General features: G+C 41.5%; 4 protein-coding genes and 1 long non-coding RNA gene across 19 annotated transcripts in view; 1 reads left to right on the forward strand and 4 right to left on the reverse strand.

Moving 5' to 3' along the window:
• The first annotated feature begins 2,685 nt into the window (after positions 1–2,685).
• LOC143114822 (arrestin domain-containing protein 3) lies at positions 2,686–19,411 on the forward strand. 2 transcript variants are annotated; one of them, XM_076276610.1, is made up of 6 exons: positions 2,686–3,006; positions 8,913–8,973; positions 9,324–9,471; positions 11,616–11,712; positions 11,849–12,108; positions 16,060–19,411. In XM_076276610.1, the coding sequence occupies exons 1-6, from the start codon at positions 2,748–2,750 to the stop codon at positions 16,282–16,284; spliced, it is 1,050 nt and encodes a 349-aa protein (XP_076132725.1). In that variant the 5' UTR covers positions 2,686–2,747; the 3' UTR covers positions 16,285–19,411. The 2 variants fall into 2 exon arrangements, with proteins under 2 accessions (XP_076132725.1, XP_076132726.1); XM_076276611.1 differs by having other exon boundaries at positions 11,849–12,090.
• Positions 19,412–22,914: 3,503 nt separating this feature from the next.
• Positions 22,915–53,830, reverse strand: LOC143114824 (tumor necrosis factor receptor superfamily member 14-like). 10 transcript variants are annotated; one of them, XR_012985000.1, is made up of 9 exons: positions 38,082–38,161; positions 31,277–31,605; positions 27,760–27,885; positions 26,674–26,829; positions 26,505–26,592; positions 24,663–24,846; positions 24,316–24,392; positions 24,131–24,176; positions 23,978–24,023 (listed from the first exon to the last, which is right to left on the reverse strand). XR_012985000.1 is itself a non-coding variant. In XM_076276614.1 (9 exons), the coding sequence occupies exons 3-9, from the start codon at positions 51,465–51,467 to the stop codon at positions 48,126–48,128; spliced, it is 762 nt and encodes a 253-aa protein (XP_076132729.1). In that variant the 5' UTR covers positions 51,468–51,541; positions 53,196–53,262; positions 53,599–53,830; the 3' UTR covers positions 46,379–48,125. The 10 variants fall into 10 exon arrangements, 9 of the variants coding, with proteins under 9 accessions (XP_076132727.1, XP_076132733.1, XP_076132729.1 ...); XM_076276614.1 differs by lacking the exons at positions 23,978–24,023; positions 24,131–24,176; positions 24,316–24,392; ... (4 more) ...; positions 31,277–31,605; positions 38,082–38,161 and adding exons at positions 46,379–48,168; positions 48,510–48,570; positions 48,666–48,823; ... (4 more) ...; positions 53,196–53,262; positions 53,599–53,830; XM_076276617.1 differs by lacking the exons at positions 23,978–24,023; positions 24,131–24,176; positions 24,316–24,392; ... (4 more) ...; positions 31,277–31,605; positions 38,082–38,161 and adding exons at positions 46,379–48,165; positions 48,510–48,570; positions 48,666–48,823; ... (4 more) ...; positions 53,196–53,275; positions 53,599–53,830.
• A 3,904-nt stretch (positions 53,831–57,734) lies between these two features.
• On the reverse strand, positions 57,735–59,809 carry LOC143114530 (uncharacterized). The gene is made up of 2 exons (XR_012984938.1): positions 59,505–59,809; positions 57,735–58,651 (listed from the first exon to the last, which is right to left on the reverse strand). It is a non-coding gene; the product is annotated as an uncharacterized LOC143114530 (long non-coding RNA).
• A 4,944-nt stretch (positions 59,810–64,753) lies between these two features.
• LOC143114825 (tumor necrosis factor receptor superfamily member 14-like) lies at positions 64,754–83,002 on the reverse strand. Of its 5 annotated transcripts, XM_076276623.1 has the most exons (10): positions 82,865–82,987; positions 79,201–79,592; positions 77,713–77,933; positions 74,941–75,066; positions 73,750–73,905; positions 73,582–73,669; positions 73,357–73,511; positions 73,226–73,271; positions 71,091–71,212; positions 64,754–65,735 (listed from the first exon to the last, which is right to left on the reverse strand). In XM_076276623.1, exons 3-9 carry the CDS (start codon positions 77,837–77,839, stop codon positions 71,131–71,133), a joined length of 780 nt encoding a protein of 259 aa, XP_076132738.1. In that variant the 5' UTR covers positions 77,840–77,933; positions 79,201–79,592; positions 82,865–82,987; the 3' UTR covers positions 64,754–65,735; positions 71,091–71,130. The 5 variants fall into 5 exon arrangements, with proteins under 5 accessions (XP_076132738.1, XP_076132741.1, XP_076132739.1 ...); XM_076276626.1 differs by lacking the exon at positions 77,713–77,933 and having other exon boundaries at positions 82,865–83,002; XM_076276624.1 differs by lacking the exon at positions 79,201–79,592.
• A 28,416-nt stretch (positions 83,003–111,418) lies between these two features.
• The window catches only part of rapgef3 (Rap guanine nucleotide exchange factor (GEF) 3), a 52,423-nt gene continuing 19,662 nt past the window's right edge, over positions 111,419–144,179 (reverse strand). The window contains exons 3-27 of the mRNA XM_076276920.1: positions 131,715–131,821; positions 131,492–131,613; positions 131,126–131,306; positions 130,584–130,668; positions 128,704–128,764; positions 128,452–128,528; positions 128,077–128,223; positions 127,393–127,505; positions 127,074–127,162; positions 124,823–124,901; positions 124,457–124,607; positions 121,452–121,531; positions 121,330–121,360; positions 120,970–121,048; positions 120,730–120,867; positions 120,299–120,396; positions 119,613–119,738; positions 118,721–118,902; positions 117,120–117,210; positions 114,551–114,601; positions 113,619–113,706; positions 113,448–113,512; positions 113,282–113,336; positions 112,804–112,875; positions 111,419–112,670 (exon numbers count right to left, since the gene is read on the reverse strand). Of these exons, the coding sequence (XP_076133035.1) occupies positions 112,552–112,670; positions 112,804–112,875; positions 113,282–113,336; positions 113,448–113,512; positions 113,619–113,706; positions 114,551–114,601; positions 117,120–117,210; positions 118,721–118,902; positions 119,613–119,738; positions 120,299–120,396; positions 120,730–120,867; positions 120,970–121,048; positions 121,330–121,360; positions 121,452–121,531; positions 124,457–124,607; positions 124,823–124,901; positions 127,074–127,162; positions 127,393–127,505; positions 128,077–128,223; positions 128,452–128,528; positions 128,704–128,764; positions 130,584–130,668; positions 131,126–131,306; positions 131,492–131,613; positions 131,715–131,821 (2,487 nt within the window). The 3' untranslated portion in view covers positions 111,419–112,551. The remainder of the gene's footprint in view (positions 112,671–112,803; positions 112,876–113,281; positions 113,337–113,447; positions 113,513–113,618; positions 113,707–114,550; positions 114,602–117,119; positions 117,211–118,720; positions 118,903–119,612; positions 119,739–120,298; positions 120,397–120,729; positions 120,868–120,969; positions 121,049–121,329; positions 121,361–121,451; positions 121,532–124,456; positions 124,608–124,822; positions 124,902–127,073; positions 127,163–127,392; positions 127,506–128,076; positions 128,224–128,451; positions 128,529–128,703; positions 128,765–130,583; positions 130,669–131,125; positions 131,307–131,491; positions 131,614–131,714; positions 131,822–144,179) is intronic.

The raw sequence follows: 144,179 nt of genomic DNA on the forward strand, positions 1-144,179 counted from the left end.
AACATGGTATTGCATTGTATGGTAACAATATCATCTTGAATATTGAAGAGAAGCCAACAGTTCAATGGAAGTTTTATATGGGAGTCAAACTACAACCACTTACTGTAATATACTTTTGCTTGTGATGGTTTGATCAGCCACTAGGGGGCAGCACTGTACTGTGTTGTATTGTAATGTTGCACTCCAGTTAAAGCTCTCATGATGGATTGGATACTGGTCTAAACTAGCAAATGATGACAAATGGACAATAAGGTTATAAAAGAGTCATTCATATGGAAATGTACACCACAGTCACATGGGCCCACCTCAGTGTTTGATCATGTGTATTCCCATATACTTAATCATAACATCTTATCATGGCATACTATTATCATTTCATGCAATAACAAAAGCCAGATGAATCAGATAGACACACTCTATAATGGTGGATGGATTACATCAGAAATATGCAGAAAAGTGCTGTATTGCAGCCAGCTTTTGGTTATGTAAGGTGTTGGGAAAGTATGAAATGACTGTCTGAGAGTTGCTAGTACTATACATAAAAGAGCTGATGCAAAAATATATACTTATCCGACAAAGCTACAACAGGTGGAGGTCTTGACTCTAATCCGTAACTAGAAAGGGTCTCTAATTTTTGTATGAGAAAAGAGCAAGCACCCGGGGCAGGCTTTAACAAGGTAGCTTCAATCAGCTGGCCCCCTGCTGGTGAGATGCCAGAACTAATTATGCTGTCAAAGCCAGACCCCAATTAAACATTTCCAGATGGAACTTGGCTGATTTCCATTGTACTTTAAAAAAAATCTTAATTTTTTTATTGGGTATTTTGTTTTCTCTGTTTAAACGTGCATCCTGGTTGGATGTTGTCTGTGCTCAGCTTTACTGTGGAGGGTGCTGTACGTGGCTGTAACAACTCCGCCAAGCAATTCTGGCAGCAGGTCCATACATTTCCATAGGAAACACATACCCTGGAAACAAGAAATAGTCTTTTCTGATTGGCTGGTATAGGGTGATATTAATTCTGTATATCAGGACACCTACAAAGTTACTTTTCTGTTTTACAGTAATATGGAACTTGCATGGCTGGCATTATACTGTACAATAACTGGATTTATCAGAAGATATTTACAGAATACGTATTTTAAGTTATATACTGTATGGTTGCACAGCCTGGGTAACATATTGTTGCTTAAATCTCAATTGATATTGAGAATGGGTCTAGGGACCCTTCAAATTCAAATGTGCTAACAGGTTTGTCTAGGTCCACCCACACCCAGGCTATGGTCCCACAGCAGTCATGGAGAGAGTCAGTCATGGTCACGAGGAGAATGTGATGGGAAGTGGAATGCAGACTATCAGGAAAGGTTGACACCCACACACATTTCTACCTGTGGCCTCCAAGTGCCTCCTTATAATGTACAAATATTCCACTTATAAACATTTAGTGTATCCTTTAGTGTGTAATTTGCTGTGCTTTGGCTCATTCCATAATTGCTTTTAAAGGTGTGATCAGCGATTATGCAAGATATCACATTTGTTTATTTTTATGTTTATTTAAATTTCTTGGCAAACACTTTTGTCCGAAACAATGTACATTATATTTTAACCAAGGACCAAACAAAACACACCAGAGAGGTTGCTCACCCCTCTCTTCAGTCTTCCCAGAGAAACCGTTTGCTGAATGTGACTCTACCAGTATACTACTATATACTCTACCAGTATACTACGATATACACTACGAACGTTTTGGGGTCACTTAGAAATTTCCATTCCACTCCATTATAGACAGAATACCAGCTGAAATCAGTTGCATTGTATTTTTTAGTCAAGGCAACAGTTTTCAGATTACATTATGTGCTTACATAATTGCAAAAGGGTTCTTGACTGTTGTAGAAAGAAATGGCTGATCTTTAATGCAATATTTACATTGTCCATTATCAGCAACTATTCATCCAATGTTCCTGATATCATTTTAAATGGCCAACTGAGAACACATTGGAGAACTGTTTTGCATTTATGTAAGCACACCCTTGACCAGTAGAGTATATAAAGAGAACTCTTTTGCATTTATGTAAGCACACCCTTGACCAGTAGAGTATATAAAGAGTTTGGTTCCAAAACGCTATATCTCCATTTTTAAAAACATTAATAAGTCATGATTTAATTGTATATATTAAAACATGAATAAGTCATGATATGTAATTGTAAATATTAAAACATTAATAAGTCATGATATTTCATTGTATATTTCGGGTAACATTAATACAGTTGTGTTGTTTTGATTGTGTAAAGATATATCAAATAACAATAACCCAGTTAATGTTCCAATTAAATTACCTGGAAAACAAAAAAAAGTGATAAAAGTGAAAAAAAATATATATAATGGAGGTTATAGCGTATATTTTTATATTTATATAAATAAAATATTATAGCTATATATATGTCGAAGGCCCCAATTAATTATTGATGAAAGCTGGTGAAATAGCAGAAGTGATTATGCTGTCAAAGCGAGACCGCGATTAGATATTTCCATGTTGGGCATAAGCAGTAACAGTAAGAGTCTTGTGATAGGTTAGCATGATGAGTCACACTGACATGCTTATTGTGATTTAACTGGTTAATCAGGTTTGGCAGCTGTTGGTCTGTAGAAATGTGTCGCGCTGGTGTGGAGGTACCAGAAGGGGGGATTGGTTTTGAGGAACAACGTCAAGCCGAGTCACACACGTTTGTAGTTTTCAGGGGGGGAGATCATGGGAATCCAAAGCATCTCTGTTGATTACGATGCAATCAATCAACGCAACATTTTTTCCAATGGGGACTACATAAGTGGACGAGTTACTGTAGAGGTTTCAAGTCAAACAAGGATCCAGTCGCTAACTCTCAAGGCAAAGGGGAAAGCTAAGGTCCTCTGGACTGAACACTACCATGAAACCACTGTGGTGTATTATGATAAAGAGAAATACTTTTCCCAGGAGCAGTACCTACTGAAGGAGGGCCAGAGCTCTGATGGTAGGCTAATATTTTTCACTGGTATGAGGTCTCTCTCCCTGAAATAAGAATACATGTCACTCAGAAAAGTCTTACTCTCCTTAACAACAATATGAATGCATTGACATTACTTTGCATGGTAAGTTTAAGTGAAATATTTAAGATTGCTTCTATGTAGCCTACACAAAATGTCGTCAAGTCAAGTGGGTTTTATTGTCATTTCAACCACACACTGCACATAGTGAGATGAAACAACGTTCCACCATGGTGGGGTTACATTTAAAATATATAAAAAGACATTTGAGACATTTAGCTACATGCAGTGCACACACATTATAGATATACATGAAGTGCAGTTACTGCTTAAAATAGAGCATTAAAACAGACAAGGGACAGCACAGACAACAAATGACAGGGCATCAGTAGACTTGTAGCAGAGCTGTTACTGTATAGTTCACAGTGAGGTGGAGGTAGAATATATAGAGCAGCAGAGAAACGTGCAGGAGTGCATTTCAGTTCAGTGTGAAACATTTGCATCATGTTTTATTGTTTAAGAGTGTGTCCATGAGAGGACCAGGCGGGGGTGACACATGCTACGTCACCGATTTTGATGAAACTTGGACAGTTTGAAGGGTCCACCTAAAAACTCAAAAAGCCAAAAAAGTACAAAATTTGAAACAACCCAGGGTGAGTTAGGCCCCCGTCCTTGTTTTAGGCCAAAAAACCTAAAAAAAAAGGCCCAAAATTGCATAAAATGTTGACATCCCTCCTGCTGTCAGATTTAAACACAGAAAAGTAACAATCCATGCCATCAAAGGTCCATCCAAGGTTAGTTTAAAGGAATTATCCGGAGTAAAATGCACTTTAGATCGATTTACGGATGATTGGGGGTACATACGTTGAGTTGACATCAAAATCATGTAATTCGGATGTGTTTTGAGAAAGTTTGATGGTACCGTTTTCAGTCACAACTCGTAGCCTGGAAGTCAGCGGGGCATTTCAATTGCGCCGCTACAAAACGCTATTTTTATACCTCTTCTACAGTTCCAAACAACATAACACTTACGTGGTAGTGAGTAGAGGGTCCCTTAAGCCAAACCGAAGTATCCCAAGGTCTTTATGTGGTCGAATAGATAGTCCAGAATGAATTTCATCAAGCCAGTACCTTTCCGGAAATTTTGCCATATTTGCCGCCACCTTCAGGGGAAAGTCCGTAGGAGTCTTATTGATGAGTGTGTTGTAACACGCTCTGGAAATTCAAAATTTCGTCGCCGTTTTTAAAAAAAAAAAAAAAAACATAGTCCAGTATTTCTTTCGAAATTGAAATGAAGTTGTATGGACTGGACTATGTTTTTTTTTTTTTTTTTAAACGGCGACGAAATTGTGAATTTCCAGAGCGTGTTACAACACACTCAGCAATAAGACTCCTACAGCAAAGATGGCAACATTTCCGGAAAGGTACTGGCTTGATGAAATTCATTCTAGACTCTCTATTCGACCACATAAAGACCTCGGGATACTTCGGTTTGGCTTTACGAACCCTATACTCACTACCACGTAAGTGTTATGTTGTTTGGAACTGTAGAAGAGGTATACAAATAGCGTTTTGTAGCTGCGCAATTGAAATGCCCCGCTGACTTCCAGGCTACGAGTTGTGACTGAAAACGGTACCATCAAACTTTTTCAAAACACATCCGAATGACATGATTTTGATGTCAACTCAACGTATGTACCCCCAATCATCCGTAAATCGATCTAAAGTGCATTTTACTCCGGATAATTCCTTTAAAACTGGAGTTACAAGGCGTAAGGTGTGACTGGTGTCAGTCCAGGACTGCACGTATCCACTATGTCACATGCCTTTTGGCGAATACCCAAAAAATAGCAATATTCAGACCTGAATATCTCCGATGAGCAACCTCCTTTTTTCAAAATTCTTTCTGCACATGAAAGGGCAATCTGTGGACTTCATAAATGAAAAGAAAAATGCTCGGCCTTTTTGTTACTTTTTTTTGCTGTAACCGCCTAAATAGTGTGATCCAGCCAGTGATTTCAAATACATATCTATTTCAATGATTGGTTGAAACATAATGTTTAGGTCATTTATGGTGGACAAATGGAGATATATTTATCATCAATCATGTCTACTGATCAAATCCAAGCTAGATTTAATGTCCTAAGTGCAATATATTCCTTAAGGTAGCTCAAAATGACATCATTGGGTGACATACACCAGTATACCCGTAGGTCCAATATTTGCAAATGTGATATCTCCAACATATCGTCGTCATTGTCTACCAACCAATACCGACACATTTTTTGGTAATTTGTCTTCTTTGCTGTGGCCGTTTATGATCCGATCAGCAACACAGCCAAGCAAACTGCAGTCCCTTGATGTGGGCACCCACAAATACCAACAAATTCTTCAGTTAATCATCTTTTTTGCTGTGGCCATTTATGATCCCATCAGCAACTATACAACAAACAAAACACCAACCCTTAATGAGGGCACCAAGAAGTACCACCAAAGTCTTTGGTCATTCCCCTTCTTTGCTCCCACAGTTTCTGATCCAATCAGCAACATAACCAAACCAACTGTAAGCCCTTGATGTGGGCAACCACAAATACTTACACATTCTTCAGTCAATCCTCTTCATTGCTTTGGTGGTTTATTATCTGATCATTAACATACCCAGTCAAACCGCAAGCCTTTGATGCAGACACCAACAAATACCAACAAATATTTATATACCAACTACCAACCATTGTCACAAATTCTTCAGTCATTCCTGTTTGTTGCTATGGCCATTTATGATCCGATCAGCAACATACCAACATACCAAGCAATATCATAAATTCTCCAGTCATTCCTCTTCATTACTGTGGACACTTGTGATCTGATCAATAACATACACAGCCGACACGCAAGCCCTTGATGTAGGCACCAACAACTACCACTCCAGAAACACAGCAGCAGCATCTCAGAGTCAATTCAGGTTACAACATGACCCCAAATAGCATGTGAGTGCCATAGCCATTGGCTTGCCTTTTCAGCAGCCTCTGATATTTGTTACAGCTCCTTTCAGTGACCGTCCTCAAAAAAAGTCTAACAGAAGTTTTGTGGCTGATTATATTTGTGAACTATTTCACTATTCACTAAAAAATATTTTTACAACTTGAACATGATATCCTGGAAACACAGAGTATTGTTATTATTGTTATTATCACATGATGATAATAACATTGTTATTTTTCATGTGATAAATGGTTTTAACTAGGGCTGTCAATCGATTAACAAAAACCCTAACATGAAGCTAGGTGGTTATACCATATCAGAGTCTCTGCTTTAAAACAACTTGTACTAATAAGCAGGGTCTACAGACATGTTTTTACGATGGATGGACATCGAGGTACAGTAGGCTACAAAACAAGTAAAGCCCAGGAGAGTACTGACTGACTTGCTATATACGAACACCCAATACCCATCCATAGTAATCATCATGTCCTTGTCCACGGGGTAACCATCATGTCCTTGTCTACGGGGGCAGCCGTGGCCTACTGGTTAGTGCTTCGGCCTTGTAACCGAAGGGTTGCCGGTTCGAACCCTGACCAGTAGGAACGGCTGAAGTGCTCTTGAGCAAGACACCTAACCCCTCACTGCTCCCCGAGCGCCGCTGTAGCAGGCAGCTCACTGTGTCGGGATTAGTGTGTGCTTCACCTCACTGTTATGTGTGTTCACTTGGGATAAATGCAGAGACCAAATTTCCCTCACGGGATCAAAAGAGTATATATACGTATATACTTGTTTGTAAAAATCTCCATTTTGGATGTCCACAGATCCAAGTAAACCAGCATTCTCTTTAGAAGGTTTTAAAAAAAATATCTGTGTGGGCTAAAACACTGTTTATTTGTGGACGAAAGACCCAAACATAAAATATCTGGTTATGTGTGTACAGGGCCTGTTGTGCTAAATTTGAAATAACTCCCTCAAGGTGTTTCCAGGATATTGTAAAAATACAGTAGGCCCATGTTGTTTTTTTGAGAGGTCACAGTAACATTGACCACTCAAATCGAATCAGTTATCATAACTCATCTTTGAGTGTAAGTGACTGTGTGTGTCGAATTTGAAAGAAAAAAAAAACTTCCTATAGGCATTCCTCACAAGAATGTGAGGTCACAATGACCCTGACCTATGACCTTTGACCATCAAATTCAAATTCATTTGTTATCTGTGAGAGAAAGGCCCTTTCCGAAACTAGCTACACTCTCTCCCTAGCCACTTGCACTCCTAACCAAGTGTTAAAGGAACACGCCAACATTTTGGGAAATTATCTTATTGTCTCTGCCAGAGTTAGATAAGATGATACATACCCCTTCTCATCTGTGTGTGTGCAGTACCTCAGTCTGAAGCACTCACTGTTAGCAGTTCCAACTAGCCTATAGCACCCAAAAGTGATAAAAGAACTCCAACATTTTCCCATTTACATGGAGAACTCGATTTAGCTGTAAGGGTGATTCCCACCTGAGTGCACACCGTAACTTAGGGGAGTTGGTAGGGATTGGTTTCAGAAAGGGCCAGTGTGAATGTTTGTATCACATTTGCAATTATGTCAGGGATTTTTAGAGGTTTATTCACCACAATGGGATGTACATAAGGTCACAGTGACCTTGACCTTTGACTATCAAAATTTTACAAGTTATTATTTGAGTCCAAATGACTGTTTCTAGCCCAGAGATATGTTGGAGATATCACATTTGCAAAAATTAGACCTACGGGTATACTGGTGTATGTCACCCGATGATATCATTTTGAGCTACCTTAAGGAATATATTACACTCAGGACATTAAATGTAGCTTGGATTTGATCAGCAGACATGATTGATGATAATATATCTCCATTTGTCCACCATAAATGACCTAAGCATTATTTTCAACCAATCATTGAAGTAGATGAAGTAGATAATAAAAAGGCCGAGCATTTTTGTTTTGATTTATGAAGTCCACAGATGGCCCTTTCATGTGCAGAAAGAATTTTGAAAAAAGGAGGTTGCTCATCGGAGATATTCAGGTCTGAATATTGCTATTTTTTGGGTATTCACCACAAAGCATGTGACATAGTGGACATGTGCAGTCCTGGACTGACACCCGTCACACCTTACGCCTTGTAACTCCAGTTTTAAACTAACCTTGGATGGACCTTTGATGGCATGGATTGTTACTTTTCTGTGTTTAAATCTGACAGCAGGAGGGATGTCAACATTTTATGCAATTTTGGGCCTTTTTTTGAGTTTTTTTGGCCTAAAACAAGGAGGCGGTCCTAACTCCCCCTGGGTTGTTTCAAATTTTTTACTATTTTGGCTTTTTGAGTTTTTAGGTGGACCCTTCAAACTGTCCAAGTTTCATCAAAATCGGTGACGTAGCATGTGTCACCCCCGCCTGGTCCTCTCATGGACGCACTCTTAACAGTCTGACTGCTTGAGGGAAGAAGCTCCTCCCCATTCTGGAGGTGCGGGCAGTTATACTGCACCACCTTCTACCTGATGGCAGTGAGGAGAAGAGTGCATGGGATGGAAATGTTTATTAAATACAAACTCTGTTCAGAAATTTTTAAACTTCATACTACCGACTCTAACCTTCAGAATCAGAAAAACTTTATTCGCCAAAATTAAGTGTCCAGTAGAGATCTTCTGGACATAAATATAATTATATGGCTGAGGTGCTAATAAGGGTAAGGACTATTCCAAGGGCCCTGTCTCTGGGCCTCATTTCAACATTATCATTGTCACCCATATTCATTCATAGGGAACAATATGATGCTGCAGTGATAAAAACACTGATTAGCCTCCAGAGAGCCATAACCTTCATTTATTTCATCAACAGAGCTCACTCTCTTTGACGCTCTTAATATTTTATCTCACGTCAACAGGGGCTCTAAAACTTGGACCAGGAAGGCACGTTTACCCGTTCACATTCCAGATCCCCAACAAGTAAGTCTATACGGACCGAATGTGTCTGTGTGTGTGATTACTCACTTACCCACCGAATGTGTCTGTGTATGTGATTAGTTACTCACTTACCCACCGAATGTGTCTGTGTGTGTGATATTCACTTACCCACCGAATGTGTCTGTGTGTGTGATACTCACTTACCCACCGAATGTGTCTGTGTGTGTGATTATTCACTTACCTGCATGATAACATGATGGAACCCAAACTAATACACAACATGATAATAAAATAATCAGAGAATGATTTTTCACTAGGTAACATGCAAGGGGAAGATCAATAACTGTGTCTCGGGTCGTGATTCTCAAATGTACGCATATCCCATTATGCAGAAACATGCCGTCGTCCTTCAAAGGCTGCCATGGGAAAATCAGATACACGCTGTTGGCCAAACTTAACAGATCTATGGCCGTTGCGAAGAAAGCCAAGACTCTCTTTACCTTCGTCTCAAAGGCAGACATGGCCGCTCCAGAGCTCATGGTATGGAGTTTATTGTATGGGCCGATATAGGCAGATTTGAACTGCTAGAATAAATGGTGTAGAGACTTTGTGATGTGTAATGGTCCTGCTTCATAACCCCTTTCAAATGCTCTTGAAGGCTGTTCTATTGGTGAGGTTTTTTGCCCACTAAGGTTGATTTGTTAGTGATTTTTGACGGTAAACAGGCTTGGTTGCTGATTAGCCGCTGTGTGACAATCACCCAGATAGCAAACACTGGGACGGAACTGGGCCACACCTACCACAACGTCCGGCACGGATCTGCATAATGGACCTGATCCGGCGTCCAAACGCACATCGGTCCAAAATTGGTCTGGATCTGTTTGACGGATCTGGTACATAGACAGTAAAAGAAAGATCTGGTACCAATAAGGGCTAAGACTGGCCCAGTTCCGTATGGTAGTCTGTGTTACTGACGCGCTCCAGATCTGCTTATCATATGCAATACGGGTCCGCTTATTGTGTGTGGTACGGACCCGTTTATCAGACATCAGCCGGCTTTATTTGACATGTGAAATGTGATTGGTAATTAGGCCTAATTATCCTGAAAAATCTGTTTGCTACACATTTGCTAACAGTTCGTTATAGGTTCACCCAGGCTAAAGTTCGTAACGTTTTCCCAACAGCTCAACTGATAAACATAAGCTAGGCTACAAACACAAGAGGGGGGGAAAAAAAACTTTACACATAAGTGTCTAATTATTTTTTTTTTCAACAACCTGGCTGTAGAAGTGCAATCCCAGACAAAGTTTAAGTCGTGTTAATTCCACTGTTCCCATCGATATTCAGGCTGTCTTCCACAGTCATCTCCATGGTCAATCTGAAACAACACAAAATAAACATTAGCCATTTATTCCTTTTTGAAAATAGGTAGTCACAATTACACTCGTTTTTTATCATCAGTGATCCTGTTAGCGTTATCAATGTTTTTTCCAAAAGAGTTATTGTGATGGCTGTTTTGCTTAAGCTAAGGTAGTAGCCCATATTGCTGGAAAATAATAGTATAACCTTAAAGTTATCAATCGCTCGGTTGCTTGTTGTTGTCTCTGAATAAAACAGAGATAAAAAGCAGATAACCTACCTTGAAAAGTTGGGCTGTCCTAGTCCAACCCCAGGCTGGCAAATCATGTCAAAAGATTGATAGTGAGCAAACCAAAGATCCTTGATTAACGTTACTGCTTGGACTTCTGCATGCGTGGAAAGAATATGGGGTTGTATCATAGCACTGTTAGATCTGACACAAACAACAATTTACTATTTTTACCACTGCTAGGTAATAATAAAAATAATGAAACGAACATATGATCAATATTGAGCCAACTATATCTTCTTTTCCAGCCTTACTGTAGAAATGAAGTAGCCATGGGAACATAGTGCACCCCCATGGTTTCTACATTTGTGCCATTCCAAAATAACTTTTTTTTCTTTAGCAGCCAGTTGACAATGAAGTAGGGAAAGGACAGTCAATTTAGCAGAATCAGCGCCTTAATTAATATCATTACCACCTGGGTCTGCTGTGAAAAAATGGTCCTTCGGCTCATATCCGTATCACAGGTTTGGGCCAAATCAGTGTTTTGTATTTTAAAAGCATCTCCTGACTTCCAGTTGAGTTGCGGAAATTGGACCTGGGACAAATCTGTAAACCGGTGATAAAACAGCATTGCTAGCAGAGCTCAAACCTGTATCAGGAGCAGACCTGGCCCACAGTCAGATACCGTATGTCTGCTACAGGCGGATCTAAAGGCTTTTATGCGGATCCGGCCCAAAGGAAATTGCTATCTGGGTTACCTCTAGCGCTAATTTAACATCTCTCCTGTAGCACTAATTTAACATCTCTCCTGTAGCACTAATTTAACATCTCTCCTGTAGCATTAATTTAACATCTAGCGCTAATTTAACATCTCTGCTGTAGCACTAATTTAACATCTCTCCTGTAGAACCTCTCTGCTTTAGCGCTAATTTAACATCTCTCCTGTGTATATTTGAAAATAAAAAGGATACATGGGCTTAAGAATGGCCCTGATGAGCCTGGAATCAAGGGTTACTTTTTGTTTCCTAGAAACAGAGGCCTCAGCCCATAGATTTGGGATCTATCTCTGTCTCTAACACGTCTTGTTCTGTTGCAGACCCCCCAGTACGGGAGCAAAGACAAGGAGGTCTCATTCTTTGCCTCTGGAAATATTGCCATGAATATCTTCACTGAGAGAATGGGGTACCACCAAGGTAGGAATAAACAATCAAAATAAATGTTCTGTTAATAACAATTCTCAAAAATGCTTACATTCAAAATGGCTGCCATAAAGCTTACTATGGCACCTTTAACGTAATTAAATCATACACCTCTGTTATCTTCTAACAGGAGAAGAAGTGCCTGTTGTCACAGAAATTGTCAACAGCTCAACACGCAAGGTTATTCCCAAATTCTACATATACCAGAAGCAGAGCTTTTTCGCTCAAGGCAGGAGGCGGGTTTCCACCAATGATATCCTGAAACAGAAATGGCCGCGGCCGTTAGAGTCTTCTACAAGGGAGACAGTGACCCAAAAAATGACCATTCCTCCAGAAATCCCCCCGTCTATCCTCAACTGCCGCATCCTTAAGGTAGAGTACAGGATCAAGGTGAGTTAACTTGTTGTTGTGTAATCAACCGCAACATATTGCCAATATACTGTCCAAAAATCTGAGTTATGGCACAGGAATGAGCCACAGACAGACGTGTAGCTTTTGGACGAACGTGTAGCTTTTTGACAGACGTGTAGCTTTTGGACGAACGTGTAGCTTTTGGACAAGCGTGTAGCTTTTGGACAGAAGGGTTTTGCACTGCGCTGTACCAGAATAAGATCACAGTACCATAATTTAACAAGCAACACACAGCTGCACCTTATAGTCTGGCAGCCCAGAGCCTTTTGACCAAACGAAAAGAGTACCAACATTTGAGCACAGGGGCGTCCAGGGGATGACCTCTCATATGCAGGATGTCAGGATGTCTATCCACTGCGAAGGGCCCCAAAAAAGAGCCCCCCAGATATGGCCTAGATCAAACGAAGGAGGTACCACATGAAACCACCTTGAAATGAAAAAGCACATCCCACCGAACCTGAAAATTTGAAACGTGGTTTACGAATGCCCAGAGACGTTTATTGGGCGCTACGAATGTCTATCAAATGCGTCTGTACGTAGCTCATAACGGCTTCGGTGTGTCGTCATCGTCTTGCTGCCCTCCCTCCGTTCTGTGATTGGTCCCCTAACTGAAGCGAAAATTTGCTCCATGGAATCCAGGCTGCCTAGCAGCGTGAATAAAATCGCACGTAAGGCAGCATGGGAAAACCCAGGCTACTACAGGACGTCTCTCGCGTTTGCAACAGCTCGACGTAATGTAGGCTACTAAGCCAACAACGCGGGCACAGGTTCCCTGTTAAATCCCAAGATGAAAATGCTCATTAACCAACTATTATATTCTTACTACATCAAATAATAACGTAACCTAACATATCCTAGTATCAATCGTCCACTAGCTAGCTAGCTAGCATTAACGTCAGTGGTCTTTGCACGGTGATTTGCACGGCTACTCGCCACAACTGCTTGTCACATTGTGTTTTAAATACACCCCTCCATAGCATAATTAAGTCCCTTTTGATAGCTTCTGGAGGAAAGTAAATCCTTTATCGACTTTAAGTTCATTGTTAACTCCAGAAGGAATAAATAAGTCTGTAAAGTTTATTAAATCACAATAAAGAGAAAAAAAATGTCAGGATGTATGTCAGAATGACACTTCAGAAATCACTGTATTGCATTTAAAAAAAGTGAAATCCATTTTAAAAAAAATTCAGGCCAGGTTCAACAATGTAAAACTGACAATATGAAACTAAATACAATTGTAAAACAACATACTGTAAGCTTAATTTGGAATTGTTTAGGAATGGTATGCTACTTAAAGGTGGAAAACCACAATTTAGAGGTAGATAAAATATCAAAAAATTAGACACCTCTACTCATTTATGTTTATTTTTTTTGGCAGAACAAAATTGCAAACTGATTTATTTAACTCTGAAGTTGAGATCACAAGGCCCCAAGGGCCATAGCTTTTACTCACAAGAAATGGATTTGCCTTACACTTAAATATGAATATATAAATACGCAAACAATTAGTAAAACATGACCATAATAAAACACATTGAAGTACTACAGTGAACTTCAATGAAACCACTGAATAGCAGCATAATTCGCAACTGATGTCATTTGTTTTATGTCTCTGGGAATTACATCTTTAGTGGTTTCTGCTTCAGATGACTGAAACGGGGAGAGCCAAAAATAGCACAAGTGACGTCACGCTTCTCTAACGTTGTGGTCAGGTGCCCTCTGGTGCCCTCTGCAGGTCATCTCAAGGTCAAGTTTACTGTCACAGCCTACTTGATAAAGATGGCACATCAATACTAGTGATGATATTCTTTCACTCATTGCCAGCTCAACTTCACAGAGTAAGATAAATCAAACTAATGCATTACATAGAAAAATTAGGAAAAATGCAAAATACAAGACTGAGACGCTGAAGGAAAGATATAAGAAGATACAAACCAATAAAAGTAGGGATGTTGTGTAAAACTGTAAATAAAAACTGAATCTGGGGCTGTATTGACGAAGCATTTTATCCTACTGCTTGGAGTACTCCTAAATTGCACTAATAGTTTATAAAACAGTGTAATGTTTATTTAAGTAGAAGCATTTCACACTCCTCAACCACAGACTGAAAAGCCCCCTTCGTTTCTTGGTAAGAAGAACATTAGAGTGACCTGTTTGTACCTGTTAGTTATCAAGAAATACAACAAACAAACACTCTCTTTCACTCACACACACACACACACACACACACACACACACTTCACCTCAACCAAAGTGTGATTTTTTGTGCATTTGATGGGTGTGTGTGAAGGACTGCAGTTTGTAAGTGGATCTGGCCAAACATCTCAGTCAGAGGGAGGGGGTGCAAAGAAATGGAAATGGAAAAATATCAAGCAAACCACAAACACTACACTCTTAAAACGAATGTGTTGTCCCTATCTGGACATAGAGATGTGTTAAGAAACAACGCAAGTTGAGTTGTTTTCAACACATTAGTTTTAAGAGTGTTTGCTATTACATGCTTATGCTTATGGTTCTTAGCAGACACTTTTGTCCAAAGCGACTTACAATGACGTCAATAAACATTACACTATAACATGAAGCCTTATCAAAAATACAAATATAATAGATGGAATTAAAAAAAATCTGAACACAGAATAATGGCAATAACCTTTATTGCAAACCACAATACAAAAAGTTACAATATGGCAAAACTGCTAGTAACTGGTTTGCTTACCATGGTATTACTGTGCTTGACTGGCCGGACAACTAGTCTGACCTGAACCTTATAGAGGATCTATGGTTTATTGTCAAGAGGAAAATTTGAGACACCAGACTCAACAATACAGATGACCTTAAGGCCTCTATCAAAGCAGCATGGGCTTCCATAACACCTCAGCAGTGCCACAGCTGATTGCATCCATAACGCATCACACTGATGCAGTCATTTGTGCAAAAGCAGCCCAACCAAAGTATTGACTGTATAAAAGAGCTATTTTAGATAAGTCAAATTAGTCAGATTAGTTAATTTCTTTCCAAATGTTGACATTTGTGGATTATAACCTCTTTATTCTAATATTTCGAGATACTGATTTTTTGTTTTTATGAGCTGTAAGCCGTAACCATCCAGATTAAAACAAAAAATAGCTTTAAATATTTCACTTTATATCTAATGAATCTAGAATATATGAAAGGTTCACTTTCTGAAATAAATTTGGGAGAAAAAATGTACTTTTCCACGATGTAGGAGCCATATCCACCTTTAGTTAGGTTAATTTAGTTATTACTTATTTTAGCCACTTGGGGGAGTATTGCACTGGGTGTGGCACGTCACTGGGAATTAGGTATATTTACAGGTGTGGCAATTACTATAAACATGAGCACCCACTCCACCGACAGCACGCCACAGCAACTTATTTATTAGCACAACAGCACTTTATTAATCAGCACTGGTTGAAGTACCATTTTATGTAAGATATTACCGCAGACAAACTGCGCATTTGAGGGGTGTCTGGCAGGCCCTTTGCAGCAAGTAATTTGTCTGGCATGGTGATTTTCAGGTTCGGTGGGATGTGCTTTTTCATTTCAAGGTGGTTTCATATCTGAGGGGCCCTTTTTTGGGGCCCTTCACAGCAGATAATTTGTCTAGCAGGGGACATTCAGTACTCTGTCTGACCTGCCTGTTCATATCAGATTGGTTTGAGATGGTACTTTTGAATGTTTGATCGAAGACATTTTTTCAGGCCTCTTTGAGATCCCCAGGGGCTAATTGCAGCTGTGGGGCTCCGGCAGACATCCGTATCTGCATATGAGAGGTCATCCCCTGGACGCCCCTGTGCTCAATGGTACTCTTTTCGTTTGGTCAAAACTCTCTGGGCTGCCGGACTATTATGCAAGCTGCATCTAAACTGCCCAGAAGATTTGCTTTAACCCGGTCATCTGTTCCTGCAGGCAGTCCTGAGTGTCTCATTGACCAAAGATCCACTCATTAAACTTCCTCTGATCGTACTGCCAAGAGGAGATGATGGGTCAAAAGAGAAGAGAGCAAAACCAAAAGCAATGCACTGGCCAGACAAAAGCAACCATCATTCCAGCGATCACTGGCCAGACAAAAGCAACCATCATTCCAGCGATCACTGGCCAGGGAAAAACAACTATCATTCCAGCTATCACTGACAACGACTACAGCCATCACTGACAACGACTACAGCCATCACTGACCAGAGAAAAACAACTACTGTATCATTCCAACTATCACTGACAATGACTCTGTGTTCAGTTTGACTTTTTTCATTCAAAAATAATAATGGGTGATTATGTCGACATTGTTGTGTATACCAATGCCTACTGTTGTGTTCTATACAAATATATGTGGTATGTGTTTTATTATGGTCATGTTTTACTAATTGTTTGCGTATTTATATATTCATATATATGTATATGTTTACCATGTTTATAGGCCACCATAATTGCAGATTTACTTTGAAATTGAACTCATATGTTGTATTGTAACAATTGTATTTTCTACAACTTTGTTATTAAATAGATAGAACTAAATGTAAACAATGTAGTAGCAATGGGCCTTTACTTGCATGATTACTCCATATAGCCTGAACAGCCTTCTGAAAATATCAGAGTACTCTGTGCTTTTGGTGAAGGTCAGTGAGATCTGAACACCACAATAACGCCAGTACCGTTAGGATGACCCAAGCAGCGCCACAGAACCTACTGGTCAGTACCGTTAGGATGACCCAAATGAAGCCAGAGGGCCTACTGGTCAGTACTGTTAGGATGACCCAAATGAAGCCAGAGGGCCTACTGGTCAGTACTGTTAGGATGACCCAAATGAAGCCAGAGGGCCTACTGGTCAGTACTGTTAGGATGACCCAAGCAGCGCCACAGAACCTACTGGTTGTGAATGCCTGAGTTAATGTGTTAATATGTATAACTATACACATACACAAATATATAATACACATATACTCAGCTTGAATTAGGGAAGCGGCAGAAGCCTTTGCTACTCTGCAGATGCTCTCTGTGTCAAACACACCATCCTGCTGGATCTTTCTTCCTCCATTGACACATTTTCAATTTTCAAATGTACAATATTAAATTATACACACCAGAAAACATCTATACACATACTCTCGATAAATGCTATGGTAACATCAGCAATGCATACGTTGCCAAACCCAAACCTCCCCTGGCCAACTCAGACCATAACATCGTTCACCTAATACCAACATACAAAACCATGTTCAAACGCAGCAAACCCCAAGTGAAAACTGTAACTATTTGGAATGAGGAGGGGATAGAATCTCTTAAAGGCTGTCTCTTGTGCACCGACTGGGATGTTTTTTATGATACAGACATGGATGTGACCACAGATACGATCACAGCATACATCAACTACTGCGTAGACAGTGTTCTTAATAAAAGAGAAATTGTGGTCTATCCAAACAATAAGCCCTACATAACTAAAGACATTAAATACTGCATTAATAGGAAAAAGGCAGCATTCAGAGATAAAGATAGGGCTGGATTGAAAGCTGTGCAAAAGGAACTCAATCAGCTACTCAGGAAAGCCAAAAGTCGTCAAAGGGACCAAATGGAGAGTCACCTTTCAAACATAGACTCTAAGAAACTCTGGGACTCAATGAAGTCAATGGCAAATATGACACCAAGTAAAGTGGATATAGTTACCCCTGATGATCATTAGAGGGCTAATGAACTAAATTACTTCTTTCTTAGATTTGAAAGCAAGGATTTTTCTGATAAATGCATGTCAGTTTTAGACTCACTAGGTGGTGATATCATACATGAAGTAGACTGGTTGAAGGTACAGTCACTATTCCAGCAGGTTTGCATAAGGAAGGTTATGGGGCCAGATGGCATCTCTGCCCGCCTCTTAAAAACGTGTGCGGAGGAGCTTGTCCCAGCCTGGTGTCCTATTTTCCAGTGGTCATTAGACTCCCATACTGTTCCAGCCCTCTGGAAAAAACAGCCATCACCCCAGTCCCTACGAAGCCCTGTCCTGCAGAAAATAATGATTTTAGACCGATAGCTTTGACTTGAATAGTCATGAAATGTTTTGAGAAATATATGGTTTGTCTTTTAAAAACTCAGGTAGGCCAAAAACTCGACCCCTGGCAGTTTGCCTACAAATGCCACAGAAGCACAGGTGATGCTATAAGCAGCATCACCCACCTGGTCCTTAAACATCTTGAGGACACAAAGGCCTATGCACGTCTTCTTTTTATCGATTTTAGTTCAGCGTTTAATACAATACAGCCCTTTTACTGCTAGAAACTCTGAAGGAAATGGGTGTCAGCCCCTTCATTATTAAATGGTACTCATTCTTAACAAATAGGATGCAGTATGTAAGAGTCAATAAAGAAGTCTCACAACTAAAGCCTATAAGCACAGGGGCCCCATAGTCCTCTATACCATCTACACAAATGATTGTGTGAGTAAACACCCTCATAACTACATTGTTACATTTTCAGATGACACTGCCATCTTGAGCCTATTATATAGGGATCAAGACACAGCATCTTACCATTCAGAAATCAAGCAGTTTGTAGATTGGTGTGATGCTCACCATCTAGTTGTGAATGTATAGAAGACTGAGGAAATGATCTTTGACCCTAGAGCAGTTTCTGAATCAAGTCCAGTGTGCATCCATAACACTCCCATACGTCAGGTCTCTTCATATAAATACCTTGGTGTTTTTATGGACTGCTCACTCACATGGCATGTCCATATAGAAAGTCTCTGTTCTAAGCTCCAGCAGAGGATGTATTTTCTGAAAAGAATGAGGCTGTATGGTGTCAGTAGTGGGCTCTTGTTTTTATTTTTCCAGATGATCTTAGAGAGCGTGATACAGTATGGCATGCAGACCTGGTATGGCAATCTGACAGTTCAGTTAAAGTCCAAGTTGGGGCGTCTGGTCAAAACTGCCCTGAAGATTGTAGATCATCCAGACCAGGGTCAAAAGTCAGTCCTCAGGGAGGCACTGAAAATTGTAGAAGACCCCACACACATCCTGTACGAGGAGTTTGCCCTCCTACCCTCAGGTAGACGCTTTACAGTACTAAACAGCAGATTAAATAAATACAAAAACTCCTTTATCCCAACTGCCATAAAGATGCTCAATGATAGGTGATGTTTTTTTTTTGTAACTGTGGTGGTGTGGAGCTGTATGTGTAACTGTTGTTTTTTAATTGTTTTAATTGCCTATGTATGAGCTGTGTATGTGTGATGCAGTGATCGTGAAGCCCAAGACAAATTTCCCCTTGGGGACAATAAAGTATACTTTACTTTACTTACTTACTTACATATACTCTATATACACAATGCCACATACACACATGATGTTGTGGTGCACTGTTGCACAGAAAGTTGAGCATTAGCTGCATTGCAGTTCTTCAGGAAGCTGTAGATTTGTGTGAAGTTCTGTGTCGTTATTATCAGGGCTTATGCTGCTTGAGGTGAGCATTTGGATATTGCTCGTTTTATCATCAGTATTATCACAGTGCAAATAGAGGAACAGTTGAGCGTATAGTGCACAAGAGGACTGGAAGATTATGGGGAGAACTGTGGTGTCAGCATGCCTATTTAAAGACATTTAAATGTCTGGAAAACACAGGAATTTATAACAGCACCGACCTTTTTCCACATTAAGGCTCTTCACCGTGTTTACCCAGGAATCAACAGCTCTGTGGATGGGCTCATGTGACCTGGGCACAGCTTAGTATAGGCAAAGCCCCCACTGTACTGCTGCATCTTCCTCATATTCTCTTTGCTATCTACACCACCTCCTAGGGACAGATTATCCGTTCGCATGGCTTCTCATACCACTGCTATGCAGACGACACACAGCTCTATCTGTCCTTTCCACCTGATGACCCCTTGGTTTCAGCACGGATCTCAGATTGCCTCTCAGACATAGCAACATGGATGAAGGCACACCACCTCCAGCTGAACCTCTCAAAGACTGAACTGCTGGTCCTCCCAGCTAAACCTACCATACACCACGACATCAACATCAAATTTGACTCCCTGTCTGTTTCACCTACCAGGACTGCAAAAAATCTAGGAGTTGTTCTCGACAACCAACTAAACTTCTCAGATCATGTTGCCTCAGTCGCCCGGTCATGCCGTTTCGCACTCTACAACATACGGAAAATCAGGACTTACTTGACTCAAGATGCTACCCAACTTCTGGATCAGTCAATAGTCATCTCACGACTCGACTACTGCAACGCCCTCCTGACAGGTCTCCCAGCCTGCGCAGTGAAACCACTTCAGATGATCCAGAACGCGGCGGCGCGCCTGATCTACAACCAACCCAAAAGGGCACATGTTACCCAGCTGCTCATCCAGCTACACTGGCTACCTATGGCGGCCCGCATCAAATTCAAGGCTCTAACGCTTGCCTACAAAGTAGTCTCCGGTTCTGCTCCCACCTACTTGAATGCCCTCATACAGACATACGCTACCTCCAGACCGCTGCGCTCCTCAGACGAACGACGTCTAGCTCTACCACCGGTACGCTCAGGCCAATCCAAACTTTTCTCATCTGTTGTTCCTCGTTGGTGGAACACACTGCCAGTTCCTACAAGGGCAGGGACATCCCTCTCCATTTTCAAAAAACTCCTGAAGACCCAGCTCTTTAGAGAACATCTCCTCTCATAGCACCACTTACAACAAGTCTTGCTGATCCTAGCACTCATCAGTCGTCTTAAACTGACACGTAACTGTTAAAAACAGCACTCACTGATGCACTTATTCTTACTGTACTCTACCGTTTTTTTAAATTGCCCTTAAATTGTTGAGAATTGCTTTAAAAACTTAAACTGTTACCATGTTGTTAGTCGCTTTGGCTAAAAATGCTACAGCCAAATGTAATGTAATGTAATGTAATAATCACAGCTTACACCCTTAGGATCACCCAGTGCAGTCTTCAGTGTAACCTGCTGCACAACTCTTAGTTGTCGTGTTGTTGCAGTTCACCATGGAGACGCTGTTGAGTCAGAGGCACACAGAGCAGCGGCTTGTATAGACCTATGGTACAGACACAAACAGCCACCTGGTGATCCTCATATAGTGAACATGTCTGGGTCCTATTTTCCGAAAACACTATTTTATTAATACTGTATTAACTATGAGACATTAAAGAACACAATAGGGACAGATGTTTTTTTATTTACATTTCATTTACATCATTTCATAGCAATTTAACCAGAAGTCGCAGTGAATTCTCATTACCGAAATGCGTCTGGAGCCATTATTCTATGTCTTATTTTTTTTTATGAAAAGTCCTTTTTACATAAATTGAAGAACATTATGCAAAGTTGTGTAAAATGTCTATATTTATGGTTAACATTTATTAATATGGTATTTTGCAAGAAATATTACATTTATTGTAAAATTATGACCTACTACATAACTAATAAACTACTAAATGTTCCCCATTACCGTATGCGACTTTACCTGCCTATAAAAGCTACACTGTTCCTTTAAATGAACAAGCAGACCCATGATGCATCAGCTGGGACAAAAGGTTTCAAATGGAATCAAGTTTAGTTGTTCTCTCTTCTCTCACATCATGCTGTTTGTGTAAATGTCATAGAATCTTTATTCTGTTATGCTGTTGATTATCATTACCGATATGCTGCGGCAATTCGGTAATGACAGTTAATTCATTCAAAATGGAATTAAAAATATATAAAACATTTGATGCACTGCACTGTTAATTTAATATATATATTTTCATTTGTGTAAATGAAAAAAAAAATCTGCAAATTATGTTTTCATACTTATGGTCTCTCTTTGTCATTTACCGTATCGGTAATGAGAATTATTTTGGATCATGCTACCATAATATTGAAATAAAGTTATATTAAATTTAGGGTTGTCAAAATAACTGATTAATTTCGATTAATTAATTTGAGAAAAAAAAACTGATTAAAAAAATTAGTGCAGATTAATCGATTCCGTATGATCTTTGACCCCGAGCCGTTCTAGTCAGTAAAAATTAGACTGTAAAATGAAGGAGATAGAAGAAAAAGTGCTGCCTGGATCATTGATTGGTGTTGATAAAAATAAAGTGTTGAAAATAAAGTCCTCTGCAATGTCTGCAGCAAAGAATTTGCATATCGCCGGAGTTCATCAACTCTATAGTCGCACATCAATGCAAAGAAATAAGTGTTGACATTGAGGGGAGTGTTAATTTATTTTCATTGTGTCCCCTAGGTTATATCTGTGGCCTGAAATGCCTTGTATGTGAAAAATAACTTCTTCCCGAAGCACTTTTGAATTTATTTCCTCAGCATATTAGGTCATATCATAGATTATTATGGCCATTATTTGAACAGTGAAAATAATAATAAAAGAGTTTTTGAACTTTAATGTCACTCAAGCTGATTATTCAATAATTCATTTGAATTTAAATATTTAAAATACTTTCACAGCAAAAATTATATATGTGATTAATTTAGATTAATTAATCACAGAGTATGTAATTAATTAGATTAATTTTTTTAATCAATTGACAGCCCTAATTAAATTGTTTTACTATAATACTTTTATCAGAAAATAAAAGCTCACATTATAGTCACTAAAATTAAAACAAAAAAATCTATCAAATGAGGTAGATAATATTTTGATGTCAGTTTGACGGGCTCTGTGAGTAAAATCACATTAGTAAAAGTAAAAATATACTAATCACAGTATATCACAGTGCTATTAAAGTTATTATGTCTTTAATGGGCAGCAATAGACAAGAGTCGAGAAGAGAAGATGTATAAAAATACACTTTTATTTAAAACCAAACTGAGAAGAGATGTATAAGTGCTTAAAAATACACTTTTATTTAAAACTATATATATCTGTGAAGAATCACAGGCAGCTCATCCTTATGAAGATGAAGCTGTGCTTAATAATGATAATACAAAAACAAGTTACATTCAGAACTCCACTAATCCCAGCTACAGCACATGAGGGTTGCACAGGTGTGTCACTGTTGAAGCGTCTTTTTCCCCTTTTCCCTTAATAAAATCAACAATTTGCCCACAAGTGTAGGCTATTGCAATCACATTTCCCAAAATTGTTTGTAAACCTGACTGTATTTAACCCATTTTCTTGATACCATTTTTTTGGTCACAGTGTGAACCTGGTGTGAAACTATCTCATTCAGAATTAGCAGGAAGTTGTCTGCTACGTCATGCTGTAGCTTAAAGGCACTGGGTGTCCAGCAACAGAATGTGCAGAGGGCTCACAGCCCTGCACACCACTTCACCATCCAAGAGATGTATGTGCCACTTGTGGAACTGCACAGGGACAAAAGCAGTGAAATGGGGATTGTGACATTCCTCTCAACTGTGCAAAGGAAAGGAAATATTACAACAATACATACTATAAGAGCAGAAAGTGCTGGTGACAGGGGCCTTCATGGCCTGTATGGTCTGGAGGAGGAAGCACCCTGTCAGTCTCCCAGTTCTGGCCTTGAGAGAATAGAGGCCTTTGAAACAGGTTGTGCCCAGGGTGGCAAATGTCCTTTATTAAATTTGCTCTAGAGCAAAATGTGTGGTATACTTTATGTCCTGTAACCCAGGATGTGCAGTCCAGAAAACTCGCTCAGCACATCTAATCACTCAGTGCAACGTCATCTTATCCTGACAACGTCATCTTATCCTGACAGTTATCCAACGTCATCTTATTCTGACAGTTATCCAGACCATGTAGTAACTTTCTCCGAAATATCTCTATTGCCGGACCATGTAGAAAAGATTCCAGAAATATCTCTGTTGTCTTCTACAACTCTGTAGGTATCTTGACTTTCCTCACCCTCCTGAGGTGATATGGGCGCCGTCTTCCCTTTTCAGCGGTGTCCTTGACAGAGAATCCAATACCTGTAAAACAAGATGCATATAAGGAAGCACATTCCAGCACATGTTCAGTGTCTATAATCCACTGCTTTAAAATTACACTTTTAAGAACAGACACATTCTGACCTTACCTGCCTTTCTCTCCAGTCATAATTCAGTCTTCAGAGCATGGAAAACCTTTTAAATTGTGAAATTATTTTTGAATGATATTGTTAATGTAATTAAATTCTTATAATAAAATCAATTAAATGACTCATGTTTTCTCATTTTGCATTTACAAGAGTAAATTTTTTTTAACAAGAGTTACAAAACTTACACCTCTATTAAGGATATTGCTGCAGCACTTGATGTTTATGACTTGATGTGTCAGCCCTACATGGCTGTCTATGTCCTCTACAATTTAGAGAATAGATTCATAGATGGTCTTAGTTTATTGCAGTTGGAAAATGAATCATTTTTGTAGTCTAAACACTAAAAAAAAATTGCCCCTTCATTCTATGCATATTCCAAGGAGGAATTTTATGACATTATTAGACATTTCTACAAGAGCCAAGATACAATATTAGCTATTTATTTATCTATTTACATGTGTAGTTGGTTACAACTTAATTTACTTGTTTATTTCTCCTTTATTTCTTTGTTTATTTTTGTTTTTGTTCTTACCACTGGTTGTTGGGGGGTGGGGGTTCTTTTCCAGCAAAGTAGAAACATCACAATGCCTACTATTACAGCCAGAATCACCAGTACTATGGCAACGACAACACCAGGTGCGATGCCACTTCTTCCACATTCAGCATCAGAGGATGATGTCCCCTCTCTGATAACACCCAGGTTCAATGGGTCACACCTATAAAGGTTTAACACACAATACAGTGCTGGTCATGGCAATGATGCACACCTACAAAGGTTTAACCTTAGCCGGAGTGGCTAATCAGGAGCTTTGGGAGGATTCTGAGCCATTAACGTTTTGGGGCTAGTCCACTCTGATGGATAGGTAGCTACCAGGCTACCAAAGTTCACGTGCAAGAACAATAAAAAATTTCAAACTAGGAAGTACGAACTGATCATTACATGATTCCATTGGCAACAATTTTTATTAGCAAAGGGGCTATTCATATCTTGAGTATTATTATTAACCCCTATCCTATTGCTGTAAGTCTGCCAAAAGAATAAATGCAACTAGAGAATGTAATTCCAGGGAATTACAAGTGCATGAAAATGACGCTAGGACAGACATGGTGGTTGCACAGCTTAATAAAAGTTGATAGTTTAAAAGTAGACAGTTTAAAAGTTGAATGTAGATTGGGAGTTGATCACACTAGTTGACTGAAAAGCCCAGGCTGCCAAACAGTTGTGGGCAGAGGACACAATTGGCGGGAGTCATAGCTGATGATGACAGTTGGATTGGCTGAACAGTTAAATAGTTGGATAGTTTAAATGGTTCAAATATTTCATAGGGAATTATTGAAGTGAGGACTTTTATTTTGAAACAGCTTTGGGCAGAGGAAACAGTTGACGGGAGTCAAAGTTGATGACAACTGACTGTTGCTAGAGTAGTTATGGTGGTTGCTATGCTGGTTGCTAGGTTAATGATGTTGGTTGCTAGGTTTTAATGGAATGTGGTTGCTAGGCTGTTGCTAGGGTACTTGAAGTCATTGTTAGGTTGTTGCTAGGGTGTCCATGGTGGCTACTATCAGAAATAAAGGAGTTACTACAGTGGTTTGCTTGTATAATCATCTTGGTTGCTATGGAAACTGACATAGATGCTTAATTTCAATGGTTGCTAAATTGGTTGCTAGGTAGGTGGTGGTTTAATATAGTAGGCTAGAGGCATAGTTGATGATAACTGACAGTTGGAATAGTTGAACAGTTAAATAGTTGGATAGTTTAAATGGTTAATATATAATATATTTAATAGGGAATTATTGTAGTGGAGACTTTTATTTTGAAACAGTTGTGGGCAGAGGAAACAGTTGAACAGGATCTGTAGTCTTAAGAGAGCCAGATTTTATGCTTAAAGCCTGAGACAGACAGTTGCTGGAGGTGGCCGGAACCATATGGCTCTGGCCGGAACACTTGGCATAGGATTCTAAGTGCCCTATTGTGATGCCATAATCGCCAATGTTAAGTCTATGGGGACATTTTTAATAGTTTTTAATTAATAGTTCAAAAAGTATAAAAGTTACAAATATGAAAAATACATTCCCCACCTGTCCTAAGTAAGACCTACGTAACACAGTTTGAATGAAGTTTCTACATTAAACGGTTGAAGCCGCATTAAACGCAGAAAAAGCGTTAGAAGAATAATAATAAGAAGAAGAAATCGGATAACAGCAGATTGCGTTGTCATGCACTCTAATAAAATGTATCCCTCTAATGTAATGTCATATATCCGTGCCCTGGGTTAAACACACTTTACAGTCATGACAATTATGCACATCTAGAAAGCTTATGACAGAATGTAGATACAAACATGCAAATGTGTATTTATTTAGATGTGCTCACTGTGTGTGTGGTCTGCAGGATGTGAATGATCCATCTGAGTATGTGTTATTACCACAGTCACCACACTCTGTATCAGAAGATGCTGAACCTGCAGGAGATATTGCTTTTGCTCATGAATACTGACCATAGAACGTATTACATCAAATTTACTACTCAAAAAAGTGCTGACCATTTTGTTTGATGTACTGTCCTGGTGAGCACATTGTGTGTTCCACAGCTCCTCTGCAGCCATCTTTGATTGGGTCAGTGCAGTAGTGACCTTCCAGAGGCTCACAGAGTGTGTCTGAGGTGGACCTGCACACCTTCTTCACTCTTAGACCTGCACCTACAGAAAAAGTCGTTCTTATAGCCTTCTATCATAATTACTTGAATTATGATAGAAGGCTATAATGTCACAAACAACAGATGATGTATCACGTGTGTCCCAGAGATGGCATCAGTCAGATATAGACTAGGAGCAGAGAGCAGACTAGAGACATGATGATATAGACTAGGAGCAGAGAGCAGACTAGAGACATGATGATATAGACTAGGAGCAGAGAGCAGACTAGAGACATGATGATATAGACTAGGAGCAGAGAGCAGACTAGAGACATGATGATATAGACTAGGAGCAGAGAGCAGACTAGAGACACTCCTTGGATGCTTCTGTGGTGCAGCTATTAGAATACCAAGCACTGACAAGAGTGGCAATCGTGTCTCAGGTGGAACACCAAGGACCAAGGTCTCCATGGAAATGAGGGGTTAATAATGTATACCAGTATTTCACATCACACTCCACAACACGCCCAGAATGCGGATGCTAGTTAGGCACATCACACTCCACAACACACTCCACAACACACCCAGAATGCTGATGCTAGTTAGGCACATCACACTCCACAACACACCCAGAATGGTTCCACAACCCACTTTGGGGCCCAAACCCACCTGTTAAGAAACACTGATGTAAACTAAAGCCACTTCTCAGCCACATCAAGTTACAGTAAACATCAAGTGATTTTTGGGCATGTCACCACCAGCTATTCAGTGGCCATTCAGTGGTCAGAAGTAAACTAAACTCGAAAACAAATATTTCAACGTCCTGTGTTTGTCCTTCAATTCATGTCATCCTTTTCCCTTAAAAATGACTGTGAACATAATGAATATTAGATATGGCCTACTTCTGCAGCCTTTGGACATAATGAATACTAGATATAGCCTATACTTCTGCAACCTTGGCCATTAAACATTCTCTGTGTGCGTGATTCCTTACTGTAGTCACAGACTGTGCAGGCCAAACAGCTGGTGAGGCCACTGGGCTGATCAGAGTAGGTGGACGGGGGGCAGGGCTCACACGTAGTACTGGTCATCTCTGTGCAGTGCTTCCGTACACGGTACCCTGTGGAGAGAAACAGACTCTTATAACCAAATAGAAAACAACAGACAGAGACAATACAAATCGGACACAAGTAAACAAATCATCGGTAATTAGTAAACCTGTTTGACTGAGTTGGTGTGCACTAGAGTTGAATGTCTCGAGACCGGTCTTGGTCTCGAGACCATTTTTACGTGGTCTCGGTCTTGTCACAGTCTCGACCGTCTTTGGTCTTGTCTTGGTCTCGGATCCCTCGGTCTTGTCTTGGTCTCATTGTCTTGGTCTTGCGGGTCTCAGGTCTAGTGTTGCATGGTGTATCGATACTAAAAATGTATCACGATGCCTTCACGCAAAAAAAGATACGATTTCCGACGTTTTTAGAATCAATACTTTATTAAAATAATAACGTTCTGTGTCTGTGTGAACTGCTGCTCTCACTGCTCCTTGCACGCATCTAGGCAAGTGGGCGTGTCAAGTAGGCAGCTCTGAGTGAGTGAGTGCGCAGCCAACAACGTCAACATAGTTTTTTGCCGACAGTCCTCGGCCTTGTGGATAAAACAAAAGGTGATATGAAATCTGGAACTACAGTATTTCGGATACATCGCGAATAGTGCAGGCAAGCCATCGGGTAAACAGAGGCCCGTTTGTAAAATATGTTTCAAAGTCATTTAAAAGCAGTAGGCTACACATGGAACTTGGCTAAACACCTCGCAGACATATCCTAACATTTTTAAAGAGTTTAAAGAACGTCAGGTTAACGAATATGCTATAGAAAACACAACTACATGGTTAGTGCCAAGTTCTTCTGTTTTAGTCTAGCCTAAGTGAAACGAGTATGGTTCTCTGGGATAAAGCGAACCTTCCTTCATGAATACATTTTGACGAGACATAACGAGTTGTAATCATTTGGGGGCTAACGTGATGAAAGCGCAATGTTCACGCCAGAATAACATTGCCATAACTTGTAAACAATCTATTTCATGTTTGGTCAGTAGGGCCTACTGGTAATATTTGTTATGGCATGTCGACTGCAATTTGTTCAATAATTATTGCCCAGATGCAATGCGCTAATTAAAGGCCACATCGTATACCACCAAAGCGTGTTGATGCCTAATAATAATAGCGGCTTATTGTTACGTGGTAGCAAATCATGTTATCAAAGAAATAGACGTAATGTAGGAGTGCACACAATTTGCAACAGGTAATGGTGTAGGCCTATCTAACGAAAACCTGAGTGGTTGGAACGTCGTATTTGTACACTGGGCCCAAAGAAATCTATCCTTACATTTTTGCCTTTGCAACTGGCAGAGAAATCCCATGAACACGGGAAGGCCTAGGGTAGCCTATACCAGGGGTCGGCAATTACGTTTGGACCCGGGCCAATTTTTTTTCAGACAATGGCATCGCGGGCCATAGCTTTTGTAATGGGGTGGGGGGGGGGGGGGGGGTTATAGGCCTACTATTTAAATTATTAATTATTATATTATATTAAAATAAACATCATCTAACTTTTAAAATGCATTTAATTTAATTCCATTAAAAACGTTTATTTGCTTATGTGCGCTGTTTTTATGCCGCCTGCTGCATCTCCTGTCGTCTCTCATGAAACAGGCGACTTGCCTAGCAACTTGCCGTAACTAATGTGTAGGCTACAAATATTATTCTTTTGGATGACGTGTAAATGATTAGCTGAACATTGCTATATGCTAGTTATCGATGCAAAATGTCGTTGTCAAAAGCCTTGAAAAGAAAAATTGATTCAGAATGCAGGACCTACAAAGAAGAATGGAAGCAGAGGTATGTGTTGAGCCTGCCTGCATTTCTTAATGCCAAGCCTATTAATTTAACGAAACATAGGCTATTTTTGACCTTGCCCACTGGAAGAGGGAGACAGGACACTTTTGTTTTTTTTTGCACAAGATTACGCGCACTCGCGTGCCAATACCGTTCCGACCTGTGCGTCGTGGATAACTGCAAGGATGTTCCACCTGTTGTTTTGTCACTTTAGTAGGACTATCATCTATACCTCAATAAATGTTTTGAAATTGATGGGATTGCTGTAGGCCTTTTTTTCTTTTTAAAAACATGGGGTTAAAAAAAAAATTCATTCAACAGCAAATTAACGTCATCTCGCGGGCCAGATAGAATAGATGGCGGGCCAAAATTGGCCCGCGGGCCACTATTTGCCGACCCCTGGCCTATACTGTACATCAGATGGCCTAAAGATTAGGCCCCTCTGCATAGCATTCAGTGATTTGCATGCAGTCATTTCAACACTGACCTTGATCTAGTCTAGTTTGGCTATTTAAAGCTTCTTTATTGCCAAAACACAACACAATGTAAATGAACTATAACAAACAAAAAAGGACTTAATCACACAAAGTAGGCCAACTATTTTACTGACTAAAAAAACAATAATTATGTAGGAAGTTCAGAAGTTTAGAACCCAGAATTGACCTGCACATTACAAAAGTGCACCAAATTCAACAATGACTCAATACACTAGGAGGAGGTATGAGTCTTTTCTTTTCCAGAGATCTTAGGATTTTCTTGTAGGATCATTTCAGTATCGAGCATCGTGATATTTATGGCAGGTATCGTATCGAAGTCATAATTTTGGTATCGTGACAACACTACACGACATAGTGGTCGGGAGATTTGCAACAAATAATGTCCATGATACAAAACATAACATTTGATAATGCAACATTAAATTATTTTGCCTTTCATGCCCTTCAAATGTAACCTTTCAAATGCAACCAATCAATGACATACATGTATTTTGTTGTGATTAAGAAACTGGCGCTCATTCAATCAAAAGACGCAAGTGTAGCCAGCGTGAAACGTTAGGTTTACATCGTAGCTGTCAGTCACAGTCAGACCTAGTAATAATAATGTCAGCGAATTCCGGCATCATTAAATTTGCACTCACGGAACATAAAGAAATTTGCAGTCCAGGGGCAAGAAAGAAGCATTCTGCAAAATGCAAGTTTTGCAAAGTCTCTCTCACCGAAACCAGTCTACGAAAACATTTACAGTGAGTGAGCTCACAGTCACATTCATGACATGCTCTGTCTCTGCATTGTTCTGTCTGTAGTTGAAATAATACCTTCTTAAATTGAATTTAAACTGGGACTGAACCTCTTACCCCAGTACGCTGCTCCTATTCAGTTGATGCAAGTTATGGTGTAACACTAGCTCACTAGTTGTTATTTTTTTTTTTTTGGTCTCGGTCTCGTCTCGGTCTCGTCTCGACTCAGTCTGTCTTGGCCTTGGTCTCGTCTTGGTCTCGGTCTTGATACCCTCTGGTCTTGGTAGTGTCTTGGTCTCGGTTTAGTCGGTCTTGACTACAAGTCTAGTGTGCACCTCTACAGTGTTAAAATACTGATGACAATGTGAGTGATGAGTGTCTCACCAGCAGAACAGACCGGGCAGCATCCTTCTCCAGAGTCGTACTCAGCTCTTCCACACTCATGTTGAGACTCATGTTTAGGAAGATTAATACATGGTAGGATACTCAAAAGTAGTATGAGTCTGTAGACAATGTCTTTGTACATGGCTTCAGCCAATACCCTGTCTTTGTTTGATTTGTTTAATTTTCTTTACATTTTGGATATTAGGATATAATAATTTGATTAATAAAACATAATCCAGTTTGCACCACAAGACAGCAGGCAAAAAAAAAAGATAAAGAACCACAGAGTATCTCCGTAACTACAGGCAACCAATCAGGAACACTGCAGCCTGTACAAGAGAGCAGAGAGAAACAGCTGCCATTAGTCATGAGTGCTGAATAACCCTGTCCTTGTGTGAGTTGGTGTCAAACTTAAAGAATCTACTGGGTGCCTAAATATCTCATAGAAGATCTCTAGTGTTCTTATTCCAATTCCTTTAAAGGGACACCAGGCAACGTTTTCATGTTTATTACTCATCTTCGTAAGTCGGTATATTGTTAAATGACTCGTTACAGGCCGAATGAAGACTCTCTCGCCCGCCCCTGCCTGTAGGAAGAATATCCCGCTTGCAAGTTCAGTGTATCCTACCCACCGACCGAAGCAGGCAGGCTAATGAAACGCTAGAAATTGTTGCAAAAGTGTGTATAATGGCAGAGCCGGCGAAGAAGCAGCAAAAACCCTTGACAGAAGCCGCAAAGAAAAGGAAAAGAGCTTCAGACCGAGTGAGGGGGAGTTTCGTAGAGAAAAAACATCAGGCTTGCCTGGTGTCCCTTTAATGCAAAAAAACAAACAAGCAGTTGTTTACAACTACATATTATTAATGTGCACAGTCATGGAGTTTAGAAAGGTTTAGGGTCATGTCAGTCTACTAAGTTATTAGGCTATAATCAGTTCAATTCAACAATATTCAATTCAATTCATTTATTGCAAAGAGTTTTGCTGAGACAAGTCCGAAATACACTCCTTTGTACAGTAAAATGGGGAAAGATATTAAAAAGTATACAAAAGTGCATTTGTTTTGTACATACAAAAACACATACCCCCCAATTCTGTCTTGGAAGAAAGTTATTTGCATCAATATTAACAATTAATATGGAACACAACATGCTCCTATGGGACAAGTGACACAAGCTTCAGAACCATATTGGCGTTACAAGCTAACCCCAAGCTTCAGAACAATCCCAGGGTACCCCCAGATGTACCACTTCAGATGAAATTTAATACCTACATCGCACCCATTCGGATAGAATAAATAATATCAAAGGTAAGATTAAACCTCAAATAATTACTATAAGTGTTTGAACATGCCAACATGAACATGACAGCAGTGCAGTGGCAATGCAAAGATTTGTCGCGGTATTAACGTGACTGAATGTCCTGCTTCATGGACAAATTTACACTGAATAGAACCTAGTTGATTTCAGGGATTAAAGTGAAAAAATAAACTTTTTTCAGGCCATAAAAGTCATACGTTGTTCATATCTACCTATAGAGATAGCACCCCTTTTGCGGTCGCGACCTATTGGTTTTTAATGTACAAAAAGATGCAAACAGCAAAGTAAAGCACCAAATAAACACCAAAACGAGGCTACAGGGTACTCTTAAGTTACTATATAATTAATGCCACCTACAGGTGAATGCATTGAACATAACAATCCTATGGTTTGTGTACCCTGTGTCCTCGTTTTAGCCGCCATTGGCCGCCATGTGAATAAGGCGAATTGAGTGTTCTTGATTGAGATTGAGTTTTCCTGATGAACAAAACAATATTTCAATACCATCCCTGACCATTGCTGATTAGCCATTGCTGTTCTTTTCTACTGCAGCAATATTGTAGAAAGGCTTTAACTTACACTCTTATTTAATTACTTCAGGCCAAAAGTATTTAAAGGGGAGATTTTTTTTCTTGTTAATATGCAATTCAACACCAGGTAAAATCTATAAAATCAAGTTTGCAAGACTTCACATTTCCTCATCAAAGTAACGAATCAGAACAGTCTAGATATTGTTCATATTTCCATTTGTTGCCTCATCCGCATCTAATGAAAACATGGTAATTTTGAGTTTTACAGACAACTCAGTTTTCCAATGAGCAGCAATACTGTGTGTGCTCATGCAGGAGGTCTGCGCATTTGATAACGACAATCTGGAGAGGGCGCTTTTGTCTTCAGCAACAGATTGTATAAGGTTGACAAGAGGTTGCGATATGGTGAGGGACAGGTCGTGTTGCGCTATGAAAGAGCGTAGCCTACTTAGCACAAAAACGGTCAGCCATAGAAAAACGTACACAAATCATGACGCTAATATGCGAGGTTCTGGTAGGCCTACTGGTTATGGTTTTGTGCTATACATTAATAATAGCAACGTTTTAAGTTGACTATTTTAATTGCATGGTTATTTTTTGTCAACATACGCTCACAACCTACTGTCGTTAAAAGTTAGGCCTAAGCAAAATAGGCTACAAGGCTGTCTGTGCGTCATAAACACGACTGATCACTGCCCTATTACTGCCCCCTATCTGGACTCCTGGCCCGTACAGCCTAGCGACCCACCACCAGCCTATGACAACTCTGCCCGGATTACTGGCCCGTCCGCCAACCCACCACATGCCCCTCGAAAACTCCCTTCCCCTGGACAATTCCAACGCTGGACTATTGAACTTTCTGTCACTAAATCAGGAATAACGAATTACCATAACAGATATGTAATCATCCCACCTCTTGTAACTTTCAGCTCAAGTGCTTAACACCATGTCTTATTCTCTACACCCGACTATCATATGCATTTGTCATGTATACAGACCTTACTGTCATGTACTGACCCTAGGCAGATGGGTCAGGCCCTTGAGTCGTGGATCTGCTCGAGGTTTCTTCCTATATATATCTCCAATTCTAGGGAGTTTTTCCTCGCCCCTGTTACCCATGGGCCTCTCTCTTGCTTTTCTTTTCTTCCTTTCTTTCCTTCTTTCTCTGATTGCCTACATTCTGTAAAGCGCCATGATACATGTGTTATGTTTTAGCGCTCTATAAGCACAATAAATTGAAAAAAATATATATATCCCCTTACTCAACATAAAATAATAATGTTGTGAACTGTTAACACGCTCAGTCAAAACCTTCCGTCGCAAATTGTGAAAAACATTGTTGTATCCTACATGTCAAAACAGACGGAAGGCATAGGCTACGGTTTATATTGCGTCACTTTACACATAATGTTAGTTGCATTGATTAGCATAGGAGGCTATCTGTTCAAGTCATAGGTGACACCCAAAATGAATGACCTCCCCTGACAAGAGTTCGCGATGGTAAGAAATTGTCTACATTGATGCATGGAAAGAACACAGCCTTCGAATTCGCACATAGAGCTCACAATAGCATATCCAAAAAAGTTAAACGGATTGGGCAACCTCATCAGCTGTCTCGATTGTGTCAGACCGTCCTCCAGACGTGTTCTTTTTTTTTTTTAAGCAACCGCCCCAGGCCAATGAGACAAGCGTGTAGCTACAACATAAACAAAGCGAAACTCATGGCTGACGTATCTTCTTGAGCGATCTCTGATTGAGACACAGAAAGTTATCTAGGTCTTTAAATATTTACCATCACACACATTCATTCATCGGACCTAATATTTGTAGTTGCCTTAAAAAAGGAAAAGAAAAGGTGATAGACCCCCCTCCTATTTTTTTTCTCACCGGATCTGCATCGATCTCAAATATGACAATTCTAAAATCAAATTGATGGAAATCCGTCGTACGACGGATAACTTTAATCCTTGTCACGCTACCTGAGGATATTAGACTAAATCTACTGATCATTTGAAAAATTAAGACCTCCGTGAAAAAATTCCAGACTTTGAGGTGAAATTCAATACTTTTTAAGGCCTTAATTTAGGAAAATGAAATGTAATACTTTTTAATACTTTTAAGACTCCGCGGGTAGGCATACCCTGCTTTTTTAAAGACATATTTAAATGGAAACCATATTTTTTAAAACTTTTTTGCAACACATTGTGTTTGCATACATTTGAAGTTGAACACATATTAAGGAATAATAAATAAACAGTCATACAATATTAATACACATAAGTAGGCTAGGCTAATAAAAAAATATTAATGCAAATAGATTTGATGGAGCAATGACAATTTGCCGTTTTTATCACTTGAAAGCTGCATTTCTTTCTTTTACAAGCGTCTTACACCATATTTTAAGATTAGTGAGCGTGTTAACCTTTGTTGTGGCATCCATGTGTTTCACACATTCCGACGGCAAAGCACATGAACACTCTCAGTGGGGAAAACAGCGTGATCACGGGGGCGGTCCCTGATGTTCCCAGGAGGCATGAACGCACCATAAAACGTGTTTCTTTTACTGTCTATGGGTGCTTGTTGACCACTGTCTGTTGTTGACAGCCATGTTAACAATCTGGAAACTGGTTTGCCGACTTCAAGCAAAGTCCTTTTAGGCAATTCCCTCCACTCGGCGGCCATATTGCAACACTTTTTGGGCACTCATCTGGCATCTATATCAGCGGAAATGCGTGTGCGCAATGCTTCACGACACCAACCTTGCTCCAGTGGCGAGATCACAACACATGATTGGCACGATATCTTCACAACCAGGGTAGGAATTTCACGGTGGCCACGACGGCCATGGCCGTCGTAGCCCCTTGCGTTGGCCGTGACGCCCCTTTGAAAATCAGAGGTTTACAGGCCACGGTGGCCTTGGTGCCCCCTTCTTTAAATATTCTGCTTTGCGTCCTACTAATAGCGATATATATTTAGCCTATGGCCTGTCAAAATAATCTTAGCATTCACAGCGCAAATTACGCAGTGGAGCAAGTGACAGCGCAAGAAAGAAAGTGCGTCCAAATTAACCCATTCTTCTCAGTTGAACTACTCGCGAAGTAGCCTACTCATCACACAGACATCACAAGTATCACATGAAAGAGCTTTTTCTCAGCTTTTAAACGATGTTAGCCGCTAATTGCTGTGGTGAACGGTTCGCGAGAAAAATAAATAATATCATTCAATTTAATCATAAATTCTACTGAAGGTTTTGCGTCCATCTCCCTACCCATTAATCTCGGTGGAATACTTCACGAACCCTTCGTTTAACATATGACAAACCATATATCAGAATAAACAGCAGACCTTACCGAACAGAAAGGTGTAAAGCAGTCCCCTGTACAGTTAGCCGTTCCAGACTAATCCCGTTTTGAATTTGCAGTAAATTTCAACATACATGGATGTCTCCATATTTGGGATTTAAGTTTTACAATGTGTTTAAATTGTTCAACATGATTTCATAACGGGCCAAATATAAAATAAATGTTAAATATAGCCTAGATATCTGAAAATATTAGATGATCAGATGATTTACAGTTATATGTAATGTGTCATGTTTTATGTTTTTGTAATGTTTCATACAGTGATGCAGGTCTACTGCAGTGAATACAACTTTGGCCTTGGTGCCCTGACATGTGGCCTTTGTGCCCCCCACCAAATATGCCCAACTGAAGGCCAAGTGGCCTTGCCCCAAAAATGGTGAAATTCCGAGCCTGTTCACAACACACCACATTATTGGCTTAATGTATTCACAACACACAACATATACCATTATACACCTGGTCGAGATCTTAGATCTACTGGAACCTGTCAATTAATAGTCCCCAGGGTTAAAACCAAGCAAAGAGAAATGGCATTTAGCTATTATGCCACACAGCGCTGGAATCAGCTTCCAATAGATATTACATTTTCCCCAACACTAGAGTGTTTTAAAAAGAAACTAAAAACTGAACTTTTTCATTCTGCATTTATTGATTAGTTTGTAGGTTTATTTTTTATTTATTTATTTATGTATTTATTTATTTTACCTCCTATTCATTCAGTCTTATTTCCCCCTTGATCTATTTTATTATTTTATTGTATTAATTACTATTATTATTACTGTCAATCTTTTATTTTTCTTTTTGTTTCTTTTAAGCACATTGAGTGACATTTTGTATGACAATGTGCTATATAAATAAACTTGAACTTGAACATGATTGGTTCAATGTATTCACATGTCGACGTTTTGCCGCGGTAAAGGTGTGATACAACTGCCATATTGGCGTTACAAGCTAACCCCATGCATTTCTATGGAGGATTTTTTGAGTGCTGCGTCTGCTCATTAGAAAGTCTCTGCTTCAAATAAGAACAGAGCCCATAGGCCTACAGCGCCATCTTGTGAAGCTAGTGGCATTATCTACAGATTGAGGGGAATCCCAACTGTAACTGCTGTAAAGTACCCATTCTATTTTTCAATTACAAACGGGCAGTTTCGGATTATTATTTTTATGCGTGTATCCATTTGTTTTGAGTGCCTATTTGCTGACTCATATGTGACATATACTTACATCACAACATTCACTAATTTGCTTAACACTTGAGACAACCTGTTGCGCATGAGAGGGTTTGCTCATGGAAATTAAAGTAATTTGCCTACAGACGGCAATAGCTACACATAGCTTACACGGAATAATCGTGCTATTTCTTGTTTACACCTTCTTAATGCAAATCCGGACTGTGCCACATGAAAGCACAAAATCGTCACTTTTAACAGACAGTAGGCTAGTCTATAGACTTAGCCTCATAGCATATTCAATCGGGTGTTTGCTGTTCTCATTTATGTTCGACTTAGGCTATACCCGTTGCAGTTATTTTTCAGTGATGCAAACTGGGTCTGTGCATTTTATTCTATGATTAGTTGAGCTCAAAAACACACTTACCTTAACTCTAATGGCATAGCATTGTCAGACTTCATTCGCAGTCCTGCGTCAACAGTTTAACTGCAGTTGTTGTATTTGAGTGTTCAATGTGAAAGCCACGCCCACACTTTCTTAACAGATATAGCCTAACTACTTAATTAAGTTTTGCTCTTATGTGTGGGTCCAATAAGACACTAGTTCTAGGACCACACAATGTATGAATAAAGTTTAAAGCACAAGTGCACATATAAACCTCAACACAACGTTATTTAGGCTAGGCCTAGGCTACAACCCAAAATCAGAAAAAGTTGGGAAGTTGTGTAAAATGCAATAATATATACAAGTCTCACAAACCCATATTTAGCAGCAGGACATAGACAGGACAGACGACATATCAATTGTTGAAAATTAAAATGTTGACTATTTCATGGAAAATATATGTTCATTTTGAATTTGATGTCAGTAATATGTTTCAAAAAAGTTGGGACAGGGTATGTTTACCACTGTGCTGTTTCACCTCTTCATTTAAGTTCGGGAGAAAAGAGATAAAAAGCCCGCCTACACCGAAAACTGATTGGTTGATTTAGCGAAACAGGCCAATCAGGATGTTCTCTGTCTTGGATACGCTCAGCCACACACGCACCACCCCTCTCTCTCGCCCCTAGCACGCGATGCGAACACCGCGACGCAGTATCCCTATATATTTCTATGAGAAGCGAATTCCGCACCCGCATAGGATTCTGGGTATGCGGTGCGACGAGTGCTGTGGCTGCGGCGCGTCAAAAAGTTCAGCAATCCCCAACTATATGCAAATTAATCCGTTCATCGCGAGGCGAGTATCCAATAGTAGAGCAAAACGCAGGGGAGGTCCATCATCACGTAGCCTAAACAAAACCTAATTTTCCGGTAGTGTGGTGTGGTTACCGCCAACGTACAACATGTCAGATGAGAAAAAATAATCATAGCAGTGTCTACATTTCCGTGTTTGTATGATGTTTGGCTAGAATCCTACAGAATCCTACCGAGCCTATTTCCACTTGAGAAACATTGCCAAAGTGCGGCCCTTTTTAACTCAACAAGATGCAGAAAAACTAATTCACGCCTTTATCACTAGCAGGTTAGACTACTGCAATGCACTTTTCACTGGTCTTCCCAAAAAACATCTAAAGAAATTGGCACTCATACAGAACTCTGCGGCTAGACTTTTAACTAAGACTAAGAAGAGAGAACACATCACCCCTGTGTTGGCTGAACTGCACTGGCTCCCTATTTCCTATAGAATTGATTTTAAGGTTATGTTAATTACTTACAAAGCTCTGAATGGCACAGCACCTTCATATATCTCTGAGCTTTTAATATCTTATCAACCACAAAGGAAACTTGGATCATCCAATTCTAATCTTTTAATCGTACCCAAAGTACTCCACAAACAAAGTGGAGAAGCTGCTTTTATCCATTATGCCCCCAAACTATGGAACACCCTGCCTCTGTACATCAAGCAGGCGAGTTCAGTAAATATTTTTAAAAAAGATCTGAAAACATACCTGTACAGGAAAGCTTTTAGTTAACTCGTCTTATCCTGTAGACTACTTTTTCAGATTATTCTACATCTGCTGCTCTTGGAGGGCGCAGCCAGCCAGAAGCAGATGGGCTCCCCCTATTAAGTCAGGTTCTGCTCAAGGTTTCTTCCTGGAATATGGGAGTTTTTCCTTGCCACAGTTGCCATATGGCGTGCTTGTGGGGGGTAAGAGGGTTAAGGCTGCCAGTCTTATGACATGTTATTTTCTATATTTTTGATATGTTGCTGAGTGGATCATAAACGGCCCCAGCAATGAAGAAAAGTGATTGATAATGACTGACTATTATTGTGTTACATGCTTCAAATGTAAAGCACTTTGAGCTGCATTCTGTGTATGAAAGGTGCTATACAAATAAAGCTTATTATTATTATTATTATTATTATGATTGAAATGACCGCCCAACTTGCAAACTTATTTATAGATGTGACTTTCCCTCGGTAATTTCAAAATAGTGGAGGGAAACATTTTGTTTGGTTGTTTACTAGGCTACCTGCTCTTGCCCTGCCGTTTCCACACATCTACAAAAGGGAACGCCGATCAAAGCGTCTTCATGGAGGGTAGCGTCGCGATTTGGGGAATTCGCATCGCGTGCTAGTGGATCAGGGGCGTCTCCCCTGTCGTGTGCGCGCTACACTCACGCCGGTGATCCACTAGCATGTGATGCGAACTCCCCAAATCGATACGAAAATTGTGTTTTCGTATCAAACAGTATGTACAGTAAGTAACAGTAAGTATATATACTCTTTTGATCTCGTGAGAGAAATTTGGTCTCTGCATTTATCCCAATCCGTGAATTAGTGAAACACACACAGCACACAGTGTACACACAGTGAGGTGAAGCACACACTAATCCCGGCGCAGTGAGCAGTGAGGGGTTAGGTGCCTTGCTCAAGGGCACTTCAGCCGTGCCTACTGGTCGGGGTTCGAACCGGCAACCCTCCGGCTACAGGTCCGAAGTGCTAACCAGTAGGCCTCGGCTGCCCCAGTAAACACAAGCCATCACAATAATAAGCACACAATGTGCCAACTACACATTGATGGTATGAATAAAAAACACATCTACAACAACAATCCAACCCTATCACTTCAATTAATGAACTGAAGAATTTGTTAGATGAGGCTTTGAAAAGAAATTGGATAACTACTAATGAACTGAAGAATTTGTTAGATGAGGCTTTGAAAAGAAATTGGATAACTACTAATGAACTGAATTTGCTTCTCCCAAAGGAGCCTCGACTGGCCACTTTGTACTTGCTGCCAAAGATACAGAAGTGTCTCGAAACACCACCAGGCAGGCCTATCATTAGTGGCATTGACAGCATTACTGAGCCAGTGTCTAAGTATATTGACTTTTTTATTAAACCTTTAACCAGCTCCCTTAAGGCATACCTTCAAGACACCACTGATGTATTAAAGAAACTGGAAGAAATTAAAAAAGTGAATAATGCTTTCCTGGTAACTATGGATGTTGAGGCTCTGTATAGTAACATTGCACATGAAGAAGGCTTAGAAGCCCTAAGACACTTTCTTCAACAAAGGCCTAATGCTGACTGCCCCCCTACAGATTTCTTAGTGGACCTAACAAACTGGACTTTAAGAAATAACATCTTTCTATTCCAGGACAAGCTCTATCGGCAAATCAAAGGCACTGCTATGGGCGTGGCCTATGCACCCAACTATGCTGGACTGTATTTGGGTCTGTGGGAAGAGAGGTACATTTACAGCCACATCAATCCCTTCAAACATTGAATAAAATGGTATGGGAGATATATATCGACGACCTCTGTTTTATCTTTTCTGGGCCTGAAGATAAACTCGTTGCATTCCACCACTACCTGAACTCCACTAACTCCAACATCAGACTCAGTCTTGAATATAGTGCCACAGAAATTAATTTTCTTGATTTGACAATCAGCATTGACACTGATGGCATTTTACACACTACAATTTACAGAAAAAGCACAGACAGGAACACCATTTTGAGGGCTGACAGTTTCCATCCTAAAAGTCTGATAACTAATATCCCATACGGCCAGTTTCAAAGACTGAGAAGGATATGTGATGAAGATGGGGATTTTGAACACCAGGCTGATGATATGTTTCACAGATTCAAACAAAGAGGCTATGAAAATAAAGTTTTAGACACGGCCTTGACTAAAACAAAATCTCTAAATAGAAAACAACCGTTGTCAAAGAGAACACGATTGAAATCACAACACGACACTAGAACATTTTTCTCTACACAATACAGCAACATGGCCTATAAAGTTAAAAATATAATCACACAAAACTGGGACATATTATTGAGCGATGACACACTCTCCTCATTGTTTGCAGAACCTCCAACTGTCTCCTTTCAAAGGGCACCAACACTCAAAGACAGTTTGGTCAAAAGCCACTTACCAGCTGAGAAACCCAAGCTACACTTCCCTAAGCCAAAAGGCACCTACAGGTGTGGTGGCTGCAATCATTGTGATAACATTAAGAGGGAGGACAAGTTTGTGGATGTTTTTACACAGAGAGTCTTTTATTGTCGTGACTTTGCCAACTGAACATTTGTGGTGTAGATTGGAATGTGAATGTGGATGTTTTTATGTGGGCCGCACCAAACAAAAATTGCGTCAAAGATTGGCTGAACATAAGAATGCTATCAAAACACAGAATCCTAACTATCCAATGGCTCAACACTACAAAAATGCTGGCCTTACTAACCACATGACTCTAAAAGCCATGGCTATTGAAATAATTCCAAAAAGCACCAGGGGGGGAGACAGACTGAAACGGCTCTTACAGAGGGAAACTTTTTGGATCCATACATTGAGGGCCACATCCTATCCTGGACTAAATGAAGAAATCGACTTTTCTCCTTTTCTATGAAGTCCCCCTTGTTTGCCTACTGTCTTATTTTTAAGTCTGTAATGTTATATCATGGACTGCCTTATATGTGATACTGCTACTGAATGTGATGACTCTTAATGAATATTGCCATAGTCTTCTAATATTCAAAGGCTATGTTTATCTGTTTGCCTGCGCCCAGGCACCTATAGTTGTCTGTATCCAGGCACTTTGCCATTAGGACTTAGGACTTGGCCTCTCTCAATGCATTTTTGAAACTGAGAGCTTATCTGGGTCATATTAGATAGTAGACAGTTTTGTTATTTTCTGTTATTATTTGTTATTGTATATTGTCTATTGTGCAAAATGGTGATGGGACTTTTATGTTTCAAAAGCATTTCACAATGCACTGATTCTGACTGGCCATTCCACTTTGTCACATGACATGGAATCCATTTTAAAAGCACCTTTGTAAGAAGTTGCCCTGAGGAAGACTGATTTGCAGGTGAAACACGTAGGCGTTTTCCCTTAAAATAAAGGATTTTTAACTTTTTTCATCAACATCAGTGTGCCTCGGATTTTTAAGACTACCACCTTCAACAAGGAACCTTTGGGGCCTTCACACTTTGGGGATAGTCACAAGCTAAAAATTGAAAAAAACACATCTATGTCAGTTTGAGGTCATACTTTTGTCATAGTTCTGTAAACATACAGGGATCCAAACTTCAAGTATTGGTGTTTATTTACACACATCAAAACAAACACAAGTGTGTTTTTCCAAGTCAAAACACAAAATAGCAACAAAACAAATCAGTCTACATCGGGTCGTCTCTCTCAAAATTGCGTCTACATCACATGCAATGTCCTAATCCAAGGCATCGGGGAAAATATATTCTGGAATATCCCCACATGTAGAATGATTTTTTTGCCTGTAAAGGGCTATTTCTTACTCTTCTTACCCTTCCTCTTCCCCCTCCCCATCCTCCTCTTGCTCCTTCTTGTCTTCTTCCTCTAACTTCACCTCCTTGTCCTTGTCATTCTCTCCCTCTCACTTCTTCACCTCCGCATCCTCTTCCTCCTCTTCTTCCTCCTACTTCTTCACCTCCACGTCCTATTCTTCAGCCTCCTCTAATTCTTACTTTTCTCACTCTTCCTGCTCCCTCCATTGTACCCATTGTACATTACCTGTGGCTTATTTATAGTGCTTAGGCTGATTGCAAAGTGAACTAATTATCTAAAACAGTTTTCACATGAGAAAGTGTACCAGAGAGTTGGCAAACTGAGTGCAAAGCAGTGTTTGTGCTTTTGTGCTTTTTAACTCATGAGTGGTTTTGCTATAAGTATTAATAGTTTTAGAAATTGTGCTATAAGAATCACGGTTGTGTTTAACTATTCAGATGGACTCAGAAAGTCTGGTCTTGGTAACATGTTACCGGTATGCTGCTACTGATGATGGCAGTTGCTGTGGCCAACGTTACTTTAGAATTGTTTTTATTGCTAACATTGCTCCTTAACATGGTCACATTTCCAGCAGATGAACCCTCCACATTAACATGCCATTTTTTTAATAGGCTACATAGCTTGTGGCTATTCTACCATTGGCCCAAATAGTGTGAAATAAATCTAAAATAAATAAATAAAAGTAGAATTGCACATAGCAAGAAGCTGGTCTGAGGGCAGATCTGGCGTTGTGCTCATCTCACAGTTTTGACCATTTTTATCAAAAGATATTTTGAAAACAATCAATGGTATTATCTTAATATTCTGGCAAGTTTATGGTCGAAAGTGGGCCAGAGGCGGCGATCCGAGTTCTTGTCTGGCCTCTGTTTAGGCCTTCAGAAGACATATTTGGACTCAACAGGCTTTTGATTTATTTTCCTTACTGAGATAAAGACCTGAACAGCAGACCTCACAAGTCTGAAAAATCATTTTGGTTCTCATTGTCAGAGCACCCAAACACCTTGTGGGAATATACAAATATATTTTTTATCTTTTTTTTTTATATTTTATCTTTTTAAAAACACCAATTTGACTTGTTTTATGCAAATGTTTCTTTTTTACTTTCCACCCTGAACATGGGCAAAATGCACCATTGAGATCAATATGTTTTGTATAGTTACTACAGGTTACTCTATACAACCACAGGTGGCACTGTGGTAACTCTATATAAAACATATTGATTGGTATTTTTTTTTTTTTTAGGCTATATGACTTTACTTTACTTTAAAGTTAATGTAATGTTAATTGATGTTATCGTACGTTGCTTTGGACAAAATAACTATATCCGTAAACCTAATAGACTGCGCCCCTTTAGGGCAAGAAGTGTTAATCAGGCACTTGTGGATTGTTTCTGGATTGTTGTCAAATGTTAATGAACTCAAACATGAACAGTGAAACATTATTTGCAAATGTCTGTGAATTAATCTGACACTAACACTAATGCACAACAATAATGTAGGCGTAAATATGAGCTGAATCAACTCAAACATCCCCACCATGCCTCACAGCTCAGGCAGCGTCGACAGCTCCTGCGTCCGTTGGGCTTATCAGTGAGCGTTGAGGCCGGGCTTGGGGAACACTTGGTGGTGGCCTCAGTGCAGTGTTTATGAACCCAGTGACCTAGGACACGCACAACAGATACATACTCAAACCATACGGCAACCTCCATATCAGTGACCTAGGACACACACAACAGATACATACTCAAACCATACGGCAACCTCCATATCAGTGCAGTGTTTATGAACCCAGTGACCTAGGACACCCACAACAGATAAATACTCAAACCATACGGCAACCTCCATATCAGTGCAGTGTTTATGAACCCAGTGACCTAGGACACTTAGTTACCAGAATTGTGGTCAAATTACCAACTGAGAATGATCATCACTTAGTTACCTGGGGAACACATACAGTAGGGCAGCATTCAGCTCCTGTGTCATACTCAGCACGACCGCATGCTTCACAGACTCCCAAACAACAAAGAATCAGAAAGCACCGGCTCAGCTTTGGTAGACCGCCACCTAGTGGTGAAGCGGCTCCATCTCCTGCAAGAGACTGTTGATTTTTGTTTTGTTTGTGACTATGGCCAATCATAAAGGTAAAAAACTGAGACAAAAGTTGTGCGGGTGAAATTAATTAATTAATTAATATTGTTGCTGTATTTCTGTAAAACATATATGCAACACAATAGACAAGAAAAAACATTATTTAACCTATCTTGATTTAACAAAGACAAACATATTTTGGGACACCATTACAATCATCAGATACACAAATCTAATACCAGGATCCCAGCTGTGTGTGAAATTCATCTTAATCCTGCAGGTCCTGGGTACGTTCCTCTTCCACATCACAATCCTGCAGGTCCTGGGTACGTTCCTCTTCCTCACTGAAACTACACCAGATTGTACAGTGACGAGGAGCAAACATGCTGCCCCATGGATCCAACTCGGTTGCTTGGAAACATCTGCGTAAGTGATTCCGGTTTGAGATAGCATACCTCAAACATTTAGGTGGACAAAATTTAAAAATGACAAGAAGGAAAACTTTTACATACAAACATGCAGCTTAAAGGTGATTATCACTTAAAATAAAAATATAATTAATCAGTTGTCTTACAGTTTATGGTCATTAATAGACTGTACTTTTCCAAAGTTTTCCAGCACAAATATTTCCAACAATAACCCTGCAAACAGGCCCCGGCTACCATCTACCATATTCTACGGTCTTGTCCTAAACTAATTTCCAAGTCATATAAGTGTAATATTCAGCCCTCTCCTACAGTTGGTATCTTTGGTATTGCGTCATGTTCAGATGGGTCCAAATTCAAATCCTCAAATTCAAAGCCTCCAACAAATAATCAATGGATTAGAGACATTTGACTGTTTGTCGAGTCATTACCATATTTTTAAAACCTTTATTTGTATCTCCCATCATGTAACATTATACACATACAAACATAGGCAAAGTTTCCCCAAGTATAAAAAAGAGATCAGTAAAAAAACATGGATGAATAAAGAAGAAACTATCTAATGGAAAGTAAAATACAAAGCAATACATTACTAGACTTTCACTGAACTTCTCTAGGCTCTAGACTAGGCTTAATCCACATATGAGTACCCAGCCCTAATACTGTGATCTCTACTTAACCCTGACACTGGAATGGTTTCACAAGAGTGGTAAAATGGAGCTGCTGATATTCCCTCATCAGATGTGCTGCCCGTACGCCACTAGTATCAGAGTTCCACTGTGCCCGTACGCCACTAGTATCAGAGTTCCACTGTGCCAGTACGCCACTAGTATCAGAGTTCCACTGTGCCCGTACGCCACTAGTATCAGAGTTCCACTGTGCCCGTACGCCACTAGTATCAGAGTTCTGCTGTGCCCGTACAACACTAGTATCAGAGTTCTGCTGTGCCCGTATGCCACTAGTATCAGAGTTCCACTGTGCCTGCCGTGCCGGTCATGTTGCTCACATCTGCCCACTACACCACCACTAGTTGGACCGTGCTACCCCACCGTCAGCCGCTGTTTAATCAAGGAAGACTGCGGAGCATTAAATTATTTTACAGCAATGCCACAAATTACAAAATTATTATAACAACAACAATATCAGCAATGACATGACAATAAAAAATACAAACAAATTTTCCCAGAAGCATAAAAAACAATAATAAAAAACAATAAATATGTTAAAAAAAAACATGTTTGATAATTAGCAAAAAAACGTTAACACAGCAAAACCACCACATCAGGCATTGGTGCCTGTCTATCTAAATCTAAAACTGCTCTGAGAGTGTTTATGACATAAAAGATTTCCGTTTGTTCTAAAACAATTCCCAGTAGTCAAACATAGAATTGTGAACTGCATCCAATGCATTCAGTGTGGATGGGGCTGTGTGCATCCATTTTTATTTTCACCTTCCTTGTAACCTCAGTCCCATGCATTTAAAAGATAATTGATCATGTTGCTAAAGGAGACATTGAAGACATGATCACACTTTCTTTACCTTGTTAGCATTATATATTTAATCTTACATTTGCACCCGTTTCAGATTCTCATCACACTGAGATGTTTAGCACCTATTTCAGATTCTTGTAAACATCACACAGTAGCACCAGTTTTTGTTCTTCAAGTATTTCATATGCACATTGAAGATTTCAGAAGCTTGTGTGGTTTCTGTTTTTTGGGGAAGATATCACTCATAAAAAACATCATATACATGGGACATCCAATTCCGTTTATAGCCCTAAAAAATGAATGCGGTAATTCAGTGCATAGGGGCAGGCAGCACGCGCCCCCCACAGCCAGAGGACAGCCGTGCTGGTCCAGCTAACGCTGATGGATCAGGGGAACTGGGATTGTTTCCAGCATAAATAGCCACCCCACTACCCAATTCAACTAAACCATTATAACCCTCAAGACTAATACCTCATTCAGAAATATAGATATGTAACCAGTTTGTTTACAAACTCAAATTCTTAGGCATTTAAGTGCATGACTCCAAACCCTTTATGAGCTTCAATATTAAGTGATTAATAAAAAAAGTAAATTAAGTGTTAAATGGACAAAATGGACGGAACGATGGTTCTAGTTCTCCATCTTCTTTTTCGGCTAATGCCATTGATGCTCCTGGTTTATTCATACTCAAGACAGATGAGCTTCAGCACTATTCTTCTTTACTGTCCTGCTGGAGAAATGTCCAAAACATCTTATTTGCAATCGTAGATTGTGCTTGTGATTCAAGCAACATCCACAATGCAATTCCCAATACTTCCAATATAGGTGAAAACAGTTTTCCTTAAAAACAGTAACTCAACAGTAACTGAAAAAGACATAGGCCCTATTGCTGACAGATTAGGATTTTTATGATTCTTGGAGGGGAAAGACACATTTACTGATCATTTACTGATAAGTCCGTGACTTGTATCCCTCTAGAACTACTAGTTGATAAAAAAAAAGAATATTAATATCCAACACTATCTAACTGCTTTTTCCAAGTATGTAGTCTAAATTACTGAACCTGTTTACCGGTTTCTCTTCCTTGTCATAGGTAACATTTCCCCTGTGGTATCTGTCATATTATGTCCACCTTGAATAAAATAAATAAAAAAGCTATTATTGTTAGTAGAGAGGTAGTAGTCGTAGTCGTAGCAACATGAGCATTAAAAGTGATAGTCATAGTACCTCCTCTTCTCCTTTGGTAGACAAGTATCATAATGACCATTGCTGCCAAAATCCCCACTGCTGTGACGATGACACTTCTGATCATGACACTCCTCCCACACTCAGCATCAGAGGATGACGTTCCCTCTCGGATAATATCCCATCCAAGTGATTTGCACCTGTCAAGGTTTAAAACACACACAGGCCTAATATGAATGATATGCAAAGAGTAAATTCTTATGCCTAACCAAAGTTAATTTAACAATTTGCTAATTCAACATAATGGCTTAATGCTACCACATGGCACACACACAATAGCTATCTACATGAGAACTCTGCTTATCGACAGACATTGGACTTTGCCCACCACCAGTGTTTGTAAAGCACTGTACATGCAGAAACAGGCACACAGTGTTTAGTGTATTAGGAGGGCTTACGGTGTGTGTGGTCTGCAGGATGTGAAGGATCCATCTGAGTATGTGGCAACTACACACTCACCACACACTGTATCTGAAGATGGAGTACCTGCATAAGAGATTAGATTGACAGATGATGATTGACTGACCTGAAAAGCATACTAACTGAAGAGGCTTTGAGTGAAAACAATGCTGTGTTGAATTTGACCTTGACAATGACCTTTTTGTTTAATGTACTGCCCTGGTGAGCACGTTGTGTGTTCCACAGCTCCTCTGCAGCCATCTTTGATTGGGTCAGTGCAGTAGTGACCTTCCAGAGGCTCACAGAGTGTGTCTGAGGTGGAGCTGCACGCCCTCTTCACTCTTAGACCTGCACCTGGATAAGAGATTAGGGTGTATGAAGCAAATGGCTGTCAAGCTTATTTCAGTAGAACATATCAACAGATGCCTTTGGGAGATGCCTTGATCCGAATAATAATCAAGCCTCATTATATTAGGAGACCTAAGAGGAGGTGTGCTATTTTACATTGAGACATTTACATCACCATCCATGCTGAAATAGACTTTACATGAATTAATTAGAATATCATCCGTGTAATCTAAGTGATCAATATTAGGCCTTAATAAAGTATGAAACAGAACTGGTCTGCCGTACTGGAGTCACACACTGTGCATGACCTGCATGTCAGGAGTCCACTCTGTGCATCAGTGTAGGTAGATGAGGGACATGGAGCACATGATGTGCTGGTCAGTTCTGTGCAGTGTTTATGCACATAATGTCCTAGACAGAACAATAATAAATAAATTGTGTTAATATGAATAAAAAACAGTTTTAGAGGAGGGAAAAAGAAGAAGAAGACAGTCTGCAATTCCGCAGGGTGACAATGACAAACACAATAGACAAGCAAAGTACTGAACGAAACCAGAGTTTTACAGTAATACACAGGACTTACTAAATGAACAAGGCACATGTGAATAGGTAACAAGAAAAATCAGATGGTTACGAAAGCTGAAAAAGGCCATGGTTGCAATTTTTTTATGTTGTTATCTTGAGATAATGAGTTAATATTTTGTCATCTGAAGATAAGAAACTTTAATGTTCTCATTATCCCAAGAAAACAATGTTTATTATCTTGAGATAACAAAATAATGATCTTGTTATCACAAACTCAACTACAAACCTTAACTTATTAGAGAAAACACAGATCAGATCAGATGTGCCAACTCACTCAAGCGTGCAGCTGTAAACGGAACACAGTCAATGCATCAGGAATCATTCAGTCGTTCATCAGAACAGGCAGAAATGACATTGTTTTCATAGTGGGTCATTTTCACATCAGAGGTGCGTTCAAATTTAACAGTGGCGAACATTCATGGCAAACGTGTTTTCTCTGAACAGTTAAATTTCAACGATGTGGTAACGATGGTAACATTGTCCATACAGTAGCCATAAAGGTTGTAGGTTCAATTGCCGGCTTTCACCATTGTGACCTTGAGCAGAGCATCTGAGTTGCTCAGGGGAGAATGGCTGCTTTGGGTAAAAGCGTCTGCTAAAAGAACAAATGTAAATGTAAATAAATGTAAATGACTGATCCGGCTGAAACTGGCTGATATGAGTCAACTTCATCAGTAACCAGGATGTCTTCATGTCTTTATTTGGCAAGTTGAAAATTAATTAGCAGCATAAACCTCATGAGATGAATCATCTTGCTTTCAAGGGGGAGATACCAATCTTAGCAGTTTCCCCACTGACCAAAATGGCTGACTAGCGTTACCTTGCTTGACCTTAGCTTAGCACAAGCGCTCATTCACGTACATGAAGAGGAACAGTGACATGTCTCATAAGCACATCATATCATCAATAACACAAGAACACCAAACCGTGGCAATGGAATACTGTATACAGAGGGGAAAATAAGTATTGAACACGTCAACATTTTTTTCAGTAAGTATACTTCCAATGAGGCTATTTGCATGAAATTTTCACCAGACTCAGATAATCCACCCATATAAAAAAACATCCAAACATTAAAGTCCATAAGTAGAGTTATGTGTAATAAAGTGGAATGACACAGGAAAAAAGTGAATGAGTGCTTGTACTGGAAGTACACTTAAAAAAATGTTGACGTGTTATACTTATTCCAATTATTATACCAATACTTATTTCCCCCGCTGTAATTTAATTTACTAGTTTACTGACATAATTATTTCTTAGCATCAAATGTGATGAGTTCAATAAATTTGAGTATAACTGAATAAATCCATATATGGACTCACCAAGGCCACACATAGGACAGCATTCGTTGTCCACTTCATACTCAGCAGGTCCACACACAAGACCCATGCAAATGCCAGAGGAGCCAGAGAGTATAATGGCAGTTATGATGACGAGTGCTGCTAGTGACATTGTTCCATGTCAGTTTCCTCTCCACATCATCACTTCAGCAGAACTGTCCTCTTGTAGTCTGGACACTATCATGTCTGTCAAATCAAATTCAAATTCAAATTCAAATCAAAACTTTGAATGTTGAGTAAATGTAAATCACTTTAGGGCTGTATTTTGCACACTGGCACATGGCGTAAAACTCGTTTTCCACCCGCGCAAAGTTTAATTCGGTATTTTGCACGTTTATTTTTTAAACAATGCGCCCAGGGGTGTGGCAATTACAGTTTTTTCTGATTGCTTAAGCACAATTTTTGTAACTATGGCTTTTTTTGCAAAACTCTACACACAAATAGGAAAACCTTTCACCCAATCAGCAAAACATTGTAGTTCTCTTGCAAAAGCTAATACACCTTGCTTAACTCTTCACACCTTCGTAAAAATTGTGTTTTCGTATCAAATAGTAAACACAAGCCATCACAATTACAGTTTTTTCTGAATGCTTAAACACAACCGTGATTCTTATAGCACAATTTCTAAAACTATTCATTCTTACAGCAAAACCACTCACTGAGTTCGCAAAACTAAAAGCACAAACGCTACTTTGCACTCAGTTTGCAATTTTGTAACACACACTTTGCACAACTGGAGGCACAATCCACTGCACAGCACTATTTTTGCGGAACTGTAAACACAACTCACTGCTTTATACTCAATTTCCAAATGATGAGTAGTTATTCACCCTCATTTGCAAATTGGTAATGACGGTTACAGTAAAAGTGATTAGGGGAGAGGCGAGAGACACGTATGGAGCACAGCTGAAGATGCACTGTCACGAGATATAAGCAACTCCTCTGCAGGATAAATGTTGTTTTATTCAGTCATTTGAGCAATATTAGGGTAAGTATTGCTTTTTCCAGCCTATGTTTTCGATGGTAACCCATTGTCAGTCAATAGTGAAAGTAACTGCATATAACTGTCTTGTCGTTGACTGACACCTTGGTGAAGTTAGTTTCACTTTGCCAATGAGTTCAAATAATAGACGAGTGCAAATGTGTTAAGGCTATGCTAGGTTTTAGTAAAGCATGATTTAGGAATGACTATTCCATACGGTCTCGCAAGCAGCCTTCTTCAAATGTGTTGTTGAATGCCGAAATACCGATGGATTTATTTGACATAACACGCTTTGCGCCGTTAAAGGGAATGACAGATGTCATTCTCATTGGTTTAAATGATGTTACGCCCCAAACACACCCATATGACTGATTAAAAAACCTAGGAACACCTTGTTGCGCCATGCGCTCCACGTTTGATAACGAAACCCCTCCTAATGTGAACTGGACATCCTACTAAATTCGAATAAACTTTTGACGAGTGACGATGCGCTTTAGAATGTCATGATAGGGCCCATAGTCTTCAAAGACAGTTTAGAGGTCAACAGGAAAATGAAGGATCACCGCACACTGGTGGGATTTCTTTGCTGATTTATTTTCATTAATAAAAAATAAAGAAATCCCACCAGTGTGCGGTGATCCTTCACTTGCCTGTTGATCTATTGACGACTGCACCTCACCAGCACCTGGAAGGCTGTGGACAGGAATTTTATCCTTTACAGTTTAGAGGTCATATCAATGCTGGCACCTAAAAGCAGAAGAACATGTAGGCTACTTGGCACCAAGCTGCAGACTGTGTAGAGCTGTGATTGGTTGGATCATGAATGAATGAATAACGTGGCATAATCTAACGAGCTACCTTATTGTCCATTCTTTAATAGTCATATTGGAGTTGGGTTTCAATTCAAGCCACTCTTGAGATGAACCTGTATTTTACAACTGAAACACAATAAAGTCACACGTATAAGATTAGTTAAAAAGTGTTAAATTCCAAAGGCTCATTTCAGAGTTAATGTGAATAATACATTTCCCCTATACTGATCTGAAGAGAGTAACACTCTCATAGTATACAACTATTGCAGAACAGATTTTAACACATTGAGTGGGTTGATATCAACTCATAGTAGTGTTAAAACTAGCTCTTAAAGAGTTAACTGAAAGCTTGTTCATTTGCCTGTGTACACTGTAGAGTTAGAGTGCAATATTTACTGATTCAGTTCTTTATATTTAATTCCATTTCAGCATCCACAAGATATACTCACCAGATAGGATTACTCAAGTCCAAATATGGTGACCAATGTGAAAGCTCCATAAACAGGGCAAGGGGGAAACTACACAAAAGAACAAAGAAAGGAAAGACATCCAGGTCACACTTTAAATCTTTCACACAGTCAGGGTCCAAAACATGTGACTGTGACTACAGCAAAGCTCCAAAACATGCAATCAATCCTAGAAACTCTCAAGAAGGTTATGGCTTGGAGCTGACAAGGCAAAGAGAAATATTCCACAAAGGAAATACTGTAAAACCTACCCTGTGCATGCTCACGTGGGCGTATGGAGACAATGGATCCCTGACAGCACATGGGCATGGCGGAGTAAAAGGGGCTAGGCCTAATGAAGGGGGAGAGGGGGTGAATAGTGTTCCTGTTGTACTTGGGGTACTTCATGGTGTAACTCTGCAGGCATGATCATAAAACGTCCTCCACATTGTGGCCCTGTTGTAAACAAATTATTAAAAAGGACATCAATAAAAAAGGATCAGGATAAACTGCAACTGTCTGATCTAGAAGCAACGAGTCCAAATGCAATCTGATCTGCAATCTGATTTGATAGCAAGAAGCTGAGGGTGTATTCCCAGGGTGTGGAGATGAAACCATGCAGAGAGGGCAGAAGTTCACACGTTGCTCCAGTTCGTGCCCATACTGCCCATACCCTTCCAATGGGGAAAATAAATAAATAAATCGTAGAATTTCACGTAGGCCTAGATAAAAAAAATCGCAAAGCCTCATTCACTTCCATTCGGGCACCGAAAGTGAAAGTCAGTAGGGGAAGGGCAAACTCTAGTTACCCCTCCCCCTGAGACAGGGGCGTAGATTTGCGTGGGGACCGAAGGACGTGTCCACACCAATGTCAAATTACGACTGAAATGTCCCCACCAACAGTGTTGGGAGTAATGCGTTACAAAAGTAATGTAATTACTGTAATATATTGCTGTTTGCGGTAACGCGGTAATGTAAGGCATTACAAAAAAAAAATTGGGTAATATTTACTCGGTACAAACTTCAGTAACGCGCGTTACAATGCAGTTTAACCCAAAATTAAGCGCTTGTTTTGTTTTGATACATATTCGCAAACACCACGCGAGAACAACAGAGGAGAAAAAATCCGCGCAAAATAGTAGAACGTTATCTCCTGATACTGGTTGAATATGACTGTGGCTGCAGCAGACTCGCAGGCGGACTCTATTTGCTGGATGGACATAAGCCTACGCTCATTATTTTCAGCTTGTCAGAGACAAGGCTATGAACATAATAGTTAGTGCACTTTGTGTGCGAAACCGAAAGATCTCTCAGCTCGCGAAATAGCACAAGTAAATTAATGAAACATCTAAAGTAGTGCCACGCTAATCTTTTTGATTCTTGATAAAACAGAAACTATGCTGTTGTGCATGTCAGCTTTGTGCTGTGAACTTGAATTGAAGAGAATAAAGGGATAGAAATGCAGAAAAAGATTGTGTAGCCTGGCAGTGCCACCACTTCCACCACGCGCATCACACACTTTGCGTTGGGCACCAAAGGACAGAGGGGGCACCCAAATGTAACCAATGAATAGTAGCTTTACTGCAAACTGCGTTTCACTCTTCATCAATAACGTTTACAATGTCAAAATGCACTAACACGATGTTACATGCAAGTTTGATACCTTTTGAGTTCTCTTAATCACCACGTAGTACTAGAATTGGTGGGTCTTCAATCATTCGTTTTCCAAGCATTTAGGCTACATGAAGCACATGATATGCTGAGTCGACTGAAACGCATTCCATTCAGATAGCTAGGTGGATACCAGGCTCATAATTCACTTGTATTCACGAAATGTGAAGCAACATGTCATTGCATACTTCCATTTCCAAAGCAATGAAGGTTGCTTAAAACAACTTAACATTGTGCATATTATTGTTAATATTGTGCTCAATGTAACTCAAACAAATAAGGCTTGTAAACAAGAGCTAGCAAAAGGGCATTATGACAACGTAAAGATCAATGCTCTTAAAGTGACAGTGCACCATTTATAAGTAAAACAGCATTTCTTAAGAAATTAATGTTTAAAAATACACAGTAATGGTCTGTAAATAATAGGCCTTTTATTTTACTTTAGGTGTTTAAGTTATCATTTAAATGTCACTCTCTCAAAGCCACTCACTTAGGGCACCGAAATGGCCAGCAGGCCACCATCTTGACATGTCTTTATTAAAGGAACCGTATGTAAAAAATGTATTTCAATTAATCATAAAATTGCCCTGATATGTCACCATACATTAAGAAATCATGTTCATTTCAAATACTTATATCACTGACAACAGTAGTCTGGCCAGGATATTGTCATTTAAAAAGTGAAGTTGCAGCCCTCAACTGATGTTGATGTTGTCATGTTGTGTTTTGGCCTAATGCGCCACCCTCCACCTATCTACTAATCACAAAGTCAGTAGTGTTTCGTCATCCGGTTGCCAACTCTGCCAGTCAGAGGGGAGGGGAAGGGGATACACCGCTCTACAGTAATTTGAAAGTGATTGTAGTACCCGTTTTGGCCACAATCTTACATACGGTTCCTTTAAGCTTTGATTTACAATATAGTAGGCTCTCTATTGATTTTAATGAGTAGGCCTAGGCCTTAAAGTTACAGTATTTCTATCACAATTTACCAGACTTTGACCTTTTGTCGGTTTTTAACAAAATTCTGACTATGATTGTTCCTTGTATTGCATTATGAGCACTGCGCCTATTGCATTCTACTGTTGCCTTAAGCCTAGTTCAGTCATTATGCTATACCACATCTCCCTCCATTGGAAGAGCAAGCTGCATTGAGCGTAATAAACTGCATTTAGAATGGCAAATCCATATTTCTAGATATTTTGGTGAAAGTAACTTAAAAGTAATGCAATAGCAGTGTAATGCCTTACAATTCAAAGACAGTAATATTATAATGTAACAAATTACTTTGAAATGACAGTAATAAGTAATGCATAGTACATTACGATTTTGAAGTAACTTGCCCAACACTGCCCACCAATATTCAGGTTGAAATGGGGGAAAAAGTGCTCAGATGCGCTACACAAAGAGTTAAATAATTTCTCACTTCAGTGCTGCAGATCATCTCGTACAGATCTTGTAATGTGCAGTAGCCTATAAGGGTAAATCGCGCTGATTTGAAGTTACCTATAATAACTACCAGTGAGCCGCAGTCTCCTGCGCAGCATGGCGTAGCGCTTCAGCTTTACTTCACTACAAGGCATATGAAGTGCGTCCAAATTCACCCATTCTTCTCTGTTGAACTCCTCGAGTAGGCTACTCATCACACATGTGTCACATGAAAGAGCCTTTTCTCAGCTTTTAAACGGTGCTATAGCCACTATTTGCTGTGATAAACAGTTCGCGAGAAAAATAACTTCAAGAGATTTAATAATTATTCTCTGCGCCCATCTCCACATCCATTCGTCTCGGTGGAATATCGTAGGTAGGCCTACACACTCTTCACGCAACACATGACAAACCATATATAAACAGCAGACCTTACCGAACACAAAGGTGTAATGCATTCCCGTGTATAGTTAGCTGTTCCAGAGTAATCCGGTTTTGAAATAAATTGTAGCAAAATTCAACATCTTTCGGCTTTAAGCATTTCTTAAAACTGAGCTATGCTTACATCAACTAGATATCTGTAAATATTAGAATCAGGGAATATACAGGCAGCTCACGGTTAAGAGTTTGTCAATGTAGCCTTAATGATTTCCTTTCACAAAATGCTAAGCATGCATGTGTTTAAGTTTCTTAAAACTGAGCTGCACTGTAAAAAATAATAAGTAATGGTTACTTGAAAAAAGGGTGGAAACTCGTTGCCTTAAATAAGTTAAGTAAACAAAACTTTTCTCTTCCAAGTTATGTTTACTTGATGTCTAAAAGTAATGCTCACTTAGAAGAAGTTATCCTTACTTAAGACTTTAAAGTTCTGGTTACTTACTTCCAACTAGTAAAGTTTACTTCATGCCCTCGAGTAAAGCTTACTTAAAAACAAAGTTGTATTTACTACTGTTAAATGAGTTACCCTTACTTTGAGTTGTAAAGGGTACTTTATGTTGGATAGTAAAGTTTACTTGCAGAATGTACACAAATAGTTGGCACTATTAGATTAGATAACTTTATTGTCATTTTGCAGAGTACAAGTACAAAGACAACAAAATGCAGTTTGCGTCTAACTATAAGTGCAAAAAAAGCAGAAAAATGCAATGTGATATACAAAGACAGGTGGTGCATAGACAGGATAAGAAATATGCGGTGTAAACAGTAGTATACAGTTGGTTTACAGAAGGTGGTTTAGAGTAATATAAATTAGGTATAAATATGTGCAGTGTTTTAGCAGAATAAATATGGATATTCGGTATGAACCATATAGACATATATGTACAGTATACAGCTATGTGCAGTGTGGTAACAGTACTGTAGTGCAGAAACAGTAACATTATAACAGTAGTAAAAATATGTGTATGTGCAGGATGAATAGTATGAAGAGCAGTAGAAAATGCCATGTATAAGTGTAATTACAGTATGTACATTGTCCGCGGGGGTGGGTGTCCCCCGTCAAGGTTTCCATGGTCATGGTGGACAACAGGCACAGGCAAGGAGGCATCGGGCGGGGGCTTAGTTGGTTGGTTGTCACCAGGATGCAGAGCTAGAGTTCAGTAGGGTGACAGCCGCAGGGAAGAAGCTTCCTCTGAACCTGCTGGTTCGGGTGCAGAGAGACCTGTAACGCCTCCCAGAGGGGAGTGGGGTGAACAGTCTGTGGTTGAGGTGAGAACAGTCTTTGATGATGCTGCGCGCCTTACGCAAGCATCACTTGCCCTGGATGGCCTTGATGGAGGGGAGTGAGGAACCGGTGATGCGTTGGCCAGTTTTCACCACCCTCTGCAGTTTTTTTCGGTCGTATTCTGGTGTAACCTCCATGTTTCAATCTGTAGTGTTTGAGCAACTGACCTCTGACTTCACATCCAAACAAGCACAACTTACATGTCCAGTTCATTGCTCTGCATTTTCAGTTTTCCAACTGCAAAAAGAAAAAGAGGGCAAAATTATTATCAATATGCATCTATTGGCCATGTTTAACTAAAACAGCTGATTAAGTTTATCACATTAAATGTTCATTTAAATTATTTCTCCAGAGACCTAATTAATACTGTTAAACTAAAAATATTATGATTTGGCAAGTGAATTTTCTCTATTGCTTCAGGCCTAGTACATTTATCACAATAGAATTTAAAATGTCAATCATACGTTGGAATTATATGACGCCATTTTGCACCTCAATAACGGCACATTCGTTTAAATTCCACACACTGCAACCTAAGTCCTCTTGCTAAATCACAACGAAAGATTTTAGATAAAAGACCATGGCTTTCTCAGTCAGTAAGGTTATGAGTCCAATGATCCTAATTGTTTTATCAATACAGTAGGAATATCGACGTAAACCATACACAGTTTAATCTTTACACGTTTTGAATCAACTTAGCATGCTAGCAAGCGTTTCTCATGAGAAACGTTAGAACTAAACTTCATTAAGAGCTCATGAAGACAACTGCTATTGGCAAATTTATACAGCCTAGTTCTAGACCCCAGGCGCCACCACTTCCTCATAACTTCGATAACAAAAAATATCAAAGGGCTTGAATACCTAGAATATTTGTTTTCTGCTCTGCATGGTCTGAGGCAATGTTAACTCGCATAGCTGCTATCAGTTAGCTGCAAACTGTTAGCAGCTAGCGCATATATCGGCCACTTAGCAAGTTGAATTTAACATTACCCCAGCTGTTAATGAAACCGAATGTACAGTTTTGCACAAATGCTGTTAGTTCAACCTATACTGTAAACATTTGACACATTAATACATACTGTAAACTTACCGGACAGAGCAAGTCACTGGTGAAGCTGCGTTACACTCCCAGTCCCATCCCAAAAGTCAGCCACACCGTAACACTGACGACCGTTGGCTGTGGAATCCAGAATGCTCCCTCTGCTGACTGTGCGCGTGTGCACTGCGTGAGTCCAGTTTACTCAGGTCTGAGTTGTGAAGCTTACTCGTGTATCTCAAGTTTTAGACCCCATTGATGCAAGTTCGGCACATTACTAATGTTACTCTAGTAAGAACACTAGGTCAGCCTATAGTAAGTAAAGTATACTTGTATTACTGCAGTAAGATGTAATGTTATTTTTTACAGTGTGTGCTTAAATGGGTCAATGCATGATTTCATAACAGACCAAATAGAAAATATGCATGCATGTAGCCGAAACGCGTTGGAGTTTTTTAGAAGGTTAACTTGACCAAGCCATGATCATAAAGGCTTTTTAACTTTTTCAATAGAGAGTGCCTTGGCGTTTCTTGATTCTTGGCATTTAGTTTCCCATCCAAAGAGCACCTCTGACTTAACCAAACTTTAGAGTCCAAAAAGCGCTCCTCTACCCCCATTCTTTGTTGAATCGCAAAGCAGCATTGCCGTTTTTCTTTCCAGCTTTTGTAAATATTTCATAAATATCTTATGAATTCTACATAGAATGTCACTTTACTATACAAGTTGTTAAGTAGGCTATTCTTAATCACTGAGTTTAACACTGGGAGGTAATATAGCCTACATTCAGCTGACCCGTGTTTTGTGTAACCTGGAACGGTTGGACATTCCCAGTAGCAAAAGATGAGAAATAATCTGCAAAGGTTACATCATAAAACAAATACATTTTTATGATGATGAAATTATTAAATGATTTGATTGACCATGTTATGTCACTTTGGCACTGGAGTAGCCCATTGACTCAGATGTGACGTGATCAAGAGGTTTGGAACAAAAACGGCAATGCTGCTTTGCGATTGACCTCTCCAGAATAAGTCCCGCCTCCGTAACTTCCGTATCCATCCAACTTCCGGGCGTGGATTGTCTATGGGAAATAACATGGCGTTTTGAAATATCATACCGGTAAAACATCTGTAGGTAGCGAAGTTGAAAAAGCTGGTGGGCAGATTGGCCTACACACTTCTGCCATATAGTTTCCACTGGATTTTTTGATTGTCGGTGCCGTTTAAGTAGTATACTATAGACTATACTACTCAAACGGCACCGAAAATCAAAAAATCCAGTGGAAACTAGATGGCAGAAGTGTGTAGGCCAATCTGCCCAGCAGCTTTTTCTACTTTGTCACCTACAGAGTTTGACAGGTACGATCTTTCAAAACGCCATGTTATTTCCCATAGACAATCCACGCCCGGAAGTTGGATGGATACGGAAGCTAGGAGGCGGGATATATTCTGGAGAGGTCTATTGTTGGACTTTTATTTTGACAAGTTGTCGTCGTTCTGTCTTCCATATTCATGAAAGGTTTGGTACGAATGTTGAGTCATGTCTCATGAAACAGTCATGAATGCTTTATGTGCAGTTTATGACAGCTGCTATGAATGTGTTATGAACTCACCCGTCAAGTAAAGTGTTACCAACATTTTAATCATTTTATATGTCTATAGTGGCTAGTGAAAGAGTTGAGTGTCTTTTCCTTATTTTCCGGGGGGGGTCCCCACCAAAGCTCAGACCAAACCTACGCCCTTGCCCTGAGGTCACTTGCCCAATAGCAAGGTGCTAATTAACTACCGTAGCTACAGTGCTCATATAGTAGCCCCCTGGTCACTGTGTGCCTGTGGGGAATTCAAATCGGATTGTCAACTGTGTGTGTTTTATTGTGCGACTAACTCAATTGATGTGTCTTGTTTGAATAAGGATGATTGCTGAAACGCATGTCTCTGGCTCCTTGGGTGTGACGAACCTGTGTGCTCCAATTACCCTCAGGGGTTAGCTTAGTTTAACTCCTTGTCTTAGGGGTAGGCCTCCCGTTCCCTAGGTGGCGTAGTCGATACAACAAAGTCTCAAAATGACCTCGCCCCTGAAACAGACAGAACACACACATGTTGCTCCAGTGTGTGTGTGTGAAGTGTGTGTAGCCCACACCTGTAATGACACACCCAAGTGTACTACTGTAACATTTTGTCCAAAACTGTTGAGTCTTAGTGGGAATAAATCAGGGCACATGTCACCACACACACAGCATAAAGACACAAACCGTTTCGCATGTATTCATATTTTAGTGTAGTGTACAACAGAGTATGAGGCCCAACATCAGGGCCGTATTGGCTAGTTGCACGAAAGGCTCTCGGTGAGCTCGTTTGTTTCCTGTGGAGCCAGGTGTGTTTGAACCTGCCACTATTCTGATGTAATTAGGGTCTACTAATGCACATTCATGTGTTAAAATATAAATGAATAAATATACATTTTACATACAACTTATAATTTCAAATCATATATTCAACGTAGCCTATGTATATTCAAGGTAGCTATGGATAGATAGGTAGATACTTTATTGATCCCCAAAGGGAAATTCAAGGTTCATATTCAAGGTAGCCTACATGTGTACTTGCAACAATGTGTTTTTGTTTGTTTGTTTTTTTGTTTGGTTGTTTTGTTGTTGTTAGATATAGCTGAAATCTGTCTTTCACCCAGCCAGCCACACATTTGCTGTGTTGAAATTGACACAACATGTGTTGTCCCTGAGCACACTCAGCAGATGTGTTGAAATTCTATACAATTTGTCTTATTTTCAACACATCACTTTTTAGAGTGAATTAATGGTAATGATGAACTGTTTAGGGGTTTTACCTAACTTTGCCAAACATCAAATCCACTTCCTGTTTGAATTGGGAATTACACCTCTAACAGTAACAGTATCAGATCAGAATAGGTATTATTTCCCTGTTCTCAACGGAGCAATTTAACACACGAGGTCAGGAAGATAGTGGTCATGCATGATATTGATCACGATTCTTAGGTCATCTGTTTTTGGTTAAAGTGATGCCGTTACAACCATCCCTTAGTTAGAGCCATCTGCGGTCTGCTGTTCCACAAAAGGCCGAGCTAACACACAGGCATGTGGACACAACAGAATGTGGTGCCAAGACCAATGAGGTGGCAGCATGGGCATATAACACTATGGGCCACCAGGGGGCAGCATGGGCATATCACACTTTGGGCCACCAGGGGGCAGCATGGACGTATGACACGTGACGTCAGGGCAACAATGAAGGGGGGGCACTAGGACGAGGATAAGAACACAGAGAGGCTTAAAGGTGCAGTGCCGCTTTTCTTCCTGATGTACTTGTGTAACCCTGAGGGCATGATGATGATAAAAGTGTTTCCCAATATTGCTGTGGCCCTATAAATTGTCAACAAATCTCTAAAAAAGGCATAACAGTGGTGATAGAGAGCAACAACTGTCCTTCAGCAGTGCATTATTGTTGATAGAGCCATTCAGATTGAAGAGGTTCTCATGCGTATGGCACATGCCCAGATACCCATCATGCTATGAACTACCCATTGGGCAAAACATTGTGTGTTTCTCCAGTCTCTGTAGATGGAATTATCAGTGAGTACACATGAAACAAGAACCCATTTAGTGACCAAGCTGGATTCATCACAGAGTTATGTGATACGATATAGGTGTTTAGCTCAAGAGGATATGAGATACTCAAGTTACAACGCAAAGTAAAAGGACGCTGTTAGCATCAACAAGAAGCAAGAAGTGTGTGCCAAACCACTGTGTGTGTGTGTGTGTGTGTGCGAGAGAGAGAGAGAGAGAGAGAGAGAGAGAGAGAGACGATGAGACGAACATGCTTGTCAGATTGCCTGCAGAAGCTTGTTTAAATTTGAGTAGATTCAGATTATTTCAATTTCATTTTGATTTCAACCGGAAGTTGGAATTTAAATGTTCTGGAGCAATACAAAAAAACCTGCGTCATACAATAGTATTTATCAGTGTATCTGTTACAATAGTATTTATCAGTGGATCTGCTACCTTTCTTAACTACAGTTAAAGGTGCAGTCTGCGCAGTTTTGTGAAATTCATTCACTCTTATCTTTTAACAGAGTTCAGATACTTGGAAGCTGTGAACTTGGTTTGGGGAAAATGTCTGTGACCTGTGTATCTCAAAGTAGAAATAAAACAACTTGAAGTAAAATAAGCATGCAGCTTTAAAGTGATCCTCCCCAACACACCGTCTCAAAGAGGAAGATAATATTTCTCAATCGCATCTTACACTGTATTACTTTTTAAACATTAACTAATTTTACAAGTTCACATTCCAAATTGGGAAAAAAGAAAAGCAAGCAAAAGCATATTTAGGAGCTTTGTTTGGCAGGTATCGTGCAGGAGTCTACTGCATGCAGGACTATACTGCATGCAGGACTCAAGCAGTGTCCATGTGTAGACCCCTATGTTGTTCCTAACCAATCAGGGTCCATGTGTAGACCCCTATGCTGTTAACCAATCAGGTTCCATGTGTAGACCCCTATGCTGTTAACCAATCAGGGTCCATGTGTAGACCCCTATGTTGTTCCTAACCAATCAGGGTCCATGTGTAGACCCCTATGTTGTTCCTAACCAATCAGGGTCCATGTGTAGACCCCTATGCTGTTAACCAATCAGGGTCCATGTGTAGACCCCTATGTTGTTCTTAACCAATCAGGGTCCATGTGTAGACCCCTATGCTGTTAACCAATCAGGGTCCATGTGTAGACCCCTATGCTGTTAACCAATCAGGGTCCATGTGTAGACCCCTATGTTGTTCTTAACCAATCAGGGTCCATGTGTAGACCCCTATGCTGTTAACCAATCAGGGTCCATGTGTAGACCCCTATGCTGTTAACCAATCAGGGTCCATGTGTAGACCCCTATGTTGTTCTTAACCAATCAGGGTCCATGTGTAGACCCCTATGCTGTTAACCAATCAGGGTCCATGTGTAGACCCCTATGCTGTTAACCAATCAGGGTCCATGTGTAGACCCCTATGCTGTTAACCAATCAGGGTCCATGTGTAGACCCCTATGTTGTTCCTAACCAATCAGGGTCCATGTGTAGACCCCTATGGTGTTCCTAAGGAGGATGGGAGGTGTGAGGGGAGGTGGTGGGTTGAAAGTGATCAAACCAAATGCTGCAGCTTGAACAGGTAGGCTGGAAATAAATGACCTGATAAGAATCTGACATTGTAGACATGGCAACTTCCATCATGTTCCTCCGGAACCTTCATTTAGAACGCCTTTTCATACATGTGCTTTAAACGTGGTCACAGTACATAGGACATTTATTCTTTATCAGACTCTTTATCCAAAGCAACTTGTGGATTACATTGAAGCTACGTTGCAAAGGAAACCTTCAGTAACAATATACAGTATACTACAGCATTATGACTGGATTAAAGCATCTGCTAAATGAAGCAATGCAAATGTAATGGGAGGAGATGGTGGTAGAGGTGCCTGTTATGTGTCAGGCAGAAGTGTTACAGTAGGAGATAGAGGAGCTACTCTCGAAAGAGTTAAAGAGATAAAGATATCTATTCAATTCCATGCAGTCCTCAGAGTTAAAGAGTTAAAGAGATAAAGATATCTATTCAATTCCATGCATTCCTCAAAGCCCTATATAGCTTCATGCCCAACAGAGCACACTATGAGCAACACTGGCAAGAGAACAAATCTCTTATCAAAACAAGAAACCTTTGGTCAGATGGGTGGAGAGATGGAAGGAGGATGCACAGGAGGGCACACTCCTGTCAGTACTGCACACTATTTACACACACTCCTGTAGAGTTGTTCAGTACTGCACACTATTTCCACACAGTCCTGTAGAGTTTTTCAGTACTGCACACTATTTACACACAGTAGTAGAGTTTGTTTTATTTTCCCAACATTCTGGAGCAATAGGATGTGAGGATCAAAGGATGGAGGAGGATCAAAATAGGACGTGAGGATTTTTGTTGTTTTCTTCTTGGCTCCGTAGAGTACCTGACATTGTGTCCCATGCACAGTTGTGTCCCGTAGAGTGACTGACATGGTGTCCCATGCACAGCTCCGTAGAGTGACTGACATGGTGTCCCATGAGAGTGTGGAACAGCACGGGGCTTTGATGGGGCTCATCCTCAACAGATGATGTCAGAAGTCGTCATCTCTCCGTCATCACGTAGCGTAGCAGGGCTCTCAGGCATCCAGCCCAAAAGATGGTGAAGCAGAGGGCAGCAGGCCTGAGGTCCACAATGGTGCAGCAGCGTAGTCCTAAATATTGGTCCAATCGGGCATTTTGTGATAAAAGCATGACACTTAGTACTAGGGGTGTAACGGTTCATGTATTCGTATTGAACCGAAACGGTACGGGCGTCACGGTTCGGTGCATGAATTTACACGGAGAATACACGGTATAAAAATACATAAAACTCGTGTGCGGATTAATTAATGTCATGCGCAATTACTGTTAAGTAGCGAGAGTTACGGGAGTTCTTTAGCGACACCTAACGCTAATCTGTAGCCTCGCCTTAGCTCTGAAGCTCTGATTGGCGCCTATGTTTTTTTTTGTCAGGTCGTCGGTCGAGTCCGTCAGTCATTAGCAGCACTAAGGTTAGACCTACAAGAGTTGCTGGTCTCTTTAATATCGCAAGTTTGAGAACTTCAGTTACAGTAACGTTAGTACAGGCGAAAGAGTGGTGGATAAGATGAAACTGTGTGTCGCCGTTGTTCAGCAGTTGTTGGGTATGTGAGTGGAAAAAATGCTACACATATTCGAAGCCATCACCCAGATGATGTAGGCTACCAATCACTGAAACGAGGGGAAAGAAACTTCCCGTGCGCTTCAGCAGCCTTTGGATACACATACAAATAGGGCCAAAACCTATGGCTTAAATTAAATGATTTCGTAATGACAGAAATGTAAATCACGTGGTAATTACCTTTATGTTGGGGTAACTTGTAACTTCTCACATGAGGAGCTGGTAGTGTTAAGTGCATAGACAGTAAAATAAAGTGACAACGCTAACCAGGCTAATAAACAAACCATGCTACGGTGAGTTAACGTCAAAGGGCAAAGTCACGTGACTTCTAGTTGTAGTCTGTTTATGAAATGAAAGGAGCAATTTCGTTTTTTTAAAAAAAGGCAAAATAGTGTGATATTTTCACAGTTAGTAGGCTAGATTATTACTTTACACACAATGAAAAATATTGAGGCAAATTGTAGACCCTTCCATATACAACTAAACACAGATGTTGAAGGTCTTGCTTAAGTGGATTTTTAAAAATAATTTTCTATGTAATTTGCACTTTCAGAAATAAGAGATGCTGTAGGCCTATTTTCAGTTTTATAGCTGATTGTCTTATTTTGTTTACAAGTTACAGATTGAGTCTGGGCACTTATTGTACTGTTTAGCCTACATCTTACACACTTCAGGCTGTTGCAGATAGCTCAGGGAAGAGACTGTATGACACTAGGTGGTACAGCCTGAGACATGTACAAAAAAAAATGCTTTCTGCATTTTTGTTTTGCTTTTCCCTCCATTGTACCGAACTCGTACCGAACCGTGATGTCCGAACCGAGGTATGAACCGAACCGTGACTTCTGTGTACCGTTACACCCCTACTTAGTACACATTATAAAATAAACATTTTCATGTTTTGGAGCTTTTGCCATCTCATACATGTGCCCTGTAATTGCGGTGTAAGGTTGTAAGTCATGTTTCACACTGTAATTGCGTGTAAGGTTGTAAGTCATGTTTCACACTGTAATTGCGTGTAAGATTGTAAGTCATGTTTCACACTGTAATTGCGTGTAAGGTTGTAGGTCATGTTTCACGTAAGGTTGTAAGTCATGTTTCACACTGTAATTGCGGTGTAAGGTTGTAAGTCATGTTTCACACTGTAATTGCGTGTAAGGTTGTAAGTCATGTTTCACACTGTAATTGCGGTGTAAGGTTGTAAGTCATGTTTCACACTGTAATTGCGTGTAAGGTTGTAGGTCATGTTTCACGTAAGGTTGTAAGTCATGTTTCACACTGTAATTGCGGTGTAAGGTTGTAAGTCATGTTTCACACTGTAATTGCGTGTAAGGTTGTAAGTCATGTTTCACACTGTAATTGCGTGTAAGGTTGTAAGTCATGTTTCACACTGTAATTGCGGTGTAAGGTTGTAAGTCATGTTTCACACTGTAATTGCGTGTAAGGTTGTAAGTCATGTTTCACACTGTAATTGCGTGTAAAATTGTGTGTAAGGTTGTAAGTCATGTTTCACACTGTAATTGCGTGTAAGGTTTTAAGTCATGTTTCACACTGTAATTGCGTGTAAGGTTGTAGGTCATGTTTCACACTGCAATTGCGTGTAAGGTTTTAAGTCATGTTTCACACTGTAATTGCGTGTAAGGTTGTAAGTCATGTTTCACACTGTAATTGTGTGTAAGGTTAGGTCATGTTTCACACTGTAATTGCGTGTAAGGTTGTAGGTCATGTTTCACACTGCAATTGCATGCATGGGCGTAGATTTAGGGTGGGACGCTCATGACTAGTCCTAACCAATATTTTAAGATGACAAAATTGTCCCCACCAATATTTTAGCGAACTCATTTGTGCTGCTGTGCTGATCATTCCGACAGCCAGCACGACAGTACAAGAAACGTCGTCATTTGATTGGTTGAAAAACCGAGGGGGAGGGGGAAGGGTTATCTGACACGCATGCTGCACACACATAGAGCATCACAGTCCCGCCCCTCCTCCGAGAGAGTTTAGTTTCCGGAAGTAAATTTCCCATTCATTTCTCCCATTGACGTTTTGGAAAAATCCGTATCTAAAGAGTTTTAGAGCATGTCTTAGGCTAATCAGCTACGGCGTAACTCATAAGCATACAACATATCATTTCGAGTGAAAAAACGAAGAGAAAGTCCAAAAAAAGTCAAAGGTACAAGACTGTGTACATATTTTTATTTCCGAGCGAAGGAACTACTCATCCCATAAACCACCGCGCCTCACTGAAAAATATATAAGCAGCACGAACCAGCGCGAAATCATTTCCAACCATGTTTCCAACCGGCGACAGCACGCGAACCCTTTACTCCAAACAATGATTTTTATATAGTTAATAGCAGTTATTTCAGGAGTAATCGTGTAAATAATAGTGTTTTGGTATTGAATGTTATATTTACCATCGTGTATTTTATATCGTGTGTGTGAAACCGGTTAACGTTAAAGTTAGCAACATTGTGCAGTGCTTCATATCTGACTGCCATCCTGATGCATGGACCGGTGCATGGTCTGCTCTTGGACCACCATATTCAGTTTATTAACTTGCTGTGAATTATTACACAAAATGTTCATTAAATGTACGAAGAAGTATTTCTAGGTTAATGATTGATGATATGGCTCATACAGTATGAAGGCTACAGTAGCCTAGCTAATGTTAACTAGCATTACCAACCTCCCTGCAAAACTCACCATACAACTTCATAGGTTTGATAGGTCTTGTCCCTCATGCTGGCCCTTACAAAACCCACAAGCTGACCCTCGACACACAACAGTCAATAATGTGACCCGATTTAAAGTGGTTTTCACCCCTTTGGACACTCTTGATTTCGTCCTTGAAACAGTGAAATATTCACGGGGGCATGGACGGTTTGCTAACCATTTTACTGCAGTGTCTAGCCGGTGGTAGCATCCAGCCTGTGCTATCAGCTAGCTAGCTAGTTCAAAGGTTTAAGTACTTAATGGGGATATACAGGGCTTTTCAAGCCTCGACTAAGTTGATGTTTCATATAAACAACAATTCATATTCATAGAAACAACAAGGTCACTAAAACATAATATATTTCATACCTGTGTTGCAGCATGTAGGCTAATGTTAGCAGCATTATAATGACATTCTAATGTCTGAAAGGCTAATGATTTGCCTGTCGGCTAACTGAAAAGTTAAGTGTTCAAACTAGCATTTCCAGTGTTCTATTTGATGGTGTATTGGCCCTGACTAAGTTCGTGTGATATATAAACCACAATCCTTGTTGATACAAGTACCAATGTTCGTCTAGAAAGTTTTTATTCACATTTAGAATTTCGCCATAGGCAGTAAAAGACTCCGCCATCTTTGTCAATAATTTTTGCTGATAACGTTTCAAACTATGACCTTAACGGCCTTTCCACCAATCAGAGGCATCACTGTGGGATTGTTCAGGATTGTGGGTAATGAAGTACTTATCCAAGACATCACGAATAAAAGACATTTATCTCAAAACAAGGTTAGTGCCCCGTGAACTTTTGGCGTCTATATGAGCATACACAATCGCTTAGTACAGCCGTAGCTGGTTTTGAGTCTACCATGTGCAGTTAAGTTTTTATGGCTTATACCCGAATTGTCAATGGAGAAATTGCATTGAATTCTTACTTCCGGAAACTCCTGTGGGCGGAACTGTGATGCTCTATTGCTTCTTGCACTGGTAGTCAAGCGAGCGGGTGTGTCAACGACAACGGTAAGTTACCAGGGCTGTCTGTCAATACATAGGCCTACCCCATAAAAGGCCAGAGTGAAACATTTTGATATTCCCTTTTCCCTTCAGCACATACAAACCCCTTTTTGTGGTTTGTAGATCAGCTATGCCACCCAAGAAGAAGAAAGGGGACATACGAAGCTTTTTCATAAAGCAGAGTGTAAGTAAGCAAAATAACTAGCCAGACAAGCTAGCAGTGGTAGTGACCAGGCTTTCAAATTATGCAGATTTTATTATGTGGAAAAATAGTATTAACTGGTGATAGCATATGTTACCCAGAATATTGTTAAAGATAACCCTAGCTTCTGTAATCTTTCAACCAAGGTCAGGAGTATTGATTAGGGGTGTGCAGCACGGTCGCATAGAAGTCGCGCTATCACAATAGATGCTATTACCAAGTCACTGAATGTTAATTAGCCGAACATAATGTAACGATTTGATAGCGACTCAGACAGTTGTCCAATCAAAAGGTTTATTTGCTGAGAATGAGAGCAGGGACACAGACCCAGAACACAATACACACGGGGCAGGTCAAGCACGCACACACACTACACAAACAGGGCAGGTCAAGCACGCACACACACTACACATACAGGGGAGGACGCAGCCCCCCACACAAAAAGGGTCACACACGAGGGAGAACTAAAAGGGGAACATGTTACAATAAAGATGCTAACATTACACTCAAAACTAAGGAGAATAACGACATAAACCCCCCAAATGTTCGCTCTCGTATCCCAGGATGCCCTGCGCGGGAGAACGCTAACACTGTCTTTTTGCGCCGACGCTACATAGCTCCCCCAACAAGCCGTTGCCGTCCCCGACCAAACCTACGCCCTTGATTGCATGTAAGGTTGTAAGTCATGTTTCACACTGTAATTGTGTGTAAGGTTGTAAGTCATGTTTCACGTAAGGTTGTAAGTCATGTTTCACATTGCAAATGGCTGCCGTGCTAGTGGTCACAAAGTGCACAATTGGGTAGAAACGCTGCTGCACTAACATGACTGTATCTGGATGGAACAGGATAATGGAAGCACATCAAATCTGTTATTGTTTATAAGGTGATATTTATCTCTGTGTTCATTTCTTTAGTTTTGCAAGTCCAGCTCTCGTCCTCTTACCCTGTTAGATGGATGTAGCAGTAACTCTGCCAGTTATTCGTCACATCTTCTTAGTTTCATCATCTGATTTCTGAGGTTCATCATCTGATTGCTGATCTGTAGAACTATTGTAATTTCTCAAACTGCACAAATCATGGGAAAATAAACAAAGACAGTGCTTTATGAGTATAGTAGTATACACTAGTAGTATACATAGTACACACTGCAGGAATAAGGCCTACTGTGCTTTATGAGTATAGTAGTATATACATAGTAGATATATTTAGTAGTATAGATAGTATAGTAATAGAGTATAGTATACACTGCAGGAATAAGACCTACTGTGCTTTATGAGTATAGTTAAATCTAGTTACATGACTAATGATATCTATATAATGTATATATATATATATGTACACTGAAGGAATAAGGCCTACTGTGAGACAGATCAGAGACTGGGCTCTATTATAGCGACCAGAAACGCATGGTCAGAGAGGCAAAGTTAAAGGTTGTTTAAGGGCGTTATGTTGTGATCGGAGATCGGGCACATTGTTCTTCTGTTCTTAATCAGTCATGGGTATGTTCTGGGCATAACATCATTTAAATCAATGAGATAGATAGATAGATAGATAGATAGATAGATAGATAGATACTTTATTGATCCCCAAGGGGAAATTCAAGGTCTCAGTAGCATACAGACATCACACACAACATGCACTTACAGCAGAAAAAGTAATATACATATAAAAAAAACTCCACTGTACAATAGAGACAGTAGAAAATAAACATGATACTAAAATACTAAATATACTATATAAACTAAATCAAATATCAACATAGTGTGCTTAAGGATGATCAAGCATGACAGGGCAGGGACTGAGCCTGTGGTTCAGTGTGCAGTGTAAGGTGCTCTATGAGAGTGAGTGTCACGGTGATGGTGCAAATAAGTAAGTCCAGCAGTGCAACAGTGCAAGAATAACGTCTAGAGACCAGCATTAAATAAATATGGACATATAAGAGAATAATGTATAATGTAGACAAGGTAATATAAAAAAAAACTATATCAGTGCAAGAATAGGTTGAGGTAATAGGGTTACAGCCATTGGTCAAGTATTGTGTAAGTGCAGCAAGCTGACTCATTAGCCTAGGACCTCAAAGTTATTTTGTACTCAACACAAAACGTTATAAAATAAAAGTCTTGAATCAAAAGTTCTTCGTTTGTCTGTTTACTCATGAATTTCGAATCACAAAGCATAACAAACTTAGGATCTTTACTTTTCTTAGATTAACTCCTGTAGTTCCCGTATGAATGTTCTATAATTGTTCTGATCTCCCGTATGAATGTTCTGTTCTGTGTAGGTCAAAAGACTGTGTTGCTCCAAAGTCCAGTGGCTTCTGACTGTTTCACGGGGTTCTATTTATTTTATACTAAATCTAACAGCCAATCAAATGACATTATTCTAAATTACTGGTCAACTGTTTACGTTCCAATTTCTACATTACATTTGCAACACAGGTTTTCTCAGTTACAAAATAAACTCAAAATATTATAAATTCCATAGAAATGGCTTCAACATATTGAGTATAAGGTATTAAGCATCAAGTACGGCCACAGTCCAAGAGGGAGGACGGGTGACATCAGGAGAGTGACATCTGTCATTCCTTTTAACAGCAAGTAACGCAACTTCAAACAGCGCATCGGCATTTTGACAGTCAGTGCATTTGAAGGAATCTGGTTGCAGGTGCTTGCTTTACTAAAACCTGTTTGTGACTAGCAGAGTGTAGCCTACATTTGCACTCTCCTAGTATTAGAACTTTGCCTACATGCATCTGCACTCTCCTAGTATTAGAACTTTGCCTAGCAGAGTGTAGCCTACATGCATTTGCACTCTCCTAGTATTAGAACTTTGACTAGCAGAGTGTAGCCTACATGCATTTGCACTCTCCTAGTATTAGAACTTTGCCTGCATGCATCTGCACTCTCCTATTATTAGAACTTTGGTCTCATAGGTCTTATTCATTTTCAATCTGAAGAGCTGAGGCTCGAAACGTAACTTATGGTGTAAACTCCAATAAACAAAGAAAACAGGAGAGCTATGTGTGGATATTCCCTGCGATTTGTTTAAAAAAATAGGAATGTAATTTCTACTTCTCACCTATATTGTACTGTATGACTATCAACTCCTTCCCTCTTCTTGGAATCTGGAAAAAAAACATTATTTTCATAATAGAGGACTGTATGGACAACTACCTATAACATCACAAAGGTGTTTCAATAAGGTCTTACCCTGATTTCTTTTAAAAATGAATACTGCTACTGCAATAAGGGTCAGGAGGCCCACTGTGACTAGTACTGAAGTTATGACTTCAATCAAATAGTTTTTACATTCAGCATCAGATGATGATGTCCCTTCCTGTATCAGCTGATGTCCTGATCCACACCTACAAGAGAGGAAATGCTTAATACACAGAATGCAGTATTTCCCCAGAGAAATCAGTCGTTGTAACTCACTGTGTGTGTGGCCTGCAGGATGATAATGATCCATCTGAGTATGTGTTCTCACCACAGTCACCACACACAGTATCAGAGGAAGCTGAACCTGCAGGAAGGCATGACACTAATATTAGCATAAAAGACTATCTATCTGAAATGGTTAAAATGGCCGTGCTGAAAACTGACCATTGTGTTTAATGTACTGTCCTGGTGAGCACTTTGAGTGTTCCACAGCTCCTCTGCAGCCATCTTTGATTGGGTCAGTGCAGTAGTGACCTTCCAGAGGCTCACAGAGTGTGTCTGAGGTGGAGCTGCACGCCCTCTTCACTCTTAGACCTGCAGCTGGGGACGGTAGGTTAGAGTTAGTGTGTGCAGTAAAGGAAACAACTACCGTCAAACATACTTATTACAATAATTCCACAATGACATATAGTTTAAATAAATTAAATATAGTTGGTAATGTATCTTTCCTGTGAATTAAGTGGTACAAATGTTGGTAAACATATCTAAATAGCAATCAATAGTGTTATGATTATGAACTATCCTTATTTAAGATAGAGGGGAACTATGCAGTTTGTTTAGCTTAATTTACATTAACTTCACAGCTTCGGAGTCATTGGAATAGTTATATGCGTTTTTCTGGGGTGAATGGTGGCCGTATCTGGGGAACCTAGCGCCTGCGAGTGGAAGAACCACCCTTGCAGTTGAAATGTAGTTGAAATAAATTTCACTAGTTGGCCCATTGGATTGGTTTATACTGAGTGCTGAGCATGTTTGATTTGGAAGCTGGCCATGGTCCTGGGATGCCAATAGCGAATTTGACAACGTATCCATGATGAATAAACATATTTCAATTGCAATTAAAATATCAATTCATTATTTTTTATGTATGATGTATTTTCTGCGGAGCCCAGGATGTGTCTTTGCATATCTGTCTTTTGTATATCGAGACAATGTGCGCTCCTTTTAGTAAAGTGTGGTCTCATTTTACTAGATTGCACAATTTGGTATATTGTGTGGTCGCTTTATAAATAAATTCTGCACACATTTGACTTATTTGTACGAACATTGTACTAAATTGTGCGCTCATTTTATAAAAATTAAAATGAAAGCGCAATTAGTGAATTTCACTATTTAGCAAATTGTGCTCACAATTTAGTAAAATGAGTGCACTATTTAGTAAAACGTGCACATGATTTAGTAAAACGTGTGCACAATTTAGTAAAATGAGTCCACGTTTTCTGGATATACACCAAAAAATATCTTGCAATGACCCCTCCAGGGTTTATTTATTTATTTATGTATGTATTTATTTATTTATTTATTTATTTATTTATTTATTTCAATGACTAAACCGGACAAAACAAATGGACTTACTGGAGTCACACACTGTGCATGACCTGCATGATATCAGTCCACTCTGTGCTTCATTGTAGGTAGATGAGGGACACGGAGCGCATGATGTGCTGGTCAGTTCTGTGCAGTGTTTATACACATAATATCCTAGACAATAAAGAGAAAACATAGTGTTACATGTTGAATTGAATATCAACAAGAACAAATTAAATATTGTGACTTAGGCCCCTATTTTGCACCCTGGCGCATGGCGTAAAAATGCGCCCAGGGGTGTGACAATTAACAACCTAGAGAGTGGCCTAGCGCATTGTCTAAAAATCGCTATTGTACACTAAAACGCATTACGCCACTGACCAAGGGAAACCTGGTCAGAAGTCTATGGCGAGTTGTTTATATGTTATTTTAAGAGCGCATTGTCAACAGTCATATTGGCGGGTGCACAACGCACCATCCTTCTATCATCCATGAATGCACACCAGCGCACGTCCATGCAAAGCATTACAAATTACACGATTACAATGGGAAACATTATTAGAATAAAGATATTACGAAATACTGCACATCTCATGATGAGTAGTTATTCACCATAATTTGCAAATTGGTAATGACGATCAAAAGTGATTAGGGGAGAGGCGAGAGACACGTATGGAGCACAGCTGACGACGCACTGTCATGAGATATAAGCAACTCCTCTGTTTTTTTATTCAGTCATTTGAGCATTTAAATAAGGCTTTTAAATAGCATTTAAATAAGGCTTTTTCCAGCCTATGTTTTCGATGGTAACCCATTGTCAGTCAATAGTGAAAGTAACTGCATATAACTGTCTTGTCGTTGACTGACACCATGGTGAAGTTAGTTTCACTGGGGTTCACTCTTTATTACGACATCCCGTTATTATGACGACCCTCTATTACGACATACCGTTATTACGACGACCCTCTATTACGACATACCGTTATTACGACATGCCTCTATTTAAACATGCCCCTACTCCGATTTTTTTTAGTACCGCTATTCCGACATTACCAATCCTCATTTTCAATTTATCTCTGCAGTTCCTGTATCCTATCAAATTCCAACATGCATGGATGAGCTGTAGTCATGTCATCTGCACCTGCAGACATCAACAATCCACCCGCCATCCACTCCAAACAATGTTTTTCCCAATAATTGATATTGGCACACATTTCAGTCAAAAACGTAGGTGATTTTGAACTGGCCATGTGAATAAATGTTACACATTATGTAAAACACAGGTAGCTCTCCTCATTTTATTCTCTAAGCTCTCAGGGGAGAACGGTCGGAAACTCCATGTGTAACGGATACCAGCTAGCTTAGCTGTGCTTGTGGAACGTTGGTAAACCTCACTCCCCGACGCCTCAAGAGTGCTGCTGGCATGTGAGCCAGGAGCCTGGGCTATTGGCTTAATTGTTAGTGCGCTCGCCTCCCGATCCGAGGTGCTGCTGTTCGCCGGTTCGAGTCCGGCTGAATCGCGCAGGTTCAACACAACGCAGGTTACACATGCATCAAACAAACTCTGTGGTGTGCAGGCCACCTATATTAATTAATTAATGGCCGTCAATCAATGACCGCAAATTGCGCAAAGACGGGCGGAATTCTTATAACCTGACTCTCGCCAGATGAATTTCGTTTCGCCTAGCGAGAGTCAAGTTAGAATTCTTACGCTCCAGTAGCCTAAACCACTTCAGCGAACGTTCAAATAACCCCCAGAGTTCAGTGTCCATCAGGGTGTTCAAACTGGGTGTGCGATATATTCAAGTTGCTTATAGGCTATTGCATTTTAGAGGACCATGATAAAGCTATATGCAACGCATTTTGGCTTGCCAGCAGGTTGGATAAACTCAATTTACTACACAATAATGTAGGCTAGGAATATATCTTTTACATGTCATGCGTGCAGTTGTTGAATTGCACATAACATGTCTGCATATTTATTTAGTCTTCTTTCTCTCGACTCTAGGCTAGCGCATGCATTATCATGGCCCTATAATGGTGCAAAGACAGACGGGATATCCGGCACTCCTTTTACAGTAAACCACTTCACAATGAACGTTCAAATAACCCCCAGAGTTCAGTGTCCATCAGTCCCAACATTTAGAAACATAATCTAAAAGTCCAAGCGTTAATTGGGTGTGTTTTGATTTTGAGAGAGACTGGAGAAGGGCCGTATGTCTCAGAGCAACTGCGATAACCTTGTTTCTTGAATGCTATCCTTACCTCCAAATATCCACATCTCATGAGGGTCGGCGACTATCCCCATTGACGAATGTCAGTGTACGACACTAAAGCGCACGTAACTAGGACATAATCACATTCATTGATTTAAGTACAATGATAATTGTACTGGCATTTATATTAATACAGTAATTTCCCGCATACGCTGCATCATGCATAATCCGCACCAATAAAGGCCGCAGTTTCATAAGGCCGCAGTTTCTTTGCGCTGTTAAAGGGAATGACAGATGTCATTCTCATTGGTTTAAATTATGTTATGGTCCAAACACACCCATGACTGAACAGAGGAACACCTCGTTGCGCCATGCGCTCGACGTTTGATGACGAAAACACTCCCAATGTGGACTGGACATCCTACTACATTTGAATAAGCTTGTGACGAGCGACGATGCGCTTTAGACTGTCATGATAGGGCCCATAAAGTAAAAAAAACTGATGAGTCAGTCCACTGACTGAGTTATGTGCTATTGAGTGTGTATGGGCTTACTTACTGAGTTACGTGTTATTGAATAAGTTTGTACCGTACGTACGGCTTACCAGGGCCACACATAGGGCAGCATTCCTCTTTTACTTCATATTCGGCTGGACCACAGAAGCCCATGCATATCCCACAGGAACCAGGAAGATACACAACTGTGGTCAACGCTGTCAGAAATCTCCACATTATGTCCAGTATTCAGCTCAGCAGGATTAAGGGTAGTCTGGAAAATCTCATGTCCATCCTTTATGCAGTCTGGCACCTAAATGCACTTTGGGCCCTGATTCAAATGACAGGCAAACAGTCAATGAGCAAAGTGTCTTGTGCATGAACTAAAGCTGTCATGTGGCACTGCTGCTGGTCAGGACTGCTCATCCAGCCTCTTGCCAGAGAGATTGCTCGGGACTTGAAGACTAGTCTTGCCTCTGTGGGAACGTATTCCTAATGTCTACCGAGCCGTTGCTGAGCTGTCCTGCGAGATGGATGTGAATGGAGTTCTGAAAGATTTCACTCTAGCGATGGAGGATCTCTCACTGTTGAAGGTCTGTCGAACTGCAAACTGCTGGCTTGCTTTATCTACTCCGCCCAGCGAACTGTGTTTCTGTATATCTAAGGCAATTGGACTGTTCAAGAACACCATGTTGCTATTTAGCCGAAGTAGCCTAATTCAATGCCAGGACAAGAGTCACCAATGGCCATGATTTATTTTTAAAAATGTTGTGTGTGTTTTGTAAATCGTTTTGTGATTTGTCTGTATTTGTTTTAGCCTCGTATATTATTTATTTAAATAATTGTGCTGCAACAATAATTATGCTGGGGTATGGGTACGTTGGCAACTCCCGCTGCTCCATCCAGCACACTGCTGCCCATGTGCATCATAGCTACTCTCTATCATCACTTTTTATTTCTACTTTTTATTATTTGTTTATTTGTTTGTAAAGTCTTTATGTCTGTGCCAAGTTATGGGTACGCTGGCAAGTCACACCGCTCCGTCCTGCATAATTTTTTTCACTTAGTTAACTTTTCATTTCCAAGTGTAAAATAGTTAAATAGTTGACATTACTTTCCTAGCTGGTCTCTGTTCACATTACATTTTAGTTTGCGCATCTGGGTTTGTTTATGTCATAAACAATAGCTTCTATTTACCAATATCCCTTGGCAACGTCGCAAAAATGGCAGTTTATTTCCTGGTTTTGGAACAGATTGCATTCAACCCGCACCAGAGTTCTAGCAAACCGTACCCCAGACCACTGTTTTCTAGCCGACTCTGGTCTGGGTTCAGTAGGCTGCGTTCACACTATCAAAAATAACCGAACCATCGGTCCAAACAAACCCAGACCTGGACCAAAGGGTGTATATTATAGGGTGCTTATTGAGAAGCTGGGTGTAGATCCAGGAATGTGTTGGTGGATCTTGGACTTTCAGACACAGAGACAGCAAACAGTCAGAGTTGGCAGTATGACATCCAAAACAATCACAGTGAGCACACACAGGTTCACCACAAGGGGGCGTACTACAGAGGCACCATTGAGAGCATTCTTACTTACTGCATCTCATCCTGGTATGGGAACAGCACAGCCGAGGAGACACAATCTCAACAGGATAGTGAGATCAGCGGAGAAAATGATGCCTCATCTGGAAGATGTCTACCCATAGCACTGTGTGCGTAGAGCAGAGTGCATACGCAGGCCCGTCGCTAGAAGGCAAGCAAACCAAGCAATTGCTTGGGGCCCCGAGCTGGCCAGGGGCCCCAAGACAACGACTGGTTAAGAATAAAATGCAACGACAAACTGTGAGCGCCCCTTTGATAGTCAATGCAGTGAAGTGCAACGACACTGTTACCGGCAATACCGGGATCCCCCTCAAGGGGGCCCCTCTCAGTAGTCGCTGACAGCAGCCAGCCAAGTTTGTGATCTCTGCTGCCGGGAAAATATAAAACCTCGCAGCGGAGTTATGCGTCCGGAAGCCAGAAAAGAAAGAAGAGAAAGGAAGGGGATGACAAGAAAAAACAAGATAGTGGTAAGTGATAAATTATACTGGATAAAATAGCTCTACTGGTCTTGTACAAATGGTGTAATGTCGCAGCAGGAAGGCTAGCCTAGCAAAAAAAAAAATTATGTTATACCTGCCTGCCCATGCTGCTTGTAACAAACTAGAACAGTTAGCTGCTAGCGCAACATTTTTTTTCTCGAACGGACGGAATATGGTTACATACTGTAATATGTTTATTAACGGGATAAGGAAGACGCAGATCTGTTCCAGAATCACTGTTTATCGTATTTAATGACATAACATTGCTATAGCTTTGTAATAGGTTTTGATGAAGGTGCCATAGCTTCTCTGCTATAGGCTACTAATCGACCGTGATAATCTATTTACCAAATGGGGGTTAGGAAAACCACACGATAAATTCCGTGCATCAAAGCAGACTGGAACATTCATGTCTAGCAGTATTCATGCACGCCAGCTGTTTACTGTCTTTAAAGCACGGGGTGCGTCTGTCTAATTCTTAAACAGCAGAATGCTTAAATGCTATGTTAAGATACAAGTAGGCCTGGGTCAATGTATAACATTAGCTTGGGATGTTTTTACAGTAAGCATTGGTAGTTGTGAAAGCAGCTGCATCCCTTCTAAATATCAAAATATGGAAATGCTAACATATCTTTTCTTTCTCCCTCAAGGTGCTTTGCTTAAATTTCTCAGCCCTCAGGCTCTTCCTAAGGATACTTCCACTGAGTGAATTTCTCTCGCTGAGCTGTTAATGACCATTTCCAATATGCTAACAGTGAAATGGTCAAACGTACTTCACAGGTAATCTCAGATTTTTTTTCAATTATTTTCCCAGGTACACCATCAACTTCATCCTCCATTCATGAGGAAGAAGTTGACATTGGATTTTATGGTACGGTGGTGTTTTTGCAAATGTTCAAAATGTTCAAAACTAATGCACAGCATATGCAACAGCAGTATTTGCACTGTCAACATTTTTTATTTATATAAAGTGTGGGTGAATTTAAACTGTATGGCTATGCGGTGGTTCCTGTAGGCTTTGCGTGCGGTGGCTGGGTGGGGGCCTCCATGTCCATTTTGCTTGGGGCCCCCAAATTCCTTGAAACGGCCCTGTGCATACGAAAGGACTCCACCCATCTATCGAACATGTTTAAATATAACCAGGGTGCGATTTGTGTAAAAACCAGAGGGGGGGATGATTTTGAATAAGTTTGTAAACCCCCCCCCCCCCCCCCAAAAAAAAAAATATATATAACAAATTAAATATTATAGCCTAGTAATGTCATGGCTAATAATACCCTATATTATTTTTGCCACCTTTGTAACATTTTAGTTTCAGTTTACCGTGGTGTATGACTTTAAACAGCGAGTGTGCTTGGTATGATGATCAGCTCCTCTAATGCAGGGTAAGACTACGTTTTGACAAGCATACAAATTCACCTTGTTCTTGACCCATCTGAAATGACTTCTCTACTTTTGCTGCCTCCATCCTTTCTGTATTTGTTGTGTAAAAAAACGTTGTATATGATGGCACTGAAGTCTTAAGTATAGTGAATTGGCTAACAGTGTTAGTTGGTAACCAAATAGCCTACACATTGCGCTACACGCTGCGTAGGCTACGTGCATTCTCTCTCCTGCTGATTTGCGTTCAGTAGCCAAGTGCGTAATATTGCAAAAGTTGAAAAAATAAATGTGTTTATTGTAGCCTACAGAAAATAAATAGCCTATCTACTGTCAGTTAATTGCCTACAGTGCAGTGAAGAGTTTGGAGAGTAAAGTTATAGGGCAACTTGAAGTTTTATGAAAATAATTTACGAACCAGAACATAAAGACCAAGCTTCTATTTCTTGCAGCTGTTAAAACACCTGCTAGATAGTTTAAATACCCACCAACATTCGTTTTTGCAGTACAGATTATTTCTAAAAGTTATTTGTCTACTACTGGCTGATTTATCAAACGAGTGCTTTCTCGTTTGTCCTCCGCAAACTACAGGTGTTTCGGTAGAAAGACATTGAATAAGCGATGCCAAGCAATTTCTGCAACACTTTTTGTGATATTCAGCAAATATCTCCTCATTTAATGTAAGTTCCTTCGGACAATAGGCCTACGTTCTACTCTACGTGCAGTTGTCCTCCATCTCAGTTGCATCAGTTTTCTAATTTTGAAGGTTCTAAAACATTATTATGCTTCACTGAATCCTTCTCGTTTTCTTTCATTTGTCCAGCTAACTTTTCCATTGAACCTAGCCATTTATGATGGATTACACACTCGACATTCTGAAATGTCCTGCACGATCAAGGCCAAATTAAGTTATCACGCAGCCACTGTGTCAGCAGCATCAGTGCTGACGGTGACGGTGCGTTTCTGATGTCAGATTATTATGTAGGCTAGCCTACTAGACTGTTCTCACGTTGCAGCGCTTTACTTATATGAAGTAGCATTAATCAATATGAGGGGCAGGGGGGGATACATGTTGTCCCCCCCGACGATAAAAATAATTTAGCAGAGGTAGGGATAGGAAAACCAGAGGGGGGGAAATCCTCACCATCCCCCCCTACAAATCGCACCCTGAATATAACCGTGTGGTTGAACAGCATTTAAATATAACCGTGGGTGGTTAAACAGTATTTTTTCATTTTAGGTGCAGTCAGCTGTATGAGTTTTGTTATGTCTTTCTTCTAAAATGTTTGTTTTTGTGCTGTTTATTTGTACTACCTTTCTAAAAAACAATGTGATCTTTTTTATCTGATTTAAAGCATTATATCTTTGACTATTCCCATGCGTAGCCCTTGGGCAGGCAGGGAGGAGGGATTAGAAGCAAATATGTAACACAGTGAGAGTCAGGCAGAGTTGTGAAACATGGTCAATGTTATGTTGATCACAATATGTATTGAAGTTGTCCTATTTCTCTCATCTCATTTATTTTGTTCAGAAACATACTTATAGGCTACACACATTTGCCAAGTGGCGAGTGCTGATTCTGAACCCTGTATATGCTAAAGCATCTATATTGTTAATAACCTATGCTAATAATCATGGAGAGGAACCATTGTGACATATGATTCATGATGAACAATATAATACCATATGGCATAACCCTTCACCTTTCCTTGCCAACAGAGGGAGTGAAAGCCTAGAATTCACTTTTAGTCATTCAGTTACATGTAAACAAATATCCTTTGCCTTTGTTAATGTCCCTACCTGGTCCTTGTCACATGTCCTCAAACTCTGTCCGTATTCCTTGGCATTGTGAAATCAGTGCCGACCACCAACCTGACTTGCTAGTGCTTGCAGTTCCTCTTTCAGTGAAAGTGTAAAAGTGAAAGGACGAGTAGGAAAGTCCCTTTTTCCTTCCCTGTTTGTGTGTGTGTGGGTGGGTGAGAGAGAGAGAGAGAGAGAGAGAGTGTGTGTGTCTGAGTGTGTGTGTGTGTGTGTGTGTGTGAATTTAGTCCTGCCCGACCAGATGTCATGAGAATGTTTTATCATGTGAGTGGTTGTTATAGTCAAAAAAGCATAGTATTGACTCATCATAGATGTTTTATGATTAAAAACACACACATAGGCTATTGTTGTTTTCGCTATTGACAAAAAACAACAAGCACAAGCATAAACATTTGCTAAACATGTGAATAAGTGTTTGCACCTTTAAAAAAGACCAAAACAGGTTTTTAAACATTATGCTGGACAACACATCCACAATCTCTGTCTCTCTGTATCTCTGAAAAATATTGTATCTGTCCTTAAGTCTTCAGCATCTGTCTAAAGTCATGCCACCTTCATGTTAAAATGTGTACAGTACATACATACATACCGCCTAGAGACTGTTCAGCTCCATTTACCATGTCAGGTATTGAGATGCACAAGCTAATCAGTGCTCCCTACTTCTGTCTTCTACCACAATGACTGCTTCCTGATTACACTTGATTCAGAATGTCTCATCTCAAGAAGCAATGTATCCGTTATTAGCAATGATATATGTATTCATTATTCATTGCAACCTACATCATCACTGAACAAAAATTTGGTCGTTTAATTGGTTGCACATAAAATAAATATACAGCATAAAATTGGCCCTGATGTACAACAGACACAACTTGTCCAATGAATTCCAGTGAATTATGCTTAATGTAGGGTTATTAAAAAAAACTGTACAATTTAACTATTGTAATATTCATAGTGCTGCCACAATTAGTCGACTTAGTCGACCTAATCGACCATAAAAATTAGTCGATGGCAATTTTTTTAGTCGAAGAGTCGTTTTACTATTGACCGCCTATTTATTTTTGGTCTCACACGGCTGTAATGTTATATTAAAGCGATGGTTCGGAGTCATTTTACCCTAGGGTTCTTTGCACCATGACCCCGAGCCAAACACCCTCCCAGAACCTTTTTTCCCTTGGGAGCCCTGGTCGAGTAGCGCCGTCAGAAACGAATGACGTTCTGCAGTCATGATGGAACCAACTTTTATCTCGTAAATTACCCCACTAATAATGCCCTGAATGGTACGAAACTTCTGCAGTAGTACAGCTACGACATTTAGTCCAATAACGAGGCATTAGTTATTGTCAACGTTTCTTCCGTGATTTGGGAAAAGCCTGTAAAAGTCCTTGCAGGAAGCGATTACATCAACGTTTTTTGGTATATCCAGTTTGAAATATTTTTTTCCGAAGTGTTTACAACTTAGTAATAACTAATAATTGTTGCAAACTGGACTACGAACAAAATATTAGTGCATTCCTGGATCTACATCCTTATGCATGCTTCCTGCCAGGACTTTTACAGGCTTTTCCCAAATCACGGAAGAAACGTCGATGCAGCGGTATAGTAGCAGATAATCAGGCAAGTCTTATTTAAATAAACTCCTGGTGCACTTACAAACTTTCTAATGCCTCGTTATTGGACTAAAGGTCGTAGTTGTACTACTGCAGAAGTTTCGTACCATTCAGGGCATTATTAGTGGGGTAATTTACGAGATAAAAGTTGGTTCCATCACGACTGCAGAACGTCATTAGTTTTTGATAGCGCTACTCGACCAGGATTCGACCAAGGGAAAAAAGGTTCTGGGAGGGTGTTTGGCTCGGGGTCATGGTGCAAAGGACCCTAGGGTGAAATTACTCCGAACCATCGCTTTAACTCTGTTATAAACTCTTGAAAAGTACAATGACTGTCTTTGGATGTTAAACAGGCTACTAAGACTTTGGCAGTCATGTTTTAAACCCCACTATGCACGCAAGTGTTAACGCCAGCAGCAAAGCTGCGTGTCTGCCTGCTTTCAGCGCAATTCATTATTAGGCAAAGCTAAGTGGGGGGAGCTAAGCTAGTAGGTTACGCTAGTCCAGACTCTGACTAATATAGTCAGTGTTGGGAGTAATGCGTTACAAAAGTAATGTAATTACTGTAATATATTGCTGTTTGCGGTAACGCGGTAATGTAAGGCATTACAAAAAAAAAATTGGGTAATATTTACTCGGTACAAACTTCAGTAACGCGCGTTACAATGCAGTTTAACCCAAAATTAAGCGCTTGTTTTGTTTTGATACATATTCGCAAACACCACGCGAGAACAACAGAGGAGAAAAAATCCGCGCAAAATAGTAGAACGTTATCTCCTGATACTGGTTGAACATGACTGTGGCTGCAGCAGACTCGCAGGCGGACTCTATTTGCAGGATGGACATAAGCCTACGCTCATTATTTTCAGCTTGTCAGAGACAAGGCTATGAAGAACATAATAGTTAGTGCACTTTGTGTGCGAAACCGAAAGATCTCACAGCTCGCGAAATAGCACAAGTAAATTAATGAAACATCTAAAGTAGTGCCACGCTAATCTTTTTAATTCTTGATAAAACAGAAACTATGGTGTTGTGCATGTCAGCTTTGTGCTGTGAACTTGAATTGAAGAGAATAAAGGGATAGAAATGCAGAAAAAGATTGTGTAGCCTGGCAGTGCCACCGCTCCCACCACGCGCATCACGCACTTTGCGTTGGGCACCAAAGGACAGAGGGGGCACCCAAATGTAACCAATGAATAGTAGCTTTACTGCAAACTGCGTTTCACTCTTCATCAATAACGTTTACAATGTCAAAATGCACTAACACGATGTTACATGCAAGTTTGATACCTTTTGGGTTCTCTCAATTACCACGTAGTACTAGAATTGGTGGGTCTTCAATCATTCGTTTTCCAAGCATTTAGGCTACATGAAGCACATGATATGCTGAGTCGACTGAAACGCATTCCATTCAGATAGCTAGGTGGATACCAGGCTCATTCACTTGTATTCGCAAAACGAAATGTGAAGCAACATGTCATTGCATACTTCCATTTCCAAAGCAATGAAGGTTGCTTAAAACAACTTAACATTGTGCATATTATTGTTAATATTGTGCTATCAATGTAACTCAAACAAATAAGGCCTGTAAACAAGAGCTGGCAAAAGGGCATTATGACAACGTAAAGATCAATGCTCTTAAAGTGACAGTGCACCATTTATAAGTAAAACAGCATTTCTTCAGAAATTAATGTTTAAAAATACACAGTAATGGTCTGTAAATAATAGGCCTTTTATTTTACTTTAGGTGTTTGAGTTATCATTTAAATGTCACTCACTCAAAGCCACTCACTTAGGGCACCGAAATGGCCAGCAGGCCACCATCTTGACATGTTTTTATTAAAGGAACCGTATGTAAAAAATGTATTTAAAATTAATCATAAAATTGCCCTGATATGTCACTAGACATTAAGAAATCATGTTCATTTCAAATACTTATATCACTGACAACAGTAGTCTGGCCAGGATATTGTCATTTAAAAAGTGAAGTTGCAGCCCTCAACTGATGTTGATGTTGTCATGTTGTGTTTTGGCCTAATGCGCCACCCTCCACCTATCTACTAATCACAAAGTCAGTAGTGTTTCGTCATCCGGTTGCCAACTCTGCCAGGCAATCTTACATACGGTTCCTTTAAGCTTTGATTTACAATATAGTAGGCTCTCTATTGATTTGAATGAGTAGGCCTAGGCCTTAAAGTTACAGTATTTCTATCACAATTTACCAGACTTTGACCTTTTGTCGGTTTTTAACAAAATTCTGACTATGATTGTTCCTTGTATTGCATTATGAGCACTGCGCCTATTGCATTCTACTGTTGCCTTAAGCCTAGCTCAGTCATTATGCTATACCACATCTCCCTCCATTGGAAGAGCAAGCTGCATTGAGCGTAATAAACTGCATTTAGAATGGCAAATCCATATTTCTAGATATTTTGGTGAAAGTAACTTAAAAGTAATGCAATAGTAGTGTAATGCCTTACAATTCAGAGACAGTAATATTATAATGTAACAAATTACTTTGAAATGACAGTAATAAGTAATGCATAGTACATTACGATTTTGAAGTAACTTGCCCAACACTGAATATAGTATTGTGGAAATTGAAATAAATGAAGTGAAGTGTCTCACGTTCACAACGCACCGGCGTGTCTACTGTAATTCATTCATACAAAAAAACGTTAAACCGAACATGCCGCCGCCCGTGATATCAACAATCAAGGTGCACGTCATTTCCCATGGTCAATAAGTCACGACGCATATTTTTTTAGCGTTCAAGCCAACTGATAAAGTGAAGTAACCTATGTGGTAAGACGCGCAAAGTGCCTGTAGCCTACTTGTTTTGAACATGCTGATGTTAGGCTCATTTGCAAAGTCCTCAACTCCTGTCGCCTTTCAAAGTCCAGCGTTTCTCAAACTATGGGCCGCGCGGACCAGCACCGGCCGTAATGTGGACATTGCTGGTCCGGAGCCGCGGAGTGAAATTATTCCCGGGGCTTCGTCTGATAATTTGCTGCGCAATTGATCAAGGAACCGCGGACCGACAGAAAAAGAAAACAAACTTTTCTGCAATCAGTATGAATTACTTGCTAATTTGGTGTCATCAAACATAGAGGCATACAATTAAATGGTGGTATGAGCGTTCATTCAATGCGCGAGAGAAACTGAAACCACTTGATAACGTTGGTAGCAAATCTCCAATTCAACCTATTGGAAAGCTATTTAATTATGAAACTACATTTTTAATAGAACAATGTGGATTTATGCAACTTCCATAAAAACAGAGCACAGACTATAATACACTATCTAGAGTATAGTCAAATTTGAATAACGTGGCCAAAAGCTTGTGGCATGATTAACTATGTCAATATTCTTTCCATTTGCCTACCAGTATATGATGCTTGCATGAGGGAAACATCCCAAAACGATAACACCCATATAATTGCTGTTGTTTTGAGAAGTATTTATCATGCAACCATGCAAAAGCAATGGAACTATTCTAATTATATTTTACATTAGTAAAGCAGTCCTCTGATGTGCATGTTTTCAAACTTTTTGTGAACAATGTTAGCACTTTAAACACTGGCTGCTTTGAAGTGCATGTATAACAATATAGCATAACAATAATAATTGTGATGTGATATAATGATAATTTGATGGGGGGTGGGTTCATGTAGGTGGGCCCTATGACCCCAAAGTATGCCATGACCGGGCCTCAGGTCAAAGAAGTTGTCTATGTCGATGGCAACACTGGCATACAAATAAAGTCTATCAAAGGTCTGACATTAGATCTGAAGGTAGCATTTTAAATGGGTGTTTTTTTTTAATACATAATGTTTTTGAACAGTTTACTTACAGTAATACAGCTTCTAACAAAAGTAGGGTGATATATATTTTACGTTTTCCCTTTAGCTGAGTTAAAAATAAAACGTACACAACAAAATAACAAACACTTTATTTAAAAAAAAATTAGTCGTTTAGATTAGTCGACTAATCGAAAAATTAGTCGAAAGATTAGTCGTTAGAAAATTAGTCGTTAGTGGCAGCACTAAATATTCATGTTCTGTAAGTTGCTTTGGACGAAAGCAACTGCAAAATACTGTAACCATATACACTACCAGTCAAAAGTTTAGAGACACTTAGAAGTTTCCATTCCACTCTATTATAGACAGAATACCAGCTGAGATCAGTTGCATTGTTTTTTTTAATCAGGGCAGCAGTTTTCAGATTACATTATGTGCTTACATAATTGCAAAGGGTTCTCAACTGTTGTAGAAAGACATGGCTGATCTTTAATGCAATATCTACATTGCCCATTATCAGCAACCATTCATCCAATCTTCCAAAGGCACATTCTGTTTACTAATCTGATATCATTTTAAAGGGCTGAGAAAACATTGGAGAACCCTTTTGCAATTAAAGTAAGAGTAAAAAAAACAATGCTCAGCTTTGGTAGAACGCCACCTAGTGGTGAAGTGGCTCCATCTCCTGCAAGAGATTATTGTTGTTTTTTTGTTTGTGACTCTTACTACAGTAAACACAGCAGACAACAATCTGCAATAGCAAATATTGATCATTGTATTCAATATGTATTCCCATGTATTGATCATTGTATTCAATATGTATTCCCATGTATTGATCATTGTATTCAATATGTATTCCCATGTATTCAGACCATTGTATTCAATATGTATTCCCATGTATTGATCATTGTATTCAATATGTATTCCCATGTATTGATCATTGTATTCAATATGTATTCCCATGTATTCAGACCATTGTATTCAATATGTATTCCCATGTATTGATCATTGTATTCAATATGTATTCCCATGTATTGATCATTGTATTCAATATGTATTCCCATGTATTGATCATTGTATTCAATATGTATTCCCATGTATTCATCATTGTATTCAATATGTATTCCCATGTATTCAGACCATTGTATTCAATATGTATTCCCATGTATTGATCATTGTATTCAATATGTATTCCCATGTATTCAGACCATTGTATTCAATATGTATTCCCATGTATTGATCATTGTATTCAATATGTATTCCCATGTATTGATCATTGTATTCAAAGTCAAAGTCAAAGTCAAAGTCAAAGTCAAAGTCAGCTTTATTGTCAATTTCTTCACATGTTCCAGACATACAAAGAGATCGAAATTACGTTTCTCGCTATCCCACGGTGGAGACAAGACATATTTTACCAATTTTAAGTCCACAGACAAACATAACATTCAAGTAAACAAAAAAGTAAGTAAATAAGTAAATAAGAGGGCACATATAATGAAAAAATAAGAGCAGCAAAATTTGGTTGAAATTGTGCATAGACAGTCAATAAAATAAAATACTAGTGCAAAGTCAGGCCAATAAGAGGCTGAGGTAGTTCTGTTTGACCTAAGTAAGAAATAAAGTGGCATAGTGGTGCAAGTTATGTAAGAGCAGCCGAAGTGTTGTGTTTCCAGGACAACAACAACAAGTTGCAAAGTGTACAAGTGTGCAAGTGGAGTGGTGCAGGCGGCCATTGTGGGTCCAATGTCCAGGATGTTATGTAGCTGAGGGTGGAGGGGGGAGAGGAGGGAGAGAGTTCAGCATCCTAACAGCTTGGTGTATGAAGCTGTTGGTGAGTCTGGTAGTGCGGGAGCGCAGGCTTCTGTACCTCTTCCCAGAGGGCAGTAGATCAAACAGATTGTTAGCGGGGTGACTTGCATCACTCACAATTTTGGTCGCCTTGCGGGTGAGGTGGGTGGTGTAAATGTCCTTCAGGGAGGGGAGTGAAGCACCAATAATCCTTCCAGCTGTGTTCACTATGCGCTGCAGGGCTTTCCTGTTGTATTCAGTGCAGCTTCCGCCCCACACAGCGATACAGCTGGAGAGGATGCTCTCAATGGTGCCTCGGTAGAATGTGGTCATGATGGCTGGTGGAGCACTTGCTCGCCTGAGTTTCCGCAGGAAGTACAGGCGGCGCTGAGCTCTCTTCGCCAGTGATGCTGTGTTGGTGGTCCAGGAGAGGTCTTCACTGATGTGCACCCCCAGGAATTTGATTTGAATTCAATATGTATTCCCATGTATTCAGACCAGAGGCGGACAGAGTACACAGCTTCAATACTTGAGTAAAAGTACAGATACCCTTTGCTAAATTTTAAGTACAAGTAAAAGTACAACAGTCAGATGTCTACTTAAGTAAAAGTACTGAAGTACTTGTTTTTAAAAGTACTTGAGTATCAAGAGTACACAAGTACATTTTCTAAATGTTGCATTACTACTGCCACAGCACTTACATGTATGTTCAGAAACGTCCTACGTGGAGTTATGAAAAATTTTAATGTTAATACCTTGGAGAATGTAAAAGGAATTGAAAGTAAAATCAAGTCATTTTCATCTTTTTACCATGTTGCCAGGGACGAGCAGAATTTCTAATACATGTATTTAAAATACTTATTTCAAATACAAAATACTATTTTGTAATTGAAACACTTGAAGCGAAAACTATCATTAGCTTGTTCAGAAAATTTAAATAGTCTGGCGAGGTGGGGCTACAGGTTGGCACATTCCCGGGATGGACCCGCTGCGTCTTCATCCATTGTTTCGTCCATGGTTTTGTCTCTTATCTAAATCTGACCATGGAGTTGACTTTGGCGGAAAGCTGAAGGTGATTGCTGATAGGCTGTCCCAATCAGTGGCGCCTGAACAATCCAATCACGTTTGAGAGGGAAACAACAAATTGAGGGTTTCTGAGATTTTTTTTTTTTCCTTTTTTTTCAGAAGAAGTAACGGGTACTCACGGTTATGGATAGAAATGTAGTGGAGTAAAGAGTACAATATTTGCCTCTCAAATGTACTTGAGTAAAGTCATGAGTACTCCTCAAAAATGATACTCGAGTAAAGTACAGATCCCTCAAAATTGTACTCAAGTACTGTACTCAAGTAAATGTACTCCGTTACTGTCCGGCTCTGATTCAGACACAGACTCTAGTGCCAGTAGTCAAAAGACAGAGATCCATGAGATATGGTCTGAAAGGGGGACAAACTGACACAAAAGTTGTGCAGGAGAAATTTAATAATCTTGTTGCTGCATTTTTGTAAAACAGATATACAGAAAAGAACAAATAAATAGTTAGCAACAATAATAACAAAATTAAAGTATTTGACCAGTCTTGATTTACCAAAGACAAATATATTTTGGGACACCACAAACACAGCAGCCATTACAATCATCAGACACACAAATCTTACCAGGATCCCAGCTGTGTGTGAAATTCATCTTGATCCTGCAGGTCCTGGGTACGTTCCTCTTCCTCATCACAATCCTGCAGGTCCTGGGTACGTTCCTCTTCCTCACTGAACCTACACCAGATTGTACAGTGATGAGCAGCAAACATGCTGCCCCATGGATCCAAGGAGATGAACTCGGTTGCTTGGAGACATCTAAGTAAGTGATTCCAGTTTGAGATAGCATACCCCGAACATTTAAAATGTAAAAATGACAAGATGGAAAACTTTTACAAACGTGCAGCTTAAAGATAAAGAGAGAATTAATCCGTTTTCTTAACTGTACAGAGAACACATCCCTCATCAAAAAAAGAAACCTTTGGCCAGATGGGTGGAGAGATGGAAAGAGGGAGGTCAGGAGGGAAGGGTGGAGGTGGAAATCAGAAACACATCATTTAACTACGTCAGTCTGGAGTAAACATATCTATGTTACTACGTGCTGTATATTCTGTAGTCAAGCATACATAGACCTTTGCCAGCAGCCAGACCAATGGATACCTTGTCTTAGCTGAATTACTGAAGCTAAGCAGGTGTGGGCCTGGTTAGTACTTGGATGGGAGACCTCCTTGGAAAACTAGGTTGCTGCTGGAAGTGGTGTTGGTGGGTGACCAGTAGGTGGCACTCTTCCCTCTGGCCAAAAAAGATCGATCCCAATGCCCCAGTGCTGTGACGGGGACACTGCACTGTAGGAGATGCCGTCCTTCGGATGAGACGTTAAACCGAGGTCCTGACTCACTGTGGTCATTAAAGATCCCATGGCACTTATCGTAAAAAAGTGTAGGGGGTTCCCCGGTGTCCTGGCTAAATTCCCAACCTGGCTCATTCAATCTGGCCCCCTAATCATCCCCCACTGTAATTGGCTCATTCACTCCCTCACTCTCCACCTCAAGCTGGTGTGTGGTGAGCGTTCTGGCGCATAATGGCTGCCGTGCATCACCCAGGTGGGTGCTACACATTGGTGGTGGTTACTAGTGAGGTCCCCCCATCCATGTGTTGTAAAGCGACCTTGGGTACCATGAAAGGCGCTATATAAGTTGAAGGTATTATTATTATAGACAGAGTATAGCGGAATCTAAAGATACTTTATTGATCCCAAGAGCACATAAGCAACAAGAAAAAAAATCCCTTATCGGAGAAAATGACCTTAAAGGCAGAGCAGCTGGATGGCAGATGTGCCTGAGGAAGGGTGGAGAGATGGAGGAGAGAAGGGAAGGGTGGAGGTGAAGAGGAAATGAGAAACTACATCAGTCTGGAGTATCTTTTAACTATCAGTCTGGAGTAAACATATAGCAATGTCACATGTGGCATATTCTATATTCACACATACTGTACATAGGATAGAGGAATATGGACAAAATATTTAAAATGTTTATAACGCATATAAAGTGCATTGAGTGCTAATAAGGTTACTATTATGAGGTATGAGGTGATGTGGAAAGTATATTGTGATGCCAATGTACCTTGTCTCACTAGCCACAGCACGGACCACAGAAGGCCACAAGGGTTTTTTTTGTTGTTGGCTAACTGTTGCTAAGCTAAGCTAGCGGGGGTGCTGCCGGACTAAGACAATGCATGCACGGAGACAAATATGCTTTTGCTCACTTATCTAACTCTAGGAGAGACGGTGAATAACCCAATTTCATAAAATAGAGACGTGTTCCTTTAAGTGATTTTGTTTTCCCAACTTCCCAACATGTCCCTATTTACACACAGTCCTGTAGTTATTCAGTACTGCACACTATTTACACAAAGTCCTGTAGAGTTCTTCAGTACTGCACACTATTTCCACACAGTCCTGTATAGTTCTTCAGTACTGCACACTATTTCCACACAGTCCTGTATAGTTCTTCAGTACTGCACACTATTTCCACACAGTCCTGTAGAGTTCCTCAGTACTGCACACTATTTCCCAACAGTCCTGTAGAGTTCTTCAGTACTGCACACTATTTACACACAGTCCTGTAGAGTTGTTCAGTAAGCCTACTGTAGTTCCTGCAGTTATCACTGTCCCATGCGCTACACAGTTGCTGCAGTGTCCAGCAGTGAGAGTGTGGAACAGCACGGGGCTTTGATGGGGCTCATCCTTGAAGTTTAAGACATCATTAGACGCCCTCATCTTGTGAGCTGGGCTTAGAGGCGCTGGGTCCAAAAATCAGAGACAGGAGGAAGAAGGGCTCCCAAGAGCTTCATGTGGTGGACAGGGCAGAGGGCAACAGGCATGATGACCTGGAGAAAACAGCAACAAAACAGCAGATAAGCTATTGGTCATTAAGGTGAGAATTGTCTCTGATTCTTCACGTCTCCTTAGTTTGATCATCTGGTAGGGCTACTCGATCAAACCGCACCCTCTCGGAATTTCCCTTATTGATTTTACACAGCAAAGATAAATAAATAAATAATAATAATAATATAATAAGCTTTATTTGTATAGCACCTTTCATACACTGAATGCATCTCAAAGTGTTTTACATTTGGAACATTTAACACAATAAAAGGAAAATAACAAGCTCAGTGCTTTACCAGGTAATGTAGTATAGCTGAATCTCATAACAAGCACAGTGCTTTATCAGGTAATGTAGTATAGTTGAATCTCATAACAAGCACAGTGCTTTATCAGGTAATGTAGTAGCCTATAGTTGAATCTCATAACAAGCACAGTGCTTTATCAGGTAATGTAGTATAGTTGAATCTCATAACAAGCACAGTGCTTTATCAGGTAATGTAGTTGCCTAGTTGAATCTCATAACAAGCACAGTGCTTTATCAGGTAATGTAGTATAGTTGAATCTCATAAAGCACAGTGCTTTATCAGGTAATGTAGTATAGTTGAATCTCATAATAAGCACAGTGCTTTATCAGGTAATGTAGTAGCCTATAGTTGAATCTCATAACAAGCACAGTGCTTTATCAGGTAATGTAGTATAGCCTATAGTTGAATCTCATAACAAGCACAGTGTGCTCAGGTAATGTAGTATAGTTGAATCTCTGGTGCTTTTTGGTTGCCTATAGCAACATGCTACTAATAAACACATGCCATGTATGTTTGTAGGTCAGTTCATTCACACACTACCACATATTCACTTAAAGTACAGTTCAGTTTTCAGAATGTTCTCATGTAGATGGCCCAGTTGTTCTGTACAAGGTGTTTATGGGAAGTAGAAAGCTTATTAATTTCCAAGTTTCTCTGTTCCACTTACAGTATATTTACTGAAAAGTAGTTTGTTGGTGCGCACATCTAAGGCAGGTGCTGGACAAAAAGTGCTAGGCTATCAAAAGGAAAAAAGGGTGGATTGTCCGCACACTTGCTCCCATCAGGAATTTTTATTGATTTTCACCCGTGTGTAACGTTTCGAGCTAAACGCTCTTCATCAGACTTCAGAAATTCCTGATGGGAGCAAGTGTGCGGACAATCCACACTTGGTTTTCATTTCTCACCAACCTCACCACACACACTATCTCTCTCCCTCTCTCTCTCTCTCTTTCTTTCTCTCTCAAACACACACACACACACACATACAAACACAAACAAACACACAGGGAAAGACAAATATGCAAACAGAGATCCCATTTATATTCCTCACCTAAAACTTGTTGCATTTTCATCAGGCATTCTCCTGTTCTCTGAAGAAAAAGATAATAAGGGACCGTTCGTTATTTATAAACGGGGTCACCGGAGGAAAATAGGGGAGGGTCATGTCTTTTTATTCTTTGTTGAGGGGAGGGTCACCTAACTTTTTTTGTCTAGGAGGGAGGGTCACCCATCTTTTGTATTAATGAAAACAGCAAAAAATCAAAGTGGCTTGTTTGATTGTTGATTTCTGTCGCCATATAACGTTCTCTTTCGTTCCATAGCTCTTTAAACATTGAACAATGAAAATAAGGGAGATTTCCCGGGTTTCTCACGCAAAATACGGAAAATGTCAACATTCGTCCCCATTAACATTGGAAGGGTTGGAGCAACAAAGTAGCCTACTTTATTCACGCCTAACAGCCTATATCCATTTGGTCAACTTTATCCAGCCCTAAAAAAGCTACATTTAACTTTGGTTTACTTGTAGTTTACCGTGTAGCCTAACTTTAAACAGTGTGCATGCTTAACATAAAGCATACTTGTGCTTCATTCATCCACACATCCATCTCCTAACGTTTTGACAAGCATTTCTACCAATTGACCTTGTTCCTGCCCATCTCTAGCTTTGCTGTCTCCATCCTTTCTGTTTTTGTTGTTTGCAAAAAAATATATAGTATTTATTGGTAACCAGCAACAAGTGCAATTTGTTAATCGCTGTCATTCTCTCTCCTGCCAACAAAAATATGTTACGTTTCAAGTAGCAGTGCGTAATTCTGTTTCATAAAGTTGAACAAATACATTTGGTCATATAAATAGCCAGTTTATGGTCTACAGTGTAGTTGGTAAGTTATGGTAGGCCAACTTGGAGTGAATATACAGGGGGAATTCTCTGTCTAGCTGAGTAGCCTGGCAGGTGCGCACGTAGACATAGCCTACGGCCGAACACCGCAAGCGCTAATGAATCGTGCTCTCACGACAACCACGTCGTTAACTTAAATAGGCCTAGGTTAACATCACTCTGAGTTCGCATTCAAGCAAGCAAAACAATGATTTGAATACATCTGTTTCACTGGAAGGGCAAGGGGTAACAACAGGACAACACAGAGACAGGCCAGAATGCAGGACTAATGTTATTACAGTAATATGGGATATTCTACGGGAAAATATTAAAACGGCAAGACAGCGGGGAAACGTTAAAATGATAAACCTGGAAAAAGTTGGCATGTTAGGTATTTTTCGGTCCCTGTGATTATTTGTGAAATTGTGCAAACGCCCTTTTCAAGTCATTTGAGAAGGAAGGAGTGTAGCAAGCTCCCAAATTGACGCTCGTCTGAGAAATTGAGTTTTGGATAATGTTCAGCTTCGGCAGCTTTACAATGACTGAGGAAGCCTAGAGACGAGTCCATAGCAACAAGTTCATGTGTTGAATTTGTTATTACCCATTGTGCTTTGTTGAATGGTCTCAATGCTTTATTGTTTTATTTCATGTGAATACTTACTAGAGGAGTAACTTTTCAAGTAGGCAAATGCAGTTGCAGGAAGTGTGCATTTAGTTTCCATGCTTATTGTGTTTTCACAACAATGTTAGTGAGTAAATCTACTGAAATGGCCACCATCTTGGTGAAGTGTGATGTGTAAGATCAGAAAGCAGAGGTTGGTTTTAGGGCGGTAGCATATGATGATGTGTTTTCATAGCGCTTAAGAGCGTGGGCGGAAGACATCGACAATTGGCCGGGGAGGGTCATGTCATTTTTGAAAATGCTGCTGGAGGGTCGTTGAAAATTATATAGCAGGCAGGGGAGGGTCATGCAACTTTTGATCGAAGCACTGAAAATCCCTCCGGTGATCCCGTTTATAAATAATGAACGGTCCCTAAAAAGGCTTACATCCAAAACTCCATAAAATCTAACAACTAAAGATTACACGTTCACATTAAATATGCTCCCCATTAAACAAAGAATGACAAAAAAACTCTCCATGTAAATATGGCTATTGTCATTGAGATCAAAATGAATTCTTACTTTCAATGAATATTGCTGCTATTGTGATAAAGATCACTAGGAGGGTCACTATGACAGTGGCTGTTATGATTCCAATCAAAGATTTTTTGCATTCAGTATCATTTGATGATGTCCCTTCCTTTATAAGCTCATATCCCGGTTCACATCTGCAAGAAATAAAATGATCACTTACAGTAATATACAAAAGGTACAGTATATCTCCCCAGAAGAAATCAGTCATTGTAACTCACTGTGTGTGCGGTCTGCAGGATGTGAATGATCCATCTGAGTATGTGTTCTCACCACAGTCACCACACACAGTATCTGAAGATGAGGTACCTGCAGAATGACATGACAATAATAAGCATAAACGATGATATATAAGCAATATGAACATAATTAATTCTGTCTATCTGAAATTATTAAAATGACTATGCTGAAAACTGAGCATTGTGTTTAATGTACTGTCCTGGTGAGCACTTTGTGTGTTCCACAGCTTCTCTGCAGCCATCTTTGATTGGGTCAGTGCAGTAGTGACCTTCCAGAGGCTCACAGAGTGTGTCTGAGGTGGAGCTGCACGCCTTCTTCACTCTTAGACCTGCAGCTGGGGACGGTAGGTTAGAGTTAGTGTGTGCAGTAAAGGAAACAACTACCGTCAAACATACTTATTACAGAGTGTGTGCAGTAAAGGGAACAACTCCCGTCAAACATACTTATTACAGAGTGTGTGCAGTAAAGGGAACAACTCCCGTCAAACATACTTATTACAGAGTGTGTGCAGTAAAGGGAACAACTCCCGTCAAACATACTTATTACAGAGTGTGTGCAGTAAAGGGAACAACTCCCGTCAAACATACTTATTACAGAGTGTGTGCAGTAAAGGGAACAACTCCCGTCAAACATACTTATTACAGAGTGTGTGCAGTAAAGGGAACAACTCCCGTCAAACATACTTATTACAGAGTGTGTGCAGTAAAGGGAACAACTCCCGTCAAACATACTTATTACAGAGTGTGTGCAGTAAAGGGAACACAAGCATACTTATTACAGAGTGTGTGCAGTAAAGGGAACACAAGCATACTTATTACAGAGTGTGTGCAGTAAAGGGAACAAAACATACTTATTACAGAGTGTGTGCAGTAAAGGGAACAACTCCCGTCAAACATACTTATTACAGAGTGTGTGCAGTAAAGGGAACAACTCCCGTCAAACATACTTATTACAGAGTGTGTGCAGTAAAGGGAACAACTCCCGTCAAACATACTTATTACAGAGTGTGTGCAGTAAAGGGAACAACTCCCGTCAAACATACTTATTACAGAGTGTGTGCAGTAAAGGGAACACAAACATACTTATTACAGAGTGTGTGCAGTAAAGGGAACACAAACATACTTATTACAGAGTGTGTGCAGTAAAGGGAACACAAGCATACTTATTACAGAGTGTGTGCAGTAAAGGGAACACAAGCATACTTATTACAGAGTGTGTGCAGTAAAGGGAACACAAGCATACTTATTACAGAGTGTGTGCAGTAAAGGGAACAAAACATACTTATTACAGAGTGTGTGCAGTAAAGGGAACACAAGCATACTTATTACAGAGTGTGTGCAGTGACGGAAATGCCGTTACAGTTTTTCTCAATCGCTTTGCTGCTTTTTTTAAATCATCATTCACGTTTGCACAACATGTTCTCGAAATGCAGTGCATTTCTCAAAACAATTAGCAAACTGCACCACTTTTTGAGAAAGTCCATGTCTCAAAAGCTAGTATTAATACCAATTAAACTTGTATCAGATTGAATTAAAATATCAATTAATTATTTGAATTTATTGATGTATTTTTACATTGTTTAATTTATGTATTTATTTATTTCAATGACCAAAACAAAAATACATGGACTTACTGGAGTCACATTCGGTGCATGACCTGCATGATACCAGCCCATTCTGTGCATTCGTGTAGGTAGATGCAGTACACGGAGCGCATGATGTGCTGGTATGCTCTGTGCAGTGTTTATATACATGATATCCTAGACAAGGAAAACAGAAAAAAAGAATTAAACGTTAAACGTCGTTTAACGAGTTATGAGTTTCTGTTGTTGTACAATGTCCTGTAGGTAAGGCTTACCAGGGCCACACACAGGACAGTTATGTACTATTGAGTGTGTTGCACCGTACGCACGGCTTACTGACTGAGTTATGTGATGTTGTTTGTTCTGTTTGCAAGGCTTACCAGGGCCACACATAGGGCAGCATTCCTCTTGTACTTCATACTCTGCAGGACCACAGAAGCCCATGCATATCCCACAGGAACCAGGAAGACACACAACTGTGGTCAACGCTGTCAGGAATCTCCACATTATGTCCACAGTATATTCAGCTCAGCAGGATTAGGAGTAGTCTGGAAAGTCTCATGTCCATCCTCCAGAGGCGGACAGAGTACACAGCTTCATTACTTGAGTAAAAGTACAGATACCCTTTGCTAAATTTTACTCAAGTACAAGTAAAAGTACAACAGTCAGATGTCTACTTAAGTAAAAGTACTGAAGTACTTGTTTTTAAAAGTACTTGAGTATCAAGAGTACAAGAGTAGCCTACATTTTCTAAATATGGCATTACTACTGCCACAGTGCTTACATTTATGTACAGAAACGTCCTACATGGAGTTATGAAAAATGTTAATGTTAATACCTTGGAGAATGTAAAATGAATTGGAAGTAAAATCAAGTCATTTTCATCTTTTTACCATGTTGCCAGGGATGGGCAGTATTTCTAATACATGTATTTAAAATACGTATTTCAAATACAAAATACTATTTTGTAATTGAAACACTTGAAGCGAAAACTATCATTAACTTGTTCAGAAAATTGAAATAGTCTGGCGCAACAGGTTGGCACATTCCCGGGATGGACCTGCTGCGTCTTCATCCATTGTTTCGTCCATGGTTTCGTCTCTTATCTAAATCTGACCATGGAGTTGACTTTGGCGGAAAGCTGAAGGTGATTGCTGATAGGCTGTTCCAATCAGTGGCGCCTGCACAATCCAATCACGTTTGAGAGGGAAACAACCAATTGAGGGTTTCCGAGATTTTTCTTTTTTCCTTTTTTTTTTAGAAGAAGTAACGGGTACTCACGGTTATGGATAGAAATTTAGTGGAGTAAAGAGTACAATATTTGCCTCTCAAATGTACTTGTGCAGGGGCGCAGCTACCCATTTTTCAGGGGTATGCAACAACAATATTGGCGCCCCCCCCAAAAAAAAAAAAAAAAAAAAACACAAACAACTAAAGCAAAACAAAAGGCCAATAATTTACACTATTACTGTGCATTAGTGTCTACTGAATATGTTTTTAAAGAAATGCTGCCAATTTGATGTTTAACTTGATGTTATACTTGATAAGTTTTGATAAATGGTGCATTGCCACTTTAAGAGAGTCTAAACGGTTCTCATAACGTCCTTTTGCCAGCTATTGCGCACAATGGATAAGGCTGATAGGCACTCTAGCCTTGTTTGTTTGCACCACATTGACAACACAATATTAAGTTATTACAAGGAGCCTTCATTGTTAGGATATGGAAACATGTAATGAGTTGCTGCTAGCATTACATTTCTGTTTGCAGTTGGCCATTAAAAGTGCAGTATGAGCATGGTAGCCACCTAGCTATCTGAATGGAATAGGCTATGTTTCAATCGGCATTATGCTTAACAAACGCTAGTTAGTCTGTTAACATTCATTTGCAAGCCTCCAAGTACAGACGTCATCACTTTAAATCCTACCTGTTGCCTTTCACCGTCCACTTATTTAACTGCTGTTGCATCCCTTAACATGCCATCTCCTTTTCCCTCTTTCTTTTTCTATGTTTAGTCGTCAACAGCTTTTTTTTGCTGTATCCATCTTTTTCCATAGACGGCAACTCACTACTCGTAGGCCTATCTGCTCGCCCAGCGCTCACGGCGTCCCCACTCCCTCTTCTATGTCAAAATTCTATGATGGAATCTTATGAGATAGAGCGCCTACTCTAGCCTGTTAGTCCTCTAAAATGTTATAGAACATTGAGAACATTTTGAAATGATTTAGAAACGGACAGCAGTTTCTACATATAGAAAATACCAAATATATTATTTATTTATTTTTTACCATCGCTTTGGCGCCCCCATGTAGCTCCGCCCCTATTCGCCGCATATAGCGCATACCCACTTTTTGCGCCACTGTACTTGAGTAAAGTCATGAGTACTCCCCAAAAATGATACTCGAGTTGTACTCAAGTACTGTACTCAAGTAAATGTACTCCGTTACTGTCCGGCTCTAATGTAAATGACAGGCAAAGTGCACAGTTACTGAATGAGCAAAGTGCTGTGCATCAACTAAAGCTGTCATGTGTCATGTGGGAGCATTAAACTACTGATCTGTCAACATTGGCCCCAATGAGCTATACCAAACCTAGATTGTGCTAATAGTGTAAATAGTTCTATTTATTTATCTACCCATCTATCTATCTATCTATCTACTGTATCTATTTATCTATCTATCTATCTATCTATCTATGCGCTTGGTTGCGCATGGATTCTTCCCAGTGTGTTTTGCAGAGGTTCTCCATTATCTCCATTACATAGACTATGTAACAGTCTCAATACGATATAGAATATTGGTTGAGTTTTGTTTTCTGAGTGAACAGAACAGAAACATGTTAACAGAAAATGATCTGTTGGCGAGGTAGGAGGTGAACCAGGATAGAGCCTCTAAGACCGACCCCATGTTGGACCAAGAAGGATCGTATGGTCAATAGTGTCAAACGCTGCACTGAGGTTAAGCAGCATGAGGACAGCACAGTGACTGTCGGTGCTGTGCCCCGCCCTAAACCCTGACTGGAATTTATCCAGGATGTTGTTCTGTGTAAAATAGGGGGACAGCTGGGAAAAAATTACCTTTTCTAGAATTTTTGACATGAATGGGAGTTTAGGAATTGGCCTGTAATTACTGAGCTTGGTGGAGTCTAGGTTCGCTTTTTCAGTAGGGACTGGACCACTGCATGTTTGAAGCAGGATGGGACGGTACCAGTGGCTAGGGAGCTGTTAATGATGGAGAGGATGGTGGGACCAGTTGTGACAAGGACATCTTTCAGAAGGGGAGTGGGGACTGTGTCAAGGGGGCAGAAACCATCTCAGAGAGGGAAGTTAAAGAGATGGGATTGAAGCAGGCCAGGGAAGAGGAGCAGTTGAGGGAGACAGAGAGGGAAGTTAAAGAGATGGGATTGAAGCAGGCCAGGGAAGAGGAGCAGTTGAGGGAGACGGTAGGGATTATTGTGGGGGGGGGGGAAGATGTTACTTCTTATGTCCTCAACTTTAGTAATGAAAAATGTCAGAAATGTCTCACACTGTGTTGGGGATGCGTCCAGGGTGGTACTGGAGGGGGGGGGGGGGGCTGATAATGGAGTTGATTGTAGTAAATAGGGTCCTAGAATTGTGAGAGTTGTTAATGAGAGTAGAGAAGAATGTAACTCTCGCTGCCTTAACCGCTTCCTGGTTATTTCATGCGACTGTCCCTGAGCATTTCTAGTGAGATCTGGAGTTTATCGTGTATCCATTTTCTCTCAGCTCTCCTGTATTCTCTCCTCTGGGCTCTGGTGGTGCTGGTGGTGTCATTTAGCCAAGGTTCACCTCTAGACTTAGATCTTTTCTGTCTAAGAGGGGCTACAGAGTCCATGATGGAGAGACAGGTGGAATTAAACCGGGATGTAAGCTCTTCTGTGTCAGGATGGCATAGTGATGCTTCATTAGTGCAGGTGTTAAAAGCAGCTAAGAAGGCAGAAGAAAACTTGCTGGCAATCAGAGGGTTAATACTGCAAGAGAGACGTACAGGGGGAGGGGGTTTTGCGGGGGAGGGGGACAGAGATGATGTAAACACAACAGCGTGATGGTCTGAAGAACATGTGTTTACTATCTCCAGAATGCTGACTGGAACACCAGATGTTAAAACTAGATCAAGTGTATGGCCTAGTCTGTGAATGGGGCCGGTTACATGCTAGACAAAACCAAACGAGTCAATCAGTTGTATAAAGACACCATAGGCTTAGAGGGGCAACACACATGAATATTAAAATCACCAAGGATCAGAGTTATTTCATTCTTAGACATCTGCTGCTATAAGGTGAAAAATAGTTTTGAAGAAATTGGTTGACAAAATGTCTAAGCCACATGTGGAAGAGCAGAGATTCTGTACCATTTTTTCAAGTTTGTTGTGGTCTATTAAGCTGAACTCTGACATCAAGTTTTCTTTTGTAGCTGGAAGTTCCGGATGTTGAATTAGTAATTGAGCAGATATGTTGAGTCTGATAGAAAGGGTTGTTCATGAGCAAATAGACAACTACTTATCATCACTAGCCTGGGTTTTCCCATGCTGCCTTGCGCGCGATTTTATTTGCTAGGCAGCCTGGATTCCATGGACCTGATTTTCACCTCAACGAAGAAACCAATCACAGAACGGAGGGGGGACAGCAAGATGAGGACGCCACACCGAAGCGGTTATGAGCTACCTAAGCGCATTTGATAGACATTCGTAGCACCCAATAGACGGCTCTGGGCATTCGTAAACCACGTCTCAAATACGAGAAAAAAATGAATGTCTAGTTCCCAGACCCCATCTCAATGAGATCAGGTCTGACGTTAGCCAGGCTATATCATCACACAATCTTCTGTATGAATTCCAATCAGGTTCTAGAAAATCTCATTCTACAGACACTTGCCTACTTTACCTACCAGACTACATCAAGAAACAAGTGGATGAAATGGAATACTGTGGTATGGTTATATTGGACCTCCAAAAAGCATTCGACACTGTGAACCATGATATTCTTAGTCAAACTTAGAGCCTTGTGTTTTGACACTGCATCTTTCAACGGATACAGTCTTATGGGGAGGCAGAGAACATGGTAGAGGAACTATATCAAAACCTCTTCCATTTACATTGTGGGGTCCCTCAGGGAAGTATCTTAGGTCCACTATTCTTTCTGCTGTACATTAATGACATGAAGTCAGCATGTGATTGCAACCTGTATCTCTACGCAGATGATTTAGCTCTTTTAGTGTCTCATTGTAATATAGCGGAAGTAGAGAAATTACTTAGTTCAGAACTTCAGAAAGTCAGCATTTGGTTACCTGAAAACAACCTGATTCTTCATCTTGGCAAAACAGAATCAATACTAATTTGGATGAAATACAAAGCTAAGGACGTTACCTGGATTCAATGTGTTACTTGGTGAATCCAAAATAACAGCTAAGGAATCAGTAACTTAGGCTGCATACTTGACACATTATCTGTGGACTGTGTGGTTTTAAAAGTTCTGTCTAAAGTAAATCAGAAAATAAAATATCTGGCTAGAATATCCTCATTAATCGATAGAAAAGCTCTTGAGATACTGGCTGGGGCCCTAATACAATGCCACTTTGACTATGCTATGCAATTACTATGCACTATGCCTGCACTTCATGGTGCACAAAGATTCCAAAGATTCTCAAACAGAAGTTGCAGACATCACAAAACAAATTTGTGAAGCTAAACTTCAAAGTTACACCCAGCTCAACTCAGCTCAATGTGTATGGTGCATAGAATTATTAAAATAAGGTAACCAAATATCTATGTAATTATTTTCCTCGGGTCAATGTACATAGATAATCCACAAGGGGTAGCAACACTGATTTTGTTTCATTCGATTTAAATGTTGCATGGGAAAGGGCTCTTTTCTATATTCAGCAGATGTTGCATGGGAAAGGGCGTCCTTTCTGGCCGGGTTATATAAAACAGGCATGGGGGACGAAAGAAATATGTAGCCTAGTTTAAGCTATGTAAACTTCCCCCAATATTAGATTTCGAGGAGGATGTAGGCTAACATTGCATCTGATGACTCCATCACCACTCCACCAACATTTTTGACGGGCATGGGCAAAGCGAGGCTTTGTGAAACACTGAAACGTTCCTACAGAGCTGCAGTAGCAGTAGTAGTGTCCAGTGGACTGCATGGACTCGCTACTCTCGCTGTACGTTGTATGTTTGTAATGTTTGTGTGATGAATGTATGAATGGATTCTGTCCACAAACGAGTTACTAGGAGTGCTGCTTGGGTGTTGAGTTACTAGGAGTGCTGCTTGGGTGTTGAGATGAGTTACTAGGAGTGCTGCTTGGGTGTTGAGCTGCTAGGAGTGCTGCTTGGGTGTTGAGTTACTAGGAGTGCTGCTTGGGTGTTGAGATGTGTATTCCTCTGGTGCTCTTCAGCTTGGAGAGCCAAAATGTTTTCCGAAATAAACAGTAATTCTGAGGCACTCACAAGGAATATAAATGAAAAAGCCTTTATTTTAAACTTGGCTATCCATTAAAAAACATGCCAACATGTTTCAGCCTCTGTGGCCTTCTTCAGGGTAAATTCAAAATGGCTTTGTTCAGCCCAACATTTTTAAATAGAACTGTGGGTCGCTGAACAGCATTTAAATAGAGCTGTGGGTGGTTCAACAGCAGTTAAATAGAGCCGTGGGTCGCTGAACAGCATTTAAATAGAGTTGTGGGTGGTTCAACAGCATTTAAATAGAGCTGTGGGTGGTTCAACAGCATTTAAATATAGCCATGGTCGTTGAACATTTTTTCATTTTAGGTGCAGTCAACAGTACAATTTGTGCTAGGTCTCTTTTCCTGTAGTCTGAGCTTTTGTGCCCAAGTCCAGTTGCAAACAGATAAGATCAGTGAGGATCAGTCGAAGAATTGTGAAACAATTTGCATTGAAGTTGGCCTATTTCTCTCATCTCCTCACATATTCACCATAGATAGATAGATACTTTATTGATCCCCAAGGGGAAATTCAAGGTCTCAGGAGCATACAAACATCACACACAACATGCATTTACAGCAGAAAAAGTATTACAAGTATATAAATATAAAAAACTTCACTGCACAATAGAGACAGTATGCACATATACAAACTCACCATGCAACTATAGTGTCAATATGTCCCAAACCTTCGACTGTATCTGCTGAGTTGCCAACGCCTTTCCTTTCCAACAAAGGATGTGAAAGCCTAGACTTTAAATTCAGCCCCATGTAAACACATTTAGGTCCCTACCTGGTACTTGTCATGTGTCCTCAAATTCTGTCCTGTTCTCGGCAAAAGTAGCAACCTGATTTGCTTGCAGTTCCCCTTCAAGTAAAAGTGAAAGACCAGCTGCAGTGGAAAGTATCTCATTCTAATCCTCCTGTGTGTGTGTGTGTGTGTGTGTGTGTGTGTGTGCGCGTGCGTGTGTGCGTGCATGCGTGCATATGTGTGTGTCTGTGCGTGTGTCTGTGTGTGTGTGCGTGCGTGCGTGTGTGTGTATCTGTGTGTGTGTATGTATGTGTGTGTGTGTGTGTGTGTCTCTGTGTAAGCATGTGAGTCACTTCTCGACTAAAGTCTAAAGTTGAACATAGTCTCTAAATCCACTGTATCGGCGTTCCATGTGAATTTAGTCCTGCCCAACCAGATGTCATTTGAGCATTTGTTATGGTAAACAAATAATAATATTGACTCATCATAAATCTTTTCTGATTAAAAAAAACCCCACATATGCTGTGTTTTTGTTTTGCTGAGACAAACCCAGGCACGAAACATGAACATTTGCTAAACATTATGTCCACAAAAACATAAAAAACACAAAACATAAAAATGAAACAAATCATGTTTCTACTTTACAGCTGTTCAACACATCCACAATCTCCATCCTAAAACGAACGAATTGTGCTTTTAAATGTCTTTGTGGTTTCGAAACAAACGGAACAAACAATAGGAACACAGCAGGGGAACTGAGCCCATATGTGAACGTGTGTTCTCTTGAAGTGCAGTTAACACATCACGTTTGTGTACCATCACGTTCACACATGCACTGGACTACAACTACTAAGAACCTTTATAAATAGCACATATCAATAATATTGCCATCAAAGTGCCTCTGTCTGAAGATTTGTATGCAAATTCAATTAAAGCAACACCAAAGAGTTTGTTGTACCTTAAAATAATTTTTCCAAAATCGTTTCAGTGGTTCATCAACTCGTAACAGGGTGAACGGCACTTCTGCATTCGCTTTGTGACCCTCTATCGGCTATAACCGCACTATGCAAGTTTGCCAGATCGGGTAACGGATCTGTAGTTCGATGGAATGAGGCATAAGAAGCTACAAATTTGACTTGGTTCTGAAGTCACAATACATCATACTTTCATAAAATCAAGCAACATACTCTACCTTGTTTGTGGACATTATCATTTCCAAAGCCGGTGCTGGATAAACAAAAAAAAAGAAAAGGGCTTTGGTGTTGCTTTAAAGGAGTCATGCCATACAACTGCAACTAGGCTACGTGACACCTGACGGTGCGTTGAGGCAATGATAATTGTCTCGTCGGCTATTTTTACTTAACAAAGGAAACGAAACTTAAATAAATAAATACCGGTGTCCTCTATGGTAGATACGACCATGTGATTGCAACTAGGCTACGTGACATAGATTAAACTGAATTTTAAGAAAGAAATATTGAGGACATTATCTTGGTACAGTTGACTTTTAGCGATTGTATTGTTTAGCATAGGTTTATCTTGCAAATGTCATGTGCAAGAAACCTACCATAAATGAACTGACCAATATTCATATTTACTTTCTTTTTAGATGAGTCAACACCACACAGGCAACCAGCTCATTGCCCAGAGCTGGATGGGTCTATTATAACGCCTGCCACTTAATCTTGGGACCCAGTTGAAGGTACAGTGTCTTTGGATTTTCCATTTCCAAGTAAATACAATTTCATGACAAGGAACTTGAGAGTAACTAACTTTTTTTTGTGCATTAGTGTTTCACTAATTCACGGATTGGGATAAATGCAGAGACCAAATTTCCCTCACGGGATCAAAAGAGTATATATACTATATATACTTATACTATGTGGCAACTGGTAAAGAGAGATAGCCATGATCATAACGGCGTAATTGGGCTAATAACCTACTGGACGTTGTAGCGTTTTCAACCTATTCGCATTAAAATATTAGCCTTTTTGTATCATCCAATATGGCGATTCATAGACTTTGCAAATATTATGCAAATATTGATAACACAACTCAAGCTTGATCTGTGTATACTGTAGCTTAGGCATAAAAACAAAAGTAGCCTCTGAGCAGCAGATCAGCCAGTCCCCCTGCTGAAAATGATGAGCCCGAAATTAGCTATGACTACAGGGACAAGTAGAAAGGATAATAGAGTTAACCATATGAATTAAAGTTATTTTATGTAAGAAAGAGCAGTAGGCTATATGACAGCAATAGGCTACATGATCAACGTATATGGCTTGTTTGCTCAGAAGTGGGTGTAGTAAAGGAGCAAATCACCAAACAACAACATGATAGCTGACCCATGCAGAAAAAAACATGTAAACAATACAGTAGTTCAATATGCCTCTTAGTGGAATTGTGGGATACATTTCAAATGCTTTATTTCTTCCTTCCTGTTTTTGTTAACTTATCAACCAATCCTTGTGGAATAGTGGAATATTGGTAGCCTATAATAAAAACTACAGGATAAGAGCTGAAATGTTGCCTTATTTATCCAATTTCCACCACCACTAAAAAAAAGTGGGCCGGTCTTGGCCCTGAAACTCCCGGGCTGAAAAGTGGCCCCACTCCGGCCCTGCCTAAATGTTGCAACGTTTAGGGAACGTTATGGGAAGGTTCTCTAAAGGTTGCAACGTTTAGATAGTTTTAGGGGAACGTTCTGGGGAACGTTTTATTTATATAACCAAGAACTAACGTTCCCGGAACGTTCAGCAAACTTTCCATGGGAACCAAAACGTACTCAAAAACTAACATTCAGGGAACGTTCGTGAACCAAAAACTAACCATAAATTGTTAGCTGGGTCATGCTTGTAGTTTACAAATGGTCATTAGTGGGAACCGGATAACCCCAAAATCTCCCCTAGCCTTATCTTTGCATGCCTTCATGATTTCCTTTTTAATATCAAAAAGGAGATAGTAGGCTATTAACAATGAAAAGGCAGCTGGAACCTGCCACTTTCTCTCTCTCCCCCTCTCTCCTGTTGTGCGCACTTAAGATGCATTCCCAATTAAATGGAGTATGCCGTTCAAATTAGATCTACTGTATAGTGGAGATTGCGACGACCAATATCATCATTGCATGTAACATGCTGCTGCATTTTTGACATTGTATAAGTACTGTGTATATATACTGTGTATATATACTACAAAAACTGAAAAAAAAATGCTTGTTCTGCATATAGCCTTCAGCCTAATCCACACAATTTCTGCATCTTATTTAACGACACTCTCCTCCAAAATTGAGATAACTTTACCCTGTTGGAAAGGCTACAGTAGAATAGCCTACATTTTTACTTCAGTTTTTCAAAGATAAACACTTAAATGTGTTAGGCTAATAAGCTAGAGAAAAGTAATTTTGCTTGTTATTGTTGATTCAGATGTTAGATAGGCTATGCATGGGAGGTGATCCACAAAAATGGTCGCCAACCCATCGATCGCGATCGACCTGTAGATCTTTAGGACTTACCGAGTAGATCCCGAGAATAACAGGAAAAATAAAAACACAGTCACCAAATTCCTGCATGTTCGCCAATGTTTACAGGGCCTAAATTTCAGCGCGGGATTGCGGGTAAGCCTATAGTGCATGATTTATTCAAGACCCGCAACTCTAGCCATCATAATGCGAGAAATTCTCGCACACATTTTACAGCACTGTCTGATAACGTTAATCTAATAATAGAGCGGCGTGAATGCGGGACCAGATAGACCAACTTCTGAATTGAACCAAACATAACCCCATGCAGACACACACACCTGCACAGCACCACTATGCAGGTGCACTCTCTCTCTTACAACAGGACTTGTCCCCGCTGAAGTCAAATTATGCTTTTGGTGCTTCTACATCAGCTGCTACTGACAGAAAATGAAAACGAAAGTTTAGCGATCAGGAACTGTCGGGAATTTGTTCTCCATTTGAAGAAGGTAATCAGTATGTAAGTAAGTAAGTAAGTAAGTAAGTAAGTAAGTAAGTATATACTCTTTTGATCCCATGAGGGAAGTTTGGTCTCTGCATTTATCCCAATCTGTGAATTAGTGAAACACACTCAGCACACAGTGAACACACAGTGAGGTAAAGCACACACTAATCCCGACGCAGTGAGCTTTATCACTTAGTACAGGGATTCCCAAACTGTGGAACGCGTAGGCTACCCCCGGTGGTACGCGAGCTGCTTCTAGTGGGTAGGCCTACGCGAGATGAAAAGGGCTATGGCGGACAGGTGTAAAATTAACATTTTAAATCTTTTGTAATTAATTCATGAATAAATACATAATTTCGAATCAGGTTATAATTATATGGAAACATAAAATTAAAGGATATCATTTATAAACTCTGTATGTGTTCATCAAAAAAAGGGCAGCTTATTAAACTTGACGCCTGGAATAGCTAATAGAATGCGTTACTTTTGAATGCGTTGGATGGTCCGTGGGGGGAAAGTTTCGCAGAGAAGGAGCAAAGCTAGGAGTTATTTCAGAAGGGCAAGAAAGGTAACATTAAGCTAGGCTTTACATTTAACAAACTAAAGGTAGCCTAAGTTTAGCCTTTCTAGGCTGTATAGGCTAATGTTGTCCAAACGAATACATCCTTGTCAGGCGTTGTTGTAGGCCTATTATAAGATATATGTGTATGAGTGTATATGGATGTAGTTAGGCCACTATGCAGGGTACTTTTCATAACTTTTTAACTGACCAAATGCACGCACCTAAAACCGGGAAACGGACAAATATGTCAATGCGGGGGGGTGGGGGGGGGGTACGCGAGCTGAGTCGGAATGTAGGCGGTGCTACGCGGGGGGTGTGTACACACACACACACATAGGCCTATAGTTTATCATTTATCACTTAGTACACACACACACACACACACAGGCCTATAATTTATCACTTATCACTTAGTACCTGACTGTGTTTAATACCAAATGTTTCTGTTCTGGTTTTCTGTAATGTATAATCCATGACAACTCATATTGTTTTAAATTATTTATTTAGGAAAAAATAAAACTTCTGATACATTTAATATGAAATATGTTTCTCATACATTTGACTGTAAAAACTACAAAACTGATTGTGCTCTGTGTTGATAATTTCCATCCTCTCCAAAATGACCACAAGTCCTTGGTTACTATAGGCGTCGCAACCTTCAGACTCTAAATGGCGCACTCAGTGGCCTCCAGCTGAATGGCCTCTAAGCGCAGCATGATAATATAAATACCTTCAGCGGCCACAACTAGCATTTTCAGCAGCCTGTCTACATTAGCGTGACATTCTCGCATGCTGCACATGCTTACGCTTGCCTCTATACGGCCTCTAGAGGGCGCTGTAGGCCAGGCATCAGTGGTCGCCTCCATACGGCCTCTAGAGGGAGCTGTAGGCCAGGCATCAGTGGTCGCCTCCATACGGCCTCTAGAGGGAGCTGTAGGCATCAGTGATCAGTGGTCCCTCTATACGGCCACTAGAGGGTGCTGTAGGTCAGTGGCCCCTCTATACGGCCTCTACAGGGAGCTGTAGGCATCAGTGATCAGTGGTCCCTCTATACGGCCACTAGAGGGAGCTGTAGGCATCAGTGATCAGTGGTCCCTCTATTCGGCTACTAGAGGGTGCTGTAGGCCAGGCAGTGGTGGGAAAGCTCAGACACCTACAGCTGACCTACATCTGGTGTTATTGGCCATGTTTCACACATTATATCACTTAAACCCCATATGAACTTACAAAGTTAAATAGCAATGTTCTTTTCAAAAAGTTGATTGCCTATTCTTTCCAATCATGTGTCAATCGCATATCTCATTTAGAACTGACAAGCAAATCATGTATGAGCGAGCACTGTCTGGAGGTTGTGGAGCTGGTGGCGGGTTCATTTGGGAGGCGTGAACAATCCCTTTAACGAGTTCTATGGCTGTACGATGCTGTAATTAGCTTGATCCAGTGGAGCAGGACAGCACTGCTGGGCCTCTATGGTGATGATACAGGACAGTCTGCCCTGTGCTTTTGATTTGTTGTCATGGAATGTCAGCGTTCGATGTCCCTGGACATCTGCGTTAGTGTCTTCTGGTTGGTCAGCGCTCGATGTCCCTGGACATCTGCGTCAGCTTCCTCTGGTTGGTCAGCGCTCGATGTCCCTGGACATCTGCGTCAGCTTCCTCTGGTTGTCGATGACTTTGAGGTTCTGGACGTAGTGGCGGATGTTGCTGGAGCTGCGCAAGGTGAGTGACTGGTCAGAATCTGGACGGAACAGAGGATTGGAACAGAGGCGGTCAGACAGGGGAACGTAACAGAGGCGGTCAGACAGGGTAAAGGAGCATGACATAGTTGTGTTGTAGTTCTATATCCACTGCCATTCCCAGTAATAACTTACAGGTGGACAGACGAATGGCTGGAGTGTCCAGGAACATCCGCTCCGTCAGGCCCTTCTGTGGTGACGAGGGAACTGCTGTGGAAAGACGTAAAATAGGTTGTGTGTGCAGGACTGTCATCGGTGAGGTGTGTGTGCAGTGAGGTGTGTGTGCAGTGAGGTTGTGTGTGCAGGTCTGTCATGGGTGAGGTGTGTGTGCAGTGAGGTGTGTGTGCAGGCCTGTCATCGGTGAGATGTGTGTGCAGTGAGGTGTGTGTGCAGTGAGGTTGTGTGTGCAGGTCTGTCATGGGTGAGGTGTGTGTGCAGGTCTGTCATGGGTGAGGTGTGTGTGTGCAGCTCTGTCATGGGTGAGGTCAGGAGACTGTACGGAGCTGCTGACCATGTACTGGGGGAGGTGCAGTGTGCAGCTCTGTCATGGGTGAGGTCAGGAGACTGTACGAAGCTGCTGGCCATGTACTGGGGGAGGTGCAGTGTTGCTTACAGTAAGGTTGGTCTCTGCAGTCGCTCACTATTCTCATGGTCCTGGCGATCATGCGCTATAGAGATGAAGAGAGAGATGTGGACACAACAGCTTTGTTTACAGAGGCTTGTGGTGCCAAACATCCAATATGGCTGACATTCAGAACTGGCTCTTCTGGTCAACTCACCATCTTCTCAAAGTTGACCAGAGTGCTGGTGTAGTTCTTATTTCCCTCGTGGATGAACGTCATGTCTGTTGTTGACCACAGGTAAACAGATACCAGTATGTGTGTTAGCAAAGCAGTACTGGTTGTGTGTGTTAAAGTGCACTGGTTCAGCGTAAGCGGTGCCGCTGTTACCTTTCAATATGAGAGGCATGAAGGGGATGTAAGGGGAGCTCAGCTTGGCCACTGCTAGCCGGTACGCACGGTGGTTCCTGGCAGGATCCTGAACATTAAAAACATCCTCTTAATATTACAGTTGTCATTTTAAAATTCAAAACATACAAAACATCCTCTTAATATTACAGTTGTCATTTTAGAATTTGTCACGGCCCCTCTACCATGGGTGCCTGTGCCATGGCCATTGCCCTGTCTTACTGCAGGGGTCCACCGGGGCACTAGGTGTCCCTATCTTGTCTTGTGTGTCTTACAGGCTTCCTGATTGTTACACCTGGGCCCGGGTGTACCTTTATAGGCTAGCCTGTGGGAGTGTCTTCTCTCTTCCCTCTTCCCCGCTCACTTCGCCACTGAGAGCTGTCTGGGTGGCTTGACTGCAGCAGGCCCAAGTGATGGCTGAGGCGTCTTCTGCTTTTGTTTTGTTACTTTCTTTTTTGTAAATACCTTTTTTGTAAATAAATTATTCTCTTATTTACGCTAACCCCTCGAGTTGTCTCCATATTTGCCATCGTCTTGAGCCAGATCGTGACAAATTCAAAACATACAAAACATACTCTTAATATTACAGTTGTCATTTTAGAATTGAAAACATCCTCTTAATATTACAGTTGTCATTTTAGAATTCAAAACATACAAAACATACTCTTAATATTACAGTTGTCATTTTAGAATTGAAAACATCCTCTTAATATTACAGTTGTCATTTTAGAATACAAAACAAGAAGTATTACACAGACCACAATTAAACCTGTTCAAAATCACCATGTCAATGGATATATGTAATGAAAGAAGTTCAGCACAACCTCGGCCCACAGCCCAAATATTGTGTCCCAACTGGTGTTGAATGAGATACTACATCTGATTCCCTCCACACCATATTTGTGGAAACTCACCAGCATTCTCTCGTATGTAGTGAAGATCCTCCTCGTCTTGTTTGGTACCCTCTGACAGTGCAAATTCAGAGGAAATTGTGAGTGTCTGTTTTTTGGTCATTTGTAAATAAACCAAATCTGAATCTGAACATCTGCTACCCTCCTCACCTCCTACCTAACCCTCCTCACCTCCTACCCAACCCTCCTCACCTCCCACCCAACCCTCCTCACCTCCTACCTAACCCTAACCCTCACCCTCCTCACCTCCCACCTAACCCTAACCCTCCTCACCTCCTACCCAACCCTCCTCACCTCCCCCCCAACCCTCCTCACCTCCCACCCAACCCTCCTCACCTCCCACCTAACCCTCCTCACCTCCTACCTAACCCTAACCCTCACCCTCCTCACCTCCCCCCTAACCCTCCTCACCTCCTACCAACCCTAACCCTCCTCACCTCCCACCTCACCCCCTCACCTCCCCCCTAACCCTCCTCACCACCCACCTAACCCTCACCCCCCATCTCCCACCTCACCCCTCCTCACCCCCACCTAACCCAACCCTCCTCACCCCACCCAACCCACCCACTCCCCCCTAACCCCCCACCTCCCACCTAACCCACACCCCCTCATCTCCCACCTCACCCTCCTCACCTCCCCCCAACACCCTAACCCACCTCACCTCCCACCTAACCCTCCTCACACCCACCTCACCCCCTCACCTCCCCCCAACCCAACCCTCCTCACCCCCACCTCACCCTCCACACCCCCCCTAACCCACCTCACCCCCACCTAACCCCACCCACCTCACTCCCACCTCACCCTCCACACCTCCCCCAAACCCAACCCCCCACCACCCACCAACCCCCCATCTCCCACCACACCCCCTCACCACCCCCCAACCCAACCCACCCCTCACCCCCACCCCACCCACCCACCTCCCCCCTACCCACCCCACCTCCTACCTAACCCAACCCACCCCACCCCCCACCCCACCCCCACACCTCCCACCCACCCTCCACACCTCCCACCAACCCAACCCCACCCACCACACCACCCACCCACCCCCACCCACACCCACCTCACCCCACCAACCCTAACCCCACCCTCCCACCCCCACCTCACCCCACCACACCACCCACCACACCCCCCACCTCCCCCCTAACCCCCACACCCCACCAACCCAACCCACACCCACCCACCACCACCCACCCACCCACCACCCACCAACCCCCCACCTCCTACCCAACCCACCCACCTCCTACCTAACCCTAACCCCACCCACCTCACCCCCACCACACCCACCCCACACCCCACCCCACACCCTCCCACCCCCCTACCCACCACACCTCACCTAACCCAACCCCACCCCCCCACCTCCCACCTCACCCTCCACACCTCCCACCAACCCCACCCTCCACACCACCCAACCACCCTCCCACCTCCCACCTACCCTAACCCTCACCACCCACACCCACCCCCTAACCCACCCACCCCCACCCAACCCCCTCACCCCCACCTAACCCTAACCCACACCCTCCTCACCACCCACCCACCACACCCCTCCTCACCTCCCACCTCACCCTCCACACCTCCCCCCAAACCCTCCTCACCACTACCTAACCCAACCCACACCCTCCTCACCACCCACCTCACCCACCTCACCTCCCACCTACCCTCCTCACCCCTACCCAACCCTCCTCACCACCACCTAACCCTCCTCACCTCCTACCCACCCTCCTCACCTCCCCCCTAACCCCCCTCACCTCCCACCTAACCCTCACCCTCCTCATCTCCCACCTCACCCTCCTCACCTCCCCCTAACCCTAACCCTCCTCACCTCCCACCTAACCCTCCTCATCTCCCACCTCACCCTCCTCACCTCCCACCTAACCCTAACCCTCCTCACCTCCCACCTCACCCTCCTCACCTCCCCCCTAACCCTCCTCACCTCCCACCTAACCCTCACCCTCCTCATCTCCCACCTCACCCTCCTCACCTCCCCCCTAACCCTAACCCTCCTCACCTCCCACCTAACCCTCCTCATCTCCCACCTCACCCTCCTCACCTCCCCCCTAACCCTAACCCTCCTCACCTCCCACCTCACCCTCCTCACCTCCCCCCTAACCCTCCTCACCTCCTACCTAACCCTAACCCTCACCCTCCTCACCTCCCACCTCACCCTCCTCACCTCCCACCTCACCCTCCTCACCTCCCACCTAACCCTAACCCTCACCCTCCTCACCTCCCACCTCACCCTCCTCACCTCCCACCTCACCCTCCTCACCTCCTACCTAACCCTAACCCTCACCCTCCTCACCTCCCACCTCACCCTCCTCACCTCCCACCTCACCCTCCTCACCTCCCCCCTAACCCTCCTCACCTCCTACCTAACCCTAACCCTCACCCTCCTCACCTCCCACCTCACCCTCCTCACCTCCCACCTAACCCTCACCCTCCTCACCTCCCATCCAACCCTCCTCACCTCCCACCTAACCCTAACCCTCACCCTCCTCACCTCCCCCCTAACCCTCCTCACCTCCCACCCAACCCTCCTCACCTCCCACCTAACCCTAACCCTCACCCTCCTCACCTCCCAGGTCTTGTAGAGACGGGTGACCGCACTGTTGGTCAGGCCAAACATCACAGCATAAAACGAGTTGAGATTCTTTTGTTCCTTCAGGCTGAAAAACAAACACAAATCCATGTCAAATAGGCAATATAGCCAACGGAAAAGATCTAAAGACCAAAGAGTTAAGAATTCTAATGTATAGACCTTAAAATGCTTCTAATGTATAGACCTTAGAATGTTTCTAATGTATAGACCTTTGTACAACTAGGTCAGACTCTGACCACACTCTTGTTTGGACAAGATCTTACTACCCAGCTGAATATGACCCAGCTGAATATATTGCTGTGTGTGTGGGATCATGGATGTTTGCGATGGGATTTTACAAAAGGCTTGGGAAGTGTGTCAGTGTGCCTACGGCTGAGTCTCTGTGACGCATTCTCTCTCTCTCGCACACACACACACACACACACACACACACAAATCCAAACACACGAGAGCCATCTGAATGAACTTGAGTGATATAGCTTAATTTGCCAACTGTGTGACTATACTGACTGAATCTGATGACGTTCATTCCAGTGTTCCCTAACAGAGCTTTACAAGGCTTCCATTCATGATGTGACAGATTGTGTGATTTATTCTGTTGTCATTGTTCCTTGAGATACCATTAAGTTAACAGAACCTTACAATTCACTTTTAAGTCATTCTGAAGTGTTACACAAACAACATTACAGTTTCCCAGCAGTAGCCTACAGTCATGATGATTTGTTGGTCAGGGGAAAAAAATATGTACTTTGCTATACTCACACAATGTATGTGCTATGCGTATGTATGTGCTATGCTATACTCATACAATGTATGTACGTGCTAATTATATACTCACACAATGTATGTGCTATGCTATACTCACACGATGTATGCATGTGCCATGCTATACTCATACAATGTATGTGCGTGCTAATGATATCCTCACACAATGTATGTATGTGCTAATGCTATCGGCTACTCATATGATGTATGTATGTGCTAATGCTATTGGCTACTCATATGATGTATGTGCTATGCTATCGGCTACTCATATGATGTATGTATGTGCTATGCTATCGGCTACTCATATGATGTATGTGCTAATGCTATCGGCTACTCATATAATGTATGTACTGTATGTGCTATGCTATCGGCTACTCATATGATGTATGTACTGTATGTGCTATGCTATCGGCTACTCATATGATGTATGTACGTGCTAATGCTATACTCACATGATGTACGTGCTAATGCTATACTCATATGACGTATGTGCTAATGCTATCGGCTACTCATATGATGTATGTATGTGCTATCGGCTACTCATATGATGTATGTATGTGCTATGCTATCGGCTACTCATATGATGTATGTATGTGCTATGCTATCGGCTACTCATATGATGTATGTATGTGCTATCGGCTACTCATATGATGTATGTATGTGCTATCGGCTACTCATATGATGTATGTATGTGCTATCGGCTACTCATATGATGTATGTATGTGCTGTGCTATCGGCTACTCATATGATGTATGTATGTGCTGTGCTATCGGCTACTCATATGATGTATGTATGTGCTATGCTATGCTCACACGATGGCAATCTTGATGAACTTCTTGAGCAGAGCGGCCCGCTTGGCCTGGTCCACACACAGGCACAGCTCTGTCACCACCCAGAACTGCACCTCGTTGAAGCGACACATGAAGCGCTCCAAGTTGGCTGTGGTGGTGTTGGGGAATTTCTCCCTCCCGAACACGTAGTAGAGCAGCTCCCTCTGGGAGTAGGAAAAGGAGGAGGAGGAGGAGGAGGAAGAGGAGGAGGAGGAAGAGGAGTAGATAGGAGACAGGACAGGACGGGGGGGGGGGGACATGAAGTTCACACAAGAGGCCATAAGGGATGTTGACACATGTGGTGGTGATAAGCTTTCATAGTCCCCAGATGTTGCTATAAGCTTTCATAGTCTCCAGATGTTGCTATAAGCTTTCATAGTCCCCAGATGTTGCTATAAGCTTTCATAGTCCCCAGATGTTGCTATGAGCTTTCATAGTCCCCAGATGTGGTGGGTGCTATAAGCTTTCATAGTCCCCAGTGAAAACATCAAATAGAACATCCTCTAGTTTATAATACAACGTACTTATGACCATGGCAACCCCTTTGAGTGTTTGAGTGAACTTTTGAGTTATCCAATCAGAGTACAGAAGAACACTGTGGTGTTGCAAAATGTTTGATGTACGTGACAAGCTCTGCAACACATTTTGTGAGTCTCATGGATGTCTCTTATGTCATATGTTGTGGAGCGACACTAGTTATTTGTTTAGACTGGCTAGCCCGGTTCTGTGCTACAAGACGCATCCTTTATCAGATGCTGCATGCCACAAACATAATTAGTCACTGACATTCCACAGTGACATCCACATTCCTCTGGTCCCCTTCATATGCCCCCATGCGTCACGCTCTGGTCCCCTTCATATTAGTAGTCCTCACCTCATGCATGGTGGTGAACAGCTCCCAGTCGTAGCTGTTGAGTTGGATAGCAATGTCCTTAGAGCACATCTGCTCCAACGGCTCCATAGTGTTCACCTCCGGGCCCAGTTGTTCCTTTAGGGGTGTCTGAGAGAAACACACACACACACACACACACACACACACACACATACAGTCAGTTCTCTGACTGAACTCCAGGCTCTTGTGTGAGGAAAGCTTCAGTGCATCATAATAATGATAGAGGGTGGAAATGAATAAGGAGGTTTGGGAACACTCACATTTGCCCTACAGATGGTCTTGTCTAAGTCATTCATAGCTGGTTCTACAGATGCTCTCGTCTAAGTCATTCATAGCTGGTTCTAAAACCTTACAGATGCTCTTGTCTAAGTCATTCATAGCTGGTTCTAAAGCCTTACAGATGGTCATTCATAGCTGGTTCTAACACCTTAGCACATCACGCTCCCAAAGCCAAGATGCCAGTACTGAATCATCACAGTAGGTTTAGGCTTCTGCCACATCTGTGGTTAGTGGCACGGCTGGGACTGTTCCATGCAGTGAAGCACACTGAGATAAACAGACACACACACACACACACACACACACACACACACACACACAGGGCCCTTGTCCTGTGAACACAGACGACGTGCAGACAGGAAAAGTGTTCAGATTGCGAGCGCACTCACCAGCTTGTCCACCTGGTTGGCTGAGCAGAGGAACAGTCTCTCGTTCAGGCCCAGAGAGGTGGACACAGCCCGGGCCTCCAGCTTGAGCTCCTCCCTATCTGAGACAGGACAGAGAGAGGACACACACACACAGGCACTTCAACACCCAGCAGCTCTCTCATTAACACATCAGGCCAGGTGCACTCAACAACACTGACACGATGAGATCATGTCTCCTATGCTGTGAATTTGAGGTGAAAAGCACAATGCATGCATGACTCAAACCCATGACACACGACTGAAACACCTTTAAAGACTTTCCTGTTGAGGCTGAAACACCTTTAAAGACTTTCCTGTTGAGGTTGCTAATTAAACCCATGACACACGACTGAAACACCTTTAAAGACTTTCCTGTTGAGGCTGCTAATCTGACAGTGCGCTCCGTCGGTTACCTCCTGAAGAGTTCATTTTGACAAGTACGTAATCTCCACTTGAACTGGTCATGGCCTCCACGATGTCCAGCACAGACGAGTTCACAGGCAGCATCAGGCACACAAACGTGTGGTCAGGCCGGAAGACTTCATGCAAGACTGTGCAGGAAGACCATGAAACGACAACAGCCTCAATGAATAAGTTACTAATTTTGCAGCTGTGTACATTATGATGATATAATGATGTAATGGAATACTGACCTTTGTCATTGACCTTGATGGGCTGGCATTTCCCCGCTGGGTTGTCGTAGCCAAGGAACCAGTCAAGTTCATTGTGTTGCTAAAAATGGATGTCAAACAAAGAAATGTCAGTTCACATTTAGACAAATTCCAGTAAAAGCAATCAATTATTCTAAAAGTGTACTCAGCTAATTGCACAGACAGACTTGGTTGCAACGGCACCAGGCATTTCCCCCAGACAACTTAGAGAAAGTACTGTACTGTTTACTTTTCCACTCAGCGTGGTGTTTATCAGGCCGGGTCATAAAAGCCTGAGCGGGCCTGTGTGTGTGTTATCACAGCAGCGCTCCCATTACTGACCCCCACCTAGGGCACACTCACCTTAAGCGAAGGCTGATGGCCATTGTCCAGCCTGGGGGGAAAAAGGCAACTAATTAGTTAACTAGTTACTAATTACGATCTCTAGCTGATGTCCAGGTGCACGTGTGTTGCTCCTAACTCACATTTTCTTCCTCCTCTCCTTGAGCTGTTCCCTGAGCAGCGCGTAGAGGCGCGAGTCCCCCAGCACCTCCTTCCGCAGGCTCTGCTTTCACAAGACACAAAAGGATGTGGAGAAGCGCGTAGGCGTAGGCGTAGGCGTAGGCGTGCCCATTAGAATAGAGCATTTTCACACTTCATCAGTGTATCGGATTCTTTGCCTCAGAGGCGGAGCCAGACATTGTAAACATTCGGGGCTTAGCCCATTTTTTTTTTTTTTTAAATAACCCCTTAAATAATGACTTCTAGTGAATTTTGTGTAAACTAATGGACACATTGAGACTTAAAAAATGTGAAACTAACATTCAACAGATTCAAGGTATCTGACTGGCACACTGTGTAAAATTATAGTTTTGGGTCTTTCAAGAGGCAATATCTGTTAATATCTGTTTAGCATGTACTTAGTTAATTAAGCGTTTCTTATGGTTTGTATATTATAGTATTTGTTTATTTTCATTAGGCTATTGTTTGATATGACATTATTGTTTATTATTGCTATTCTCCTTCTTCCACTTCCCTGATCTCATCTGTGTGACAAATATATAGAATATCTTATACTATAATATACATAATATTATGATATAATTACAGTATGGCCAGTCATCATGATACAAGGGTATTTTAGAAGGAAAGCATTATCATCTTGACATAGGCGTTTCTAAATTATATTAATTTTGTAATGTAGCAAGATTATTCATAGGTTTCATCAGGTCCCTTTACACAGGTGCATAAAATCAAGCACCTAGATTATGAATGCAGACTGCATGGTGCTTGATTAACACACTTGTGGAAAGGGCCCTTTCCTCTCAATATATCATTGTAATGTTTTTTTTTTTAGTTAATAATTAGTTAGGCAGCCAAAACAACTTAACATGACTTTTATATTTATGTGGACTCTTGGATTATAAGATCTGTGGTGGTGGATAGGATATCAACAAGGTTTTAAGGTAGGCTAACAGTTAACATTCTTTTGTGCAACATATGACACTGAAAAGTTGACATGGGCAGATAACTGTTAATGGGTTTTTCTGACATTTCAAAACAGTGTAGCCCAGGGTTCCTACACATTTTCCATTTCAAAATTCCATACTTTTTCCATACTCAAATGTTCAAACTTCTCGTTAGATTTTTCTGACCATATTCTAGACATTGTCAATAGAGTGTTCTACTAGCATTGTGAAAAGCTGTATAATAATGTTTATTATGAACTTGTTAGCCCTCAGAAAACACTTGCCCATTGTTGGATACTTTTCGTTGGGGAAGTGCTGTGTTGGAAGGTGCACTCACATTTGATACAGCATAGCCTACATATGTTGGGTGACTAGTGCACTGCTGGCAGAGGCCTCAGAAATCACCGTAAACAGTATTATTAGTTTGCAACTAACAGTTGAACAGATAATGCAGTATCCATGTCTTGGTAACTTTTACAAAATCAAAAAAGTCTACCAGTGTTTTAGCCGAAAATAGCAGAGCTATGCAAACAAACCAGTGCACAATGGCATAAGGCACGTGCAGGGGTTCTCGATTTGGTTTTGGTACCAGGGTCCCCTTGTGGAAGAGATTTTTTTCTGAGGACCCCCATTCAATTGTATCTTGATGATGTGGACTGACAGTTAAGCTACACAACAGTAGGAATGCTTCATTATGACCTGAGTGAAGTGATTGGTACTGTAGATGCAATAGTCTGGAAACACAAATATTTCTCCATACCCTTGTTTCTTTTTTCCATACTTATCCAGACCTGGAAATTACTAAAATCAAATTCCATACTTTTCCAGGTTTTCCATACTGCGTAGGAACCCTGGTAGCCTAATTTATTACAAGACGAGGATCACTTTGTTTTGGGAGCTGGAATTTCTTATTCTGCAGTAGGCTTAGCTAGCCTATGAGAGTACTGAATTTGCCTTTTCCGCCGACGAACGAGGACATTTAACGTTAACGTTAAGCATTTAGCTTCTAGGGAGCTAGCCAAGTAGCCTAACGTTAGCCTGCCTAACTGACTGAAAGCTCTTAACGTGAAATCACCAACCTGAAAAAACACCATCCGTCAGTTCACTGGGCGATGCTGTTGCTTGAACGGAGCTGGGTGGTGTTTTGAAAAACTTTCTAATATCCATAACGTTTCAACAACATGTACACAAAGTGTTTTATCACAGACTGTAAAAGTGACAGACTTCTGACAGAGGCTTTTTGGAACACCGAAGCCATGACGTAGCGTTGTCAAGGCAGCATTTTCACTGGATCTAAACAAATCAATCTAACCATTGAAATCACCATAGCCCAGAGACCTGGCATAGATCGTGTAGCAAGTCAAATTATTTTTCAATATTGGGCTTTGAAAATAAGGGATATATTTCCTCAGTAATAGAGCATTTTGTGACATTTATAGAGAAACCGAGAGGAATTTATATTGGAAATAAGAGTTGTCGGGAATTTAAAACACTAAAAAAAGATTCAGGGCTTTTGAAAAAAGATTCGGGGCTTAAGCACCCTAAGCCACCCCCTAGCTCCGCCACTGCTTTGCCTGCCTCAGAATCTACATATCTTACATACAGAACAGTCACATTTTGCCTTATAAGTTCTGTTGTCCGCGCTCGAAGAGCACCTGATCTTTTCAAATACTTTTTTGACCCAGCGCGGCACTCGGCCTCTCCTCACTTCGGACACGGAGATCTGTGTGAGGCTTTGCAGGCCTCTGAGTGTAACATTAACAAGAGGCCAGGACTCTTTTCCTTAATCGCCTTTGATTAACTTATCTCAGGTGCACGTTGATTACCTTATCTCAGGTGCACGTTGATTACCTTATCTCAGGTGCAGAGGTGTCAAGAGAAGCCCATTATGTGGAGAAATGAAGCCTTTACAATCTTACCCCTTCCTGTCTCAACTGCCATCACAATCGCTAATTTATAATAGTATATATTATAAGAATATTATAATCGCTAATTTAGACGATCAACATGTCAGGAGTTACCTCCAGGAAGTCCACCACTGGAGGGTTGTCCTTCAGCGATAGCCCATATAAGGAGACCCACTGGACGACCAGCTTGACGATCTTCTGCTTGGTGTTCAGGGCATAGGCTGCCTTCTCCAGCTCCGAGCCCTCCGACGGCTCAGCGTGGTAAGTGATGCTGTTGTTAAGAAAACGAGACTTTGGACACAGTCCAGAAACACATCAAACCTTGTAGTCATGAGGGCATATAGAACTGACCAGACCAGACGAACACTGAATGATCGTAATGTTAATAGTAGTGTAGTCTGCTCTCTTAAACATGGTAACCTTAATATTACTGAAAGGAGACATAGTCCCCATGCAGTGCTTATTCTGGCGGAAGGATATTGGTTCAGCAGGGCAGTGCACAGCTGTCCTGAGGGCATGAAGACCTGGTGGGTGAGCAGGAAGTCACTTACAGACGCATCTGTGGGCAAAGCACACACAAGTTCAACAACACACACATGCACACACACACAAGTTCAACAACACACACATGGACACACACAAGTTTAACAGCACACACACATGCACACACACAAGTTCAACAACACACACATGGACACACACAAGTTCAACAACACACACAAGCTTAACAGCACACACATGCACAAACAAACTTAACAACACACACATGGACACACAAGTTTAACAGCACACAGCACACACACATGCACACACAAGTTTAACAGCACACACACATGCACACACAAGTTTAACAGCACACACACATGCACACACAAGTTTAACAGCACACACACATGCACACACACGTTTAACAGCACACACACATGCACACACAAGTTTAACAGCACACACACATGCACACACACGTTTAACAGCACACACACATGCACACACACGTTTAACAGCACACACACATGCACACATGTTTAACAGCACACACAAACGTTTAACAGCACACACACATGCACACACAAGTTTAACAGCACACACACATGCACACACACGTTTAACAGTACACACACATGCACACACAAGTTTAACAGCACACACACATGCACACACACGTTTAACAGCACACACACATGCACACACACGTTTAACAGCACACACACACGTTTAACAGCACACACACATGCACACACACATGCGCACACACGTTTAACAGTACACACACATGCACACACACGTTTAACAGCACACACACATGCACACACACGTTTAACAGCACACACACATGCACACACACGTTTAACAGCACACACACATGCACACACACGTTTAACAGCACACACACATGCACACACACGTTTAACAGCACACACACACGTTTAACAGCACACACACATACACACACACGTTTAACAGCACACACACATGCACACACAAGTTTAACAGCACACACACATGCGCACACACGTTTAACAGCACACACACATGCACACACAAGTTTAACAGCACACACACATGCGCACACACGTTTAACAGCACACACACATGCACACACACGTTTAACAGCACACCCACATGCACACACAAGTTTAACAGCACACACACATGCACACACACGTTTAACAGCACACACACATGCACACACACGTTTAACAGCACACACACACGTTTAACAGCACACACACATGCACACACACGTTTAACAGCACACACACATGCACACACACGTTTAACAGCACACACACACGTTTAACAGCACACACACATGCACACACACGTTTAACAGCACACACACATGCACACACAAGTTTAACAGCACACACACATGCACACACACGTTTAACAGCACACACACACGTTTAACAGCACACACACATGCACACACAAGTTTAACAGCACACACACATGCGCACACACGTTTAACAGCACACACACATGCACACACAAGTTTAACAGCACACACACATGCGCACACACGTTTAACAGTACACACACATGCACACACACGTTTAACAGCACACACACATGCACACACACGTTTAACAGCACACACACATGCACACACACGTTTAACAGCACACACACACGTTTAACAGCACACACACATGCACACACAAGTTTAACAGCACACACACATGCGCACACACGTTTAACAGTACACACACATGCACACACAAGTTTAACAGCACACACACGTTTAACAGCACACACACACACATGCACACACAAGTTTAACAGCACACACACATGCACACACACGTTTAACAGCACACACACATGCACACACAAGTTTAACAGCACACACACATGCACACACAAGTTTAACAGCACACACACATGCACACACACGTTTAACAGCACACCTCCTGCTCCTCCAGGCCACATGTAGGGCATTTGCCCTTTGTAATGAGCAGGCCTGTTCCTCGCTAGGGCATTTGCCCTTTGTAATGAGCAGGCCTGTTCCTCGCTAGGTGTTCTGACCCTCACCAGCGTGCCCACAGTGTGGTTCCCACAGGTGGACAAAAGCAGGACAGATGACCAGCTTAAGTATGAATGAGCCCTTTCTCTCCCTTAAGGGACTATTATCATGCGTCACTGACATCTTGTCACTGAGCCAAGAGCACTACAAAATGGCATTATCGCTATGGCGATGGCTGGAGTTGGGAAAGAACTGCTGCACTACCTATTTGGTCACTCCCGTTTGTGTCTAGCTTAATTGTGTCAAGCAAATGTTCCAGAATCTTCTCTGGAGTTCCTGACATCACCGTGTACCTGAAAGAGAAAGAAAGAGAAAGAGAGACAGAGAGAGAGAGAGAGAGAGAGAGAGAGAGAGAGAGAGAGAGAGAGAGTTGGTTATGATATATTACTGAAGTCTGAACTTTGAAAGTCAAACATGGCAGGTGATTCCCAGAACTCTGTTTGTTTGCTCTCTTCTGTTTGAGCATATTTACAGCTCAGCTTCACAGGGCCAAACTCAGGCCGAGCTCTGATTGGCTGCGTACTTGCTGCTGCTTGCTGCTCCTCCCTGATTGGCCGACTCCTGTTCAGAGCTTTTTTCAAGCACCAGGACGGCTTTCCCATGTTCTTCCAGACGCACAGTGTTGGCCTCCACATCCTACAACACATCAATCAACATGAACACCTCCACATCCTACAACACTTCAATCAACATGTGCACAGTGTTGACCTACACATCCTACAAAACATCAATCAACATGTGCAGACAACACATCAGTCAACAGGACATTTACACAGTGTTGACCTCCACATCCTACAAAACATCAATCAACATGTGCAGAGTGTTGGCCTCCACATCCTACAACACATCAGTCATCAGGACATGCACATGGCTAAATACACATAAACGCACATAAAGTGTCTAGAGCAGACTGCTCATCTACCTAATACCTACATGCTTGTTTATCTGTATAAGCACACAAATAAATAATATAATAATAATTAATAACTAATAAATAATATATAACTAAATATAAATAATTAATGTAACATACATTAGGGCAGCAGAATTATTTCTTAAGCAGTCAAACAGATTGACAGGGATTATACTCCAATAATATTGGGCCTGAAGGCGTATATATTCATATATATAGTCCTGGCCCGTAAAATAAAGCCCATCTTTGTCTGCTCTGACCGGTCTTCTGTAGCCTGTCACTGTCACTGCTTACTTTGACGATGCGTATGAAGTCTTGCTTGTCCACTCTGAGAAAGTGGCAGTTGTCTTCACGCATAATGATTGTGGCAGCTCGGGGTGCATCATTGAGTAGGGCCAACTGCCCAAAGTCCTCTCCCTCATGCAGTGTGGTCACCAGACCCTACAGAAATAAACACACACACACACACACACACAGAGAGACACACACACACACACACACACACACAGACACATATACATATACACACACACACACACACACACACACAGACACACACACAGACACACGCTGGAATGTTGTTAAATGACCTATTTGTTGTCCTTTTTTGCAGGGCTATTTAAAACGCCTGGCCTGGGAGGTCATCCTGTGAGTGGGAAATGGATTTACCTTGCCGTGCGTGATGACATTAACAGAGCCCTTCCAGATGATGTACCAGGAAGTCCCTTTGTCACCCTGGCTGAACACTGGAAGACAAAGATCCCCCTGCCCCTTTACATTCCACTAACATTTACGTATGTTTTTAACAACTATGTATAAAAGTGTGTGTGTGTACAGTGTGTGTGTGTGTGTGTGTGTGTGTGTGTGTGTGTATTACGCTGACTACAGAGGCTAAAATGTCAGTGCGGTGTTCACACTTACAGACTGTGCCCGCTTTGGTGTGAGATTCGAATGCCAACACAGCTGCCATCTCCTTCCGCACCTATGACAACAGACAGGACAGAACACACACTATGACAACAGACAGGACAGAACACACACTATGACAACAGACAGGACAGAACACACACTATGACAACAGACAGGACAGAACACACACTATGACAACAGACAGGACAGAACACACACTATGACAACAGACAGTACAGAACACACACTATGACAACAGACAGTACAGAACACACATGATGATGACAGACAGGACAGATTTGGCAGCGCTAAAATTACCTGTGCTATTTCTTCACACCATTGTTCCCCCTGGACACCATTGTTCCCCCTGGATACCACAGTTCCCCCCTGGATACCACAGTTCCCCCTGGACAACACTGTTCCCCCTGGACACCATTGTTCCCCCTGGGCCTGGCCTCTCCCCAGATAGCAAAGGGGTGTTGAGGGGCGTTGAATCCACGTTTGTTTGAAGCGGCGGAGGTTGATTCAACGTGGATTCAACGCCCCTTTGCTATCTGGGTCTGCTTCAGCTTCAGCTGGGCATCAGCTCCATTCTGTCCCTCTTACCTCCTCCTCTTTATAAAATCTTCATCTGGTTGTGAAGCGCTCTCCACCAGTAGACCTTGCTGAACAATCTTTAACTTGTTCTTGTCATTGCTTGTGGCTGCTGGGTCCCCTTGTGCTCTCTAACTGTCCACTCAGCTATCTAGCATTGCTAACTATATACTCCGCTAGCATTGCTAACTAACTGTCCACTCCGATAGCGTTGCTAACTATCTACTCCGCTAGCATTGCTAACTATCCCCTCGCTAACATTGCTAACTATCTACTCCACTAGCATTGCTAACTATCCCCTCGCTAGCATTGCTAACTATCCCCTCGCTAACATTGCTAACTATCTACTCCACTAGCATTGCTAACTATCCCCTCGCTAGCATTGCTAACTATCCCCTCGCTAACATTGTTAACTATCCCCTCGCTAAAATTGCTAACTATCTACTCCACTAGCATTGCTAACTATCCCCTCGCTAGCATTGCTAACTATCCCCTCGCTAACATTGCTAACTATATACTCCACTAGCATTGCTAACTATCCCCTCGCTAGCATTGCTAACTATCCCTTCGCTAGCATTGCTAACTATCCCCTCGCTAGCATTGCTAACTATCAAATCTGCTAGCATTGCCACTGCATCTCCTGTCACAGCCCTGCTCTGTCCAGTGTTCCTTGGGGATCTGGGACACTGTGCTTTACAAGTTCCTAATTCCAGAGCTGCAAACCCTCACGCATTTGATTGGTGTAAGAGTGCGTGGAGCCAATCAAATGAATGAATCTCACTCTCAATGTATGAGAGTTGGCAGCTCTGCTAATTCCTTGACCTTGATTAGTTGTGACTTGGCAATACATGGCTGAATAATGGCTGTGCCTGACCTTAGCAACGTAAAACTACTTTTTGAATTAGCAGGATATGAGCTGACCTAACACAGCTCTTTAAGAGCCCTTAAGAGCTCAAAAGCAAGCCACAGTGCATGTATCAGTACTGAGATCCTCTCAGTCATCACATTACCTTACAGCTCAAAAGCAAGCCACAGTGGATGTATCAGTACTGAGATCCTCTCAGTCATAACATTACCTTACAGCTCAAAAGAGCTCAGAGATGGAGGGGGAGATGAGATGAGTCAGTGCTGAGATGTACGAGACTGTGGTGTGTGTGTGTGTGTGTGTGTGTGTGTGTGTGTGTGTGTGTGTGTGTGTGTGTTTGTGTGTGTGCGTGTGCGTGTGCGTGTGCGTGTGCGTGTGCGTGTGCGTGTGTGTGTGTGTGTGTGGTATCTCCCAGAAAGAGGATCTCACTCACTGAGGTGGACAGGTGGGCCGCGGCCTTGATGTGCATCAACTCCTCATAAATCACCTCCAGATCCTCCGCACTCCTCTGGTTCGGCCTGCAACACACGCAAACACACACAGAGAGAGAGAGAGAGAGAGAGAGAGAGAGAGAGACAGAGAGAGAGACAGAGAGAGAGAGATTATGTCTCATATGGCTGTGGTAGTGTGGTGTCTCATCCTATGTGTGTAGGTCAAGGGGACAGACTGACATGGTATGCTACAGTGGGCAGGACATATCTGCACTGGCTGAAATGAAAGCAAAATTGGTCAGGTTTGTTGTTTCCAGTAACATAAAAATGCTAAAAATCCTCTTGGGTACATTTATATGTATATATATCTAACCTAATAAATCCTCTTGGGTACATTTACATGCTTCCCAAAAATGACCCCTTTTTCGGTGTTTGAGTGGGCCAGCACATATTGCTTGGTGTGCCTGCCAAAACCCTTTTCGTTGTCACCGCTGCAATGGTAATTGGTATGTAGAGACATATTTGCTCATTAAAATGGACTCACGGTTTGCGCAGAATCATTGTGAGGAGAGCGTCAGGGCCCATCTGGACCAATAGGGAGAGGCTCTCCTGAAGCTCCTCCTCCCGGAAGTCCTTCTCATCCCCTGACTGGCCGACGTCAAACTCCATGTCAATGAAGCGGTAGAACTGAGTGTCTCTGTCCTGAAAGTTCAGCTCTTGCTTCACTACAACATTGAAAAGAAAGTTTTATTCCAGAAATAATCCAATACAATGTTTGACACAATCTGCTATCAAAGTTGCCTGTTGTCTTTGCTGCAAAGCAAGGTCTATTGGTAGTTCTTTGCCTCTGTGAGCCTTTATGTTCCCAGAATTAGAGATTTATTCTGATTCAGCTGTGGAGCACATTTACCATGAATTAGGATGCCTTCGTCCACCAGGACTTGCCACATGCCAACCGCCTGGCTTCGTAACTGGGAGCAGTCTTGTAACTTAATCAGCCAATCAACCAACTCCTTCCCGCTACAGCACTGCCTGTGGAGGAAACCAATGGGAAAGGACTGGATATCAAGTTGTGATTTGGAAGCCGCCAGTCAACGGAATCGCAGAGAGATAATGTGCACGAGTACACTTACCTGTATGTTTTTAAGTGATGCTTTCGATCCCTGATCAAACCTGGATTGCGTTCGATTAGTGCACTGTACACAGCTTTAGCAGCTTTCATGATCCTCTCTGATAGAAACTGAGAGAAGAAGAGAGGAGTGAGCAGGAGTGACACCAGTACATTAACACACAGACATCAACACACAGACATCAACACACAGACATCAACACACAGACATCAACACACAGACATTAACACACAGACATCAACACACAGACATCAACACACAGACATTAACACACAGACATTAACACACAGACATCAACACACAGACATCAACACACAGACATTAACACACAGACATCAACACACAGACATTAACACACAGACATCAACACACAGACATCAACACACAGACATTAACACACAGACATCAACACACAGACATTAACACACAGACATCAACACACAGACATCAACACGGACATGAACCCACAGACATCAACACACAGACATGAACCCACAGACATCAACACGGACATGAACCCACAGACATCAACACACAGACATCAACACACAGACATTAACACACAGACATTAACACACAGACATCAACACACAGACATTAACACACAGACATCAACACACAGACATTAACACACAGACATCAACACACAGACATCAACACACAGACATTAACACACAGACATCAACACACAGACATCAACACGGACATGAACCCACAGACATCAACACACAGACATGAACCCACAGACATCAACACGGACATGAACCCACAGACATCAACACACAGACATCAACACGGACATGAACCCACAGACATCAACACACAGACACATCATGGAGGGAAATGAAATAGGGCACAAGGCTGAGGGCAAAGCCTTTCCTTTTGTGCCCTCTGTAGAGAGGAAATCAAATCAAACGCAATAACAGACACAATGAGGCACGAGTTGTTTGGGAACGATGAGTGGAGCCCATTGGCTGAGCTTACAGTAGATTAGATTAGTGAGGAGCAAGATGAAGAAAGCATTTCCAAGTGCAGAACAACAGTGTGTGCGGTTATGTGTGTATGACAACAGTGTGTGTGGATGTGTGTATGACAACAGTGTGTGTGGCTATGTGTGTATGACAACAGTGTGTGTGGCTCTGTGTGTATGACAACAGTGTGTATGACTCTGTGTGCAGAACAACAGTGTGTGTGGCTATGTGTGTATGACAACAGTGTGTGCGGTTAAGTGTGTATGACAACAGTGTGTGCGGTTAAGTGTGTATGACAACAGTGTGTGTGGTTATGTGTGTATGACAACAGTGTGTGTGGCTATGTGTGTATGACAACAGTGTGTGTGTGGCTCTGTTTGTATGACAACAGTGTGTGTGGCTATGTGTGTATGACAACAGTGTGTGTGTGGCTCTGTTTGTATGACAACAGTGTGTGCGGTTAAGTGTGTATGACAACAGTGTGTGTGGCTCTGTGTGTATGACTGTGTGCAGAACAACAGTGTGTGTGGCTATGTGTGTATGACAACAGTGTGTGCGGCTATGTGTGTATGACAACAGTGTGTGCGGTTAAGCGTGTATGACAACAGTGTGTGTGGTTATGTGTGTATGACAACAGTGTGTGTGCGGTTAAGTGTGTATGACAACAGTGTGTGTGGCTCTGTGTGCAGAACAACAGTGTGTGTGGCTATGTGTGTATGACAACAGTGTGTGTGGCTATGTGTGTATGACAACAGTGTGTGCGGCTATGTGTGTATGACAACAGAGTGTGCGGTTAAGTGTGTATGACAACAGTGTGTGTGTGGCTGTGTGTATGACAACAGTGTGTGCGGTTAAGTGTGTATGACAACAGTGTGTGTGGCTGTGTGTGTGTGACAACAGCGTGTGCGGTTAAGTGTGCAGAACAACAGTGTGTGCGGTTAAGTGTGTATGACAACAGTGTGTGTGGTTATGTGTGTATGACAACAGTGTGTGTGGTTATGTGTGTATGACAACAGTGTGTGCGGTTAAGTGTGTATGACAACAGTGTGTGTGACTGTGTCCAGAACAACAGTGTGTGTGGTTAAGTGTGTATGACAACAGTGTGTGTGGTTATGTGTGTATGACAACAGTGTGTGTGCGGTTAAGTGTGTATGACAACAGTGTGTGTGGCTCTGTGTGCAGAACAACAGTGTGTGTGTGGCTCTGTGTGTATGACAATAGTGTGTGTGGTTATGTGTGTATGACAACAGTGTGTGTGGCTCTGTGTGTATGACAATAGTGTGTGTGGCTATGTGCACTCTAAGAAGTGATGTGTTAAAATGACACATTGCTGTGTGTGCTCAGGGACAACACATTTTTAGAAGGTTAAAGACAAATTTTAGCTATTTCTGATCCAATTTTTTAACCCACCCAGACAGCCACACAATTCGCCTATCTCCACATAATTGCGGTGTTGAAATTTACACAAAATGTGTCGTCCCTGAGCACACACAGCAATGTGTCATTTTAACACATCATTTTTTAGAGTGTGTGTATGACAACAGTGTGTGTGGTTATGTGTGTATGACAATAGCGTGTGTGGTTCCGCTCACAGCTCACGTTTTCCAAATCATTCAAACATGGCCACATTTTTCTCATTTTTTAAAACATGGCCACATTTTTCTCATTTTTTAAACATGGCCACATTTTTCTCATTTTTCAAACATGGCCACATTTTTCTCATTTTTCAAACATGGCCACATTTTTCTCATTTTTCAAACATGGCCACATTTTTCTCAATCCAACTCTCTTCATCCCCCTCTTCAGTCTGTTGCGTTTTCTCTCGCTTCACTTGAGCACTCTCTCTCTCTCTCCCTCTCTCTCTCTCCCTCTCTCTCTCTCTCCCTCTCTCTCTCTCTCCCTCTCCAACCCCTCCTTCATCTGTTGAGGAGTCCCTGTCCCGCTCCAGTACCCAAACAGACTGCCCAAACTGGGCCAGAACAACCGTCGGCCACTGATGGACCCAGCGGAGCGTGCCCTCTCTGTTGCTAAGCGGACCCTTTCTTTTTCTTCTGCCCTTCTGAGCAATTACCCCGCTGAGCAGATCAACGAGGGGCTACAGTAGGACCCCTAACTGGCACCAGCTCATCAATACCTCCGTCCCTTTGACTCTCTCACTCTTGCCCCCCCCCCCCCCCGCCCCTGCCTCCCTCTTGCCCCCCCCCCCCCCCCCCGCCCCTGCCTCCCTCTTGCCCCCCGCCCCCGCCTCTGTGTTCCTTTTCATGCGCCACATTTCCTGTCTAGTGTTGACATGTGCGGCTCGCACAGTTGCTGGTTTGTTTGAGCGTTTCCTCTGGGTGTGCGTGTGTTTGGCTGCTGTGGCACTCTTGGGACATGAGCTGAAAACCACCAACAATCCTCCTCCTACAATACAGCACCTCCTCCTACAATACAGCACTTCCTCCACTAACGATCCTCCACCTACAATACAGCACTTCCTCCACTAACGATCCTCCACCTACAATACAGCACCTCCTCCACTAACAATCCTCCTCCTACAATACAGCACCTCCTCCACTAACAATCCTCCTCCTACAATACAGCACCTCCTCCACTAACAATCATCCTACAATACAGCACCTCCTCAATCCTCCACCTACAATACAGCACCTCCTCCCTCCTCTATTAACAATCATCCTACAATACAGCACCTCCTCCACTAACAATCCTCCTCCTACAATACAGCACCTCCTCCACTCCTCCTCCTCCTGCAATACAGCACCTCCTCCCTCCTCCAGTTCTTCTGACACAGTAGGGACATAAAACAAACAGATCCCCCAAAAGTTTTCAGATCCACAAACTACCTTCTGACTTGTGAATCCCTATGCTGCACGGATGCCTCCATAGCTCAGAAGCTTTGTGGAGTCTTACTACTGCAGCCAAAGGATGTACTGTTGTGAGTAAGGAGTCAGGTGAGTTTAATGGATGTAGTGTTGTCAGTAAGGAGTATGGTGAGTTTAATGGATGTCCTGTTGTGAGTAAGGAGTCAGGTGAGTTTAATGGATGTAGTGTTGTCAGTAAGGAGTATGGTGAGTTTAATGGATGTCCTGTTGTGAGTAAGGAGTCAGGTGAGTTTAATGGATGTAGTGTTGTCAGTAAGGAGTATGGTGAGTTTAATGGATGTCCTGTTGTGAGTAAGGAGTCTGGTGAGTTTAGTGGATTTAGGGCCCTATCATGACATTCTAAAGTGCATGGGCACTCGTCAAAAGTCTATTCAAATTTAGTAGGATGTCCAGTTCACATTGGGAGGGGTTTCGTTCTCAAAAGTGGAGCGCATGGCGTAACAAGGTGTTCCTAGGTCTTTTAATCAGTCATATGGGTGTGTTTGGGGCGTAACATAATTTTAAACCAATGAGAATGACATCTGTCATTCCCTTTAACGGCGCAACACGCGATATGTCAAATAAATGCATCGGTATCTTGGCATTCAAAGGCGCATTTGAAGGAGGCTGCTTGCGAGACCGTATGGAATAGTCATTCTTAAACCATGCTTTACTAAAACCTAGCATAGCCTTCACGCATTTGCACTCGTCTATTATTTGAACTCATTGGCAAAGTGAAACTAACTTTACCAAGGAGTCAGTCAACGACAAGACAGTTATATGCAGTTACTTTCACTATTGACTGACAATGGGTTACCATCGAAAACATAGGCTGGAAAAAGCAACACTTACCCTAATGTTGCTCAAATGACTGAATAAAACAACATTTATCCTGCAGAGGAGTTGCTTATATCTCGTGACAGTGCGTCTTCAGCTGTGCTCCATACGTGTCTCTCGCCTCTCCCCTAATCACTTTTAACCGTCATTACCAATTTGCAAATGATGGTGAATAACTACTCATCATGAGATGTACAGTATTTCGTAATATCTTTATTCTAATTATGTTTACCATTGTAATCGTGCAATTTGTAATGCTTTGCATGGACGTGCGCTGGTGTGCGTTCATGAATGATAGAAGGATGGTGCGTGCACCTGCCAATATGACTGTTGACATGCGCTCTTAAAATAGCATATGAACAACTCGCCATTGACTTCTGACCAGGTTTAGGTGGTGTATGATAGCAATGCGCCAGGTCCCTCCCTAGGTTGTTAATTGCCACACCCCTGGGCGCAATGCTTAAAAAATAAAGGTGCAAAATAACGAATTCAACTTCGCGCCGGTGAATAACGAACTTTACGCCATGCGCTGGTGACCCAAAATACAGCCCGTAGTGTTGTACTGTAAGGAGTCTGGTGAGTTTAATGGATGTAGTGTTATGAGTAAGGAGTCAGGTGAGTTTAATTGATGTAGTGTTGTCAGTAAGGAGTATGGTGAGTTTAATGGATGTAGTGTTGTGAGTAGAGTATGGTGAGTTTAATGGATGTCCTGTTGTAAGTAAGGAGTCTGGTGAGTTGAATGTTTTAAGGAGAATAATGTTGTAATGAGTTTTAAGGAGAATAATGTTGTAATGAGTCTGGTGAGAAGAATCTAGAATTTGAAACAGCTGGACACAGAGGCCAGTGTCAGACACAAACGAGTGAAACTGTTTTTGTCGGCTACGTCTTTGTTTATTGTTTTCAGTGTTGGCCTGCCCCCCAGGCCTGGTCTGGCAGGAGCTCCAGAGGAGGTGATCGGCCCCTGACCCATAACAGATCAGCTGACCCCAGACTGCGTTGGAGGGGGGGAGGGGAACCCCCAACACACTCCTCAGCCCACCCGCTCCACACAGGACAGACCAAAACACCGCCACCCTGACAGAAGCTTAATCAAAGGGAAGTACATGTCAGCGTAATTACTACAGGCTTGTTTTGAACACCAAATGGACTTGTGAACAACTCTACTTCCTTAAGTGCAATTAGTGAGCTTCTTCATGATGACATTGTATTCATATAATGTATCCACTATAGTAGAACAGTTCATTTACTCATATAATGTTATCCACTATAGTAGAACAGTTAATTTACTCATATAATGTTATCCACTATAGTAGAACAGTTAATTTACTCATATAATGTATCCACTACAGTAGAACAGTTCATTTACTCAAATAATGTTATCCACTATAGAACAGTTCATTTACTCATATAATGTATCCACTATAGTAGAACAGTTCATTTACTCATATGTATCCACTATAGTAGAACAGTTAATTTACTCAAATAATGTTATCCACTATAGAACAGTTCATTTACTCATATAATGTATCCACTATAGTAGAACAGTTAATTTACTCAAATAATGTTATCCACCATAGAACAGTTCATTTACTCATATAATGTATCCACTATAGTAGAACAGTTAATTTACTCAAATAATGTTATCCACTATAGAACAGTTCATTTACTCATATAATGTATCCACTATAGAACAGTTCATTTACTCATATAATGTATCCACTATAGAAAAGTTAATTTACTCATATAATGTATCCACTATAGAACAGTTCATTTACTCATATAATGTATCCACTATAGAACAGTTCATTTACTCATATAATGTATCCACTATAGAACAGTTCATTTACTCATATAATGTATCCACTATAGAACAGTTCATTTTTAAAGGAGTGTGATTCTGACGTTTCAAAGCATGTTCCTCTGTCTGATATCCGACGCAGAGGCCGCTCCACCACTCGACTGCCCCCCTGCCCCCCTGCCCCCCTGCCTGTGCCCACACACACTGCCCCCGTGCACCCCTGCACACTGCCCGCTGGCCCCGCTGCCTCTAAATCTCTGTGCTGACGTTCTGACTCCCAGGCACCGAGCGGGACTGCCAGCGGGAGTTCACGGCTATCCCACAACCCCTCCCATCGGACCACACAGCCGCTCCGTCTGACGGGAGACCTCTGGCCTGAAACGTACCCTCTGAAGCTGCATGACGTATCTGAGTGCTCATAAATCGGTACATGCTGATACTTTTGGACTGACGCTGCATCGACTGTCTCCAGTGCAGTATGTACATCTGACGTGCGGGGCAAACCTCGGCTGATATCGCCAGACTCGCTCACTTTCTGGAGTCGCTCACTTTGTGGAGTCGCTCACTTTCTGGAGTGAGTCTGGGTGCTCGCCATTGGGAAATGTTTCCAACCCTAGCGTTATGATGAGCGTAGACTTTGTGTTTACATTGAAATCACTGCTCCTGCCTATCAAATCACATTGATCAGGGATTTCTAATGTTACTTCCACCTTTACAAACTGATAATAAACTGCATCGGCAGTCAGGAACCAGTCATGTACCTTTGCTGTATTAAATGTACACATTGTTGCAACTGTTCTTTTTTAAATATTTGCAGTCATTGCTACAGGCGTTTACCACTGTCACTTACATTTTCAAAACTAACAATCCTGGTGGCTGAGGGAAACGTGAGTGCGTTTAGAGGGGCCAGACGAGTCTTTCAGTGAGAAGGAGATGAGACACAGGTGGGCGGGGCCAGACTAGTACACGCCCACAGCAAAAATCTCCCCCAGTACACCCCCCCCCCCCCCCCACACACACACACACAGACACACACACGCACCAAACACACACACACACACACATACACTCACACACACGCCCTGTCCTGGCATTTCCCCATTTACTTTTCACATATTTACATTTCCACTCTCATCACTTTGTTCACAAACAAACTCAGAGAGCTCTCTATTTGCGGAGTCAAACGCGCAACAAAACAGCCCAGTCACAAGTGCCCTGGAACAGCCCAGTCAGGGTGCCCTGGGGCCCTGTGACTCTGTGAGGTGTCTACGGTGTCCTGTTTGAGAGACACGGCTCTTGCTGAATGCATGCAGGTCATGTGAGATGTGAGACTATTGTTGTGAGACTGACTGGGGCTGTGCCAAAGGAGATTGAGAGCAGGATGTAGGACACTGTTAGCACCAGCACCGTTAACAAGCTCTTAACTCTGGCCCCATGGGGCATCATTATGGGTTCAGCACAGCAACGGGTTCAGCACAGCAACGACACGGCACAACGACACGGCACAACACGTTACCACTAGGGCTGGGCGATATGGCTGAAAACTGTATCACGATATAAGTATTTCATATTAGGCGATATCGATAATTATTGATTTTTAAAAAAATCTATTTCAGATAAGGACCAGAAGAAAAAAACTTAACCTTCTTCTGATTTTAATCACCTCAGCTATCAATCAAAGCAAACAGGGAAAAGAAATAGCAACACAATCATGAAAAACACTCAAATAAATAAATGTGCACATAAGTCTGAATGAAAAGCAGCACTAGTTGAAGCCTGGAATTATTGTAAAAGTAGCTTAATTTGCTAGTTTATCATAGTTTACTGGTTAGACTGTTCAGTTTCCCCCCGCCACCTCGACACACACCGGCATGGGAGTCGAACGCTCTAACCACTGAGCTAAAAGCCCAGGCTTCCAACTCAGTGGTTAGAAGCGTTCTTACGGTTAGGGCTGTGAGGATTTACACGGGCAACTAGCACGCTAGCTCAGTTCGCCTCCGTTACACCAGCCCTAGTTACCACACTAGGCATAAAGCTGACCTAAACAACACATTGCCCCACTAGGCATGAAGCTGACCTGTACAACACGTTACCACACTAGGCATGAAGCTGACCTGTACAACACGTTACCACACTAGGCATGACGCTGACCTAAAAAAAGAAAATCATAATCAGTCACCCATTGCAAAATATCCCAGTTCCCACAAGATGTTTTTATTTCTGTGGGTTATTTTGGACAACTGTCTTTAAAGAGTCAGACTTGTGTCAACACACTTTGTTTTCCTTTTGCATGAAATGCTCTGTTTGGGGACGCAAAAATCAACAACAATATCATCGGCCAGAAAAACAAATCATCCCATGAGTGACCAGAGCTTCTGTATCATCCCATCAGTGACCAGAGCTTCTGTATTGATCATGTTGGATCCTTTCATTTGGGCTCCATCCTGTGGAGGAGGAAGTGTGTGTGTGTGTGGAGGAGGAAGTGTGTGTGTGTGTGTGTGTGGAGGAGGAAGTGTGTGTGTGTGGAGGAGAAAGTGTGTGTGTGTGTGGAGGAGGGAGTGTGTGTGTGTTGAGGAGAGAGTGTGTGTGCTGTTGAGGAGGAAGTGAGTGTGTGTGGAGGACGAAGTGTGTGTGTGTTGAGGAGGGAGTGTGTGTGTGTTGAGGAGGAAGTGTGTGTGTGTTGAGAAGGAAGTGTGTGTGTGGAGGAGGAAGTGTGTGTGCTGTGCTGCTAAGGAGGGAGTGTGTGTGTGTTGAGCAGGAAGTGTGTGTGTTGAGGAGGAAGTGTGTGTGTGTTGAGGAGGAAGTGTGTGTGTTGAGGAGGAAGTGTGTGTGTGTTGAGGAGGAAGTGTGTGTGTGTTGAGGAGGAAGTGTGTGTGTTGAGGAGGAAGTGTGTGTGTGTTGAGGAGGAAGTGTGTGTGTGTTGAGGAGGAAGTGTGTGTGTTGAGGAGGAAGTGTGTGTGTGTTGAGGAGGAAGTGTGTGTGTGTTGAGGAGGAAGTGTGTGTGTTGAGGAGGAAGTGTGTGTGTGTTGAGGAGGAAGTGTGTGTACTGAGGAGGAAGTGTGTGTGTTGAGGAGGAAGTGTGTGTGTGTTGAGGAGGAAGTGTGTGTGTGTTGAGGAGGAAGTGTGTGTGTGTTGAGGAGGAAGTGTGTGTGTTGAGGAGGAAGTGTGTGTGTGTTGAGGAGGAAGTGTGTGTATTGAGGAGGAAGTGTGTGTGTTGAGGAGGAAGTGTGTGTGTGTTGAGGAGGAAGTGTGTGTGTTGAGGAGGAAGTGTGTGTGTGTTGAGGAGGAAGTGTGTGTGTTGAGGAGGAAGTGTGTGTGTGTTGAGGAGGAAGTGTGTGTGTGTTGAGGAGGAAGTGTGTGTGTTGAGGAGGAAGTGTGTGTGTGTTGAGGAGGAAGTGTGTGTGTGTTGAGGAGGAAGTGTGTGTGTTGAGGAGGAAGTGTGTGTGTGTTGAGGAGGAAGTGTGTGTGTTGAGGAGGAAGTGTGTGTGTTGAGGAGGAAGTGTGTGTGTTGAGGAGGAAGTGTGTGTGTTGAGGAGGAAGTGTGTGTGTGTTGAGGAGGAAGTGTGTGTGTTGAGGAGGAAGTGTGTGTGTGTTGAGGAGGAAGTGTGTGTGTGTTGAGGAGGAAGTGTGTGTGTGTTGAGGAGGAAGTGTGTGTGTTGAGGAGGAAGTGTGTGTGTGTTGAGGAGGAAGTGTGTGTGTGTTGAGGAGGAAGTGTGTGTGCTGCTCAGGCTGGGCTGTCCACGTGGGCGAATCAACACGCTCGACCTGCACGTGACCCCCGTGGGATGCCTGCAGCCTTCGCTACAGAGAAATAGAACTCAGTGGAGGCAGGCCGGCCGGCCGGCCGTGGGCAGCCGAGAGCTCTCACCAGCGCATGGTGACACTCCAACACTACACACACACTGAGCACAAGACAACGGCTATGTGTGTACAACACTATCCACACACTGACCACAGGACATCGGCTATGTGTGTACAACACTATACACACACACTGACCACAGGACATCGGCTATGTGTGTACAACACTACACACACACACTGACCACAAGACAACGGCTATGTGTGTACAACACTATCCACACACTGACCACAAGACATCGGCTATGTGTGTACAACACTATACACACACACTGACCACAGGTATCGGCTATGTGTGTACAACACTATACACACACACTGACCACAAGACATCGGCTATGTGTGTACAACACTATACACACACTGCCCACAGGTATCGGCTATGTGTACATTATAGTCTTCATTTTTACAGTGAATAAAATATACTAAGAGCTATTGGTGCTGAATCAAAGTGTGCTTACTCCTAAGGCCTATTTACAGACCTGCGAAGCCTGCAGGGGGGTCTGGGGCATCCCCCAGTAGAAATGTAGGGATTTTAACATGTAAATAAAGCATCCTGGTGTACTCAGAGATTAACATAAAGGGAACAAAATGCCAACAAAAAAAACAACCAAACCAATGGGTGAAAACATTACATTGTTTTTTTCAATTGATAAGACAGTATTGTACATTTAACTATATTTTCACTTTATTACCAATATCTGTAGTTTCATTGCTTCTAGGCATAATTCTAATTGCATATGGCTTGCCATATCTGATGTTTAGACATTAAACGTTACAATGGCTTGCCACAGATGCACACACTGCCAGGTCATGGAGCAACGGCAAGTAGACTAATCAAACATCCCTCAAGTTTATCCAGTGTGTTCCCAAATGCTTCATTAAATTTGATGTGTTCGCCCGTAACACGCGGCAGTGAAGGCGGCTTAAGAGTAAAATGTAGAAGTGCCAGGACTGCGCACTGGTGAGTACCGACCCACCTCGAGTCATCCATATTGTAACAGGAGACGACAGAACCCTCCATACTGTAACAGAACAGGACAGAACCCTCCATACTGTAACAGGAGAGGACAGAGCCCTCCATATTTTAACAGGAGAGTACAGAACCCTCCATATTGTAACAGGAGAGGACAGAACCCTCCATATTGTAACAGGACAGAACCCTCCATACTGTAACAGGAGAGGACAGAACCCTCCATACTGTAACAGGAGAGGACAGAACCCTCCATACTGTAAAAGAACAGGACAGAACCTTCCATACTGTAACAGGAGAGGACAGAACCCTCCATACTGTAAAAGAACAGGACAGAACCCTCCATACTGTAACAGGAGAGGACAGAACCCTCCATACTGTAACAGGACAGAATCCTCCATATTGTAACAGGACAGAACCCTCTATACTGTAACAGGAGAGGACAGAACCCTCCATACTGTAAAAGAACAGGACAGAACCATCCATACTGTAACAGGAGAGGACAGAACCCTCCATACTGTAAAAGAACAGGACATAACCCTCCATACTGTAACAGGACAGAACCCTCCATATTGTAACAGGACAGAGCCCTCCATACTGTAACAGGAGAGTACAGAACCCTCCATATTGTAACAGAACAGTACAGAACCCTCCATACTGTAACAGGAGAGGACAGAACCCTCCATATTATAACAGGACAGAACCCTCCATATTGTAACAGGACAGGACAGAGCCCTCCATATTGTAACAAGACAGAACCCTCCATATTTTAACAGGACAGAACCCTCCATATTGTAACAGGACAGGACAGAACCCTCCATACTGTAACAGGACAGGACAGAGCCCTCCATATTGTAACAGGACAGGACAGAGCCCTCCATATTGTAACAAGACAGAACCCTCCATACTGTAACAGGACAGGACAGAGCCCTCCATATTGTAACAGGACAGGACAGAGCCCTCCATATTGTAACAGGACAGCCTTGAAGGGTGACAGCTCAGCAGGCTACCTGAAAACCACTACAAGTTGCCTCCTGCCTCCTGTTCTTGCGTCACCTTGGCAACCATACAGATCATGTCTCTGGAAGTGGCTGCAGCTTTGCTGCTACAAAATCACAGGAAAAGCATAGAGCTGATAAGGTCGGCCAGCCTTCCGGAACACGCCGC

The sequence above is a fragment of the Alosa pseudoharengus genome, unplaced genomic scaffold (genome assembly GCF_046254945.1).
Source record: "Alosa pseudoharengus isolate Yale_2024_CS ecotype anadromous, Long Island Sound unplaced genomic scaffold, YU_APseudo_1.1 YU_APseudo_1.1_scf_9, whole genome shotgun sequence".
NCBI classification, from domain to species: domain Eukaryota; kingdom Metazoa; phylum Chordata; class Actinopteri; order Clupeiformes; family Clupeidae; genus Alosa; species Alosa pseudoharengus.

Excerpts from the sequence above, each read along its gene's own strand:
- LOC143114822 (XM_076276610.1), top strand. The coding sequence starts at position 2,748 with ATGGGAATCCAAAGCATCTCTGTTGATTACGATGCAATCAATCAACGC. Across the intron at positions 3,007-8,912 it reads GGAGGGCCAGAGCTCTGATG|GGGCTCTAAAACTTGGACCA; the intron begins GTAGGCTAATAT and ends TCACGTCAACAG. Across the intron at positions 8,974-9,323 it reads ACATTCCAGATCCCCAACAA|AAACATGCCGTCGTCCTTCA; the intron begins GTAAGTCTATAC and ends CCCATTATGCAG.
- LOC143114824 (XM_076276612.1), bottom strand. The coding sequence starts at position 31,418 with ATGTACAAAGACATTGTCTACAGACTCATACTACTTTTGAGTATCCTA. Across the intron at positions 26,830-27,759 it reads CTGCACAGTCTGTGACTACA|GTGCAGGTCTAAGAGTGAAG; the intron begins GTAAGGAATCAC and ends CTTTTTCTGTAG. Across the intron at positions 24,024-24,662 it reads CCACCCCCCAACAACCAGTG|GTATTGGATTCTCTGTCAAG; the intron begins GTAAGAACAAAA and ends CTTGTTTTACAG.
- LOC143114825 (XM_076276624.1), bottom strand. The coding sequence starts at position 77,839 with ATGTGGAGATTTCTGACAGCGTTGACCACAGTTGTGTATCTTCCTGGT. Across the intron at positions 73,906-74,940 it reads ATGCACAGTGTGTGACTCCA|CTGCAGGTCTAAGAGTGAAG; the intron begins GTAAGTCCATTT and ends TACCGTCCCCAG. Across the intron at positions 73,512-73,581 it reads TCCTGCAGGCCACACACACA|GTGTGGATCAGGACATCAGC; the intron begins GTGAGTTACAAC and ends CCTCTCTTGTAG.